This window comes from Falco peregrinus, chromosome Z (genome assembly GCF_023634155.1).
Source record: "Falco peregrinus isolate bFalPer1 chromosome Z, bFalPer1.pri, whole genome shotgun sequence".
Taxonomy (NCBI): Eukaryota; Metazoa; Chordata; class Aves; order Falconiformes; family Falconidae; genus Falco; species Falco peregrinus.
Window position 1 is genome coordinate 29337460 of NC_073739.1, and position 129674 is coordinate 29467133.

At 42.1% G+C, this 129674-nt stretch overlaps 1 protein-coding gene and 1 long non-coding RNA gene across 3 annotated transcripts; one reads left to right on the plus strand and one right to left on the minus strand.

The window, feature by feature from the left end:
* The first annotated feature begins 26539 nt into the window (after window positions 1-26539).
* SHB (SH2 domain containing adaptor protein B) lies at window positions 26540-108708 on the plus strand. 2 transcript variants are annotated; one of them, XM_027780293.2, is made up of 7 exons: window positions 26540-27439; window positions 42310-42427; window positions 67103-67318; window positions 76414-76582; window positions 84495-84614; window positions 96906-96953; window positions 105994-108708. In XM_027780293.2, exons 1-7 carry the CDS (start codon window positions 26864-26866, stop codon window positions 106175-106177), a joined length of 1431 nt encoding a protein of 476 aa, XP_027636094.2. In that variant the 5' UTR covers window positions 26540-26863; the 3' UTR covers window positions 106178-108708. The 2 variants fall into 2 exon arrangements, with proteins under 2 accessions (XP_027636094.2, XP_055647228.1); XM_055791253.1 differs by lacking the exon at window positions 96906-96953 and having other exon boundaries at window positions 26542-27439.
* On the minus strand, window positions 67333-76810 carry LOC129782761 (uncharacterized). The gene is made up of 3 exons (XR_008744828.1): window positions 76698-76810; window positions 69592-69677; window positions 67333-68806 (listed from the first exon to the last, which is right to left on the minus strand). It is a non-coding gene; the product is annotated as an uncharacterized LOC129782761 (long non-coding RNA).
* Window positions 108709-129674: the final 20966 nt, after the last annotated feature.

The following is a 129674-nucleotide window of genomic DNA, read 5'->3' on the forward strand; positions in this document are numbered from 1 at the left end:
TTAACTTCAACTTTGACATTAAGTTGCAGAATTATTTAGGAATTGTTTGAACACTTTATTTTTGCCTAGAAACTGTTATAATAAACTTTAAAATCCTAGTTCTTGTTCTAGTGGATTTTCATTTCACATAACTCTTTCAACAAATGACAAAAGTTAATTGCTGCGAAACCTCGCACATTATCTTTGTTCTTTTCAGTGGTTGCCTGTTGTCTGACTTCAAGTGTGTGAAAGCTCAGACTTCAATACCACACAGAAAAGGAAAGAAAGAGGGAGCAAACTCTACTCAATTACTTTTCCCTTCAGCAATTTTTTGACATTTTGTTCAAAGAAATTATTGTTCCCACCTACAGCCTGTTCTATCTAGTATCATCCTGGAGCACACCAGGGAGTGGTAGAATTTGGGATGATTATGGTGAACTTTTTCTACCCATCATACACATTAACAATGACATTTCTCATCATCATTCTGGCCTTCAAACAATGTTATTTCTTATCTCCTAATGATAGGCACTGTTGTGGTTTTCTATTGGGATTATATCTCTGCAGAACTATGATTATCTTTTAGAGAGTGTGATTAGCCAACAGATTTCAGTAATTGCTCATGCTTAAAGTTATGATAGTTAAGGGAACTAAAACAAGTTATACTGTATGTTTTAAAGATGAAAACAATGACAGTTGCATGTATGTAGTAAGATCTGCTGGTATATTACTGCTCCCCAGAAAGTTCTGCAAATCATCTGTCAATGAGTTAGATTTTCCAAAATAGATATTCATTCATATGCATGCGTATAATCAGCATATTTCTCCCAGTTTTCTTGAAAATGTGGCATAGACAAAAAGATAGGCTTTATTCTGACATTAATCTACACCGAATGCTATATGTAATACCTCTTATTTACCCATATAAAACAGATTCGACAGTCTGATCCTTAGCAATTAGCAACAGCTAGGGTGATTGCTTAATTTAATAAAAAGTATGATTTCTCTCTCTAAATCCTGAATCTCAGTATTAAAAATAATTTCTCCTTCCTTTTCCTTGTACACTTATGGATCAGAATAACACCTTAATAGTGAAATATAAAGCTAGAAGGACATAAGGGTACCTGTAAAAGACTTTTTGCCCCCTCAGTCTTTAGACTCAGCCTGTGCTAGTTCTATTTCGTGTTATGACTTGTGATAACCTGGTCTTGTTTGTAATTCCTGAAGCGCTGCTACAGAAAGTGGGCTTTTGAAGGGCACAGGGAATCTGTTGATGTCTTCTAGGGAAGTAGCAGGACCTGCCAGGGCTGGCCTTCCTGTCTGTCCCCACTTTCCCCAGTCTGTGCTTGCCTGCCCACTCTGGTACACACAGCACTTCTTTCATATGCCTACTCTCTCCATCCTGGCTTTCTCTGCAGCTCTTGAGTGCAGTTCTGAAAAAGGTCAACCCAATCCTCCACCCCAGCCCTGAACGTCTCTCTAATCAAGGAATTGACTCTTACTTGTCTAAACAGTTGAATATGAAGGCACGTGGAGGAAGCAGTAGGGACAGCTTTGGCATAAAGTCTTTCTCTTCCCCAGCATCAGGCCACATCATTGCTCAAGCATTCCAGTCTACAAGTCCCTGGCATCATCTTTAGTTTGTTGGGATGCAGCTTTGCTCCTGTCGTACATCACTGAAATAAATATAGGAATGTGTGTGAGGAGACATACTCAGTGGCACTGGGCTGGGAAAAGTCAGTTGATGGTCTCACTTTCTATTCCTTGACCCAGTCCTCACTGCTGAAACTATGCCTATCCTGAAACTGACAGCAGGGTGATGTCAGTGGCTGCCTGAAGTTCACAGAGATTGCTTTCCTACAGGGGACTGTATCTCCTAGCTTTGTGTTGTCTTTGGAGTCCTGCCAAAGAAAGTAAGATGAGAGACCACTTTTGCAAGAACTATCAGAAGAAGAAAGGAAAGAGGTACCCCTGCTGGCCTGCAGGGATACTAGGACTTGCTCTGGATATGTGAGTTTAGCGCAGTTCTTTAGACCAAGAGGTCTGGGGGAAGGTTTAGGGCAGGGTCAGCTAATTTAGTGGCAGTTCACTAGAGCAGTACACATGAAAGCAAACGTTAGTGCAATCCAGCACACACTTCAGGACATGAAATATCTGACTACAAGGTCATGGAAGGAATTCCTGCTAGCCCTATAAGGCATGCAGAATTTCCTGAACACATTCTGGGTCGCTTCACATACTCTTGAGACATGAAGCAGAAACCATGCCCACAGGCAGAATGACAGATGGGAAGGATTCCAGACAGTTGGTGTAGTAAATAGTACACTTCTAGGTTTTGTGGTTTAAGAATAATCCCTTTGTAGTGCCAGTCCATGTTGGAGGGAACTGACTTTGAACAATGCAGATCTTCACCTTTCCAGGAATCAAATGTCCTTCAAAACACAGGTTTGTGTAATTACTAAAGCAGTACGGAGAGAGTCTGATAGTCTGTTAATGCTAGGTGAGGTCTTAATCAAGCAAGGAGTCTGAATAAAGAGAATTATTTCATTGGAGCATCGGAGCGGCTGATCATGTTGAATGAAAATATCATCTCTTTGGGGCAAAATTCATGTTTTCACAGGAAGCAAGAACGAGGAAAGGAGGAAGCAAGGGGAAAAAAAGGAGAAAGAAAGGAAGGATGGCAGAAAGGAAGGAAGAAAGTAAGAAAGAAAGGAAGGAAGGAAGGGAGGGAGGGAGGGAGGAAGGAAGGAAGGAAGAATCCCTAACATATTCCCTCACTGGAAGGATTTGAGGGACGTGGGGATGTCCATAAACAAGTTAGCTCTGTTGTGGGCTAAAAAACCAGCTAGGAGTCAGAGCCAGAACATTTTAATCAATATCATTTTTTGCCAACTAATAAACTTTTTATTACTGATTCTGATATTGAAAAAATAAAACCAAACAATCACACTCATAGAGAAACACACCTTAGCTCCCCTCCAGACACTTCTCCCCACTTTCCTGGTATCCCTGATCCCCTTGCCACACACTGCACTCAGTCCCCTCAGTGTGGTAACAAGTGGCATAGAGTGCTGGGGTCAGCACTGCAACTCCTACTCAATTGGACCAGAGTGGACTTCTTCACTGGCCACAGTTATACCTCCTCCTTCACCTCCCTCTGTCCTGCTCAGGTGTCTCCTGCCTAGCTCGGGTCAGCCAGTTTGGCTCCAGTTCTGCTCAGGGCAGTTAGTTCTGGTGCTGCCCTGCTCAGGCAGCTGGTTGCCCTTCAGGGTTTCTCCTGCTCTGCTGTCCTTCCTGCCCTGGCATCCATCTGGTTCCTGCCTCCCTTCAGTTGACCCTCCTGCCCTGGCATTGCCTCTTGTGTCTTGCCCCATTCCTCAGCATCCTTTCTGCTCTAGTGTGTCCCTTCTGTCACCTCCCATGTGTCCCTCTTGCTAGATCTAGCATTGTTTTCTCAGTGTTTACCACCCTTTCTTAAGTAAGTGCTGCAGATGTGCCGTAAACTCCTCTGGCTCAGTTTTGGTGCACTGTGCATCTGTTTTGTAGATTGTGGAGCCTGCTGGAACAGGCTCTGACCAGCACAGAGCAGCGCTGGCCTCCTCCCACAGGGGCCATTGCTGCAGCCCCTGCTGCTCAAACTCTGCTGGTTATACCCACTGCAAGCATTCCTAAGTGCCAGAGAAGGGTTCAGTCCCTGCCTTTACTGTGGATGCCCACATCTACCCAAGACCAGGGATCACATTGGTGAGCGCACCTGTGTTGGAACTCCACTTCACTTTGAAGTGCAGTTTTGCCTCACGCATTTTATGCCTTGCACTGAATCCTCTGTCAGACAGAGTTAGTCCTGTTTCTTGGCCCCTTCTAAATGCAGCTCTCCCAAAGAGCACAAAACTGAGCACCAGAGATTGAAGAGGATACATTTTAAATGTCACAGGTATTATCCACAGACCTCCTAATCAGAGTACTGCATGTACTTCAAGGTTAGGAAACCTATCTGGTGCCACATCCAACCTCTTTTCAGAGGCTCAGGACAGAGAAAAATTGCAAGCTCTATGGCAAACCCCTTGGCTACATGATCAGTACCCCAGACCACCGCAGGTTCTCAGGTCTAGCAGTATGACCTGCAGAAATACTACAGGCTGTCAGGATCCCCAGTCCTCCTCACCCACAGCAGCAAGAGAAACAGGTTAGGATGCTGAATTGTACAAGACAGAGCTCCTCAACACCCATTGCCTATTACACAGTACAGTACATGGAGTCCTACGCTATCCCTGATTCAGTCCTGTAGGACCCCACATGATAGGACATCTTCCTCCTGACCTGCCATTTGGTTCTGAAGTATGGGGAAATGATGTATTCTTTTTTTGGAGAAAATAAGTACTGGTAATACTTATTTACAATAAGTACTGCGAAAGAGACAAGCAAAAGGTGAGAATTTTAGAGTATCTAAAATACCCTCATAGCCACCAGTAAACAGATTACAAGATTAAAGGGCCAGAAGGCCCCAGACTGTGAGCTTCTAGCCTGAGAACCCCCATAAAACACAATGAGCTTCTCTCTGAAGTAATGCTCATTTGAAACAGTCTCTAAAAAGAAAGCAAAGAAAAAGAAACCAGTCTTAGCAAAAGCATCAAGGAGGAAGGTGTTAGCAGAGGTATGGGAAGGTAGTTCCAACAGGTTACATGCTCCTGCAATTAAAATAGCCTACTCAACTCCACTCATCTTTCTACCTCTTCAACTTTCATGTACATATTCACTTTCTGCTCTAGTCTTTAGGACAGTTACAGAGATCAGCTTTCTTTGTGATATGGAAAGTAATTTCTGGGTCTCCAAAACAGGCCCATTGTGCACATAAATAAAAGTTGATAAATTGAGTGTTGCTCTGTCTCACAGATATTTTGAAGCTTTGCTTAGATCATAGCAAGAGAACCAGAGACAAGCTCAGCCCTATACCTGAGCTAAATTATCTAGACTTATTAATTAATTTGCTTTTATTTGAGAGAGTTTCACATCTTTGGCTAAAAAAAGCCCCTTTCCAGGACAGGTTCATTTGGGAAAAGTCCTTTTAGGTTTGAAATTTTGATCATAGCATAATAAAGCCTAGAATAAGTCTTCCATTTGAAAATATTATTTTAATCAAAACCACTTCGATCATTAAGAAAATGTTACATATTTTACTGAAATGCAAGTACTACAGCTATTGCTGTCTTTCCCTTGTCTGATTTTTTTTTAATATATCTAAGCAAGTTTCTCAAGTATCAAGATGAGCTATTTTCTGCTAGTATTCTATGTCAGTGCTTTTCTTTTCCAGTGGAAAGACTACTGACACCTGAAGGTAGAACCAAAACTTCCCAACTTCAAAAGACTCCCTTCTCTGGTGCAACTGGCAGGAAAGCCACTACTAAGAAAAAATTCCTAGGAAGCTTCCTTTTCTGTCAGTCCCGTATCTGGTATAATGAGGGCAGTTTGTTGCTTTTTACCAACCCGGGATGAGTGAAATTTTGAGTGAAATCACAAGTGCCATCACAATTTTGGCAGTCCAGTTTTTGTTAGCCATGGAGTCTGTGTTGCTCATTGGCTTTGTAGTCTGGACGAGATGGGTTGCTGAACTGCTTGTATTGAAATCTTCCATGGAGTAATTTGTAATTGGGGTGAAGGGAATGTAAATCTGTGACTTTTGCTTTTGGTTGTACCTACAAAGATAGGCTTTATGAAGTGTAATTAAGTCCTTGAATATTGTTGTCCTTTTGGTACTGGTGATCTGGACAAGCTGTATGAATCAATGTACAAAAAACCCCTAAATATGAATTAAAAAAAAAAAAACAACCAACTATGTGAATAAATCCATGCATGCCTCTCTGTAGTTGATGAAAACACATTTCAAAGTAACTTTAAAAAATGAAACCTATCTGCAGCTTCTATTCAGATTCTTTTGTAATTTTGCTCCTAATCCTTAAACTCAGTCCCCTCCACAAGCTTTGCACCAGGACGTGGATTCGGTTATTCGGGCGCAATCTTGTGATTACAAAATAACAAGTATTGAAACCTTTCACATGCCTCTTTTACTGTGAAAAGCAGAAGGGATGTGCCAGAACTGCCACAGTTTCTTATAATAACATGACACATAGATACAGTTGCAGTGGCATTTGTTAATTCTACTCCATTAGTAACCAAAATCACTTCTCAGAAACATTGCCAGTACACATTTCATAATGTTTACTTTCACTGAGCTAATGACGTAAATACATATTCTTGAACACACAATGAAACACTAATGGCAGCAGCACTTGATTATGTACATTTCCTGTCACTGCAGCAAGCAAATACCTTCCACACTTTAACAAATGTGTACTTGCAGCATTCTAGGGATACAAATAATAATCCCATTTTACAGAGGGAAAACAGTGAAGAGAGAAGCAAAGTGCTCAGAGCTGCACAGGGAGTGTTATGCAGAGGTGGGAACAGATGGCATTTATGCTACAGGCATTTACTCCACCCTTATTATCTTAGCTCAGGTTCTTACTCATAACTGAGACGCACACAGTCCTTCCCACTGTTACTAGTTTGGCTTTGGCTCTGCCTGGGATCTGAAGAAATGCAAAATAGCCCTGGGGACAGGGACAGGGCTTAGACATGGACCTGATCTTGGCTTTGCTCTGTAGGCACTGCAGGTAAACTGAGTTACAGCAAAACTGATTTCTAGAGAAGATGCTCTGTGCTCCCCAGAAATCTTACAAAGGGACTGTAAGACAGCCTGTGTAGTTAACCTTATGGTTTCACAATGCCTGGGACACTCAGTATCACTCTGAAATAAGATGTGCCCTAGTTTACACCTACTGACAACTCTGGTAGTAAACTTTTGCTTGTGTTTTATAAGGATTACAATGGTATCAGAACTTATTTGAGTGTTTGGGGTTTAGAAACTATGCTGAGGCACCTGTGCCAGGACATATATGCATCCATCTGCATTGGTCCGGCCACTTATACCTATGAGTGATACTTTGGGTATTTCTGCACTTTGATACAAAGAGTAAAGAGTTTTCTCTTTGTGAAAGATGTAATGTTTGACTTTCAGTACAGCAGAACTAAGGCCACATTTCTAGCTGGAAATAGCACCGGGGTAGCTATTTTTTGCAGCACAGTGAAGTCTTTAAACATAGCTAGTTGCAAATTTCTCAGCCAATTTAGGTTTTGCCCTAGCAAAGTCTGTATTTAGACCTTCTGATCTCAGGTAATTATGGTCTTATGTAAGCTTTTTCTTATGGGTCCAGACTGGCTTAATGGATCAAATCATCTCTAAACAAACATGGGGTGAGCCCTTTCCCTTTCAAAATCACAACCTGTTTTCACTTTACACTCTGAAACCTTCTCCCTGGAAGATGTTTGACATACGAGGCACTGGGCACGTGTTTTATCAGGATGGTATGCCACATCCATTAAACTTATTAATCATGGAGTTAAGTTTCCTGAGTAAGATGCTTGAGAAGATTGTCAGGCAAGTTATTTATTCCCTGGAGCTGGCTGGGAAAATATGCTTTCTTTGCTGTTGCATTGTCTTATGTCAGGTAGAGTGCTCAAGGAACCTGAAATGCTGTGCAGACCTCAGACTATTTTGTCAATGCTGTACTGTCCGAGCAGTTCCCTCTGTGAAAATTACTCATCTTTAAACAGGGTAATAATGAAAATGCTTGAGGAATGAAGTGGCCAATCCAGAACACCCCTGGATGAGAGATGGAGAGAAACCCAACAACAGACTTTCTTGAATGACAGGAGGGTTCTCTCAGGTTGGGCCTTGACATGCAGATCATGCACAGTTAATACTGTTTCTCATGCTGAGCAGCCACTTTGCTGTGTGGTGAGAGGCTTATTCCAGGACAGATGCTGTCTTCCCCATCTCGAAATTCCAAACCAGCTCAAACAGACAGGGAGTTTCAGGACTCAAAAATGGCCTCGGCAATTCAGCAGTGGCTCATTCTCTAAGCTCCAGAGACTTCTGGTTCAATCCAGCAGCAGTCTTCTTACTGTCTTTTGTATTTTTCTAATACTGAGACACAACATAATTCTTTGTCACAATGGAGTTAAAAACAGAAATTCCTATTCCTGTTGCATTGTGTAGGAGAACTCTGTTGGAGGAGAGGAGAGGAAACTTGGACTGATGACAGCCTTCACTGGAAAACACCAAAGTGGGGACAGTGAAAAGCATGGGAGAAGGAAGAGGAATGGTATCCTCTGAAGTCATTGGAGAATACACCCATTAAATTCCTGATTACTTTCCACTCCCATATGGAGGCAATGGCAGCAGCAGAGTATTTGTCCTCTGTTTACCTGGATCTAGTTCCATTTCTTTGAATGTTTGGTGCAACATGACTCATAGGACTAGCAAAGTTTGAGAAATTAGAATGCTCAGACCTGGCAGCTTTATTCACCCAACCCCATGCAATCAAAAAAATGTGACAGCTTAATCCATTAAGAGATTTCCTGTGGGGGAGAAACTGTTCTGCATGTTCCTGTGATTCCACACGATGCACTAAAGAACGATTTCACAATTCCTGCAGTCCCCAGTGTGGGTGACAGATGGGCTTTCTCCAGCGTATTTGTTTTCTATTCCACATTGTTGGTACAGATCCTCACAGGAGCTGTCACTATCTAGTGCAAATCTTTGTAGTGCATGAGGATGATGGTGAAAGCTAATGACTGCCTCTGATGGTACAGGAGAAAAACCACATGGCTAAAAAGGAAAAATGCAGTGTGAATCCAAAATCAATGCAAATAAATTGGCCCATGGTCCCTTGGGCTGGAGTAGCCTAGATTTTTTTGATTAGCACCTGTCATTCATGATCGATAGCCAAGAGAGGACTTAGTGATCATGGTAAAAATGCCTTGGTAATGTCTTTCCTCATTCTGTTGCTTTGATCTAGAGTTTTCCTTGGGAGGTTTCTGTGAATAAGAGAGAGGCCAGGACCATATCTGTGGTCCTAAATAGCTGAGGCCCGAAGGATTATCCTTGATTAGTGAAAATCAGTGTCACAGCTACATTTGCACATAATCAACACTCAACAATAGTATGTTACCTGCCCAGTTTTGAGCAAAAGTAATTGGTGTAGCTTTAATGAAGGTGATGTATAGAATAGTGTGTATGTATTTTTATATATGTATGTGTGTGTACACATATACATATACATATATATTTACACATACATACATATATATATGTGTATGTATATGTACACACACACACATAGTATCAGCTGAGAGTCTAATGCCTGTAGCCACAGGAAATACCTGCTCTTGGAAAGAAACTAAATACTTAAGGATATGAACAAAATCTTTGATTTGCCATGCAGGAACTTGTCCAGATTAAGGAAAAAGGAGGGTCAAAAGGGTTCTGCTGGACTCTTCTGAATCCTGAGACACTCCCAAGCTTGCCTGCCTGACTCACCACAGTGGATTTCAAAGAAAAGCACAAAGCCCATTAAAAAACAAATGGCTTACTCCCAGATGTGTGACAAGGTGACTCATAACAGCTGAGCTTTTCATCTGGAAGCAATGAGAACTCCCTGTTCTACCAAGCAATCACTGGAGCCAAAGGCCATCCATACCAAGGTAAAAAAGAACCTTTGCTCCAGACATTTGGATGTTGATCACCTCTTTGCCAAACTAACATCCTAGCTGAGAAATTCATAAAAATAAACAACCTGATGATTTAAAGAAAAGAACAAGTATCTAGTTGCCTGGTCATGTCTTTTGGCAAAACAGGAAAAAAAAAAAATCTCAGATTTTGTGAGCTGCAGAAATCTTTGCTCACAACACAGCTAGACAAGTACTGGCAGAAAAAAAAGGAAAGATGAAGAATTCTTGATAGAAATCTGCCTTTTTCATGCTATGAATTCACAGAATTCATTCACAGAATTCCCTTCCTCTTCATAGCCTGGAAAGCATAATTCATTTCAAAAGTTGCAACAAAAACTTTGCTTGAACCACATTATCTTCTGTCTTTACTGTTTGTAGCCAAATGCCTGGCGTATTACAAAGGTGAGTTCCCTTAAAAATCCAAATTGCAAGAAACTAACATCAATCAAGATATTCAATTTATTTTTTTATTAAGGTTGAAACTCATTGATCTCTAGCAGGGGCTGAAAGGAGATGAAAAGAAACCTACCAAAAGCAGGAAGGCCTTAGGTATGTGTACCCGTTCATCCTAAGTCCATCTCACACCTTTATCTGGGTACACAAAGAAAGAGGCTGCCCTTGTGGTGCTGAAGTTCAAGTGTATGCAACCAGCTTGCAGAGCCTGCTTGTTGACTGACAGAACAAAAGACAAAGAATAAATAGGGGAGATTGCATTTTGGATTAGAGAGTGTGGCAGTAGCGTGTACAGAGTGTCTGCAATATGAAGTAGTCAATAGCTAAGGGGAAAAGTACTCATGAGCTCATTTGAAGCAATTTTCCACTGAGATAACTTCTAGTTTAAAAGTGAAATTTGCTCTTCATGAATGACAGTATGCAAGGGAAAACCTCAATGGAAGTGAGGTGAATTTGTTCCTTTCTCTGACCTGTGGATACTCTACAGGATGTGAAAGTGCTCTACCTAAATGGTAGTGACTATTTTTACAGCAAACATCAAAGGCTTTTAATGCTTTTATCCTCAGATTGAGTCTTGTTTCTTCTACCCTGGTCTTTTCCAGCACACACAGCTCCACCAGAACTGAGGTCTTTAGCAGTTTTGTAAACGCCAAATGCCTAATTTAGGCACTGCTACAATCCACTCTGTGGGTAGCTGGAGAAAAAAAAATAAAAGAAAAAAGAAAAAAGTTAATTATTTCAGTTAGTCTGAATTCTCCTGCTAGCCTGTGCACCTCTAAGGTGGAGCAGTTATTTGTGTCTCTAAAATAATCTAGATGCTAGATTCTGGTACTAGTTTAAATGCAGTAAATAACCTAGATGCTAGACCATGGGGATCACCTGTCATAGTCCCTAAGGAAAGATTAAAATCACGCTATGAGCTCTGGACCAAAGTGGGACTAAGGTGTGGCATTTAGCTTTGATGTCTATCCAAAGTGTAAGTGCCAAGACATTCTGCAAAGTACTCAGATAGAGGGAGTAGACTGCAGACCTACAAAAACTCTGCCCTCCATGCAGGTGCATTCCATCTAGCAAGTTGTCTATTCCTTAGATGTCCAAGTTTCTGTTAAGGGTAGCCTGTCATGCAAAAATTGCAATGACAAGATGGTGAATGTGTGCCAGCACACTGAACACTTTCAATTTCCTTTGAGGAAAATGAGTTATCCCTTACATTTATGATAATGGCAATGACCTGGATATTACACTAGCTCTGCTTAAGGAAGTACCTTTATGCTTGAGCCATCAGAAACTTACTTGTATTGATGCTCCAACCAGCCTGAAAATCCTCCAACAGATTGGCGGTACAGTTCTCACAGCTCTGCCCGTATCACTAAGGGTGGAATTCAAGTCTACGGTATTTATAAATGTCAACATTACCTTTTGTCTTTACATTGTCCAGTAATGGACCCAGTGGACACATGTTCCTGAGAAATGTGCTACTACCAGACATTTTCACTTTTGGAGAAACAATGGACAGGCTTGATGTAACTACTAGGTAGACTGTCAAACATGGAGATTTCCATTCCCCTTCCCAAGACTAGTGACAGAAATGGTCTCTACCTTCCCTGGGACACAGCTGCCAGGAGACAGACAAGAAAGGCTGAGTTAAGGTTCAAAGTATTCCACTGAATTCCTCACTAAATCTCCAACTCTGTTGACCCCACTGTGATTACAAACCAAAAGCAACAGCTGTGGAAAAATGAAGGCTGAGGAGATGTCTACGCTCAAGCTGGGGAACTATGGTCCTTTTCATGCCTCCTCACAGTTGCTGTAGGACTCTGCCTGGGTATCTAGGTGACCTGTGAGCTGACACGGTACAGTAGCTCCCTGTCACAAATGCTTGTTCGGGGTAGGAGCATAGACCTCATTCCTCTTTTTCCAAAATCCAGTAATCTCCAGCTCTGTGCTGTGCCTCTGAGAGATGGAATGAAACCTGGAGGACCTTGTCAAAATAAAACTTGCAGGACCTTGTCTCTCAGGTCAAAAGTCTTGCCTACTGCAGATGAAAGTGAAATTTCCCTGCATGGCCAGCACAAGTTATCGCCAAGTGTTCAGCAATTCCAAGCCTTGGTCAAGATCAAGTCCAAAAGTATTTCAGTAGAAATTTCATGCCTAGAAGAATGCATTTCCACATTTGTCTGAGATGTGGCAGATTTGTTAGTCAATCTCACCCTGAAATACAACTGCGCTAGCAGAACCTACTGATAGTTCTCTTCCTGTCAGCAAAATTAATGTATTAATATGAACAATGTCTTTGGACAAACATGGAGCAGTCTGGGTCAAATGTCTTCATTTAAATGAAAATAGGATCACCAACGGCTTAGCAAAAGCTGTATTTCTAATAGGATCAAGAACTGTAGAATGATACTAATTTCACTGGTTTATGACAGTTTTATTCTGTCCAAACCCACAGAAGAGTATGTACCAATGTGAAGGAAATGGGCAAAGCAAATTAGGCACCAAATACTCACAACTGAGATTTAAATAAGCTAAAGAATAAGAAGCTGGTGATTACTTTGTATGAAAATTATATTCATAGACACTTTACAGATAGCCTAAACTTTTAGACGTACTATTCAGGGCTTGCCATAGCTCTAGAAATTTTCTTGAAGTCTTGAATATTTCCTATTCTATGCTTGGGGAAAGGGTGGCATAGGGCTTCCAAATATGCAGTAGGGTCAGATGTGAGTGTAAACCAGGTTACACCATGGTCTCTGAGGGCATTTAAACGGAAGTTACTGACTATCCATATGGCTTTAGAGTAGATTTTGCAGTATCTGTATTTTTCTTCCAATTACTATTATCATGTTTAAAACCCAGTAATTTTTATACCAACAACCTGAGGTGGAATCTACTTACTTAATCTACTATTTATTTGTGTGTACTGCAAAATAAATAACCTGCTCTTCAGCTCTGATATTTCTGGTCTGTTTTGGCTTTTCACTGTGATTCACACAATAATGCAACTAGGAAATTGCAGTGCCTCCTGTGAAAGGAAAATTCTGGTTTTCCACCATTCTTTTATTACTAGAAAGAAAGCAATTAAAGTATTTTGATTGCAGCAACATGTATGCTGTTGTAGGTTTTTAACTATGTAAGGATCATTCCTCCCTTGATACCACACATCAATTTGGAAGAGCAGCAAACAAATACATGAGCTTACAATAAGACAAAATTTTCTTTGGTTTTTGCATCCAATGAAAACATAAATATTCAGGCTCCATTACCATCAGTGGAAAATTAATGCCAATTAAAGACATAATCACTATTGAATGCTTTAAGTCAAACAAGTTTATGAAACAGACCCCTGTAACTCTCAGATAATAACTATCTGGATTCAGGATCAGAAATCCAAAGGATATTAAGTTCTAGTACCCCCAATAATGAAACGTTATTGTGGTCTTAAAACATAAATATATCTGTTCTTCCCTGTTCATTTTGGTGGCATGAGTTGTCCCTCAAAGCTGTATTCAGCCATTGCAGACTCACACATAAGATGCTTTTTCCAGGAGTCACTGTAGTGAAGTCTGTGCCAGTAACTTCCAGGGGGTCCAGAATCGAGCCCCACCCTATAATTCTGTCAAAATCTCCTTTGTGGCAGACAGCATAGCAGATTCACAAGCCCAGTCACTACTGCTGTGCTACTGGTCATGTAGTCAGTCAGCTTTCCAGTGGCCTGTAAGTAGAAGTCTTGTTAAGGATCAGAAAGATGCAGTGTGGATGCAAACCATGCCTTGCCTTTAGCCATGCTGTTCGACCCTGATGCTAGAGTACAGCAGATCTACCACCTTGTCCACTTGTTCTTGTTTTCTCCCACCTGCTACATCTTGGCCTGCTGCAGCTTCTCTGACCAGTGATGCACTCTGGTTTGAGTGAATGGCATGCAGCCAGGACACCCTTTTTGGTTAGAGAAATGGAGGAACCTGAAATAGAATTCATTTTAGGGTTAGGAATGATATTTTATGGATATATTTACAATTTTATTTTCTTTAAAGACAGTACCAAATGGCAAACCTGGATTAAGCACTTCAATATACGCACTTGAATATCTGCAATTGAAATCTGCTGGTCAGGTATGCCAGGCTGTGTAAAGGTATATTCTGTAAAAGACCTACCTAGAAACTAATTGAGTTCAAAATTCCTCAGGTAGCCAAAGCATAAGTTAAAGCCAGGCCCTTAGCTGATGTGACTTACCACAATCCCCTGTTCCCATTCACATTAGATCCTTATCTGCTTCACTAGTAGCAAACTTGAGTCACTTCGTCAGGATCTGTCTGTCACTGACAGAAAAGGAAAATAGTTCTTGCTTAACATGAAACCAAATTCTGACAACCAGCAATGAAAAGTGACAGCCAAGACAACCTGCTTTCTGGGATTTCTGCAGCATTTGAATCCTGGAGAAGATCAGAATGGACAAGAGACATTCTCTTTTCCCAGTGACTGCCTCAGGTGGTGCTTTTCTTCACTGTGACTAAGAAATCTTTCACTTCCTTCATGGGCTAGGACAGGCCTTTTTTTGACTTAATACTGGTGGATGTATGTGATACTAATGCAAAGTGGGTAGGTCTCCAAGCTATTACTTATCCAGAACTGCCACATTTCCTCTGTGTCAGAAACTGCTGTGTTCTTACTGGTGGTGGATAATTGCCACACACATGGAAAACTGATTCCTCAATAACTGAAAAGCACCTTGCCCCTGTTCACAGCACTAAATCAGTCTTAATCACAGGTTGCAAAGTAGGGAGAAGAGTCAGCAGAGGTCAAAGTATAAGAAGAGAACATGCATGTGCATGTGGAAGCACTTTCACTATCAAGAGTCACTATGTTCCCAGATCTTGAACAACCTACTTCTGGAGCTCTTAAATGGGCAACCATTTTCAGAGCAGCATCAGCCTTGGCTCTGAACATTATCTTCTGTCTTTCCCAGTCTCAAAGAGAACCTACACCTTTTAAGATCTTTGGTAACATGGTGACACAAAGGCCAGGGGTGGACTGTACATAGGTTTCAAAAGCTCAGCTGAGCATTACTATACAGGAAAGAGTGCCAGCTGATAAAATACATTAGGTCTGCCAACTTCCATAGGAAATGCATATCCAGATTTGCCCCCTTTAAAAGCAACGGGTAGGAGAGCTGAGCGTATTGGGTTTGCATGATGGTTATTTGAGAAAGCAAGAACAGGTTAAGTATTTGCTGCTTAAGAGCTGCAGTGTGCATGTAGATTCCCATCTCCTACTGATTTCTCTCCATAGAGCCTTATGTCTCATAGGTAGCACAAATGCCTGTTAGCACTGACAGCTGGAATTTTGCCAAAACTGTAACATAATAAATCACATAATACTTATTACTTACTGTTTCATTACATAGTATTTTCTAAATGATTGGCCTATTTAATGAAATATCAACCTCAGGAAATTTTTGCAAATACTGTGGTTTTGCTTTTGTCCATTTCAGAAATGGTCAGGTTGGATGGAGCTCTGAGCAACTTGATCTAGTTGAAGATGTTCCTTCTCATTGCATGAGGGGTTGAACTAGATCACCTTTCAAGGTCCGTTGCAACCCGAACTATTCTATAATTCTCTAATTCTATCCTTCATGTTGACTCGTTGAAGAAGAAAATCATCTGAATTCTTTCAAAGTATCATTTGCCTTTGTTCAGGGAAAAAGTATAAAACATTTTCAAAAAGATCTTTTATATTTAAAAAGCCACTGCACTTCAGCATTGCCTATTAAAAGTGACCACAGTCACCAGCTGACATACCTAGACATCCTCCATTTGAATTTTCAGTGAATATTTTAAAGGGAGATAATAGAGAATCACCAACATTTTTTCTCAAAAAAAAAAAAAAAAGGTTTCTTTGCCCAAGATGAGTGCATGTGCAGTGAGCACTACAGGTTGTTATGAAGTCTGCAGTGATTAATTAGTGGCCACTAGTCTCTCCATGGTCAGACTACAAATATTCTTTAAAAACTTGCTGAACTCTGAGGGCTTCAAGAGGACAGTGCAAAGACTGTAATAACTGTGCATAAAATGACCTTTGGCATTTTAATTATATTATTTGGATGAGTTACATTACCTTAACTGAGAATTCTGCCATTTGACTACATTTGAACAATCTGATTCTGTTTAAAGCTCCTTTTATGGTTTCCAAGCATGTTAAAATGCAAATCTCTGTCTGGATGCAAGGCCATTGCAGAATCTCCTGTTATGTAACATGGCCAAGTTTGGACATGTGAAAGCCAGCAGACACTAGGTATAAGGCAGCAATTAACCTTGCATTGAGTCCAATGGAATGAAATGTCTGATAGGAGGACAAGTGACTCAAGGCATAGGAGTCATTTATTAAAGAATCAGAGCCGCCTTGGTTGCCCTGCAGCATATGCCAATGTGCAAGTCACTGAACCATTTCCTTCTTTAGAGGCAGAATTTCAGGCCTTTGCAATGGCTGCATGCATGTTTACCTTGTAGGAGCTTAATTATTGTGAAACACTTTGGTACTGTTTGGTTACAGATCATTCTCCTCTTCTGTACAAGCTGAAGTAAAAAAATACCCTACTAAATCTCAGTGTGGGAAAATGTTGGTGTTGAACAGCAAGGTCCTTTTTTTCAACACAGTACAATCAGGACCTACAAATATGGTTTGTGTTCCTGCTGAACATTCAGCACATGATGGAAGAGCTGTGAATTGGGGAAGTCAGGAATTGTAGAAGTGCTAGAAGAGCTGCTTACTGCACAGAAGTGCACTGGGCCAGATATATGCATTGCAAATGGCTGCTGCTGACTCTCACAGGCATGAAGCAACACTTGATCTGGATTAGCTGGAACAGTATCTTCTTCCTTAGATCCACAACAAGCAGGAAATCCACAGCAGAATCTGCAGGCCCATCTTCCAACAGAGACATAAAGGTAGATACATGGCTAATCTAAAAACTCAAACTGAAGAAACTGTAGTTCCTCTTTCTGTGGTAACCAAAACTTCAGGAAAATGAGGTAGGACAGGACCTCTGAAAGTCATTCATTCTTCTGCTTGAAGAAGGTCAATGTTAAAACATAGCCAATAACATAATAGAGTACTCAGTTTGCATTGTAGATTTGGGAAATGTTAAAATAAAAGTTGCATACAGAAACTTAATTCAACAGTTTACATGCAGGTGTTATAATTCAGCTTTTAATTACAGAATCATGCTTTGTGTATCCATAGAAATCAGGCTCTATTACTGCACCAGCTGGATGGATTGTAGGTTGTGAGCCGATATTCAATATCAGCTTCATTTCTTCTTTCACAGAGGGAGCAAAGCCCCATCCTCTACAGACCAGCTCTGAAAACAAGATTATGAAATTTCTTATATCTCTTGTCCCAGTAGCTGCCACTCTACGTATTTCAGAAGCATCTGTATATGATCACTTGCCCAGCTGCTGAGGCTGAACTTACTGTGCTACCATATCTTCTTCAGCCATTTAGAGGAACATACATGCTTATGGGTAGATGTGTTAATTTCCTGGAATCTCTGGATTTGAGCTCCATCTCAATTCCTTGCAAATGATCAAGGCAGATTAAATGTTTCTTACTGTGCAGAACTTCATATGTTTCTGTTCTAATTCATTGCTGAGAAGCTCATTTTGAATAAATGTTCACTTCCAATCTCTGACCAGTGATAAATCATCCATTAACAAGTTATGAAGAGGAATTATTCTGATATTTTTCTTGGAGAGTACAGAGACTGATTCCTGTAAACTACTATTTCTTCTTCATTATCATATCAGAAAAGTAGTTAGTAGTAGTAGTCATAAGACTGATGTGAACAAGGGTTAAAAGGAGTGGGGGTTTTTATTTTAAATCTTTTCAGTAAATCTGGAAGCTGTTTGTGAGTTTCCGAACTGCCACTTCCACAAGTCTAACAATGTAATGTGGAACCCTTTAAACAAGAGGTGTTTCCTCATTAACAAATTTATTTAGCCCACAAAAATTAGGAATAAGATCAGAACATGGGGAAAAAAAATTTCTTAATTCCTTTTTTTGTTTTCAGAAGGCTCTGGAATTTCACTTTAATGATTTTTAAATGATGCTTCCTGAACAATGGACCTAAAGCAATGCAACAGTACCACTGCCCTCAGGATGCACAAGACAGCCATGTAGTCTTGCAGATGGTACGAAAGCTGCTTTACTGAGAACTTTCTGTTTTCTTCACAGCCCAATGGACTTTTTAGAAGACATAATTCCAAGTCAAATTAGAAAACACCCATTTTCTAAATGGGAATTTTCCATCCAGACATTTCATGAACAGAATAGCCAATTTCTTCCTAATTTGTTATTTCCATTCTAATCCTCCCTGTGATGTAATGGTATCTCCACTGATTGACCATGATTCCTGATGTCCTAAGGCTCGATACAGTCAATGTTCAGGTAGAGGTAGCATGGCCAGCACATGAAGGATTGAGAGTTTTGGTAAAAAACACAGACCAACCTATTACAGTCTGAATATGCCTATTCTGCCTTTATTGTATTTCACATCACTAATAATCAGCAAACAGTACCGAGCAACTGACTAATCTTCAGTGAATCAATTAAAACCAAGTTTTAAAATTCATCTGATCCCAAAGTTACTCTGTGTTGTTGCACAGCTTTCTATCATCCTATCTGGGGAGGTCAGCAGTTGCTGATGATCAAAGATCTGCTTGAGTGAAATTAATTTCCTAACGCTGTGAACTGTTTTTGCATCTTTCCCTGTGCTTTATCAAAAATTTCACTCTCTGTTGAATCTATGGTTTTGTTTTTTACACAAGATAAAAGGCACCATGCTATGTGAGGGGGAAGGAACTTCTCCACGGACAAGATGTGCACAGGGTGCCATGGAAAAACCCATCTGGAGTCTGTCCAATGCTGCATGAAAGAGGAGCTCCAAGCATCTGAAGGGACATAAGACTGACTCACTATCTATATTCCTGTTTTCATGCTATCTTATTAAAATGGCTATTTTATCACACCATTTTTTTGTTTGGCCTTTGTTACTGAGATCTGAAAAGAGCCTTGCACTGCTTCTGCTGCCCCACTCCTGTGCAGAACAGTACCAAACTTTGATTTGATTTCTGTTGCTGTGCTGGTCCCTGCTCTGCTGAAGGAAGCCTTTGATAATGATACAGCACAACAGACACTGGTTGCACTTTTTTGTACTTGCATGGCAAACACAAAACCTATTGTGACCCATGTTGTTTGTCTCAGTTTGTGCAGTTTCATACAATGAGCTACTGTTCTTAACTCCAAGTTCCATATATCTTGTTTTATATTATTCTACTGAAGGCTCCAGTTCTGCTTTATCGTCTTTAATATAAGTGGAGAGACTATATTTTTAGCAAGTATTTTTTCCTCTTTAATGCTAACCATCCCCTACTCTTATCACTTCTCCAAAATCCAGATATGTAGTTCACATGAGAACTTTCATATTGTTCACTTCTCTTTCCTAATCCATACTTAGAAAAAACACCTTTCAGATGTTAATTTTTTATGCTGGGTGACATATTCCTCAATGTTTTGAATTTCAATTTTGAAGTTAATCTTCTTTTGCCATGCAATCGTGAAATCTGTTTTATGCAAGTTCTATCAAGAAATAATAAGTAAAAAAAAAAAAAAAAGACAAATCACGAATATGTTCAGAAATATATGTGTAAACTTTGGAATGTGCTCCCAACCTAGCTCATTTTAGAAAACGCTGGAAGATCTTAAGGTTCCTAGACCACTTAAAAATTTTCCCCTGGGCTTATAAGCCTATAAGGAGAAAGGGACACCAGGAGCTGGTGAACTTTACTGTTCGGTGTAGTTGGTGCTTTTTCTGAGATGCTGAATATGTTGTAGAAAGAAGTCTTCAGAGCCTTACCCCGAGACTGGAAATAAAATAATTTTGTTAAGTCTCTTTTTAAAACAGTATGATCGGGAACAACTAAGTATCTTTAAATCCTGACATGCATCACTCAGTGCACACATGTACAGATCAATGGATCAATGTAAAAAACAAGTTTGGAAAGTGAAGCTCTGCCTAGACACTGTTAAAATTCTCAAGAAAAATTAAAGTGACAGATAATTAATAAATTGAAGATAGGATTTAGTTAGGCTTTCAAAAGGCTGCTGGTACTATTTCTCACAGAAGACTATTAAGGGAGTGAAGTAACAAAAGAACAGCAGTTAAAGTCCTGTGACGTAGTAAAAACTGGTTAAGAGATGGAAAACTAGGAGAAAGCATAAATGACCAGCTCTCACCTCTGAAAGATGCTAACAGCAGCAAGCCTGTGGGATCCACGCTAGAACTGCTGTGGTTTGTTAACTTATAATTACTTGGAAGAGAGTCTGAACGCTGAGCTGGCTAAACATGCTGACAACTTAAATGTAGGTTACCTACAGATAGGGAAGAGTTTGAGGGTATCTTAAGAGGATCTCCTTTCCCAGAGGATCCAGGAAAGCTAGGTAGAGTGAGAAGTACTGACACAGTCAACTGCAAAGCAACACACAGTGGGAAGACTATCAAGTAGTGCCACTGGTACCCTCTGCTCCTGACACCTGGTAATATGGTTAGCATAACTAACACCATTATATAAGAAAAACAGCTATTCTCTGTCTCTGTCACATGTCCTGGGCACCAGGCAACATTCTTCCCTTGTTATGGCCCTGAAGGTGCAGGCACCCAGCCAAACAGGTTGTGATGACCACATCACAAAAATATGAAGCACAGCAGCACACAAAGTATGGTCTATAAAATCAAGCAGTTATAAGACCTAAGTGGGACTTGGACTGGAACTCCTGCTGGATGGAAAAAACCATGATCCCCCAGTGGGTAGGGACACCTCCACTGTTGTCTGCTTCCTCTAATGATTGAGTCTAATATTACAACTGTTAAATTGATAATGCAAGCCAAGTATTAAGATTTGACCCGATCTGCAGAAAGTCCAGGTGACCAGAAAACGTAAGTTAAGGCATGCTTATTACAAAATTCATGCTATGCTACCTATGAAATTGTGCTACACTGAGTCCAATCACAAAAATAATGTGCTATTGTGATCATAAAATTCTATACTGTACTGATCATAAAAGTACGTTAAAATAAAAGCTTTAATTATAACTACAATTTAGTGTCATCATCATTCTGCTGAGGATCCCCGAAAGAATATGTTTGTCCCTGTAGTGGCAGGCTACAAGTAGTACAACAGCTTTCAGTTTAGGATGAATAGTGACATTTCGGTAGGGTAGCCATCAGGCATATCCACCTGGAAAATCATCCTGTTGTGCCAGTGCAGACTTTGGGACAGGCCATGTCCTGCCTTATGCAGCACAGGAGCACAAGAACTAAGAAGAAGATGGATAAGAGAGCAGCTTCATAGAAGCACAGAACAATTTAAGTTGAACAGAACCTCTAGAAATCTCTGAACCGCTGTCCTGCTCAAAGCTGAGCCAGTATAAACCTGCATGTTCAGGGCCCTCTCCATTTGAGGTCTGAATTTCTAACAATGGAGATTCCATTTCTTCTCCTGGCCCCTGTACCAGTGCCCAACTTTTCATCACTGTGCAGAAGGTCCCATTACTTCCAGGAGTCTGTGTGTTGCAATGGAACTCAGAGCAGAGAAGTAGTCAGAAATTCTGAAATCATTGCAGATTACAGCACAAAGCAAGGAAAAGTGCTTGCATTAAAGTGACAAAGCTCCCACTTACCCAGCTGAGTTCAGGATGAATTGAGGTTCCAGCAAGATTTTGAAACCCATGAAGAACCCTGTGCTGCTGCAGTCACATCATTATCAGAATGGGTAGCTGGGATTGAAGAACACAATTCTGATTTCAGACTGCCCTATGGTGCAGCCCATATTGGTTACCTGAGTCAGAGATTTCCAGAAAGAGAGGCATCTAAAGGTGCAAGCAAATGACGAGTGGGATGCTTACAAAAAGCCTATATTCTAATTTCATCTGGCTCTGTGAAGCTGCAAATGCTACAGTGCATCAACTAATGACAAAACCCTTCCAAATCTGATTTTGAATAGGACATGTAATACAGGAAAACTAAAAATGACTGAATGTGAACCATACTGGTTTTTGGCGGGAAAGAGATCATCACAAAGGTAAAATCAAAGAGGAGTATTATCTGTTTCTCTTTTCCTGCAGCATGAAAATATGGGACAAATTGGTTGGACTTAAATAACTAAAAAATTATTAGAGTATGAGCACTTCTCCTTACTCAGGAATGAACTTGTTGCTGGAAGGTGTCATTTGGGAAAGTAGAAAAATCAGATCTTCCTAGCAATCCTGCATTTAGTCATACACATACACAACAAGGAAAAAACACTCAGAAATTTGATAACCTGTGGGCAATAAACTGATCTGTAATCATTACCTGAATATGATGCAATATGCACGAATATGATGAATCCAAATGCATTACTGATGCTACACACCCTTTCTGAATTATTCAGCATAAGTCACCAAGAAAGAAGCATATCAAGAAAGAGAACATTTCTCTGTTTCATGAAGGCAGTTTTTAATGTGCTGAATGCTTGTTATTTTTTGCCTAGCCCAAAGCCATAATAACCAGGATTTTCTTCCTTTCCAGCTTTTTTTGTGGATATTTCAATGTGAACAGCTGATCAATACTAAAAATGTTGGATTTGTTTTCTTGTAGGATAACTGTAAATTTAGATATGGCAGCACTGCTTGAGTGTTATATTAATCCAGAAAGTTCTTTGCTTTGTATGTTACTTGCTACTTTTTCTTCTATATCTTGATTTGAAATATACTGCATGTACTGCGACACTTACTACACATGGAAACTAGAAGCATGAGAGGAAACAAATGTCTTGTAAATTCTAGAGTGGTTGCTACTTAACTTCATTATTTAATTGATGTGATTAGGAGTGTGCATACTGAGTCAGCACAATGAACGACTTGTGTACATAATACACATGTATCAAATGCCAGCTCTTCATGCGGTCTCAGTGGAGATAAGAATCTCTTTGTTACTCATTCTCTAAGTTGGAACAAATTGCAAAGCCTCTCCTGGCACTTCTACTTCAAGAGATGCAGAGCCAAGCAGAAGCAGATGTTCAGATCATAAAATTTCCGGGTTCATTATTTCACAAAGAAGTTTTAAGAAAGTTCTCTTTCACCGCTACCCCTCCATTCCTATGTTTGGCAAAAAATTATGCCAGAAACCAACCAACCAGAACTCATAACTCCACTCAAAGCTCTGAAAAGATGAAGCCATGTTCCTCAAAAAAGCCATGTGAAAACAACTCAGAGCAGGGACTAGGAGCACTGCAGGTGCAGATATACCCTCCAAGAGCAGAATGTGTTTGGAAAGAGGCCTGTGCACATCCAAGAGTGCTGTGGTCCCTGCAGACAAAAACAGACTCTGAGATTGGCATGCCTCACAGGCAACAGAAACAGTAATCTTACTTCTCTGCTATTCCTGTCCTGCTGATTCTTCTATTTCATTCACAGGTATTATTCAGGTTTGGCTTTTCCTGGGGCTATCTACTATCCCCATCTTTCCTATCCTCCCACTTTGCTGAGATATTATGGTAGGTAAATTAAAAGAATCTCTGAATTGTTAGAGAAGCTGCCCTACATTGGCTTCATTTTGATCACCTGTCACTCCAAGCTGCCTGTCAACACAGTGGAGAAAATGTAGCTCCACTTTAAGCCACAAGGGAGAGTGGGACAGTATTGTCTGAATTTGGCATACTCCTGGGGCCTTCCAGCACCTCCCACACCTCCATGCTGGAGCCAAGTTCTCGGTGGAAACACTGGCAGAACAGGAATTAAGCCACTGCTAGATTTCTGGGTAATGAGATCCTTTCAGTTTTAAAGAAATTGAAAGTCATCTTGCTTCAGGGCAAAAACTCACCCTTGTATAAAGGGCCTAGAACATGCCAGTCCTAGAAACAGCAACTCCTGGGAGTCTTGCAACCCATCTGAAAGACCCTGGTACGGGCAGTCAAGAAACAGGACACTTCCCAAGCTCAGGCTGAGAAGTTGCTCTGAAAAATCTGAAGTTGGACAGGATGAATATGCCAAGCAGAGATAGGAGAACAGCACCAAGGATGTAAAAACAGAAACACTTCCAGTTGCCTCAGCCAGTGAAGAGAACGTGCAATGCTCCTTTCCACAGAAGTTGATGGCAATGCTGCAGGAAGTCCTGCCAGGAAGGAATTGCAATTGAGCCCTGTGTTCATAGTGGAGGAGCTCAGTTCTCAGGAGGTCACTAAAGCATACAGGCCAGACACGCTTACCTTGAGCAAGCCGCATGATAATGACCAAACCCAAGCAGTTTGCATTCCTTGCAAAGTTTTGCAAGGCATTCCTTGCAAAATTGAGGAATATTCATTTGCATTCAAATGAAGGAATGAAGCTTCTTATAGAGAATGTGCAGCCAAGAGCAAGGTTAAAATGGTCCATAAACCAGATAAAAACTTTACGTGAAAATCCAGCCTGTCTTTAACTCATGAAGTAAACTGATTTGTGAAGATAACTCTATTCTACCCTCAGATTTCATGACTGTGGGTGGGTGTGTAAAATATACTACAGGCATGACTGATGTTGGGCACTATGTAGGTGTTTGCCAAAGTGCAACAGAGCACTACACAGGTGATTTGTAATGAGAAGTAAATAAAAGGTTTCCTCTTCTCAGCCCTCCCCTCTTCTGAATATAAAAAGAGAAGATAAGAAGAGGTCCAACTCTCAAATTATTAAAAGCAGCAGACCAAAATGTGACTAGCTCCTGACATCTTCACACCACTCTCTAAACACTGCACAACACTGCCTTTCCCATTTTCAGAAGGGGCTTACATCTGAATTCTAATTTCAAGCTACCCTTCTGTGCAGAAAGCATGTTAGGACCTCTGCTGTTCATGTTAAGAACAAGTCCACGACTCCTAATGAAACTGGGGTGTTTTTTTACAGAGCTTTGACCTGTATGAAAAGAACAGAACTCCTGAGCTGCAGGTCCCCACCTTGCTCATCTCTCTGCATTTATGGGCTTGATAAAGCAAGAGGAAGCTGGTGCTTTACGTGAAAGTATAGATCTGGAAAACTGTGTCACAAGTTGGAATGGTTTGAATCCATTCAAATATCCCTTCAATTCAACCATTCCAACTTATGACACAGTTTACCAGATCTATAAAGTTGGAATGGTTTGAATTGAAGGGATAAAGAAAAATATCCTGAAAGGAAAAGAAAAAACAACTTTTAATTGCTTGTATCGATGTGTCTGAATTCTAATTGGTGGAAGACACCCGAAGATGTAATTGTGAGACCTTCTCCATTCTTCAGTTGAGGCTGAATTCCACATGTGCAGCGTACACAGAACAAAACCGCAACACAGCCCTCCTATCCCAGATCAGGATGCACAAATGAAGCACCATAGGCCAAGCTACCACCTTGGCTGCTTAATGTCTTTCCTGTGGCAGGGGCCACAGGTGGGCCTAAAGATGTTCCTATGCCTACTTCAGCATCCATTCAATGCCTCCTCATCCATTCAGGGCCTCTGCATCCGTTCAGGGCCTCCAGCCTTATCTAAGGCCAGACCAAATCAGCACTGGGATGAGGACTCAAGAGTCAGGTGAGACTATCACAGATGGACAGAAAAAACTTGGGAAAACCTACTATAGTTGTTGTTTACCTTTGGGCAGATGAAGAGAGATAAAATGAGAAATACTAACTTGTCACAACCATGGCAGCCCAGAAGATGACAAATCCTTCTGCCAGTATGCAGGTTGAGCAGCGTGACTCACACAGGCATCATCTCTGTATTTGATTCACTGTAGCCCTTACCCAGGAACACACCTGGGAAAGGACCTGACAACAAAATACACAATATCCTGCTTGCTTAGCATCAGCCCTAGTGAGCCCCTGGGCTTGGTGCCCTTTGACAGGGGCCACCGGGCGCAGTCTCAGACCCCCTACCCTGCTGGGGGGAAGGGGGACACACAGGTACCGGCCCCCCGGGGCTGCAGGCGGCCCGGCCGGAGGGCAGAGAGAGTCTCCCGAGCCTCGGGCCGGCCAGGCAAGGCACCGCGCCCGGGCCCCCTCACGGCGGCAGCCCCGCGCTCCCGCTCCTTCACGGGCGCAGAGGCCGCGGCGGGTCCCCCCCCCGCTGCAGCAGCGGCCCAGCAGGGCCTGGCACGCCCCGTCGCGTCCCTTCTACCGCCGGGCGAGGAAGAAGAGGCCGTACCGACACTCTCCCGCTCCCCGGAGGTGGTTGCGCCTCCGGCCCTTCCCGGGGATTACCGACAGACAGCAGCGAGCCCCGGCCCGGGCTCCCCGCCCCCCGTTCCGGCCAGGGCGGGGCGCGCCGCCCAGCCACCGCCCACCGGCACCTGGCCCGGCCCCGCCGCCGCTGCCTGTGCCGGGCGCGGGCGGTGGGCGGGCCCCGGCGGCCAGGCCTGGTGCAGCGCATCCCCCGCCTCCCCGGTACGTGCTGAGGTCAGGCCGCGCCGCGCCGCCAGCGCGGGGGAGCTGCCGCTGCGCTCGCGAGAGCGCCGGAGCCGCGGGGGAGGGCGCGGAGCTACGGCGAGCGCCGGTCTCGGGCCGGGATCCGTCCCGTCCCGCTGGCAGGTCGGGAGCCCGAGCGAGGCCCCTCCAGTCGCGGGCTGCGGAGGGGCAGCGTGTGCGCGGGGGTGCCAGCCCGCCCCGCCGCCCTGCTTCTCCATGTGGGCGGCGGCGGCCGGCGCGGCTGAGCTGCGGGGCGCCGTGGGCAGCGCTCGGCGCTGAGGGGCCGCGGCCGGGAGAGACGATGGCCAAATGGCTGAACAAGTACTTCAGCCTCGGCAACAACAAGACCAAGAGTCCCCCGCAGCCGCCGCGGCCCGACTACCGAGAGAAACGCAACGGTGCTGGCGGCGCGCCCCGCCCTGACGGGCCGCCTCACCTCCACCTTCGCCACCACACCTCGCCCAGCTTCCCGCGGCGACGCCTGCGCGACGAGGCCAGCGACCTGCTCCGCGCCTACCGCGCCCAGAAAGACCGGGACTTCGAGGACCCCTACAGCGGGCCCGGCTCGTCCCTGTGCAGGCTGCGTGCCATGTGCCGCCCGGACTACGCCGTGCCCGAGGAGCTGGGCGAGGCGGCCCCCAAGGCTTTCTCCTCGGCGTCGTGCCGCGCCGCGCCCCCCGCCCCCTGCGCGGCCGGCTCCCCGCACCTCTTCCGCAGCCACAGCGAGCGCCGCCCGGCCACGCCGCCCGACGTGAAGTACGTCTCGCCCAAGCACCGGCTCATCAAGGTTGAGGGCGTCGGTGGCAGTGATGGCAAGAAGCTCAACAAGGGCTCTGAGCAGCTGGCAACCTCTGTCCCCGCTGCTGTGAAAGATAAAGTAAGTGTTGTTCTCCCGCCCCCATAGACTAGGTAGTAGGGCAGGGGCGATGTCAGCCCCTGGAAGGGGTTTTGGTGAGGGGACTAGCTCCCCTTGGAATGCAGCTGGAGCCACCGCTGCTCTCCACTCTTCTTCACTGGGTGGCCTGACCCTTTTTTATATCTCAGGGCAGGCAGGGCATATGCAAGGCTGGCACATGAAGTGGTGGTGCCCTGTCCTCTGGGCTTTCAAACTCACCTCCTGTTGGGTGACGGGGCAGGTTTGCAGGCGTGCCTAGCTCTGCTCTGGGGCATGGTGCACTGACAACATCATGACTGGTGTCAAGGCTTTTGGGCTGGCATCCTGCTGCAGAACAGAATGAGGGTCTTTGAGGGGGTCCTTGGGGAACCCTAGAGTTGCTTGAGAAGCCCGGTGCTTGCAACCCAAAGTTGCAGCCTCAGCCCCATTGCATGTGGTCTGGAGCACTCATGTATATAAAATTAAAAACAAAAACCAACCAACCAAACAAAAAAACCCACACACACAAAAAACCCCACAACAAACCTAATGCCATCCCAAAGGAGACAATTTGTCATGCATTCAGTAATAACTTCTTTTTGCCACCTAGTTCAGTGTCAAAGGTGAAGTAGTTCGAAGTCCTGTGTTAGAACGGCATCACAACTTCCATAACTGTGTTTTCAGCTGGCAGGTACTTGAAGCAAACTCTGTAGCTACTGGCTCAGTTGCAAATGTTTGCCTCTCTCTAACTGGTCATTCTACGCAGATATTAACAAAATAGTGTAGACACAGCACTGGAAAGTGCTGGGGTCAGCAACTTGGGTTACAGCTGGGAAGCTTTGCAGAGAGAAGCAGCATTAATTATTTTGTAAGCACAGCACATATCCACCTGCCTCTGTTGGTCCTGTGAGTATAGTTTAGGTTTTTCATATATTGGAAATTAGTATTTTTCCACTTTGTATATTGGCATTTATAACTTCAGTGTAAAGTCACATCACAGGAATTCTTAGTATGTACTGAATGTTATCAGTTTAAATGATGTGTATGTACATGTTTAAATATGTAACATGATTGCATTGAGCAGTGACACATTTCCATGACAACTTGATAAATTATATCCTGTCTAGGTGGAATTCCAAATAAATCAGCTTGTGATGGTGATGATACAAGATTAAAAGTCTAGAATTTATTACAGTGTCTGTCATTTTAGGTGTCGTTCCTGACTGGAAACAACTTCTTTTGTGGAAGTGATTGATTAGAATCTCACTATGTTACAGTATATTCAGTGTTCTTTCAATTGCTTGTGTTGATACCATGTATCTGCTCTTAGGCAAATACTTTCCGCACCTTCACACTTCAGAGAAAGTAATTGCTTGGGGCAAAATGCTTCCAAATGCAGCTGCTATTCTTTTCCTTTTTTTTGTTGTGTTTTTTGTTGTTTTTTTTTTTAACATTGTCTTTCAATTTTCAACCGACTGAAGCCATTTTTTAAGTAGAAACTAAATCTGTTGCTAGGTAACCTGCTACCTTGTGTTGTCATAAATCTGTGTGCTGCTCCCAAGGCCTTGTTGCAGGTTCTAAAATTGTTTTGAATGAGCAGCCTACAACTTTTTTTTAGAAGGTACAGAACACTCATGTCATAGTCACATTCTTTCTGGTTTTGAGCAAGCACTATATGTGACAATCAGGAAATCTTAACATGTCTGCAACATAAAGTTATCTCTGCACCTCAAAAGGTAAGTGTGCCTGCCCTCACCTACAACAGAGTTTGATTTTGAGGAGCTACATAGCTTGTCTTTTGTTCAATTGTGTTATTTCTTCTCAGAAATGCAATTTATCTCTTATTTCACAGCCCTGAAAGGTAAAGCCTGACAGGTGAACATGGTAAGCAGTGGTCGTAGTGGGCAGGCAGGGAACTTCTCCTCTCCTGTCATTATTCACTGAGGAGAAAAAATGAGGAATTTGGTTAACTCTGTGTGTCTAGTTTAGTGGCAAATAAACAAGTGGAAATAACCTTCTGTAAGAAGGATATAGTAGAGGGGATGGTATCAAAAAACAGAGATCTGACATTCAGAATTGTTGATCGGAATGCTAAAAACATTGGAGTCGGGGGGCAGACAGAATCTGTGAGTAGCATAGCTTAAGCTAGCAAGTACCTCAGGAATGAAAAAAGATTTAGTTTGCCGTATAGGTCTGTCATTGTACAAGAACGTTAGTGTTTAATGATCCAATAGTGTTGGCTAAATGCTTGTGTTCCATTCCAGCACCTGTGGGTTTTTTCTTTTTCATATACCAAGATAGACTGCTGTTTTCCTTTGTGTTAACTGAGAAGTATGGTTTTCCACAAATTCAATGAGCAATTTTATAAACTTTGTGATCAGTCATCAGTAAAGAGTTGGCTGAAGAGGTCAGTTGTGTGTTAAGCTTGAAAGACTTACTAGAATGGAAAAAAGGTGTTTGGTGTGGTTACTTTTAAAGGACAAGTGGCAAAATATGAATAACAACAGACTGATTAGTCAAAATTCTCAGGGAAAAAAAAAATGGCAGACTAGCTGATGCAGAGAGTAAAGGAGATGGAGATTAAAAGCAATGGCAGGCATGATTGTATTCTGCAAGATTCCAGGCATAGACTGTAAAAGTAACCACAAGATGTAATGTACCTGGGTTTCAGGAAGCTTTGATGTCTGAAGGTAGAAGTACCACCTAAAGCTGAAGCAGACAAACCCAAATTGCCATGTACCCTCAATAGTGAGGTGACTAACCTCTACAATGGAGAGAGTCATCATTGTCAGATGTCTTTGAATTCAAATTGGTGGGTGGATTTTTTTATTTAAGTAGTACAATCAGGCAGGTTTTAGGGCTTTAACAGTGATACTTATCTTCAAAAAGGGAGAGTTGGCTGTGTTTTAATTCATGGCAGAAGCACCTCAGTACCTCTAGTATGGAGGATAAGAGGTTACTGGCTTCCACCTTTAGTGCTTGCCTGTGGGATGTTAACTGCTTAGCTCTCCTGTGGCAGACGAATGAGTGTAGGCAAGCCAGAACAACATAAGAAATTACTGGCTTCCATTTTTAATGCTGGCCTGGGAGATGTTAACTTCTTAGCTCTCCTGTGGTGAATGAGTGTAGGCAAACTGGAACAACATGTGGCTGTATGCCAGAGCAACCTGGCAGCTACTGTACTTGTGTGAGAATAAATGTGAGATTTGGCTTAACATCAACACAACTGACAAACCACTTGGTGAACTGGGGATCTGAAAGAATGAGTTGAAGTCTTTCTGAGTGACTTCTATCTCGCATTGTGTAATATGTGTAAATCCATGAAAGCAATAATAGCTGAGGGGAAAATGGCTGTGTGAAAAGATACGTTGCACATTTTCTCACCTATTACAGTTTTTTGAACCTAAACAGTTCTCTGCCTGGCCCTGAAGCTGAAGAACCTGGAATGCTATTCCAAGATCAGCTGCAGCATATACTCCATTGCAGAAAGTTTTTAGGATTTAGAAGCTGGGATTGTAGCATACTTGTCCTTTAAAATATGATAATTTCATAATAAGCAGCATTTTGAACTCCCTTTGTGCAGTGGAGACAGAACTGTGCAGCAGTTCTGGATGTTGAATGCCAAAGACACTGCAAGTTGCTAGATCCATTTCCACAGGACAGGACATAATCTGATGCTGTAGAAGGTAGCTCAGTTCTGTATATGCAGAGCCGATCCAGTGCAAAAGCATGTAAACTTTGTGTGGCAGTGGCAATCAGGCAGGAAATTGTTCAGGGCAGTGTAGTTGCTGACTTGATTTACAAAGGACTGAAAACAATATCTATGTGTGAATTCTGCACTTATATAAGGAAAAAAAATCCTTGTTTCCATGGGATCCACCACAGAAGCGTGTGGTACAGAAATCTGGCTGCTAGCTAAGCATGAAGATTAAAGCTGTTTGCCTTGCAAGCTTTCCCCCCCATTATGTAAGAAACAAGTACCTTTCTGACATTGCAATAGACTGGAAATGCTGTTTGAACTTCTAAGGTCTTGCATAAAAGTGCTTAGGCTCTATGCAACATTGTAAGTATCTGTATACAGTTAAAATCTTTTAGCAAGGGCTACACAGCTGGGCATCTCTGAACTGGTGGAAGGGTGCACCTGTTTCTCTCCTCTCTTCAGCTTTCTGGTGCAGAAAGAGGAGCCATGTGGCCCTACTGCCATTCAGCAGGTTGGTGCTTAATCTTTGATAATCAGATGGGCTGCAGGGATGCCTGTGGAAGGATGTCACTGCATGCAGTAGTCTTCCAGGTCCTAGCATTAGCATGCCCATTAAAAGCTTGCTTTGTGCATTTCTTAGTTGAATTACCTGTTACTTCTTTTGCTTAAGTTCACCACTTAATTTTTCTGTTGATTGCTATAAGGATATATCCTCATATATGCATAGAAGGATATCTATACTCAAAAAAGCCAGATGTGGGAGAAATTGGAAGTATTCCATTGCTTTTACATGTCTTTACTTATTCAGTAGTGATGAGTTTGACCTGATTCCAGTCGCTGACAACTTCATGGAGACAGAAGAAAAAGCTGCATAAGCTGCATGCTGTAGATGCAATTCATGCTCTTGCAATATCGGTAGATTGCTATTTCGCATATGAAGACCATGGAGCTTTCCTTGTAAAAGTGAAATTTGCATCTGTAAACAGATTAGCTTACCAGAAGTATTAGAGGAACAAATAAAGCAGTAGTGAGATATGTCCCTATGATTACACTTTTTTTTTGTCACTGTGTTTTTATGTTCAGCCAGCAATACTAATTACAGCCTTCAGTCTGATAAAGCTAATGAATGGAGGAGACAAGGCCGAGGTTTATTGTTTTAACTGAAAAGGTAGTAACAACCTGCATATGGCTAAATGTTAGATAAAGCTCAATTGGATAGTGAAAGAAAAAAAATCAACCTAAAAATGAATGCAGTGTTGGAGTTTGCATGGGTGGCAAAAGAAGGCAGGTGAAAAGAGTCAAAATACCAACAGCAGATGTATTGCCTTGCAGGTGCTGACTTCAAATACAAGTGAAAACTGCATGGTGGATACAACGTATTGCCTGTAGGAGGATTTTTGTAAATTATTGAGCTGAGTCCAGACCAGTCTATTAGTGCAGCACTTGGATGTGTTCCATCTTTATGGGAACTGTAATATCTGTGAATGGAATCCAAATGCCCACTTAATCACATCCTCTGGTCTACACATCTGTCTGATCTCAAACTGATGCTTTAGTCTACCAGTTTTATTTAAGTAAATTTAGGTTTTCTTGTTACATATATTGAAATTATTTATGAAATTCTGAAATTTACATTATATGTATGTATATATACATACGTAATATATACATTTATATAATAATATATACAAACATATTAAAAATATGATAAAAATATAAAATATACTTTAAAAGTTATGTTGCTGAGAAAGAGGTTGTGGGCCTTCGTTCTTTGGAGACTTTCAAAACTTGTGTGGGCCAGACATTGAACCACCTGGTCTAGCTTTCGTATCACACGTGCTTTGAGTAAAAGAGTAGTTTAATTGCCCTCAGTGATCTCACAGAATCTAAGTCTTAATGTTATTCTGTTGCTCAAAAACTGCCTTGGAGCCTGAGCGTTGCCAACAGACTTGGGTTAGTGTCGAGAATTTCGGCAAGGACAGTAGTGCAGGATCTAAGACACAGCTCAGACAATCTGGAGTGCTTTTCCTAGTTCTGCAGATGAACCTGTGCAGTTAAGTGCATGTGGTGTTAGTCTGACAATAGTCTCTCAAGCATACAAGCATACCATCTGAAAAAGCATGAAGAAATGAATAGGGCTTTGTTCAGATCAAGTGCATGTGTGTACAGTTGGGTGTGGCTGGGTGAGTCCATGGGAGAGAGTGATATTCTGAGGATACTAAAGCAGGGCTGAATATCGATGTGGATCAGCAAGAAGGAAGGAATTGTGCTTTCTTCTGTAGATTGTCTGCTGAATTTTCACATGGGTGTGCGCAAGAGCTGGATTACTTAAGTTGATATGTGAATACAGAAGTACTGAGACACCAAACATAACTAAAACAACATGAAACAATTATTTTTCAACACCATTATGGGCCACCATAAATCCAACTTCCTTACTACTGCGTTATAGTACAGATTATGTCTGCATCCTTTCCTTCAAAACTGTTCAGATAAGGAAAGAAGTCTGTATTACAGAGTTTTTTACACACCCAACTTAAAGTAAACTTGCAAGCAAACTATTAGCATTAGGACTGTGCTAATGTAATGTATATACGGAAGTGATACACTCTATAGACAGAATAAAGTTATGCAGTTTATTGTGATTTAAAGGGTATTTTAACTCTAAGTGAGATATTAGGCACAGTAAGAACGTAAATTGGAACTTCTGTAAATGGCTTTTAACCTGATTAATGAAGAGAATGGACCTAGAAAGGGAGAAGGTGAATCTGTGTTTTTATTTTTAACCATCAAGTTCACTAGTAAACTTATGGTTTGCAATCTTATCTTGCGGTAGCCAGTTTGCCATTATATTTGCTTGGATTACTGAAGAAATGCCTATTCTGTATTTTTTTATAAGCTTCTTTGCTCCCCAAGCTCACGGACACTGTTTGGTATGGAAGAGATACTTGTGTCTCTGAGCACTTTTGTGTATATCCTTGCCTACCAGTGGCTGGTTATAGCATCTGATTTTCAGACATTCCTGCAGAGTGCTGCTCTGTGGCAAGGAGTATGGTTTGACTTTTCATTCCTTTGCTGCCTGATGTTAATGTGATTGTATCTTTGACTAACAGTATGCTAGGCACTGTGGTGGAGAAAGTAATATGAAAGACACCTGGCAGTTGGAACAGCATATGGTGAAATCTGATGATAGATAGGAAAGGGACTGTGGTGGAGATCTTCCTGGATATGTCATTGTTTCTGTAAATGGTAATGTAAAACAGTCCATTGACAAGGAAACAGACATAAGGTGTGGTTTTGAAGTAGTTTTGCATTGTGTGTGAAGTGAAAAAATGGTTTTACAAAACATAATCTGCTAATGGCAGTGCATAGGATAGAAAAATTTTTTTGTTGGATTTTTTTTTTTTTAACCTGGTTTTCTGAAGGAAAAAATACCTATTAACTGCTCTGTCCTTCCTTCCATAAATCTTGGATATATTGGCAGGTGCTGGAAGGTGTACTTTCAAATTTAATATAGTTGAGTGGATGGGTCAGGGAAGGGCCCTTTCCTTACTGAGAGGAAAGCAGGTTGAGCTCTGTTTTTAAACTTTCAGCAGCACTGTCTGGGTGACCTGCATTGCCCTATGTGAAGTAGGGACACACCTGGAATAGCTGGGAACTGCAATTACTGCATGGGGTATCAAGGACATAGAGGAGAGAAATGGAGAGCCAAGAAGAATTGTTTATATATGGGCTTGTTAGCAGTGGGGTCTGTCACTGTGGGTGTGTGGACTGGTAGAAACTGCAAAGAGCAATTTACCTTCTCTGAAAACCAAGCCTTGTGTATGGGGGAGTAGCTCTTGAAACCCTGTTATAAAACACTGGCTTTTTTATTATTTTGCCCCAACACTGCTACCAGTCCACATCTGTGTCAGAAATTTAGGAGCTCCCTTTCCCAATTTGTGCTTCAGTTACATTTTTAGACAAAGAATGTGTTCCTCTCTGGAAATCAAAGCTATGAATGAGGACTATGATTTCTCCCAGGGGCAGAGCTGATGCAGGTCTTTCCAACACTCAGATTTAGGAGTAGAAGGCTTTATACACAGCTCCACCTATAGAGTTAGTCCTCTAGAATCATGACCTAAATTATGGCTCATTAGCAGGATATTAAAAATCCTTCTTTTACTCTTCCTGATCCCTCTGCTGATCCTCTTGGGAATTAAGACATGTACAGATCACTGTATTTGCAGGTTTTCCAAGGCTGTGAACTCAGTTTTGAAAAAAAAGTAGTACTGAGGTTGTGGGGATGATTACCCAAGAAGTTTTTTGATTCAGTGCTTCATAGAAGAAAGCATAAGTGCAAATCTTTATTCATTTAGAACACAAATTCAGACCAACTCCGCAGTCCTTCTGAACGCAGGCTGAGCTTTGTCTAGGCTTCATAATCGTAGACCTGTCTGATGCTTAGTGTTTGAGCATTAAATGAAAATACTATTTTTAATGAAATATCTGCCTAGGGCATGTTTGTGTTGTGACACCTGGAAATCACTCATGGACAAGGAGAGGAATTTGGTATTTGTCAAAAGTTGTAAAAAATCAAAACAAAACAAAAACACTTGTTATAGAGTGACTTCTACTGTAGCTAGTGACTGGTATTTTGTGACTATAAATTCTCAGAAAGCATAAGGAATTTTCACTATATTGTGTTAATCTGTTCACCTTGGTGTTCTCTGACACAAATTCAGTTTCTAAGTGCTAGTCTTCTGTGTCTCTGCTGACAGTCACATGTTCTTATCATGGACTTAATTGCTGGGCCCAAAAGCCAACAGAGGAATATACAGTCTGCTTGGTTTTTTCTAACTTAAGTATGTATTATTAATATATTTATAATATATAATAGTTAATAACAAATCTCCCCCTAAAGAAGTCTTGCATAATAAGTCTCCCAAAGGTTTGGCTAGCAGGAGAGGCCTTTTGTTTTTTTTGCTTCATATTAGTTATAGTTCCTCTTATGTTCTTCCAGAATAGTGTGTCCTTACTCACAATAGCCACTAAATCAGTCAGATAACAAATGGTTCTGTGCTGAAGTTGCTGTTTCAAGGATGGATCTTTTGTATTTCCTTTCGTTTCAAAGAAGGGTTATCCCTAAAGACTCAGTTTATTTCAGTGTTGTAAGTTCTCATTATTTCTTTCTTGTTTGCTCTCTTTAAAATGTGTGTTTTAGTCAGTGATATCTGCAAAATTATGCATTTAGGTATATTCTTTGTTTTCTTCATATGGCTGCATATGCAAAACATGTTTTTTGCATATGCAAATACATTTAAACTTGTATTTAATATCATTTAAGACCTACATATATTACTACATTTCTAAGACTGCAGAAGGACAAAGACTATGCATCAATAGTGAAGCTTGCACACTAGTTAATGTGTATTAGAAGAGTAAACCAGAATCTCAGCTTGTATTTAATTTTTGGAGGGGAGTGATCGTTGTTTTTTGATATTGTATCTGCTAACTGACATTTTAGCTAGAGCTATGGTTTTGAATTTGTCAACCTGGCTGGTAACTGAGCCATACTCCTTTTCTTTTGCTTTTAAACTTTAGCAGACAACCTGCTAGGGAGAACTGTGAGTGTTCCCTAAATCCTTCTTGATCTCTCTGATTGTGGAACCTCAAATAGAAGTTTTGCTTACATTTGATCAGTACACTTCTATTTATGTTTTGGAGTTTCTTTTACTTGAAGTTACTTATGCCTCAAGATACTATTATTTGATCTACATGACAGAAAATAGTATCACGTGCCTATTGGGTGCCATAGGATGGGCTTGTGTAGAACGGGATTCAGTATTTGTAGGAGCTCACAGTCCACTCTGATAATCTTGCATTCTGTTAAGAGATAAGCCACAGGTCTTTAACAATAGCTCTGACAAATGCAGGCAATTGAGACTTGACTTTGGAATCTGAATGGCTGTCTGAGGCCTTCTGGGGATTCCCTGATAGCTATGATTCATTTTGACAGGAAGAACAAAGTGAAAGGTGGCTGGATTTGGCAGAAAGGAGAGGCAAAGTAACTCTGTCCTGCTCCGAAGGTCAGACCCTGTGTGTAAATGCCCTTTCTAGCCTGCAGCTGCACAACCTCAGCACGTTGCCACTCCTCTGATTGTGTCTAAGGCAGACATGGCTGGTAGAGCATTAGATACAGTGTTGCCTGGTGAATTGAGACTTCAGGGGGGGATGCACTGGTAGACAATGGATGGCATCCATTCCCTTCTCCTTCCTGTCCTCTGTTTGTCAGTCACTAACATGAAAGACCAATTTGGAGGCCAGTTGAACAAGTTTAGCCATTTGTCTTGGGAAGTGTACTTAACCCAAGATGTGGGAGGGGCACTGCATGCAGGCCCTAACCTAGCATCTTCTGTGCTGGCCTTGGCCTCTGGGCCACAGAAGACAAAGGGTTGATAGAGACCAGTTTGCTGGACAGTGTCTGAAAGGTGGTTGCTGGGAGAAAAAAACACAACACAGACATGCCTGTCTGGCACCAAAGAGCCCTGCTAAACATGGAGGCGCTTTGATTACCACACAGAAGGCCTATTCCTGCATGCCCATGGGGGAGAGGTGACAGCATGGTACTCTTACATCAGAACTTTCCCACGTGTCATGGAGGTGACTAAGATCATGATCTAAAGAGCCCCACTGCGCATGCAAGGGATGTATCTGTGATACTCATAGGCTTGTGAGTAGAACTTGCGTGTAACATTGGCAAGCTTATGCTTTGGGACGATGGCATGAGGGGGTACGAGGACAATATATTCATACCTTCTGGCATGAAGCAAATCTTTTGTTTATTATGTGTGTACCATGACTAGAAAACTCCTGTACTCAGAACCTTGTAATTCATCAAAAGACTTTCTGTATTTTGTCTCACCTACTGCATATAGGCTTGGAAGATGACCTTGCTAATGTAAAAGTAATTTCTGGGGAGATAACACAAAGAGTTGCAGAGTAGAAATGCTTTTTCTGGCTGAGATCTCCAAGAACAGGAAAAATAATCTTCTATACTGGGATTGTGAAAAGAAGTTTAGACATTTACAGTAGGTATGCTGTAATAGAACTAACAGGCATACTCATTTGAGGTTTTTCAAGCCTTTTTGAATGAAGGCTTCTTTTTGAAGGCTTATTTTTGAAAGAAGTAGAAAACCTTGAGACTTCCTAGAAGTGAGGAACTTACAGCTGTTAGCAAGTATAGAAGAAATAAAATGTTGGCACTGGCCAGCCCCTATAGCTAGGCTGACAATCAATAAATTTTAATATATATGGAAACAGTAACAGTCACATGGGGAGCTGTAAAGCTTCTTTTAATAAGGAAATACAGGAAGTTGAATTAGACTTCTCTTTCTGCCTCCTTAGTGCTGAAAAGTAGGGTTGGGATTTGTTGGGGGGCCTTTGTTTGGGTTTTGTTGGTTTGTTTTGGCTGGGGTTTTTTGGGGGTGGCCATTTGGGGGAGCGGGTTTGGCCAATTTGACAAATTTGATAGGTGACCTGATTAAAAACATAGTTATGGCAAGCTGTATAGAGTCTCATAGTACTTGTGACACTATTACTTGTCTGAAGGGGAGGAATTTACACCCACTGTCCAAGCTAGGGGAGATTTTCACTTCAGGGAGTACTGTAGTGGATGTGTTTCCAGCCTCAGTATGACCTGTTACAGATTTACAGATAGCAAAATGTAATAATAGTAATAATACAGTAATGAATTAATGTGGGGTTTGGCCATTTTAGATTATTTTTTTAAATTTCCATGTTAGCAAGCAGCTTTTGCTTTGTTAGACCTCTGAATAACAAGTTAGTTGCTTTAGTCTTTCTGTTCATGTTCAGTACAGTAAGGTCTTGAATATGTTACTATCATGATTAAAGCTAACCAGTATTAATTTTTGTCATTTAACAGCTTTTTGTATGTATCAATTTCCTCATAGTGTATTTTTTGCAAATAAAGAAGAAATATCTAATAACTGTTACTGCTGTTTTATGGTTTAGTATGGTTACACTAAGAATTGGCACATGTTATTTGTCAACGTTTGTAATAGGAGAGCAGCACAGAGCCCATACTACCATCCAGCAGCTTTTGATAGGATTTCATCAGAAGGCTAAATGGATGGCATGTCAACTATAGCACTTCTGGAGATAAACTTGTCCTTTTGACTAGGAGAAATTACTGCTGAATAAGTGGTTGCAGTTTAAGTGGGTGCAGCTGCTGTCACTTGCCTTGCTGCTTGTGCATATGTCATGAGTGAGGGGACTTCTTTTCCATTGGATTAACTGGTTTTTGCAATAATATGGCAGTAATTTCAGATACTAAGTGAGAGAAAAAATTGTTTTTTCCTCCCTCTTATTGTTCATGTCATTCTGGTGGTTTCCGGTCAAACAGAAAATTTTGATTGCTACAAACTTTGAGTGGAGGAAAACATGATAAATGTATATGATAAATTTATAATTGAAACATCAATCTCAGATACTTTGGTATCCCACCTGTTAACCTGTGACTATAAGACGGCTAAATCTTGCTCTGACACGTCTGTGTTTTCGGTGATAACAAATATATGTTCTAAGATGTCCTTTCTTAGGGATGTGCTTATGACTGTTGCAAGCTTATGCCAAGGAATGTGGTGGTGGCTTTCTGGTTAACTAGTTTGTTTTGTTTTGGGTTTTTTTTGGTAAGCAAAATACAAATCTGTATAAAATTCAGTGTGGTAGTGTTGCAGGGCCTGAGCAGTGACTCTGAAGTGTGTTAGATGTTTTATACTCTAATCTTAAAGATCTCTGCCTTTTTCTAATACAGTGTTACTCCATGGCATTTGTGCAGGTGTTTAATCTGGAAATGAAAGAATCATAGAATGGTTTGAATTTAAAGGACCTTAAAGATCATCTGTTTCCAACCCCCTGCCATGGGCAGGAACAGCTTCCACTAGACCAGGTTGCTCAAAGCCACACGCAGCCTGGCCTCCAACACTCCCAGAGATGGGGCATCCACAGCTTCTCTGGGCAACCTGTGTCTCAACACCCTCACAGTAAAGAATTTCTCCCTAATATCTAATCTAAATCTACCCTCTTTCAGTGCAAAGCCATTACCCTTTGTCCTATTGTTATATGCCCTTGTAAAAGTCCCTCTCCAGCTTTCTTGTGGACCCCCTTTAGGCACTGGGGGTACTGCTACAAGGTCTCCCTGGAGCCTTCCCTTCTCCAGGCTGAACAACTCCTGTCTTCATAGGAGAGGTGCTGCAGCCCTCTGATCACCTCTGTGGCCCTCCTCTGGACTTGCTCCAATGGGTCCGTGTCCTTCTCATGTTGGGGCCTCCAGAGCTGAACGCAGTACTCCAGGTGGGGCTTAGGAGAGCCGAGTAGAGGGGACAGAATCACCTCCTTCAACCTGCTGGTCATACTTGGTTTTATATAGCCCAGGATATGGCTGGCTTCTGGGCTGCAAGCATTTGTTGTCGCACCATGCTGAGCTTTTCTCCACCAGCGCCCCTGAGCCTTTCTTCCCAGGGCTGCTTTCAATCCATTCTCCACACCGCCTGTACTGATACCGGGGGTTACCCCGATACAGGTGCAGGACCTTGCACTTGGCCTTGTTGAAGAACTTTGCGGGGTTTGCATGGGCTCGCCTCTCAAGCCTATCAACATCCCTCTGGATGATGTCCCTTCCCTCCAGTGTGTCAACTGCACCACTCAGCTTGGTGTTGTCAGCAGACTTGCTGAGGGTGCACTCAATCCCACTGTCCATGTCATTGACAAAGACATTGAACAGCACAAGTCCCAGTATGGACCCCTGAGGAATGCCGCTCATCCTTGTGTGTCCTGTTTTTTGCTCTGTCTGGTGGGGTATTCTGACAGCAGGCGACAGAAGCAGGTGCAGATGCAGTCTAACAGCTGACAACATATTCCTGGCTCTTTGTTGAAAAGATTGAAGCTGTTGGAATAGCAGTCTGCTGTCAGTGGTACTGGTGCTGGTCTTAAAAATGTAAATAACTGGTGGGACAGAGTCTTGATTGAAAAATCTCCCTTAAAGGGAATAGGCCTTCAGGGCAGAACCCTTTAGGCTTGCCCTGCTTTGAGTGAGGGGTTGGACAGGGTGATCTCCTGTGGTCCTTTCCCCCCTGATTTATTTTATTTTCCTGTGGGGATTCTGCTGCTGGTGCCTGCCTCTTCTTTCTCTACTTCAGGTTTTTTTGCCTGTCCTACATCACATCTGTGCTCTGCAGTAATTATCCTGTGAGGACTTTTTCCTTTGCCCTGGTCCCCTTGTCAGCTTCTAGAAACCAGGATTAACTCTACCCCTTCAATAACAGGGAGAAATTATTCCTGTTATTTTAATGAGCTGATTAAAAAGCCTATATAAGCAGCAGGGTTTACACAGCATAGAATGATTTTGCCAGGATCCAGGAAATGTGGTAACGTAGGGTAAGAAGAGACGTTTTATAACTTTCAGGTATTTCTGATCTCATGATGGATGGAGGAAACTTGTTCTTCTGACATAATTTCTTTTTGCTGCCTTTTGTCTTGGTTCACAAAATACAGGGCAAATATAATCTCTCTTCAAGAGAAAGAATGGCACAAATGGGTCAAGGAACTAAGTTTAAACAAGAAACTTGTTTTGTTTCTTGTTTCTTTTCAGCTCGGAACTAAAATTGCAAAGCTGCTTATTGGTGCAGTGAAAAGAGTAGCCTTTGAGTATTTCTTTGAAAAAAATATAATACTTTCAGTTGTGGCTGATACACCTAAAAAGCAGAGGCATTGAAGTAAGTGTAAGTGAAAGTGTGCTTTTTTTTTGCTGAATATTAGCAAACTTCTCTGATAAGAATTGCAATGGATTGCATGTGCTGACTGATTGGATCTTTCTAATTTGTCCATCCCAATTATTGCATATCTTGTGCTAGTCAGAAATCTTTTCACTTAGAGTCTGCCTTTTTGAGGTTTCTGGTATGATCAGGAGCACACTTCTGTTTCAGCAACATTTACTAACTGGTTTGTGGCAATTGTGTATTTGTCCTCTGAACTCAAACTGCACTGTGAAGATGGCATAGGATGCAGCTGTGTGAAACTGTTTTGGGTATTTTTTAGCTGATAAGTTGTTACTACCTTCTGGTTTGCACAACAGACTAGAAATTCTAGTAACAGTTACTTTCCTGTCTTTCAGGTATTAATAGCTGATGACTACTCAGATCCATTTGATGCCAAAAGTGAATTGAACAGAATGGGAAAAGGGGAGAACACTGGCTATATGGAACCATATGAAGCTCAGAGAATAATGACTGGTAAGAAAAGACAGGTACACATGTGAGCTTTCATTGCATAGCAGTTCACATGGATATTACAGCAGCTATGAAAGAAAAATGTCCTTTGGCATGCAAAACCATGTTTCTGAAGATACTTAGGTAGTCAACAGTAAATGCTGTGGAGAATTTTCATGTGCCTGCACATGCCTTGATATCTAAAAATGCTGCTCTGGACCTCACTATTGAATATAGATTGTATGGTCATGTGGGTGAAAATGTGAGCAGTGGGTGTTGGAGTGTGTATTGCTCAGCTTGGCAATGTCAAGGCTGTCGTCTACGTAAGTAGAATGGATGGCCAAAGCATGACATCGTGTTAGTTCACTGAACAACAGTTGATCAATTTACTTATGGCTTTTTTACCTCAATCAGATTCAGACTTCTTGGTCTTCCCTCTGTTGGAGAAGGGCTGCAAAGCTACATCTTTGTGTAGCTTCCTTCCTTCCTTTCTTCCTTCCTCATTTCTTACGGTTTTTGTACCAATGGTCAAAATGAGATACTTCAGGATGTCCATGAGCCTTTAACTGCTATTCTTGGTAGTGTCTGTCATTTTCTGTCATGCAGGGAGGTGGTTAACAGTGGCATTGTTGTAGGAGTTTGGACTGTTTGAAACCCTTGTCCTGACACTATGCGACTGTATTGTCCATGTCGTTTCATCATATTATCTGCTTTCATTTACTACTTGTTGGCTGTGCAGTCTGTAAACTTTCCTGGGGCATGGGGCCATATGTTTTTAATTCATGATGGTTTGACTCAGTCAACACACATCTTTGTGCAGATCAGCTGTGTATTTCTTGGATTTGTACAGCAGGTCCTCTTTTTCTCATTATGAGGTAAAAGTCACTCTTGTGCCCAGTTAAGCTGATTGTATGCTTTCCTTTTCTATTGGCAGCTCCTGTTTTGGGCCCTCAGGAAAGATTAATCAGTGGGGGAAGATGAGGCTGTTGGATGCAAAGATCCTTTTTTCATGCAAGTGTTCCTATTTTTCTTTTCTTAAATAGCATTTCTGAAGAGAGACACAGGAAATGACATGTAGACTACATTGTTTGGAAGTTTTCAGTATCTTGTAGGGGGGGCTGGAAGCTTTTATTTCTCATTGGTGTAAATCTATTCCTTCTAGTTGAGTAATTTCTCAGAAAAACAAATTAGTCCCATTATGTTCTTACTCTTTATACATCAGTGATGAGAGTTTCTAATTTTAACTATTAAGTTAACAGTGCTTTGATTTCTTTCTGTGTTTAGAACAGTAGCTTATTCTATGTCCTTTTCCAGATTAGCCATAATAAATGAGATCATTTAGTGTTCAATATGGGATGGCTTAGCTAAAGTAAGAGACAGTGAATTTGTGTACCCTTGCAACTGCAAGACACCCTTTTGACAAACTGGTGTTTGGTGCAGCTGATAAGCTGTTATAACAACATACAGAGCAGACATAAAGCAAATATGAGGAGCTTTCAAAGATGCTAAAGGCACTTTTGGAAATGAGGTTTAATTGGGTGTAACGATATAGCAATTTTTCTGACTATGCATTTGATTGAGCCAATAGAATATGTTTGATAACTCCCTGAAGATATTTATTGTTTTGAGATGGGGATATTTGGTTTCCAGTCATCTTATCCTGATGCCGGTAGAAACTGAGAAGGTCTTCCCATAACCTTCAGTGAGGTCAGATTATATTCCACTATGTTCAAGCATGTGGTTTTATGTTTGAGTTTTTTATTGCACAAATGTTGCTTTTGCATTTTAATTGGCAGATGAAAATCCAAAGGCATCTTTTTGGAGAGTTTTTAAAGATTCAGTTTATGTCACCCAAGTGACATATTTCTATTATGTACCTAATACTATTTAGAAGACTTTTAGACTGCAGATTTGTTGGCCTCAAAATGTTTACTGCTTTGTTTGTTTGTTTTAGCTGTGCTGTTTGATGAACAGAATCACAGAATGGTCAGGGTTAGAAGAGACCTCTAGAGATCATCTAGTCCAACACCCACCTAAAGCAGGTTCACCAAGAACAGGTTGCACAGAGTCAAGTCCACGCAGGTTTTGAATGTCTCCAGAGAAGGAGACTTTACAACCCCTCTGGGCAGCTTGTTCCAATGCTCTGTCACCCTTGAGGTAAAGAAGTCCATGCTCGTATTTAGAAGGAACTTTCTGTGTTGCATTTTGTGCCCGTTGCCCCTTGTCCTGTCGCTGGGCACCACTGAAAAGATCCTGGCCCCATCCTCTTGACAATCACCCTTAAGATATATGTAGATATTGATAAGATCCCCTCTTGATCTTCTCCAGGCTAAACAGGCCCAGCTCTCTCACCCTTTTCTCATTAGGGAGATGCATCAGTCCCCTCGTCATCTTCACAGCCCTCTGCTGGACCCTCCCCAGTAGTTCCCTGTCTCTCTTGAACTGGGGAGCCCAGAGCTGGACACAGCACTCCAGATGTGGCCTCACCAGGGCAGAGTAGAGGGGGAGAATAACCTCTGTTGACCTGCTGCCCACACTGTAATGCACTCCAGGATCCCATTGGCCTTCCTGACCACAAGGGCACACTGCTGGCCCATGGGCAGCTTGCTGTCCACCAGGACTCGCAGGTCCTTCTCTGCAGAGCTGCCTTCCAGGTCAGCCCCCAGCCTGTACTGGTGCATGGGGTTTTTCCTCTTTAGGTGCAGGACCTTACACTTGCCTTTATTGAACTTCATTAGGTTCCACCCTGGCCTGTCCAGGTCTCACTGAATGGCAGTGCAGACTTCTGGCACATCAGCCACTCCTTCTAGTTTTGTATCATCAGCAAACTTGTTGAGGGTACACTCTGTCCCTTCATCCAGTTCATTGATGAGTAAGTTGAACAAGACTGGACTGAGTACTGACCCCTGAGGAATACCACCAGCTACAGGCCTCCAACTAGATTCTACATTGTCAATCACAACCCTCTGAGCTCTGCTATTCAGTCAGTTCTCAACCCACCTCACTCTCTGCTCATCTAGTCCACAGTTCCTGAGTTTATGTATGAGGATGTTACGGGAGACTGTGTCAAAAAGAATGTTATATGGCTATCTGTTTAGTCTAACTAATCTGGTGAAGTTCTCCTGACTGTATTTAGCACAGGTTAATCAGAGAGAGGGGGAATCTGCATAGTCCAGCAGAATGCACTTCAGGAGAGACAGAAAACAAACAGCTTTTTATTATTTACTCCTTGTTTACCCTAACTCTTGATCAACTGTGGAAACCAGGTGGAAAGTGGAAGGGTTAGTTTGAAATAGGAGTCTAAACTTTCTGTGCTTGCTGCATGCTCCTTGACATAGTAGAAGATGAGGCAAAAGCAAATGTCCATGTAATATAATTTGAGAAGGTAAGCATACACCTGAATAGAAATTTATGATACCTGAAATAACTAATACATTCATCCAAAACTTACTATTCCTCCCTGAAAGCTCTGTGGGCTCACAGTTGTGATGCAGTTGGTTCTCAGCTGATGTTTAATTAAAAAAACAACCAAACAAAAAACCTTGAAGCTGATGATTTCAATAAATTATTGACTAGTCTGTCTGATTCCATGCTGTCTGTAGTTAGAATTGGGTTTAATCAGGCTTGGAAGTTTCTCCTGCTGATAGTGTCTCCAAAAAATACTGTCTTCCCAGATTTGTGGTTATGTTGAGTGAAGGAAAACAACATTTATGCCAATGTTTGGAAAGGCTTTTTGAGGAAAGGCTTCAGCTGAGGCTAGGGTAGAGCATGTTGAGAAGAAATGCATGTTTATAAATTGTCATCCCCGGACAGCCAAACATATCTGCTGACCTGTGCTCCTATTCATAAGTGTCTCTCCTGGATTCAGGAAATCCATGGCAGAGGTTCAGAGAAAATCCCTGGGAATACAGTTTCTGGTGTGCTGTAACTCACAGCTTGGCTGGCTGTAACTCACAGCCACAGGAACGGTGTTGCATATTTGCCTCATCCCCAACTTGTTTGGGGGTTGGATGTCCTAGTGCATGTTTGGTGTAAGAAGGAATTTCTCTGTGACCTTAGTATCTGATACACTGTATCCTGGACTGCACATGGAGTGAGATCCTGGCCTGGCTGCTGTTGTGCTTGCAGGCATGCATGAAAACAAGTAGAGATGGCTAAGAAGGTGCTGATTTCTAAGGGTCCTGAGAAGCAGGTGGACCAGAGAGAAAGAAGTAATCGGCTAAGAAGATATTGTCATGGCTGATACTGCCTGGATAACTATATACTAGCAAGAAATAAATGAGGAAGGACTGGAGGCAAAGAGAGGAGTAAAGAAGAAACAATGCAAGATAACATTATTGTGGCTGGGGTTCTTGTAAAGCTGCAACCCCATGTGCTTAGTTACATCTGGGCTGTCTAGGAGCTGAAAGGACTCTGTTCTTTCTTGGAACAGCAGTATAAATCGCATCGCTCCCTTGCAAGGGCTAGATTGTATATCCAAATGTGTTGTAAATACGGTGTTTCCACTACTTTCTTATTCAAGCTTCCAATTCTTATTTTTCCCCATGTGTCAGTCCCTAGCTGCTGAGTAACATGCGGCCTGTCACAGGAACAGACCTGTGCTGCCTTACCAAGCCTGTAACCAAGCATCATTGCTTGGATCAGGTGTAGGAGGTACTTCGTGCTTGAGGGAGTTTCCCAAAGGACCAGTGGCTGGAGATGCTGCATTTAAACAGAAGTGAATGGTTGAGATACTATCAGGCCACAGTGGTGGTGCCTCTAACATCCACGCTGTTCTGTCATCCATTCTTCTCAGGGAATGCTAGAGAAAAGGAAGTTAGGTACTCCCTGAGTACTTACTCCTAGCAGCCTGCACTGGATGCCAAATACTGGAGAGGGTTTTGTTTGTTTTCTGTGGTAATCCCTTACCTGAGAGGAGGAAATGTGCCCTCAGTACATGGATATGGCTATGCCAGGGAAAAATGTGATTTTATTTTTTTTTCCTTTTAAAATCCTCTCAATGTTGTAAGGCCCCATCCCAGCCATACCCTGTGACCTGGAAGGGATAGAGCCTTTCTATTTTCTCCTGACAACTGTGTGTGTTGACACAGCTCTTCCAGGTATCTCTGCCTTTCAGAAGGAATTAAGTCAAGTCCTCGCACTGCATGAAAAATTTACAATCAAACGCCAAATCAAGGCAGTCTATACCACAGCCATATGCATGCTGGATGTGTATCTAAAACTCAGCTTTGGAGGAGGATCCAATTTTTGGATCATCACTCAGAGGCCGCCAGCCAAGTTGTTGCACAAAGAACTGTATCCTTTTAAGGTATGATAAAGAATACTGGCTACAAGAATGAAATAACAGACTGCATCTGTTGCCTTTCTTAACTTGCTGCTTGGCTTTGAAAAGAGCCCCTTACTTCCAACTCATAATTTTTGGAGTACATGATACCTAGCATGATATATGCTATAATATAAAAATCAGCTTACTTGAACACAGTAAAATTAAGGTCAGGTCAAATTTCAAACTGGTTTGGAACCACATTATCAAAAATGGGGGTGGTGAGAGGGGAAGTAAAAAGCATTATCTGAAGGGCATGCTACTTTGTGGGATATGTGTTGGCAAAAACAATTCAGCCTTTTCCAGATCAGGAGTTGTATTTTCTGTGCTCTAGAATGAGTAGTGAAGGACAGTTGGGGCAGGCTAGGCCCTTGAGTTAGGACTATGGTTTGAAAGTAGAGGTAAGCATACAGTACATCAAAGTCTTAGAGTTCTCAAAGTTCCTTGAGGCCTAGAAGTGCCTCAGGTCTGTGTCCTGCCTGGAAGTTTGAATGTACACCATGCTTTTCCTTTGCTTTTTTAGGTATCACTTAACACTGTGCCAGGGACATCAGCCCCTGCATGGGGTTCTGGCCTCTGTGTCATGCATCTGTCTCAAGGATACGGTAGACAGGGGGAAGCCCTTCTTCTTGTATTTCAGAATTCTGTAGACCTCGAATGGGTAACATTTCTGAAAACAGTTACTTTCCCTGAGATGTAACATGCTGTGGTATTCCTCATGGAGCAAATGCTGTGTTGTGAACAGATTTCAGAAAGCTGTTATAGCACTATTGATAAAATACACACCGTATCTCTCTTCCATTCGGCATAACTTTAGAAGCTGCCCAGGGTATTAAAAATGTCTCCTTCCAGACAGTCAAAGGCAGGTGTTTGAGGAAGCAGGATTTCAGTTGTGTTATTGATCCATTTCTCACAGGAGACTAGTCACACAGTTGTCCTGGAAACTGGCCATGTTAGCTTTTATAGGTGGGATGTGCTGACCCACAGTATCAAGGGAAATGCTCAGTGTACATGCAGTCAGTCCCAAATCAACATGGCAGCGTGCTGCCAGTACTACTTGAGGGCTGCAATATCCAAGTAAATTACTAGAGGGTTTCTGGCCATAAATGGAAAGCTGAATTCAAGTCTCCTGGATGTAGTTAAATCTGAAAAGAACATGTCCTTCCCCATACAAGCCTAGTCTGTGTGGGGCAGGCCGAACAGATGAGCTCATGTGCATGCTCCAGGCGTGGGTGACTGGTACAGAAGTTTCTGGGTGCTGGACCTAAGGAGCTGGAAATTATATCTGGGGATGCTATAGAGAATTTGGATCATGGCATAGAGATACCTGTTGTCTTGCCTGTGGTGTTAAATGCGTTCATCAACCTGGGTGATGGCACAACTGCATTATCAGTAAAGGTGAACATAAACTAAGGGAAGTGCTTGTTGTGGCAGAGCTGAACCTTCATTCAGAGGGGCCTTAACAAATGCAAGTATTCTGCCAACAGGAGCTTTTTTGAGGTTAAATAAGGGCGATAATAGAGAGAATTCCAAAGAAAAATTCATAGCTTTGTTCACAGGCTTACAACATTAACATTCTCCTTCCTTTCTTCTTTTTTCATGTATTTATCATCCTGTCTCTATATACATCATCCTGGCAGTGAAGTAGAACAGCAGTGAGCAAGTTTAATTGCCTTACACCTAGGGGTTTGGTGCTTTACCTCCCCGTGGATGCGGAAAACTGAGCCTTCTCTCTAAATTCAGGCAGTGTGAGAAGAGCAAATACTTTCAAATGCCTTCAGTGTATGAAGGCATTTCTGCTTCTTCCTAGGGACTGCAGTAAGAGTCTGTGCTTGAATCACAATGGGATCACCAATGTATGATAGGCAGCCTAGCAAAAGCAGTGCACCTGCCTTAGCTGGAGCTCCCCACGGACATGCTGGGAGCAGTAGCTCTGTCTTGCCGCAAGCTATCACAGAAATGCTGGGAGTGCGGGGAAAACAGCATTCCCATGAACCTGCACCTACTTGAAAAGGTCTTGACTGTCAGTTTCCCTTGTAACTGGAGAGGCCTTTTTTTGTTCAGACATGTAACTTAATCTGAATAGTCACTACAGCACATTGGTAGTGAGTCAGTTCTTGTAAAATCCTTTACCAGGGCCTCTGGCATGTTGCTTGTTGGTGCCGAGTTTACCACTGCAAATAGTGTAAAATGAGTAACGATAAAATTCCTTTGATAAATATTAGGCCACATAGATTATCACATATAACATGGGATCTTTAGGAAGAATGTTTCTGGCCTAGTGAAGTTCACTGAGCCTAGAAAGACAGTCTATGATCTTTAAACACTGTAGTGGCTTTGTTTAAAACTTGTTATCTGGTTGTATTTGAACATGGCAAACAGCTGTAGCCAACAGGGAAGAAACCGTGTGCCCACTAAGCTGGCATAGTTTTCAAAAGTCTTAAGCTTGTTCTCTTGTTCCTACATTTTTGTGTGCTCCAATTCTAGATTCCATTTGAGGATCTAACACTAGCTACCCATTTTCTAATCAGCTGAAAATGAAAATATCCATCATCAATCCAGCTTCTGTGGTACTGAGAACAAAAACTCTTATGTTCATTTTTCTGTTGCCATATAGCAAGAATAAGACTACATGCTGGTCATTCTAGCAGAACAAATTTTAAGGGTGGGGTTTCTTTTTCTTAAAAAAAAGTAGGGAAAAGTGCAAGGCACCTCTTCACTCTTGAAATTTGATGTGTCTGTGCTCATCATTTGCAATGTGGAAAAGCCACTAGGTGAGATCTGAAGAAGTTCAATAGCACACAGAAGTAAGCTTGTGACTGGTAACAAGATGGTTTTATTTATGTGTTGGGAGTTTTCTAAAGGGGGCTGCACTGGAAATCTTGGGGAGCTTTTCCTAGAGTTCAATAAGAAGGTGGTGTCTGATGTGTCCTTGGCATACCCATCATGTGGAGCACAGTGCTACTGTTACTGCATACGTTTATAGAGCTTGGCCCTCACCTGCTGCAAGCCTGATTGTAATGCAGAGTTCTGTGCAGCCCAGTAGAAGTATGAAGATACGTTCTGAACAGCTGTGCTCCTTTAAAATATGCTAGATGTAATGTTAGTTAGAAACCTCCTGGGCTGCAGTATCTGTTTCAAGTTGTTTCTTCATTAGAAATTTGGATTTCAATTAGCAATGATTTAAAGGAAAGAAGTGGTCTAAGGACAGTTATAGAAGAGGACAACTTCTTTTGCGTTAGGTCTGATGTGCATGGATTGAGGCGTGTTTGAAATAGTGCTGGATCTGCTTTAACACAAGTCCTTACCTTCTTTCTGAGCAAAGCAATGGATCTTACATGTGCTGCAAAACTATCACTTTAGATCCTTGTCCAGTTGCCTTGATGATCAGTACTCCTCTTTCTGTCTTCATGGAGCACTCCATCAGTGAGTGTGAGGAGATAAAGCCAGAATGTATAGAGTCTTATTTCTCATGTTGGGAGGGACTGGGTGTGCTGTGGTTGCTATATATGGATGTGTAACTGGGGATGGAAAACCAACTGTGTATAAAATAAGTAGCATTTGTCTACATTTAAATCTGTCTCCTCCTCTAAAGTAATTTAAGGCATTCTTTTTAATATTTATTACTATGGTGGTGCTTGCTGCTCTGGATGGTGCATGCCAGCTTACAAATACATGAAAATAAAAGACCTAACTCTTCTTCTCTACTCTGTACAGTACAGCTGGATAATTGTAAAATTAGCCTTTTCCTGAAAAAGTAACTATCCCCCGATCTTGTTCTGGAATAGGAGTTAGAAAGAAAAAGACCCCGTGTCTTGCCACTCAATGCATCAGTTGCATGCACAGATTTTTTCCCTTAGTTTCAGTATACAAACATACTGTCCAGAATGATTTTAAACCAAGAGGGAACTATCTTCTCCCCTCCACCCCCATTTCAACACCCTCATCTTTCTTGTATAGTTTGACGTAGTGTGGAAATTAACTGAATGGTGAATCTTCAATCACAAGCTTGAATATAAATTGAGGGGGTTTTCAGTTTCTTGAAATTTTTTCTCATTAAGACACAACTTATGCCCAAAATAAGGGGAACAAGATGTTCAGAACTTTGGAAAGGTAGGTCAGCATCATAATAGACTGACTAAGTGTGCATGTAGAAGGAACTTAACTTCATTCATGTGATTTACTTGCTCAGCATCAGATGAATCTGGCTATTTTCTTCCACAAAAAGCGAAGTGAAGGAGTGTGTGCTTGGATGATTGGGAAAGAAACCATTGAGCTCAAAGCACTATTAAAATTTTCTTTACAGTTTGGAAGACTCCCTGTGTCATATTTATAAAGAAGCAATAGTTTCAAACCACTTTGATCAAGAGGGTTACTTAGGCAAAGCCTATATGCTTTCCTAATACAAGCAACATCTGTCATGTCCGATGGTGCTTATTCCTTGGTCCTGTATGCAGTTTGAATGCAGTATCACCTTTGGCTTAGAAGATTGTATTTAAGTTTCTCAACATGTTGCTTCAGTTCTGTGTCTGTTTATCCTGCCACTTACTACAGTTCTTCCTTCTACCCCATCCCCCTCAGCCCCAGGCAAGTCTCAAGTTTTGGGGCTTCTTTTCTTAAGAACAGTAATCCTTTTAATATTGAATGTGAACTACCAGTCCTGCAAGACAGGGATACTACTGGTAGCAGTTTGAGGAGCACTGAGGTCTGTGTGGTCCAAGAGGATCTATCATTTTAGAACTGTAGCAGTTGTCTCTTGAGAAATACAAAAAATGTGGCTCTAGAACAAGAAGAATTCAGTGAAGCCTGAATTCACTGGAAATCTTCAGACTACAAAGATGAAAGAGGTTCTTGTTTTCTTATTTCATATCTTGCTGGATTAAGCAACTTGCTGCTGCTCTATTCAAGGTCATTTTAGTCTCCCTCCCCCCAACCCTATTCCCTAGTACCAGGTATTTGAAGATGTCTCATTGTGTTGGCCATCCAGTGGGATAGAAAAGATGAATGTCAGCTTGTTGCAAAGGATTCTTTATGCAGAAGATGCCTGTGCGTGCATGGGGGCCTATAGCAGCAAAGGAAGCTTCTCCCTGTCCTGTACAGTTTTGTGTGAGTTGTGTAAACCCTTAAACTGGATGAAGTAAACTAAAAATGGAATTGTTTTGCATTTCCTCGTGAAAGCAGAGTTCTCTAGACTGTGATTCCTTCTGATTTCATGACTGTTACATCTGTCCTTTCCTTGCCTGGAAAAGGTGAGAGGCAGTAAACATGAACTGAAATGGGGGGCTCCAACTGAATGTAATGAAAACAAATTCCTGTGAGGACAGTCAAATGGTGGAGGTTGCCCAGTCAGATTGTGTAGTCTCCGTCTTTGAAATTTTTTTTGACTGAGGAATCAGAACCTGACTAACCTCGTCTGACCTCATAGCTGACCCTGCTTTGAGGAAGAGAGTGAACAAGATGACTTCCTGAGATCTTGTTTAACTGAACTTATCCTGTGATCCTGCAGCTAATCTGTCGCTGTTCTGTGAAAGTGAGGAATGGCTGTGAGAATCAGGATACCCCAGGCTAGCTTGCAGGAAACCATGTTTGTTTGATCTCAGGCCATTTCCAGCTTTGCCACCATGTCAGTGTGTTCCCAGTATGGATCTTTTTAAATATTATCGCTGGAAAGACCAAATGTGGTTGTGGGGCATAAAGAAGCAACTTGTTGAAACATAGCTTGAGCAGTGCCTCACCCATAACTATCCCAGCTTTCTGAAGGTAACACTGAATGGGGGATATGCATGCTGAAAGCATGTTTTTGCAGCAGAGAGTGTGATTCCTGAGAGCTGTTCACTATCCTTTCTTAGGATGAAGGAGCAGAGGCTGTACAGATGGGCATGCAGGATAGACTGGGTCTGTATGTGCATACCTGGACACTGTTAGCAGGAATTCTGGGTGCTTTCCAGCTGGAAGTGGGATGGAAGTGGAGGTGACTGATGCCACTGCGGTCTGCATGGAAAAGGAAGGGAGAGCTCTAAGCTTACTGTTGGCTGTGACTGTGAGGAGTGTTACTTTATTGGGTGGGGGGACATCAGTGGTACATCTTGCTGACTTTTCAGTTCAGCTCTCTATCTTCGCAAACTGTTCACAGTTCTATTGTTCTTCTGCAACATTGCTCAAAAGCAGAATTGAGAGAATTTCTTACATGAAGAGTCAGCAGCTCAGGAGAGGTGTGGACTGTTGCTGAGGAGATTTACAGGGGTTTGTTAATTGGAGCTGGAACAGTGATGCTAAAAGGAAAAATGAGACTGGCAGCACTTGGGACAAAAAGTGAGACAAAAGCCCCACATTGCATTCATATGCCTTTTCTTCAAAGTTATGCTTTGTTTTCCTCTTCTTTTTCCTGTTGTTCTTTTGCAAAGAGGATTTTAGCCAAAGGAAGTTTTTGAAGCCTGTGTGAAAACATATAACATCAACATTTTAATAATGAAGTTAGTATTAGGATTACAACCCTAGGAATACATATTTCTACCCTTATCTGGATTTATTAAAAAAAAAATAATAATGGACATTATATCATGTGCTATGGAGTCAGAAGGAATTTGTACCCTTTCTGCAGCTAGCTCTGCTCAGGTCAAAGGTTCTGCTAGGCATCCTTTTTTTTCTTTTTTTCTTTTTTTTTAACTAGTGAAGATTTTTTTTCTCAGAATTACTTTCTCAATCATTTCTTTATATTATATTCTCTCTTGTTGCAATCACTTTGGTTTTTTTCTCTATACTGTACAGAAAAGTAAGCTCGAAGACAATGGTACAGGAAGTATTAGTTAAGCATGTGATGATGTAAACATGATACTTCTCGGAAGGAACAAGATACCCTTTCAGTTGTGATATTTTGTCATCTTTGTTGTGCTTAGCTTGCTGCTTTTGCACCCTTTTGCCTGCTGGTTTTGCATCCGAAATCTGAAAGTCTCTAGTGATAAAACATGAGTGAATCCTTAAATAAATAGTCTGTTTCTGACATCAGCTGTAATGTGGTAGCTATAGTTTCTCCTGCATGCTTTTGGTTTTGTAACCCAAACCAGAGGAGGCTTTTCTTACCTGTAGAAGTAAATGAGAGTTGAAGATTCAGCCAGTTCTGTGTCTGCTTGCCACAGAGACTGATCACCGGCCACATCAGTTTACCAACATTTAAATGTGGCTTTACAGCAGTGTCATAAAATTAGCTTAAAATTTCAGTGGGAAGTGGTCAGAAACACTTCTTTCGTGCTATGTGCATTTTGTGTAGGCTGGCAACAATATACAGCTTCTCTGGTTTCTGGCTATGAAGAACTCTGCTTGAAAGTGTTCTTTTGGAGGAGCTCAAATACCTATGCAAACTCAGCTGTTCATTACCATTCTGTTTTTTGAAATAATGAGAGGCTATTGCCTGCGGGAACAGCCTGGGCTTTCTGGATGGGGTCAGGTAAGCCTCATCTGGTTTTGGTGTGTCTTCATGTGATGATGTATGCATTTCTTTCTGGCATCCCTACCCAAGATGTAGGAAACCTGTAGTGTGTTTCTGCTTGCTGCTGGACCATGTCATGCTACTGTGACTGAATTTCTTGAGCAACATCAATATGTGCAAAAAGGATGGAAATACTAAATCTTCATCTGAGCTTGCTCTTGGTTCTGCCTTGTTCAGTTTCATGTGTTGGTGGCTTGAGTGAGAAAGTTTGCATACAGGTTGGTTTTATGAAGCAGGATGTAGGCATGCAAAATTGATGCTGTTGTAGGTCAGACTAGCAATTAGCAACAAACCAGGCAAACTGGAGGGAAGTGAGGCTTGCCTGGAGGAACTCTGGGCTTGCTTTGAGTTCTGTATTCTGTGGAGTGGGTAATTCAAAAAGCTATGTAAAGAAGCAGTGGGTTTTATAGCTTTTGTGCTGTTGTAGGTCTTATGGTCTGTGAAACAGTTGCACTTCTCTGGGGTGGGCCGCAAAGCGGAAAAGAGTGATGGCATAGCTGAGCTCTCTTGAGCTTTTCCTAAGCAAGTCTTGCAGCAGCTGTTATGGCTGTAATGCAGCCTGAGGTGGGCTAGAAGGTGTCTGTGCTACTGTCTCGATTGAAATAGAAAGGAAAGAGAGAGACAAAGGAAAAAAAGTGTTATCTTTCAGATATACTATTCCTTTTGTATGTTAAGCTGAGCAACGGTTATTATTGCCCTTTCCTTTGGCTGAGATGTACTGTCACTGAGAAAAATTGGCATCGTGGTAGAATATGGAGCTTATCAATAGCCTCTCCTGATCACTTTTTGTAAAAATCTTTTCTGTATCTTTCTTTAAAAACAAAGAACAAAATAACCAGAAAAAAATGCTGCTTTCAACAATTGTTCTTTGGGTGTGGTTTTGTGCATTGAAAATGTTTCTATGCACATTGGTTAGTTTAGAGATGCATATTGGAAAATAAAAGTGTAACTGGAAAAATTACCAGAAAGTGTTGACTCAGTTGTACACATCAGTCATGGCTAAATGGATTTTTATAATACAAAGTTTTCTGACTTGACCTAATTGGAAAATACCAGATGTTATTCTTCATGATTTTTGATGCTTCTGTTGCAAGAAGGGAAAAAGAGAACTGATTTATGGTGTTTGCATGACTGTGGTTTGCTGTCGTTAACAGTAAGGTCTGTTCTTAATGATGCTCTGCTGAATGCTAACCAGATTTACTTGCTGGTGGTGACATGATAGACTGTAGCATAGCTAAAGACTGTAGACTGTAGAGCATTTTATCAATAGCTGCATGTATTCAAATACAGTTTCACATTCTGTACTATTATACAGAAGTGTTGTCCAAGGGGAAAAGAACAATACTGCATCACTAACATATCATTCTGTAAGTGAGCTTTCAGCTAAGAATTGACATCTAGTCAGGGTTTGCCTGAGTAGTATAACTAAAGATAAATCTGCAGATAAGTGCAAGGTACTGAATATTAGCAGATGGTCAGCTCAGTATAGAGCATTTGAAGTCTTACAAATGATGGGTTGTTCCTTCTGTTGATCAAGTGCTGAGCTAACTCGAGTAAAGGGATTATAGGGCAAAGGGGATGATTTTCATTTTCCTGGTAATTTGAATGTCCATAACCCTGTCACTTTTTCTGTGCTAGCAAGTTAGCTGTCTTTTTCTGCAAGCGAGGCCTTGGATTGTGAAAAACAAAAATCTGTGGCTGGATGTGATGACAACTGAGCAGCTTTCTTGGTCTACTCATGTGGAGGCGGAATTCTAAATTAAACCATTTTGTCTCCAGAGCTGAACAGCAAAAGTAGACCATCTTTAATGTCTACATTAATAATCCTTGCATATAGCAAGTGCATGTGCAGGACTGTGCTCAATTTGAGCTTACTGTATCTCCCATTCTAATATTTGGAGTTGTATCTGAAGGCTTTCATGTCCAACAGATGGTGGTTCTTCTTCATTAGGTGCTTTAGGTACTGATCAGAGTTCCTAGATTGTACCACTAGCTCAACTTGAGTAACAGAACAGAAAGATTGCAACCAGGACACTTTTCTTGGGAAAGTAAGTCAAAGTGAGAAAAATTGCAAATAATCACTATGGCTGCAACTTGCTATTTGCAAAATTGCAAATGATCTTTGTGGTAAATAATCCCTGTGGCTGCTCCTTGCAGTGAACAGGAAAAAAACAGGTGGTTTGATATGCAGATGTTGTGTGGCTTTTAAGTCCTGCCAAAAGAGGAAACAGATTGCTGATAGTGTCTGCTCTTGCTGGAATCCTGGTCGGAAGGAAAGTTCTCTTGTAGATAATGCAGATACTACTTCCAAAACCTTGACTTTCTTTGTTTTTATGGTGTTTTCCTGAAAAATTACTAACAAAGATAAAATAATGGATATTAGTCATCAAGGAAGCTTCAGGCTATGTTTTGAGCTCTCAGTTTTATTCTGTTTTTTAATCATAGTGACACAATCATTCACAGGCTAGATGTTTCTCTAGAAACACGTATACAGTCCACATTTCAGTGTTGCTTTTCACCATGTAGCCATCATGACTATTGAAGAAATCTATCCTAGGAGCTTTTAAGCAACAGTCCTTCTCCCTGCCTTGTACTCTATGGGGAATGCTATCAGGTGGCTAAAAGGGATACAAGCCTATCTCATCAGGCTAAGAGGACATCTCATGTGGCTTTGTTAAATCAGATATGGCAGCTCTTCTGGCTATGTGAGTCTACTGCCTCAGTCTACCGTGTATGTTATTCCTGTAGGCAACTTCTTCCCTGCTATGTATCACAGGACAATTAAGTCTGGAGGGAGGCCTCTATCCACTTCCTCTTCTTCTCTGCCCCCTCCCCCATCCCAAATAAGACAATGTTCAAAGTTAATTATATGCAGAGGACATAACTCCTTTCTAGTTTTCATTGAACTTAAACCTCCAGCTATCAGCGAAATAGTTACATATTTTGTCTTGGTTTTAATAAACACACTTTTCCTCACATCTAGATATCCATTCCAATATAATCTTAAACGAAATATAGATAAATACCTCTACTCACTAAAAATCTTTTTGATAGGTACTTATCTCATTCAGTGCTTTTGACTAAACTTTCAGGAAGCAGAGACACAAACAGACGAGATTCAAGAAAAGGTCTTATTTCTGTGTACGTGTTGGATGGCATTTACATTATGAATGGATTCTTCTTCTACTCCTTTCCCTTCTCCAGGTGATTCCCATGAAAGGGTGAGATTGTGTGCCTGAAGAGAGCTGGCAAGGGCATTGTGAACATCAGTAGCAACCATGAGTAGCAAAACAGATCTAACTCCAGGAAATAGCACTCATGTTTGCTGCAAGCTTCTTTTTTCCTGACACTAGAGAGTGTTAGCTTGTTTAAAACAGCCACCACTTTAGTGGTAAAATGCCTTTCAAAGAGAATAGATTCTGTTCATGCTAATCATAGAACAAATTTTTTGGGACACTGTGTCATGGGGTTGTGAGAACCATTGTGATAACAGGTGTACATGAAATTACTTGCGTTGCACTCTGTTTTCAAGAGGGCTTCTATTCCCACTTACCACAAGGAATGAATCCTCTTCTACACAGCTCAGAAGCTTCAGAGTATGGAATGAGAATCACAGATTTTGAATGAGCCAAAATCTCTGATTTGCATTGTTGCTACTTGTATTGTTCCATTTAGTCCATGGAACAATGATCCTTGAATCCCAAAGGTCAGTGTTTCTGATCAGAAAAGTCAAGAAAATCTACAAGCAAACCATAGGTATAGTATTATGATGCAGCTGGCTATAGCAACATCTGGAGTCAGCTATTGGCCAAGCAGCAGTAAATGCACAGAATCTTGTGGAGGTGTTTTTCATACTTTTCCCCCTCCCCTAAAAAGAACATTCCTAATCCTCTATCTTTCTGAGAAGTGTGTAAGGAGTAAGTAGCTAAGCAGCATCAAAGCACCATTCAAGGAGTAAAGTCTGTAGACATTATGAATTTTAAGATGGCATTTATAATGTTCAGTCACTGCTTATTTAACAGAAAGTTAGGTGTGGAGGGGGAAGGCTTTGTAAAATAAACTTCTGCCTTCAGGAAACTGAAGAATATTTTTATTATTATTATTATTTATTTGTTATATATATTTATCTGCCATAAAAGAAATACATCTCCAAGGACAGTTTTCATGTCCTTTGGAAGCAATACTACTATTCTTCCAATCCACCAGCATTTAGGGTTTTTTCCCATGAGTTCTATTTTAGTTTTTCTTTATCAGCCCCCCTTGACTCCACCAACACTCACCGCTCCTCTTCCCTGCCCCTCCCCACCCCTGAAGGAAAACATGTATTTCCTGTTGTCTTGGGCAGGGTATGTTTGCTTGTTTGTTTCATTTCAGTACATACCTTCTGTGTTAAGGTTTTTTTGTTGCTGACCTACTGATACTTATTGTAAAGGGCCTTCTCCCCCCATGCCCTTGTTCTGTCTGGCTTAATAGGCTTTCTGTATCAGGATTGTTGGAATGTAAAATCACTTTGAATGCTTCTTTCTGGGGTAGTGAGTCATACTTGGATTTCAGTAGGATTTCTGTCATGATGCAGTCTGTTTCAAGACATTGCTTTTCACGTCAATAGGTTATGCCAAGCTCTCACAACAAGGCAACGGAGCAAATGTCTGTTGTTCGTTCCTGGAAACTGTCTCACTTCTGAGCCACTTGGCTTCTGTTCAGAAAGAAAAATGAGGAGAGGTCTTCCCATGTCCAACTTTTCCTGCAGCAAAATCTGGAATCATGAGCATTGGGAAGCAGTTGCTGCAGTCTCAAAGTAAAACAGCCTCCCCTGCTATTCGAATGTTACTGGTGTTCTCTTGTGTCCCAGCAGTTAGAGGTATTCAGCTAGACCTGGAAGCAGAGCAGGAAGCAGTTTGACTTCTGATGGCCTGAGGCAAAATTTGAGCAGAGGTAAAACTTAGCTTCTGTGATGAATAGACTTCGCACTAGTGCAATGAGAATTCTACAGCATGAGTTCTTAAATGTTTTCAGATTATCTAGCCAAGATGAGTGTGAAAAGAAACATGGGTTGGACGCTTGGAATAAGTAAGCAGCTGGCTAAGTATTTCTGACCTGTTTATGGAGAGGGGGAGGAAATGGATTCAGTGGGAGCAAATGTTCCTGTGATCTCTGCTTTAGCACCTGTCTTGTACCATTGGCAAACTGGCAAGTTATTGGTTGATGCGCAGCTTACCTGTACACCTGGTGCAAACAGCTCACTGCCCTTTAATGCAGTTACATGCTTGGTTCAGTGGCTTTCCATCGGAAACCTCAAGAGCAGAGCATGTGGAGAGTAGAGGTTTGGGCCCATTCAGCAAGACCTGTTCTTTGATAAAGTGAAAGAACTCCAGGTGAGACTTGGCTTTCTGTGTTCAGACCTGGCTCTGATGTGTCCTTCATCTGCTATAGATGACCAGGCTGGCAGGATAATGTCTGGGGAGATGCACCAGGTATTCACCAGTACCTCTCAACGTGAGCTGGAGGCTTTCCAAGTTTCTTTCTACTCCCACTGATAACTTCAGGTTTTCAGTGACAGGTCAAAATACAAGGAATACAAGTGACTGTTGTCCACAAACAAGCTTGTTCTTTGATTATGTTCTCAGGTATCTTTTTTATTTTTTTTCTTCTCTTTCTCTCTCTCTCTGTATGGTGCTCTTCTAGTTATGTGGGCTTATCTATAGAAAGCCAATGTGCTGCAGCAGGTCCTCCAAACACTTTGTGGACTGCCATTCTGAGGCTTTTTAATATAAAATGTTTAAATCCACATTTCAAAAATTGTGCTTCTCATAACTCTGCTCTGACTATCCTAGTTGAAGACAGGTTAGCCTATTCCCTAACTGATGAAACACCCACTCTCCCTGTGGGGCATTTTGGTTATACAGAACAAGATGCAACCAGTGGACTCTAGCACAGGATCGTTGTTTTCTTGCTTGCTTTAGTTATCATTCGAAAGATCTGGAAGTTTGAAAGTTTAATTTGTGTGCCTTAAACTCAACATCACAAAGACCTGTGATTTCCAGATAAAGGTGCTTCGATTTAAGACTGCTAAGATCTAGGCAGCTGGAATTATCTAGTAGGCATCAGTGATGTGAACATACTAGGTAAGAATAATATCATAGTGGTATTCACTCCAGGTTGGTTATAGTCTTGTATGTCATGTAGTTGACAGGAAGTTGCATTTTTTATGTGGTTAGCAGGAAACTAAATCCAGGTCACTAGGACTGAAGCTGTTTAAATGCTGACTCCTGAGAAGAGGGCATAAGTGAAGCAACCATCTGGAGGAGGCCTGTGCTCTGAATCCAGAGATGGGGAGGCAGAAATTCTTAAAGCTGACAGGTGTGCTCTGTACAACTCCTTTCCAACACAGTGTATACATGTTGGTGTGTTAAATAAACGAAGGAACAATCTGCTGGACTTCCTTCGAGTAGCTATGTATCTGAACAAAGTTAAGTGCATGCACAAATGACCTTGAAAAACCATCATACTTTCATTCAAGGGCTTCTATTAGCAGCCATTTGTTGAGGTTAAGGGTATTGCCAAGTGTTTTGTCCCATGCTTTAGGAAACAGGGTGAAGCTTTATCTGCCAGTATGACCAGTTTAAAATCTGCGTTGAGCTCTGTACTGTTGAATGCAGATGGGTGCAACTAAATGTTCTGCATAAAGTCCCAGCAGTAGAATTCTGTCATCTGTCCCAAGTTCTGCTTTTAGGCTTGTCAGGTACAAAGGGTTTTGATAGCCCTTGTACTTTGCTTGAAAGTCAGTTTCAATGCTAGCTTTTCAAAAGCTGGCTTTACATGGCAATACAATACTGTTTTCAGCATGTTACCTTCATAGTTAGATTTAGCTCACCAGGATAGGTCTTTGGTGGTGGAGAAGGCACCTGAGATGGCAGGAAATCCTCCACCAGGCGTGAAATCTGTAGCTGGAGTGGAGATGGGTCTGTTTTATCAGAGTAACACCTGGAATGTGTGGGTCAGTACACCTTGGAATGTGACTTACTCGTAAGTCAAAACCAGCTTTATTGTACTGCAGTTGATTAGTCTGTAAGTTAATGTGTCTGTACCTAATTACTTTATAAATATCTCTATTTTTCAGTGGGGCATGCATAAATTACTGTTTACTGTCAGTATGACAGTAAGGAAGCTTATATGCCTGTGTTGCCACTGATGCTGTGAAGTCTTTGCATGTAAAATATTTAGAAGCTTTGCCAGTAGAACAGTAGAGGCTGGAAAAAAAGTTGGGGGATTTATATAACTTCATGCTTTGTCTCTTGCAGGCTAAGAATCTTTCTGCGTATTAGATGTAGGCAAGCAAGATATGTTGCTACTATGATACAGGAAGCTGGCTTTACTTCCCAGCCAGCCCAACAGAGTCTTTAGTTCAAGCTCATTGTTTTTCACCACACAGGAAAACAAAAGCTTTCTTACAAATGCTTTACTTCATGGAGTCTTTCTGCATCTCACATTCTTTACACAACTGTTGCAGGACTCCTACATTTTGTTTTTATCACATTTCATTCAAAGAAATGTTGCAAAGGGGCTGTAAAATCATGTTGAGTTTATTACTGCCTGGTGATACTTACAATTGTGCTTGATTTGGGAGAACAGAGTGTTTTTTATGTTATCATAACTTCTATTTAAAGAGTGCAACTACGTTGTTTGACCTCTTGTTACTGTATGGTTTAGTATGAAGTGAAGGAAATATCTATTGGCATCTGTACACTGTAGAAGAAACTGGTTGTTTTGTTGTCTGTTGCATCCTCTAGGAAAGAAAAATGTACAAGCCTACCTATTGCATTCTGTAAACAAGTAGTACTGTCCTCAAAGTTTCCTTTTGTTGGCTTTGTAGCTGTTCTGTTTGTTTGATATTTCCCCTAATTCTTTCCAAACTCACCTCAGGAAAATGGTGCATCTATGAGTAATACTCTTGAATTTAAGACTATGAAGAGGTCTAGTGTGGCTGCTGGAAAGATTACCATGAGCTTATCTACTTGTGCAGTGGAGCTTTGTTCCATATGTGACTGTTTGTCGGAATTGTTCACTGAACAATCAAGTTCAGTCTTATAATCTCATCATCTTGTGTTCCCAGATGTTTCAGTTTCTGTACTTTGCTGATCAGATTAATTTACACAGGAGTCCAGACTCCTGGAGTCTAATTCTGTGATAACTGCTAACTTGCAAGGATAAGAATAATTTGTGGGGGTCTTCCAGCCTGCTAGTGAAATAAGTTCTTTCAAAACTTCAGTTGTTTCTTCTTCTAGTAGCCAATTATCTCAAAGAGCGTAATTCTATAAAAATGTAATTTTCTTTATCAGCACTAAAAGTTCAAAGGACAAAATTAGCGTTCCTGAAAAAAAACAGACAAAAAAAGTGAAATTAGCACAGTTTTGGACTTCCTGGTCATTCCAGTAACTATTTTGGCACTTAAAGCTGTCATTATTAGAGATTGCGTGACAGCCATGACAAATGCTTAATCACAAATGTTCTATTGTCTTCAACTACTTAATTCTTAAATATCAAGTCTGCACTGAGCTATCGGTGTGTATAATGCTAATACTTCTTGTGTTACAGATTCAACTTTGCTGTCTGTTACTGAAAGGAACTGCTTCTCATTTAACTTTTAGTAAAATTACTTTTCTTTATGAATACTCTTTCAATATATTAATTAAAAGATGGACTCCCAAGCAAATTTGTAGGAATCTTTATAAAAGAGGCTGCACATAAGCATGTGTGTATGTGTATACAGGCATATATTTTTATGTATGCATGTATATATATTCTTCTTCTTTCATTTCTGCACTCTCCCTTGGTTTTAGTTTTTCCTAGAGAAACTGTTCTGCTTTAGGATCAAATATTTGTAATTTTTCTAGTTGTCATCTGTGAGCATGAACCATATATCTGTAGCATGCCACCTTCTATTTACAGGTAATCTTTCCAGTGTGGTCTGATGCTCTGGTACAGTAAGTAAAAAAAAAAAAAAAAAAAAATTATCATGGATACCTGTATAGAAATATAATGGCACACCAGAAGCCAGCGGTGTAGCCGTGTTTGGCACTTAAAAGGAATTGTTTGATTTGGTATGTGTATTTTGGGCTTGTGGTTTTGTGCTTTTTTTCTGGGTGGTGGGTTGTTTTGGTTGGGCTTTTTTTTTTTAGTTTTTTGGTTGGGTTTTTGTAGGGTTTTTTTAAGTCTTTGATTTGGTAAAATCATGGCTTCTGTTCATCAGAAATGCACGCTTCCTGGTATAGTAATGGCTGGCTTTACAGTACTGAAAGACAGACCATATTTCTGACTTTAGGAGGAATAAGCTGTTTATCTTTTTGATCCAGGAGAAAGACTACCAGCTGTGTAGTCTTTCTAATACAAGTTTTTCTCAATACAGCATCTTTCCTTAAGCAAAATCCTTTTCAAAAGGTAGCTGACGGAGTCTGTGTTTTAATTGGAAAGGTTTAAACACTTTTTTCAAATAAGCTGCCCTTTAAGATATCCTTTTCTAGGTTTTGCTTTGCTTGTATAGAAAAGTAGTAAAGTGATTATCATTCATAACTAAGAATTGTTGTGACCTACCTTGTTTGTATTTACATCGTTGGTTTTGGTGTATGTTTCTTCAAGTTTACTGTATTTGTAGTATATAAACACAATTTTTTTTCCAAACAATAAGGACACAGTCACACTGTAGACATTTCATAGTACTTTTGAAATAGTTTTGAGCAATTACTTCAGTATAATGTTCTTGCTGATAGATGAATTGATTAATCACTTTTCTTATAATGATGGAGGGAACTGCTTTAAATCTTTACTTCATTTGTAGGTTAAGAAGTTCTCTCCCTTATCCCCAAGATTTTTTGGTTGGGGTTTTTTGTTTATTTTAAGTAACTTCTCAATTTGCTACAGTTAATGAAATTTTGTCCTTGTGGTGGTCAAGATAATCACTGAATGGCTGAGGTTAGGAAGGACCTCTTGATATCATGTAATAAAAAACCCTGTTCAAGCAAGCAGGGTGAACTAGAACAGTTTGCCCATGACTGTGTCCAGTCAGGTCTTGAGTATCTCTGCAGATGGAGACTTCACAGCCTTTCTGGGCAAGCTGTTTCAATGTTTGACCATTATCACAGTAAAAATGTGTTTTCTTGTGTTCAGATAGAATTTCATGTGTTTTGATTTGTGCCTATTGCCTCTTGTCCTGTCACTGGGCACTACCAAGAAAAGTCTGGCTCCATCTTCAGTCTCTTCCATCAGGTATTTATATGCTGGAATAAGGTTCCCCCTGATACTTATCTTCTCCAGGTTGACCAGTCCCAGCTCTCTCAGCTTCTTCTCATCTGAAAAATGCTCCAGTCCCATTATCAGCTTCATGCCCCTTTGCTGGACTTTCTCCAGTACATCTATGTGTGTCTTGTGCTGGGGAGGTAAGACATGGACCTAGCAGTCCAGATGTGGCCTCACCAGTGCTGAGTACAGGGGAAGAACCACCTCCCTTGACCTGCTTTCAATACTCCTCCTAATGCAGTCCAGGTTAGTATTGGCCCTCTTTACCGTGAGGGTGCAATGCTGACTCATGTTCAACTTGCTGTTGATCAGGACCCCAGAGTCCTTCTCTGCTGAGTTGCTTTCCAGCCAGTTAGTCTGCAATTTTCCAGCATCTCCAGGTTCTCCTGAATGGCAACACAGCTATCTGATCTATCACCCACTCCATCCACTTTGGTATCAGTAAATGGAGCGACCCTGGCTTTATCAGCCAAGGCTCTTCAAACTCTGAAGAATGGAGCCCTATCCCACAACCTATCTGGTGACCTATTGTAGGGCTGCACTACACATCATGGAAAAATTTTCCCCCAGCGTCGCACTTGGATGTCTCAAGCTACCTCTTATGTCTTTCTTTTTATTGCACCTTCTGACACTGCCCAAGAAGCGTTTCACTCTGACCCCTCTTCAGGCAGCTGGGAGCTGCTATTACACCCCCCTTGGTCTTTCCCTCATCAGACTAACTAAAACCATAGGCCCAAGGAGCCTGCTATCTTGGTAGCTCTGCACTGTCTCCTTTCTCATTTTACGAACTAGCTCACTCCTTGCACATTCCTTGGCAGAGAGCATGCAGACTGGACACAGTAGGACCCACCTACTGGGAGGGTGCCTCACTGGTGCCAAGGGTGAAGGCAGCTTGCTCCTGATTTGCTAGCTGTCTTTCTTCTAACAAAGCCTAGGTTTTGGTTTGCTGTATTCAGGAGAGCAGTACACTGTTTCTTTCTGTGAAGCTTCAACATAGTTATTGTTTGGTAAGTTCAGTGTTAAGTTAAAGAAAATTTTCCTTAGTAGAATGTGAGCTAAGCTTTAGTTGCCAATGCTTTTATTTGGTGTTCTTTCTGTAGTTGTAGCTCATTTTCTACTGATATTCTGTAGAGGTAACTCCAGATAATTTTTTTATCAGCATATGTAATTATACTGTAGGATATATATTTTTTGTGATCTTTGTATCTTCAGATTGCACTTCTGAATGAGCTCCTCTTTAAGAGTTAACTGCATGCACAAGTTTCAGCATTCTTGGGGATTTATGTGCAGTTACTTGTAAGTGTGCTTTATACAGGCTGACAGGGATTGTGTGTTTCCTGTAGTCTGGCTCAGCACAAGATGGGGAATGTTGGTGGAGGCATGAGGTTGCACTGTGGTTGTCAGCTGGAGCAAACTTTTGCTTCTAGTCAATTACCAAATGTAGAGGTAGAATTTAGAAGTCTTGTACAAGCTTGCCATCTGCATAATTATGTGTCTATTAAGGAATGGTTGGAAGCTGACTGCTCTAAAACTATTGACTATAATGATAAGGCATGGTTAGTAGTGATACTGAAGCAATTTTCTTTCTTGCCAACAGAGTTTGCGAAGCAGGAAGGCGTGAAGTCCCATCAGAAAAACATGCAGCTTTATGACATACCCTACGAACCAGAAGGCAGTGCTGTGGAATCTGATTCTGAAAGCGTGGTGAGTCACCATTTACGAGAAAGCAAATTGCCACAGGATGATGACAGGCCTGCAGATGAGTATGATCAGCCATGGGAGTGGAACAAAGTCACCATCCCAGCTCTAGCAGGTACGATTCCTAGATCCCAATCAGGAAATTCTCTCTCACAGCATAGTATATGTACTTGCCTTTAGGAGAACTCAAGTGTTTCAGCTCTTTGGGGTATGTGTGGGGTTGATAAATCTCTGAAAAGCAAATGTGGGTAGTCTCAAAACTTTGCCTCCTGCAGAAATGGGGAATTTTTTTGGTGCTTCAGCTGACCTGTTGTCACCCATCTGAGCACTGAGTTCATGTTAGCAAAACTTATCTTCTTCCCACTCCTTGCCTCTACCCCCCATTTTAATGTATGAGATGTAGGCTGTGTTGAGTGGCTTTATGATAAGGGTGTTGCATTGCAAGGTCCTTAAATTGTGGGGCAATTCTTACAGGTGAAGGACAAAAAGTGTCTATGTAACATGCATGAAGTAACATGCTTCTACTCGGTAATGAGTGGAGTATTTGCATTATAATTGAACACATTTCTATGGATATGTAGAACTTGTTCTTGGATTAATCCTTTTGAACTGCTGAAGTTCGCCCACATCAGAACCTGTCAGTCAGGGAGATTCGACACAAACTCTTTTCTGTCCCTGAATGTCTGTGCTTGGTGTTGGTTACACCACTCTTTTTATTCCTTTCTGTTGCTTTGTGGAAATGGCTGAGCAGGGCTTCATTCAGTCAGGCTGTGATTCTGAAGGGGGAACTGTGTGTGATTTCTCAGGGGATTTGTTCTTGAACCCTTGCTGTTCAGCATCCTTATCAGTAAGGCAGAGAAGGAGGAGAGGAAATGCACCTTGTGAAGTCTGGAATGATATCAAGTGGCAGGGGGCAGATGGGTGAGGGAGCTGGTGGGCAGTGCAGAGCTGCCATTCAGAGACACCTGAACAGGCTGGAGAAATGGGCTCACAAGAAGCTGACAAAATCCAACCAGGACAAGATCAAACCCCATGCAATGATATGGACCAAGGACTGGTTGGCTTACTGGGTTACAGCTTTGATGGAAGGGGCTTAAGGGGAAAATGGACTAAATGTGGCTAGCAGCATTGCCCAGCACTGATGAAGGCTAGCGACATCCTTGCCTGTGTGAATAGGAGCATAGCCAGTAGATCAAGCAGAGTGACTGTTCCTCCTTACTTTACATATGTTGGACAACATGTGTAATGCTGTGTCCAGTATTCTGATGCAAGTTGATAAACACTGAAGTCAGCAGAGTGTCATCAAAATGACAGGAAACTGCAGGAATGACTGCTGAGGAGACAACTGAGAGAACTGGGCTTGCTTAGCCTGGAGAAGAGAAAGCTAGAAAGCTTTAGAGTGATGTAATAGCAAGTTTCCATTGCCTATGAGATCTTCAAGATGGTGGAGCCAGGTTCTTCACAAATGAGCAGGTATGTGATGGGAAGATGAGATATAAGTTAAATCAGGAGTGGTTCTGTCTTGGTCTGGGGAAAACTTTTTTCCTCTGCAAGGATAGTTATGCATTGGAACCAACTGTCCGGGGGCTCTTGCAGTGTCCATCTGTAGAAGAATTGTAGAGGAATGAAGGTGGGTTAATTAACATTGATAATATACAGCTGTAGGCTTGCTTTAGGGGCGGTGTGTTGGCTGACATGGATAGTGTACAGCTGTATCTGGTTCCTGCTGAGTAGTTAAATAGCTTTAAGGACCGTATGAAGAGGAGCTTGAAATGAAGAGAGACCTGGAAGAAGCAGAGGGAGGAAAGAGAGTGCCCGAGATGTAGGAGAGACATGGAAGGGACGCAGCAGAGGCAAGAAGCAGGGTGGACTGGCCTGAAGAGGCTGAAGAAACAGCATGGATAGTAGATAAACTTTTGAAAACTTGTGGGGGATTGGTGGCTGTGCCGGGGCAAGGTGTGGGAACTATGTATTGAAGTTAACCTGGCATGGGATGGTAAAAGCCTTGTTGCAGCCAGCTACCTTTGATGGTGCTATGACATCCATCTTTAGATTATTTTTTTTCATCCTGTGTAAAGGGATGACTGGATAAAGTTCTGAGCAATCTGATCTGATCACATAGACACCTCCCACCGCCCATTTCCACCTGAATTATTCTGATTTTGCAATTCTGTGTGCCATGATATTGCCACATTACAGAAATAAGAAGTGACTTCTCTCCACAGCTATGCAGGGCTACTGTTCTGTAAACAGAGTTTGTTGTGACAATACCCTTCTTGGGTGTTTCTGACCTGATCACCTAATAGGTAGGTGGACATGGGCAAACTAAATGTGTTTATTTTCTAGCACAGTGAGAGCAGTGGCAATGTGTTGTGAGAGTGATATTACCTCTGTGTTTCACTCGTTCTTATATCTTCAGGTTGTAGTTGATTTGAGTTTGTTTCCAAGTCAAGCTGATGTCTGCAGTATCCATCCTGTGAAATGTGAGTGGGAGCAAAAGACACATGGATAAACCTGAAATAGCTGCTTAAAAAAACCCTTCTTGCTCAGCATCCCCTTTCCTCTTGTTGGGCTCTTATGGAACAGAAGAGGAGGTTAGAGAAAACTGATTTCTACTTCCTATGATTATGATTTGCTCTGGCATGTGAGCTGTTAACAATCTTGCAGACTTCCAGGCTTAGTCACTTTTCCATTAAGCGTATGCTGATAGTTCTTTTGAGGCTGGATCTAAACCAGGATCCAGTTCTGCTGGATGTTGTGCAGGTAAAATAGTTTATTTCCCTAAAGAGCATGAACTCCAACACAAAAGTCTAACCTGCTTGTGTGGTTTCTAGCAGGATAAACAGTTCTGTTGCTGAGCTCTGCCTCATGGAAACAGGCTTTGATTCAGGCTTGCCTAAGCTGACTCATCCCTTTTGCTGGACCAATTAAAAAGTTTGGAAGACTTGTGCTGGGAGATTGCCTGGCTGTGAGATCCTGGCTATGGTTTGGGATATCTATTGCATGTCAAGATAGGCTAATTAATGGAGACATCTATCACTAGTTTTCCAGTGCCACAATGGCTGTTTTGCAGGTGCTGAATATCAGTCTGGCACGTGTGTAAAGCCTTCTGCTTTGGCTTTGTGCTATGGCATTGATGTCTGCCCCAGTTCAGTACGTATTTCATGTCTTTTAATGTGTCCCTGTGGTGGCAGTAGTGTTACCTTTCCCTACAGCCTATGTGCAGCCTCCATCTTGTGACCGGTGAGGCTTACTACACAGCAGTGTGGTCCACAGCAAATCTGTTGTAGTAGGGTATTGGCTACCCGCAAGGATCCACAAGCTACCCGCAGCACATGCAGGGGCTCCGCAGAGCAGAACGCAGTGGGTCTTAGGCTGCCTTCTGCGTTTTTTCCAGGGAGTTTCTCTATTCTCCATTCTGGAGGGGTTTCCACTGTTTCCCCCCTGCCACCATGTCTGTTTCTTGCCCATCTGTCCTTCTTATGTAGTCTACTTTTTCCCCTTCTTTTGTCCTACAGAACTGCTTCTATGTCTAGATTTTCTCATTCATCCTTCTACCTGACGCCAGCTGCCACTCTGTTACCTTCTTATATCTCTTTGGGACTTCTCCCACCTTCAAACACGTGCTCTCTATCACCCAAGACTCTCTCCTATTAGCTGTGGGTGCATTTTTGCCCTCAAGGGAGGTTGATGTGCTTCCTCACTCATCCCCATCCTTATAGCCCTCTGGGCTAGGCCACATGCCATGGGAATGTCTGGGCTACAATGATTACAGGTTGCTGTTGAAGAGCTCCTGCAAGGAAGCTAAACAGTTAATTCTTGCTGACTGTGTTAGCTGAAAGACTTCCAGTTATTTTTTTGCTAACCTGCCCAGTGTTTGCTTGGCCAGAGGTGTGTTTAGCCATTCTTGCTTGTGTTCTTGGGCAGCTTCGGATTAGAGCTACTTTTGAGCAAAGAATATTTTGTTTGAAGGTGAGAGGGTAAGTAAAGCCCTTGGACTGCGTAAAAGAGCAGGCAGAAACAAATACTTGAGCAGGTGACACTTAGATCTTCAAAGGTGGAATACTTTAGGGCTTTTAATCTCTCTGCAGCTTATTTCTGTGGCTTAGTGTAACATAGGGAATCTGAGTTGAGTATTTCCTTACATAGTAGTTTTGATAATTTTCCAAAAGCTAAGAGTAATATCAGAGTTATTGTGAGCTTCCCACACAAGGTTAGTGATTATGTGCTACCCGGAAGTAGTTTTTCTTTCAAAGTATGCAAAATACCTAAACCAGAAACTTCATTGTTCAGCAACACTGAGATACAAGCTGTGGGACCAGTACCAGTCCGTGGTCAGTGAGGTAACACTTTACAGATTTCTGAACTAATAATACAGCAGCCACAGAAATGGGATTATTAGTCCTAGAAGTTATTGTCTTAGGAGTCATATGAGTGCATATGGAAAACTTAGATCTTATTCTTCATGTATCGTGCATATGATATGAAATGGCTGATTTGTAATTCATTGAATCCAGAGAAGAAAGCTGCATATGCAAGCTACCTTGCTGCATTTCTACTGCATACCTTTTTTTGCACAACTCATTATGGAGCTCAAGACTTGGAGCTCTGTAATCATCTTCATTCCCACTTTTTTGCTCTTTGTCAGGTAAACTCTGAAATAGCTACAGGGTTTTTTGAGTGATTATTTAAAAAACTGTAATCTTAGTTTTATCTAATTTTTTTCTTCATCTGTAGTTTTGTTTGTCTGTATGTAACTGTAAATTAATAAAGCACAATCCATCCAATATGACGTTTTATGATTTGCCTATGTGTAAATATTATTCTAGGCATTATACAGTTAGTACTTATGACAGCACACTAAATTAAAATATTGCTTTACAAAAGTAATAGACTAAAAACAAGTTTAAAAAAGAAGTATTATGATATGTTTGAATTCCTTATGGGTTCAGCATGCAGAGTTCTCTTTTAAATGCTAAGAGAGCAAATATTTTCTTGAGGTAAATTAGATTTTGTGATTGCATCTGTCATTCATTGTAACTTAGTATGTCTTAGGTACCTGGTTATTTGTTACAAACTAGTATGTAAGGTTTGGCTGCAAGCATAGATTCAAGCTGCTGTCTCATCTGATGTGTCTATACTTAACCTAACTCCCAGGAATTTTAAGTGTTTAAAATAAGGAAGGAGGTCCAACTTCTAAGTTTGAAACAGTAGGAAGTTTGCAGTGGAGAAGTATTAACCTTCTGCTGAGGTGTGCGTTTTTCTGACTTAGTGTATACTGTGGTTCCATAATGTATCTAGCTAATGTAGCTAGACCAGGTGAGCTTTATTTTTAGTTCTTAGCTGAAGTGGATTTCTCTTAAGAGCACAATGTTGGTCTAAGTGGTATTAGAAATTCTAGCAATGGGCAAGTCCCACTTTACAGACCCACAACTACCATCCCCCAACTACTTGGAGTTGTGGTGAACCTGAAAAGACCCTCTGCTAAAATGTTCCTATTTTGAGAAGTTCATCTGAAGGGAACAACAAACATTTGTGATCTGCAGACACAAAGAGACTTATGCAGCAAATATTTTTTATTTGTCAGGTGCTAGACCTAGTAAACAAACCAAAATGGCAAGCAACACTAGAATTATAATGAAGTTAATTACTTGTGCAAATCTTTTGAGAAAACGTTTTTTTCCTCTGCCATGATTTTAAGATTCATTGCTGAAGCATGGATAAACCCTGTTTATCTCCAGCCTGGAAACTGAGATGTGCCAGACTGAAATTGTGCACAAGCTATGAAGTCTGCTCAGGTTGAGGGGAACGTGTCTGCACTGTGGCTCCTAAGCATAGGGCTGGGATTGCTGTCATGCTGACATTGTGGAGCAAGCTGTGCCTAGCCTTCCTCAGGGACTTGTCTAGCAGAGCTGAAGTGCACCATTTTGACTGTCTGCATCTTGAGTTCTTTCACAAACAAAATTGGTTTTGTTTCATTGGAGGCTGAAATGTATTTTTGATGGCTTTTATGGGAAGCAAGCAGGTCTTGTTAGGCCTGCTGCTGGAGCTGGGCAAACTGGCTTGCCCAGAAGGGCTGAGATTGGCAAAGTAACAGGAACAAAGTAGGTTTCTGATACCTAAGTCTGGCTGGAAAAGGAGATGGCAACACTGGAGAGCCCATTCGGGAATGTCAGGCTGACACTAGCTCCCATGTGAGTGTGTGAGAAATCAAGCCTTTCCAGGCTGTCATGTGCAGATAGCAAACCTTTGGGTAAAGCAAATGCATGTAGAGATCTTAGTATTGCTTTAAAAAAATAAGTGGGCCTCTGTTCTGAAGAGGAAGTGGTTCTCAGCACAGGTCATAGACTTCTTGAAGGAGGATGCCAAACCTGGTCACGTCTGTGACTGCAGCTGGTGTTGCACAGAAAGCTGGTGCATAGGACCCTGGGGGAATTAAAGCTGGGTATAGCACCAGCTACAGGGCAGAGGAAGAGAGGTTACACAGAGTGAGGAAGGGTCAGGTATGCATCATCACATCCATAACTGTAATGGCTATGTAAACACAGGTAACATAGTAATAAAAAACTTTATGCTCCCAGCTGCATGGAATAGAGCTTCTGAACCTTCACTATATATACACTACAGCTTTAGTTAAGATATGACTTACAGCAATCAAAACTCAGTCCTGGGAACAACATTGCATGTGTGGGTTGGTGCCTGACTGGATATCACACTTACCAGTTCAATCTATCTGGATATCCCTTTCAGACTGTTTCTGCCTGCCAATTTAACAAAAAACAAAAAAAACAACCAAACAAACAAACAGAAAGGCAGGAGTCCAAAGACAATTCAGAGCTTTTCAGGCAAAGGCAACATTCAAAAGCATCTGAAATTAAATTTTGTGCTATTTTTGGACAACAGATCCTACTTCTAACCATCGTATTGTGAAGCTACTGCTGTTTACAATCACAACAGAGTTTCATATGTTTTGTGAACTGAATTTTTGGTGTCTGACAGATGTTACTTGGTCAGAAACAGATGTTAAGGTTGCCAGTTTTCAGAGTTCCCAAATTGTTATCTCAAATTTGCATTCTTGACCCAGTGTGCAAAAGCTGATCCACACACAGAGTCAAAATATTTATTTATTGCACATCTGCGCAGATATGGATGCTGGGTGGCAAATCCACAAACCAAGCACCCCTCTTAACACATGGTAGAACATTTTATACAGTGTGTACAATTGTTTACACTTATGTTCAGTCACACTCAATTGTCATTGGTTCTATCAAGCCCTGTCTCCATTTAAAGGTAAAGCATTCTTTTTTTTTTTTTCACCTCACATGTTCTGTGGGGAGGAGGCTTTGTTAGTAGGGGGCTTTCTTTGCTTGAGGGTGGAACTTTTAGTATGCTAGTTATGAGAGTTCACATATAGTTCAAGTAATTTGCTGTTTGGTCTCATTAACCGTTTGGTTCTCCTTGAGCTTATCTTGTTACTTCCTAGCTTGATTTATTTATGGTGTCTATTCCTTCTCCCAAGGCCATGTCCTGTTAAATATTTGTAATGTTTAACTGACATTCTCTGTTTTTCAAATTCTTTCTTGTTTTTCATTATAGATACTTACATTTTTTTCTCTTTTAAAGTAAAAAATTGTTTATCAAAATTACATCCAGGTGTTTTTCTTACAGTTGAAATAAGTGCTGTTCATATGAGTCACTGGCAAGTACACACATGCAATGTTTCTCCTTGTTATGCTAATCAGCTTTTATTATCCTGAAATACAATATAATTATATATAATATCCTGAATATTAATGAGGTTAAATCTAAGTTTCCATTTTAAGAAATAACCAGCATATTTCTGCCATACATATTTCAGAATATGATTGAATACATTTGCCCAGTTTTACAATAATTTGTGCCTCCTTTCCTTGAGTAGAGGGGGAATTTGGAAGTGTCCTAAGCCCCATGAAGAAAGCATATAAAAATAACCCTCCCCTCCAAAAAAAAAACCCAACAACACTGCAAAACATTTTCCACACCCAACACATCTCTGTTCTGTATGCATTACCTTTTTAAACATTACAGGTCTCTCTGTTGTTTAGCATTGCCTCAAAACAATATTAACAGCAACGTGCCTAAGTGTCTGTGTGTTAGAAGTGGGGGGTTAAATGCATGAGATCTACAACATGCTGTTGTAGGGAGTCCCTTTGACTGTCCTTGTGGCATTTTTCTCTGATACTGCTGTTGAAACTCACAGAGGAGCTGATTGTGCTCTGTGTTTGTGCGCATTGTGATGTTTGCCTCCTGACATAGTGAAGTTTTTTCTGCCTGGTATCCCCCTAGATGATTTTAAAACAGTAATCCGTCTGCAGCTGTGAGTGTTAGTTTTTGATGAAGAAGCAAACCATCAAAGAAGGCAGTGAGAGTCAGGAATATTGTGTGGGTAGCTCCTTTCACTGTTTCTGGCAATATTGTGTCCTTTAATTTTTTCAGATTATAGATATGTAGAATCTGTAAGTGTAGTAGGTGTAGAATGAGGATGCTTTGCTACAGATGTTGCAGTGCTTTAAGAAATTACAGCTTTGCAAAATAAGTTGTATTGCTTTTCTTAGAATAACGTAGTTAATGTGAGAAAGTAACAAATGCCATTTTCCCTTTTCCTCGTTTTCTACCCCTAATGTTTCAAGACAAAAGTGCTATGCCAGCATTGTGTAAGTGGATACACTTTGAATTCACTGCTGCTTGCCTCTGTTTCTGATGTGGATAGATGTGTGTTAGCTGTCTGGATTTGCACCCGGATTACTGTTAGGATGATTACACATAAACTGAGGCAAGCTGGATTCTTGATGTTCCTCACTTGTTTGTTACTGAAATTACGGCATGTGACTGAAAGCCCATCTCTGTTACTGTTACTTGTTTCAGTATCATCTTTTGGGGAGGAAAGTATCAAATGTTACAATAACTAGTTCTTATTTTGCTAAGGTTTAGAAGACTATGCAATCTATTACTGCAAAAGCAAAAGTTTTAGGGACCATATTTTGCCTAGTTAGAAACACCTTTACGTGATACATATAACTTTGCAGATAAATCGCTACATCTTAATAAATAAATTACTACTACTTGATGCTAGCGGGTGCCCCTGGGAAGCATGAAACCTCTCTTAAGTGCTAAAGCTAATTCGTTTCTTTTTAAGCTTGCTTGGAGAGGTAATTATTGTGTATCTTGCAGCCCAGTTTAATGGAAGTGAGAAACGCCAAGCATCGCCTCCCTCAAATGACCAGCGCAGGCAGTTAAGAGCACCTGGAGGAGGCTTTAAACCCATCAAACATGGCAGCCCAGAGTTTTGCGGGATCCTGGGAGAGAGAATAGATCCAACTGTTCAACTGGAAAAGCAGATGTAAGTAAGCACGGTAATGGCTCTCTAGTTCTTTCCCTTCCCACTTACAGGAGCAAGTGCCCCAGACCCTGCAGTCCAGCTCTCCCTCCTCAGCTTTCCCCGTCTCGGTGCTTACCCGTCGCCCCGGCCTTCAGCTGCAGCGCAGGCGCGTTCCGCAGCGGAGCGGGGAGCGCAGCGCACGGCGGTTCCTTGAGCCGGGGAGCGCGGCCGGCAGCTCGCACGGCGGCGGGCGGGGCCGGCGACGGCCCTCGGGGGCAACCGGGCCCGGCGGGGGGCGCTGGCCGGGAGCGGAGGCGGCGGCTGGGGGTCTGCGCCGCGCATCCCGGCGGCGGCCGCTGCCTCTGCCCAAAGGGAGCGGCGCGGGGGTGGCGGCGGCGCAGCCTCGGGCAGCGGGACGTGCCCGGGCCTTTCCCCGGCGCAGGGCAGGGCCGGGCCGGCCTGCGAGCGGCGTGCCCGGGCGGGGATCGCCTGTGGGAAGGGGAGAGGACTCGTAACTCCGGGAGCCGAGGAGGAGTGCGATGGCCGGTGCCAAGCACAGCCTGCAGCGGGCCCCCCGCCCGCGGCCAGACCGCCGAAAACTCGCCCACCGGCAGGCGCGGGAGGGAGGGGGCCAGCAATGCCGCGGGAGGAAGGGGCTTCCCCGCAACCCGAGGTGCACTGGCAGAACCGCTTCACCGCTCCGCAGGCTGAAGAGGAAAGACCTGCTGCATCAGCAGTCGCTGGAGCAGAGCCGGGTGGCCCAGGCTGCTCCACGTGTGACAGCTAGCACAGCCACGGGCAGGTGATGGGTGACAGTAGTGGGCAACTCTCCTCTGAGGTGCGGAGGCACCCACCTGCTGACCCAACGCACTCTCCAGAGCTGTGCTGCTGAGCAGGGGCGCGTCAGGGGTGTCGCAGAAGCTGCCAAGCCTCATCCAGTCCACTATTACCCACTGCTGCTGTTTCACATGGGCATCAGTGATCCCACCAGGAGCAGTTGAGGGGTACCAGACTTGTATGAGGCTGACAGAGCCCTGGGAGCAGTGATGAGGGACTCGGGAGCGCAGGGAGTTATTTCATCAGTCTTCCTGGTCAAAGGGAAGGGGTTTAAAAGAGCCAGTCAGGTCTGGTGAATGAACAAATGGTTACAGGACTGGTGCTACAGCCAAGGGTTTGGCTACTTAGACAGTGGGACTCGCTTTGAGAAAGCTGATCTGCTGGAGGGTGATGAGGCCTGTCTGTTGGAGAAGGGGAAGAGCATCTTCAGTCATAGGCTTGTCAAGCTGGTGAAGAGGCCTTTAAACTGAAGTTGCCAGTAGAGGGGAGTCTCAGTCCATCCCTCTCCTGCCAGCTTGAGGCTGGTGCCAGCAGGAAATTCTGAGAGCTTTGAGAAGGATTGAAGGTACCTGAGGAGCAACACAAAGGAATTCCAGCTGCCCCAGCCAGTAAGTCAGCTTCAGAGGAGGTGGGTGTGGGTGTGCGTGCATAAACTTAAATGGCTGTATGCAAATGCATGTAGTGGGGGTTAAACAAGAAGAGTTGAGAGATGTGCATGCCTGTAGGGCTACAATCTTATTGGCAGCATGGAGGCATGGTGGGATGACTCTTATGACTGGAATGGGAGGATACAAGCCGTTTAGGAAGCAGAGGTAGGGGAGACAAGGACAGGTGTCACCCTCTGTGTCCATGCCCATCTGGAGTGCATGGAGCTCCACCTGGGGTTGGATGAGGAGCTGACTGAGAGCTTATGGGTCAAGATTAAAAGCAGGGCAGGGACAAGTGACATTATAGTGGGGGTTTGCTACAGGCCACCTGACCAGGAAGACCAAGCAGATGAGGCTTTTTACAGAGAGATAAGTGCAGCCTCACGTTCACAAGCCCTGGCCCTTCTGGGGGACTTCAACCACCTGGCTATCTATTGGAGGGACAACACAGCAGGACATAAGCAATCCAGGAAGATCTTGGAATGTGTTGTTTATAACTTCGTTCTCCAAGTGATTAGAGGAGCCAATGAGGAGAGGTGCCATGCTGGACCTTGTTCTCACCAAGAAGGAGGTGATGCTGGGAAACGTGAAGCTCAAGGGCAGTCTTGGCTGCAGTGACCATGAAGTAATGGAGTTCAGGATCCTTAAGGCAGCGAGGAGGGTGCATACCAAGCTCATATCCTGGATTTCAGGAGAGTAGACTTTGTCTTCTTCAGGGATATGCTTGGTAGAGTACTATGGGATGAAGTCCTGGAGGGAAGAGGGGCCCAAGAAAACTGATTAATATTCAAGGGTCACCTCCTCCAAGCTCAGGAGTGATGCATCCCAGCATAGAGGAAGTCAAGCAAAAACACCAGCAGGCCTGCATGGAAGAACAAGGAGCTCCGTGACAAAATGAAACACAAAAAGGAAGCCTATGGGGGCAGAAGAAAGCACAGGCAGCCTGGGAGGAATACAAAGAAATTATCTGAGTAGCCAGGGATAAGGTCAGGAAGGATAAAATCCTGATAGAATAAAATATGGCCAGGGATGTCAATGGCAACAAGAAAAGCTTCTGTAGGTACATTGGTGATAAAAGGAAGACTAGGGAGAATGCTGGGCCCTCTCTGGAAGGAAACGGGAGACCTGGCTACCTGGGACATGAAGAAGGCTGAGGTACTCAACAGCATTTTTGTCTCAGTGAAAACTGATTTGAGACCATCTAAGGAACCTGAAGGGTGCACAAGTCCATGGGACCTGATGGAATGCATCTGTGGTTCTGAGGGAATTAGCTGATGAAGTGGCTAAGCCACTATGCATCATATTTGAGAAGTCATGACAGTCCAGTGAAAAAGTGGAAACATAACTCTCATTTTTAAAAAGAGAAGACAGGAAGACCTGGGAAATTACAGGCCAGTCCATCTCACCTCTGTGCTCAGCAAGGTCATGGAGCAGATTCTCCTGGAAACTATGCTAAGGCACATGGAAAATAAGGAGGTGATTGGTGACAGCCAACATGGCTTCACAGTGGGTAAATAGTGCCTAACAGATGTGCTAGCCTTCTACAGCAGGGTTAGTGTTGGTGGATAAGGGAAGAGGAACAGTTGTCACCTACCTGGACTTGTGGAAAGTGTTTGACGCTGTCCTGAACAACACTGGCTGGCACAACATCCTTTTCTCTAAACTGGGGAGACATGGATTTGATAGATGGACTACTTGATGGATGAGGAATGGGCTGAATAGTTGCACTCAAAGAGTTGCAGTCAATAGCTTGATGTTCAAGTGAACATGAGTGATGAGTGCTGTACTGCAGGGGTCAGTATTGGGACTTGTGCTTGTGTGTAAAATCTTTGTTGGTGACATGGTCACTGGGACTGAATGCACCTTCAGCAAGTTTGCTGACAACACCAAGCTGAGTGGTGTTATCAGCATGCTGTTGGCACACTGGAGGGAAGGGACATCATCCAGAGGGATGTTGATAGGCTTGAGAGGCGAGCCCATGCAAACCCCACAAAGTTCTTCAACAAGGCCAAGTGCAAGGTCCTGCACCTGTATCGGGGTAACCCCCGGTATCAGTACAGGCGGGGTGGAGAATGGATTGAAAGCAGCCCTGGGAAGAAAGGCTCGGGGGCGCTGGTGGAGAAAAGCTCAGCATGGTGCGACAACAAATGCTTGCAGCCCAGAAGCCAGCCATATCCTGGGCTATATAAAACCAAGTATGACCAGCAGGTTGAAGGAGGTGATTCTGTCCCCTCTACTCGGCTCTCCTAAGACCCCACCTGGAGTACTGCGTTCAGCTCTGGAGGCCCCAACATGAGAAGGACACGGACCCATTGGAGCAAGTCCAGAGGAGGGCCACAGAGGTGATCAGAGGGCTGCAGCACCTCTCCTATGAAGACAGGAGTTGTTCAGCCTGGAGAAGGGAAGGCTCCAGGGAGACCTTGTAGCAGTACCCCCAGTGCCTAAAGGGGGTCCACAAGAAAGCTGGAGAGGGACTTTTACAAGGGCATATAACAATAGGACAAAGGGTAATGGCTTTGCACTGAAAGAGGGTAGATTTAGATTAGATATTAGGGAGAAATTCTTTACTGTGAGGGTGTTGAGACACAGGTTGCCCGGTGAAGTTGTGGATGCCCCATCTCTGGGAGTGTTGGAGGCCAGGCTGCGTGTGGCTTTGAGCAACCTGGTCTAGTGGAAGCTGTTCCTGCCCATGGCAGGGGGTTGGAAATAGATGATCTTTAAGGTCCCTTCCAATCTACCCTCAGAGAAGGGGCCAGAATCACTTGTTACACAACGAAAAAATCTTGTTGTGGAGCAATTTACACAGGTTACACTGATACTTGAGAGTACTGAGAAGCCAATGGATTTGATTCACACAGTAAAATGAGAGGCTTTGTCTTGAATCCCTGAAGGCAGTCCCATTCCAGACACTGTCATTCAAAGTTAGATGCAGAATTTATTTTCACAGGGGAGGGACAGCATAATTTAGCACAGATGTGAGTGCGCTCTTTGTAAGAATACTTTCTTCCTGAATGGTAGCAGTACTGAGAGGATTAGTAATTCTTTTGCACTTCAGATACTCAATAGGAGAGAATCCCCTCTTTCAACTGTGTCTGAGAGAAGGTGTTTCCGGAAATTCCTTCTCCTTTGACATTCTATTTTTATGTGCAGTATTTGGAAACTTAATCTTGAAACAGAGAAAAATATCATATGTGGTGTCACATTTCATCTAATAAGCCTTAACTTTTAAAGCTCTGCTCATTGATGGGTTGTATACTTATATTCAACAGATGAAGTAGCAACTACTATTGTGAAATCACTCATTGATACTGTTAGCTACATGACTAAAAGGCTATAAATTTGACTATAAAATTTGGTCCTTAGATTTGGGTAGTTCCTGCCCACCATTCCATCCAAAAATACATTTAAAGTACTACAGAAAGTTAAGCATCTGTTAATTAACTTCTGATTAAATATATTAAATACTTATTAACATTTCTAATATAAACATTTCTAATATAAATATTGATTAAAATATGTTGTGTAGCTTTCTCTCTTAGTATAACTGCAGTTATGTATAACTGAACTTGATAATAACTGAAAACTGCAGAGCTAGTTTTGCTTCTTTTAATTATTCAGGTGTTAATCACATTAATTTTTTTTTAGTTCTTTATTATGCAGGATCAAACCTGAAATGAATGCACAGTTAACAATAATGTGTCAGAAAACAGAAGAGTTTAGATTTCTTGTATCTTAGATTATTTGTAATCGTGCAAACTCTTCAAGTTTTAGTAGCATAGAACCCCTCCACAGCACACGGCAAACCATTCCAACTTTCTCTACTAAAATGGAATCTATTTTTGTAAAAAGGAGTACAAGATCTAGAGGAAAGGAAGTATGCAAGTTGACAAATGGATAGGTAAGTTAGGAAGTTTCCCAAACAGACAGAAATACCAAGGTGTGGTAATACATCAAGAAAATACTTTAAGTTGTTTGTGATTAAAGAGTCTGAACTCAATAACTTGTGGACCATGGGGAATTGAATTAATTTGTTCCATTTCCTCAGTAACAGCAAAAAGAAGAAAGCGTGTTCTTTTTCTGTTGTCTTAATGAATGTGAATTCCTGCGAGCTTTGTATAAAAGATCTGGTGACTTCTTGTTTCCCTCTGACCAATTCAAGAACAGAGTAGTGTTATGCATTATATATGAGCTGTAATAACTGGTTATACGTGCTGTATAATTGATGCAACTGTCGTGTCTTCAGCAGAGCTGTGGTCACTTAGTGGCTGAAACCTGACCTTTGAGAAAGTAAGGGAAATCAGGAAGAATGTTCTATAAACCACAATCAGGGTGCTTTCAGTCCTGATAAAGGTCAACATGTATGGCTATATTTAAATTTTGCTTTGAGATTTTCATGGTGTGCCTGTGTTTTCCAGGGTATCTTAGAAGGTATGCATGTCTTCAGGATTTCAAGTCCCATATTTTTTCATTGGTGTCTTTCACAAGTTGTCATTTTGCTATTTTGTGATCATATCATTGACATTTGAATATTCAACCTTTCTGCACAAATACCTACAAGCTGACATTTAAAAAATAGACACAGCCAGGGCACACAGACCCAATGTAGTTGAAACAACAAATTAGTTGGGAACTTTACGCTGATTATAGCACTAAGCTTATCTCTCTAATTAGCTGGAACAGGAGCAATCTGAGTGTCCCATTTACATGAGTATATGATTCTCTAGCAATTACACTTCTGGATACTTCTGTTAACTCGCAACTGTAGCCAAAACAGCTCTCAGGCATCACTTCTGAATCAGATGTTCTCCCATCAGCGGTTGTCTTCATGCTTTGCTGGTTTTCTTCCAACTCTTAAAAGCAGGTTTTTCTTCCTGAAACCAGCCCAACGTTCTTTTCCCGTGAACCTCTCTGCCAACTGGGGAACACCAGATCTGAGTAAAATATGAAAAAATTACCCTAGATTCTGATATTTAGAGGGATCTCCTTGGATTTACATAGGTTGCTCTTTTTTTGTTTGTTTTATTTGACTCTTTGGGGAGAAAAGAAAAAAAATCAAGCTGAGTAATTTCTAGACTCTTCCAAATCAGTTTTCTGATTTATACCTAGTGTTAATATTCTTCCTTTACACTTAGAAGACAAGCTAGTCTTTAATTCCATGTTGAGAAATATCCTTTAGCTGTAAATTTCTAATGGGAGATAGGGAGAACACTGCCTGAAAACATTCACATCTGTGCCTCAATTTTATTTGTGAAATGATGGAGCTGTCAGTACCTCCCTTTCTATCTGTCTATAATCTATAATAGTATAACCCTCTTTTTAGCTTTCTCTAATGCAGACTTTGATTATAACCAGGCATATAATGAACTTTTAAATTGAGCACCAGCTTTTGTTTAGCACATTCATCTGATTTGACGGTGGAGTTGACATCAGCACGAGGTAGTTAAGAGCATGACATCTGTCAAAGAGATCTGTCTGGTCTTTATTCACTTACCTTTTAGTTGGAACATCTCCCTTAGAGTAAGTTCAGTAGAGAAATAAAATCACAACAAATAGAACAAAACGTTTTTGCACAAGGCCAGTGACCATTCCTGGTCAGACAGTTGTGGTCCATACAGAGAGCACTTCTGATGTATGTGTGATCCTGCTTAGGCAGGAGTGGTTTTTGTCTCATCATGCTTCAGAGTGCATCTGGCAATTTCAGGAAGGGAGAAATCTTCCTCAGAGATGGAGTTGATCCAGTGCAGGGCCAAGCATATTACATTGCTCAGGAAACTTGGGGAAAGTGCAGATATAGAGCGGCATGTGCTGAGAAGGTTCTTTGTTTGCAGTCCTCAGTTTAGTGAAGGACCTACCTCTCCTCTCTCCATTTCCTTTCTTCCCTGGTCACACCCACTTCAGAGATCACCAGAGATTTACTTAAAAGTGTTCTGAGTTGTCACAGCTGTGTTTAGAACAAGTGTCTTTGTTAGAGATCTTCACACTTTATCGCTTTTATTTTTCCAAATATTTATTTTAGCAAATAATTTCCACTATTAACTGTTCATATTCTTCATATGTTATTTTCTTTTTGTTCTTTTGTGTATCAGTTGAAATACTGATATATCACAGGAATGAAACAGTAAATGTGTATATTGTATATCTACTGCTTGAAAGGTAGAGATTATAAAGTGTTGCTCTGAGTGGGAATTTCTTTCATAAATGTGTACACTAATCATGTTGCATGCTCTCCTGATCTAAGTTTTTTCCTTCAGCTGACAGAAACTACAGGCCTCCACAAACTGTAAAGTTAACTTCAGATAATGCAAGCACTGTGCTTTTTATCTGTAATATGTTCAATCTTCAAGATATCTATGTGATATTAATCATTATTCATACCTTAAAGAAGTGAAGTAGTGAAAGGAGTATGAGTTGCCATATATGTGTGTATTAATCTTTCTGCTTTTTCCTAGATGGTATCATGGAGCAATCAGTCGGACAGATGCAGAAAACCTGTTACGTTTATGTAAAGAGTGTAGCTACCTTGTAAGAAATAGTCAAACAAGCAAGCATGACTATTCTCTTTCACTGAAGTAAGTATTTGTCAGTAAAATACAATAATGTAACTTATAAGCCATAACTTCTCTGGTGCAAGAAGAGAAAATGATCCAGTCTATTGCTGCACTGGTTCAGCTCAGGAGGGCACCCAGAGAGTTTGAGACTGTCGGTCTGCATGGTGTATAGTGACAGTCACTGAATTAGGACCTTGCAGTTGGGGGATGTTGAGAGATTTTTTTGTCTTCATTTGGTGCCTATTTAACTAAACAAACTTGGTTTTATTTTTTTTCTGGTTCTGATTTGAAATGCTTCTGCCTCAGGTTGAGTAAGTAACTGTATTGTGGATCTTATTCCTTTTGCTTCATAACATGTGTTTACTGTAGTAGAGCCACACAGCTGTTTGGTCCAGGCAGTGGCACCACCAGGCTGGCCTCTGCCAGTGACGCCAGTCCAGACTCATGCAGGGTGAGATACACAAATAAAATATGCATGAAGATGGTCAGAAGTGTTTATTACCTCATCATCCCAGTGGGGATTCCCCAGTAGTTTCCTGAGTGAGGTAAGCAGCAAGCAGGGAGGTCCTTGGCACCACAGACAAACAGTTAGAACAGAATAATGGGCGGGAGTTTTTGAAGCATTTACATGAGTTTGCACATGAACATTAAACGTTATAATTACCTAATCATCCTTGCAAGTGATTACATGAAAAGAGCATGGCTAGCTGTGGGAGACTGCTTGATACATAACACGTTTGGGAAGACTTAACGAAGGACAACATAAGTAACAATCTATTGTGATGTAGAATAATGACCCCTATTGCCTTAACAAAGCACAGAAGGCTTTGTTACACGGAATCTGGGTTATAGCTGTACTGATGTCCATTGCCTATCTCCTCGCCATTCTTCCACGTTTAACCTACAACAGTATTGCCCCAATTCTTGAAAGTAAAAAGCCTAGAGTCAAGAATAAAATATCTACAGAATTAAGAAATGGGCATTGTTCCAGTCTTAGTGCTGCTTTGCACTTGCCTCACCTACCTTAGGCTGATCAGGTTATGTTACAGATGTTGACTTCAACATACCATAGAACAGCATCATAGAATGGTTTGGGTTGGAAGGGACCTTTAAAGATCACTTAGTCTAACCCCCAGTCCCCACAGCCAGGGACATAAGCTCACTTGTATTTCCAGGAGGAGTTTCCAGGTTTTCCGTGCAGAAAAACAAGAAGCCTCTTGACCTCGGTATAGGCTGTGCAAGTGCAGAAAGAATTGTTTCTTTTTCTCCTCCCTACAAGATAGGGTCTGATGTGGAACCTACCCTTCCAAGTAGGTCTGGGACCCAGGCCCACCTGCCTTTTTTACTAGTGGTACCCCTGCCAGTTTGGCTTTTACATGGTTTCTTCATAAGCCTGTTCTGGAGACACTTTTACTTCTGGGATGATGGTGATATTTGATTATGACAAGGTAACGCTTTCACAGACAGCACCAAACCTGACCCTTTTTACATCTGTTAGTTCATTAGAAATGAAGGACCACATCTACTCTACCCTGGTTTAGCCTGATGGTCTAAAGAGTAAATTTCAGACTGGTTTTATATCCCCACCTTGGGCTGACAAGAAGTGCATCTGTTAACCTAGTTTTAAGATTCTCTTCTTGGGCTTAAGAAAAATATTTTGCAGGCCTGTTTTTTAGATCTTGATTCCTTTGCTGCCATTGTTGGGATCTCTGTGTAATACAGAGGTCTGTCCGCCATGAGCTGGAACACACCCACTTTAGAAATGCTGTTTAGCTCCTGTTGTCCCTTCTGCCATTTGATCTGTGTATTCTCTGATACAGTAATCCTCTAACTATTTTCAAACACTGAAGCATTAATAGCACATACTTCAGAGATGTGTAGGCTTAAATTTTCTGTAAAATTCTTGCAAGTTTTGGAATAAGACTTTTTTTTAAAAAAAAATATTTCACTTAGTTCTTGCATCAGCACAGTGATTTTTGTTATTCAACCAGAGCACAATTTCAAGAGGAGAAGGTAACAATTAAATTTTTATTTTGCAATTTTGGACGTCTGGATGCAGGCCCTTAATGTCCTTTTGAATGTTGTAGTGTCTTTGTATGTTGTATTCCAAAGTTTTCTAAACCAGATTTCTTGGTGGTACTTATTTTAAGTCTCCCCATGACATCTTCTATGTTAAGATAACTAAATGACTGACCTCCATCAATCTCTGGGGTTTGGAGCCTAACATTCTTCCACTACTCTTCAGTTCTTCTGCCATACATTTATCAAAATTAGTGCTGGCTCTAGCCTCTTGACGCAGTCTAATTCTGTATACCACCTCCCTGTGGTGATGACAGTTCTCCTATGGCCCCTTCAAAGCTCACATAATCCTCTTAAGCCCATGGTATTGTAGTTAGAATTCACGTCCTGTCTATTAGCTGGTGATCAGTTTCCTCTTTTTCCAGCAGGTCTCCTGACATCCTGCAAATGCAATCACTGTTTTCTCTCAAAAATATTTAGCTGAGTAAAGAATCATGTCATTTAACCACACTTCCTTTGCTATAAACCTGCTTCTGTTTATGTGCCATCTCACTGACCATTACCATCTGCAAACTACTGACAAAGTTATGTTTGATGTTGCTGTTCACATCTGATTTTTGCTCACTGCCATAAGGCTCTCTTTCCCCTTCTCCCCCTATTTAGGACATTGAATATATAATTCACTGTTGTTTTCTAATCCTTTCCTTAATTAAGATGGTTTTCCAATCAAAGATTTTGAAGAGTTTTGGTAATTGTGGAGATCTTGTTCCTTAAGCTCAAAAAGTTAAGTTCTTGGACAGTTCTCAGGTTTCACTCATAATCTTTGGCCAGATTTCCTCACAACCTGGTTTATGACTACTTTTAGCTGTGAGAAGCTAGCCCTTCAAAGTACCAAACATGGGATACTATTTTGTGTGCTGATTCCCTTGCCTAGAGGCATCACATCAGCCTGTGATGAGGTTATTTTGTACCAGTTTACCTTAAGGTCAGCCAGAAATCCATTCATTTCATTACCATGCAATCTTACATCCCTGTTACTATTTGACTTGCAGGATTCTCCTGCTTCCTTCATCTTTTGTTGAAATGTGAGTGCAAGGCATGCCAGAGCCTTTCACTAGTGATGGATGGTAGCAGTGAGAACAGCAGTGTGAGATATCACCAAGTAGACAATCTGTTCAGCCTGGTGGCAGAAAGATGTGAGGAAGTAGAAAGGTTAAAGAGCATCGGGAGTTTAAGAAAGAGATAGGCTGGTGGAACCACGGTCTGCCCTTCCTGATGCAGAAACAACCACCAGAAAAAAAAAAACAAGATCAAGGGAGGGGATCTTGTATCTCCCCTTGCCAGGCGAAAGGCAGTAGCCAAAAGGAAAGGACTGGATGGAGGCAAGCCCACACCCAGGGTGGCAGGCCAGCCCCCTCCTTGCCTACCTTGCCTTCCCAAGTGCCTCTGTGCAACAGGTATGAAGCTCTGTATGTGGAAGGTCAGTCAATGGGTGATATAAATGATGGTCCATCTACACAAGAAATGTTGCCAAGGTCAGAAAGGCCTACCTCCACCCATGTCACGACCACCTCAATGAGGAAGAAAAGATGGGTTATAGTTGTAGGTGACTCGCTTCTGAGGGGAATAGAGAGTCCAATGTGCCAGGCAGACCTGCCTCTTAGTGAAGTCTTCTGCTTCTGTGGGGCCAGCTTAAGGATATCACTAGGAAACTTCCTAGCCTGGTATCACCCTTGGACTATTACCCATGATTGCTTTTCCGTGTGGGTGACAATGAACCTGCAATGTGTAGTCCAAGGGCAATCAAAAGAGACTTCAAGGCCTTGGAATGGATGGTTAAGTGAATCTGTAGCACAGGTATTTTTCCTCTATCCTTCCAGTTGCGGGCAGTGACATTGGAAGAAACAGACAGAGCCAGAGAATTAATACATCACCACCACGATATCGGTGTTTTTGACGATGGGATGGTCTACCAGCACTCGACCTACTGGCATTGTGTGGGATTCACATTTCTCAAAGGGGGAAGAGGGTTTTTGCTCATGAGCTAGTGGCGCTTATTGGTAGAGCTTTAAACTAGACTTGAAGGGGGAGGGGGATAATATAAAGCTTGCCTGTGACAATCTGTAAGATGACATGCAAAGGTTAGAGGGACGGGGTGCTAGTGAGGGCCCTCACCCTGTTGCTCCGAGACATGCTGGGTACCCTGGAGCACACTTGAAGTCTTATGGAGATGAACCAGGGTTTCCTGAGGTAACAGGAGCCGGCAGGGGAACACTGGTGAAATACCTCAAAGGAATTAAAGTGTATTCCCTTTAGGAAGGTGACATGGCTGCCAGCTCAGCTGGAGTGCCTCTACACCAATGCATGCAACATGGGCAACTAACAGGAGGAATTGGAAGCCACTGTGCTACTGAAAAGCTATGACCTAGTTGCCATTACTGAAACTTGGTGGGATGAATCCCATGACTGGCTTGTGTCTATCAATAGCTACAGGCTGTTCAGAAGGGACAGGAAGGAAGGAGGGATAAAAGGGTTGCCCTCTGGATCAAGAAATAGATAGATTGTGAAGACCTGTTTGAAGAACAGCCATGAGCAGGCTGAAAGCTTATGGGTAGGAATTAGAAACGGAGGCAACAAAAGGAACCTTGTGGTTGGTATTTACAATAGGCCACCCAATCAAAGGGAGCCTATTGACAAAGCCTTCATACTCCAGCTACAGGAGACATCATGCGTGCAGGCTCTCATCCTTCTGGGGGACTTTAACCACCCCAACATCATGTGGAAAAGTAGCACGGTGAGCTGTAGGCAGTCCAGGAGACTCCTGGAGTGCATTGAGGATAACTTCTTAAGCCAGGTAATAGACAGCTCTACTAGAGGGGATGTGACACTGGACCTGATGGTCACCAATGCAAGTAAGCTAATCAGACATCAAGTCTGGAGGCAGTCTGGGCTACAAAGGTTGGAGCTTGCAGTCCTGGGGGATATGGGTCAGGCAAAGAGTAAAGTCAGGACCCTGAACCAGGAAAGCAAAATTCCAGCTGTTCAATGACTTAGTCAGTATAACCCCCTGTGAAACTGCCCTTAGGGACAAGGGAGCGCAACGGTGCTGACAGATATTTACGGATACTTTCAACATAGCACAAGAGCTCTCAATCCCCAGGTGTAAGAAATTAGGAAAAGAAGGCAAGAGGCTGGCATGGCTGAGTCAAGACCTACTGGTCAAATGAAAGGGCAAGAAGGAAATACAAAGGCAGTGGAAGCAGGGGCAAGTATCCTGGGAACAGTATAGAGAAACTGCCTGGTTGTGTAGGGATGGAGTCAGGAAGGCCAAGGTGCCACTGGAGCTGAACTTGGCAAAGGATGCAAATAATAATAATAAGAGCTTGTATAGGTATGCCAACCAGAAAAGGAAGGTCAAAAAAAAGCATACTCTTCAATGAATACAATTGGCAAACTGTTAACAATGGATAAAAAGAAAGCTGAGATACTCTCAGTAATATTTTTTGGCTCCGTCTTCACTGGCAACTTTCTTCCTATACCTCTGGAGTGAATGGACCTCAAGGCAGTGGCTAGGGGAGCAAAATTGCTCCCACTGTAAGAGAAGGTCAGGTTCATGACCACCTGAGGAACCTGAACTTACATACATCTATGGGACTGATGAGGTGCATCTTAGAGTCCTGAGGGAATTGGCTGATGTAGTTGCAGAGCCACTGCCCATAGTATTTGAAGAGTCATGGCAGTCAGGCGAAGTCTCTGTAACTGGAAAAAGGAAAACATTGCACCCATTTTTAAAAAGAATAGATAAGAGGACCCTGAGAACTACCAACCTATCAGCCTTACCTCTGTGCTTGGGAAGGCCATGGAACAGATCTTCCTAGAAACTATGCTCAGCACACTTAGGACAGGGAGGTAATTCAAGACAGCCAGCATGGCTTCACCAAGAGCAAGTCTTACCTGACCAATCTGGTGGCCTTCTTCAACGGAATGACCTAAGTGGATAAGAGGAGATACTGATGTAATCTATCTGGACTTCTGTAAGGTCTTTGATGTGGTCCCCCATAACAGCCTTCCTTCTAAACTGGAGAGACATGAATTTGATAGATGGACTGTTTGGTGGATAAGGAATTGGCTGGCTGGTTGCCTTCAGAGAGCAGTGGTCAACAGCTCATTGTCCAGATCAAGATCTGTGATGAGTGGTGTCTCTTAGGGGTTTATTTTGGGACCAGTACTATTTAACATCTTCATCAGTGCTGTAGACCATGGGATCGAGTGCACGCTCAGCAAGGTTTGCAGATGACACCAAGCTGAGTAGTGCAGTTGACATGCCTGAGGGTTGGAATGCCTTTGAGGGATGTGGGCAAGTTCAGGAAGTGGACCCATATGAACCTCCTGAGGTTCAACAAGGCCAAGTGCAAGGTCCTGCACCTGCGTCAAGGCAACTCCCAGTATCAATACAGGCTGGGGGATAAAAGGATAGGGAGCAGCTCTGTGGAGAAGAAATGGCGGATGAAAAGCTGGACAGGAGCCAGCAATGTACACTTGTAGCCCAGAAAGCCAACCATATCCTGGGCTGCATAAGAAGCGTGGCCAGCAGGTCAAGGGAGGTGATTCTGCCCCTCTGCTCAATTTTGTGGCCCTTCGTCTGGATCCACACCAAAAAGTCCACGTCTTTCCTGTACTGAGAATTTCAGAGCTGGATGCAATACTCCAGGTGAATTCTCATGAGAGCAGAGAGAGAGAGAATTCTCATGTGAGGAGGGGCTGAGAGAGTTGGAGTTGTTCAGCCTGGAGAAGAGAGGGCTCCAGGGGGACCTTATTATGGCCTTTCAGTACTTTAAATAAGGGCGCTTATAAGTACGGTGGGGGCAGACTTTTTAATGGGGCTTGTTGCCAATAGGACAAGGGGTGATGGTTTTAAACTAGAAGGGGGGAGATTCAGATTAGATATAAGGAAGACATTTTTTTATGAGGGTGGTGAAGCATGGGAACAGGTTACCCAGAGTTATGGTAGATGCTCCATCCCTAGAAATGTTCAATAACAAGGTGGATGGGACTCTGAGAAACCTGATCTAGTCGATATCTGCTTATTGCAGAGGGGTTTCACTAGATGATCTTTAAAGATCCCTTCCAACCCAAACTATTCTATATTTTTTATTCTGTTCCCGAAGTGTGTCTCAATGAGTTTCTAATTTAAGCAGTCCTATGTTTTCCCCTGAGAGATTTCAAGCCTCTGTGTTCTTTCATAGTTTGACTTCAGTGAATAAGCTAAGTCTACAGGCAGCTTTGTACTCTACCCAGTGCTTCGTCTTTGAGTGACATTTATATAGACACACTGTTTCACCTCCCATTTTCACCAGAAAAGATGTATAGTTTGTATAGAAGTGCTCAAACAAGGTGTGCTTGGGGTAGTTGGCAGCATTAACCATAGACACAACAGCAACCACCCATCCCCTCCTCATATCTTAGTGAGGATGTATACAGCATAGATCATGGTGGTGATCCCACTGCGAAAGTAAAATTACTTCTGTTTACAGAAAAATGTCCCTGAAACATTCAGTTGTAGACTTACTGATGTCACTGGCAGGCAGTTAATTTTCATTATGATACCTAGGATGTGAGAAGGTTATGCAACTAGACTTCACTTCTAAAAAAATCATCAAAGAGCTGCAGGCATTGGGGCTGCTAGTAAGAGCATGGTTGGAGTTGTATATAGGTGCCTCATTGCAGTGTTTTTGATGACACTGAGGAAGAGACTCTTTGTAATAGTGCGCTTGTCCTACATCTGCTGCACAAAGCCTGACATGTTACTGCACCAATCCATCAGGACTGACATTGTAGGATGGTATAAAAACAGGCTTTGCCCACTTTTCCTTTAACAGGCAGGCTTGGGGGTACTTGAGGCCTTCTGTAAGGTGTCAGATACCTACAAAAGATGAAGGTTTTTGAAGGTTGTTGAATGTGCATAGTCAAATAATGTTCAGAACAGAACCTTTCACCATCAAATTTCTGTTTTATTTTACTGGTGCATTTATGATGTGCAAAATAAAATGCACTGGCTGTGGAGTATCTGGTCGCACACTACTAAGACACATGGTACTTATCGGGGATGCTTGTTAGTAAAGTTGTAGCACAAAATTAAGTCTGACCAGCCACATGTAATTGTTACAAACTTGCAACCTAGTCAGTTGTTTCATTAACCTACAATAACTGCATTAGGATACAGTTCTTGAATCTTAGCTCTGGAGTTGATAGATGCTACAGTGGAAAAAATGAGCAGCCCTTCTCTGCAACTAATTCCTGAATATCCATGCTGGTTGGACTCTGCTTCTTGCTTCTTCTGAAACTTGCCCTAGGTCCTTGTCATATGTCCTGCTCTGATATTATCTGTACAGTGTCTCTGCTTAGCACACACTCTGTGGCCTGTGTTTCCATGTAATGACATCTCAGGAAGCACTCTGTGACCCTCTTGTTAGGGAGGGCAGACACATGCTAATAGGCAACTACTGGCTTTGAAGCTGACTATAGTTTTAACTGTTTCTTGTCATGATTTCACCAAATTCATTGCTATGCAGATTGAAGCTGGTGATAATAGACAACAGTCTCAAGCCCCACACGTCATGGTTCTGTTCTAGTCCTTGTGTCCTGTTTGAGTGGCTGCCAGGTGTTTGATATCTGCTTCTTAGAAGCCTTTTGACTAGAGGTATACTGCTCGTTTCCCAAAAACTGTGTGACTGTCCATGCTTCCAGTACAATTATAGTAACTTGATTTTTTTTTTCCCCTGCATAAGCTGCTTGCTGGTTAACATGTTACTTTCCACACCTTACTGTTTATTCTCTCTTCTTGTCAGTGCATTTTCCTTATGTTGGAAATTAAGGGGTGTCCTGATTGCCGGCCCCATGTTGGTATGTTTTGCAGGAAGGACTGGGACCTATATTGCTAGCTATAGCTCTGTCACTCCAAATGGGTCAGTGAATCTGAGTTTGCCTTGCTGCTAAGTCCACGGGCATAACAGGTACTTAGCCAGTAAAGGTAACCATGGCTACCCTCTAAGTCACCCCAGCAGGCTTTGTATATTCGGACACTTCCTTTATGCCTTCATCTCATAATTTAATCCCACCTCTTCAGTGCATTGATTCAACAACCATATAGCATGACTTAACACAGGCAGGCTGTGACTGAGCTCTGACCTTGTGAATTGACATGCTAGAATGATCTCATTAATGCCTCAAGGCTGCCTGTTATCCCATGGAATACTAAAGGTCTCTAGATAGTGCTGTGCAGCCTAATCCATTTTAAATGATATCAGCCTAATCCATTTTAAATGATATCAGACCCACGCATGCCTATCCTTGGCTCTTCACACTACCCAGCTAGAAACAACTGTGTGCCACACCGCAGATCTTAAGTAGTCTGGAGAGGCACCAGAGCAGCAGGGGCTTTTATTGTCTCACAGAACTGAAGGGCTAGTATCCTTAGGTATTTCCAGGTCCCTCTCTACTTGAAGCCTGTCTTTCCCTTGCATCTGCATGCTTGGTGTTTTCAGTCAGTACCAGGAGATCTGCTAGTGCAATGGAAAACAGAGGCAATCGGTTCCCCATGGGCTGTTGCACAGACTGTGAAAGACTTATGTAGCAAGGTTGTTCTAAAACCCTTTGCGTGGGTCAAACTTGTGTTCTGTTTGATTTCCATTAAAGCACATAGCTTTCTTTGGTCTTGTTGGAACAACATGGAGGGGGCTGGGGTTTGGTGCCACTGCTACTGTTGTGTGTTCTGGAGTTGATGTGTCTGTTCAAATGCTAAGTCATCTGTGATTCACAAGAGCACATCCTTGGCTGCATTCCTTGCCAGAAGCAAGAGAGAGAACAGAGGCTTCCTAAGAACAACTGAAACAAAAGTATTTACTGGATTTCAACCATAACATCTCTCAGCTTCCCCACCTCTGAAATCTCCTTATGATTTTCTGCTTTTCTTCCTATGTTGTTCCTAAGAACGTTACCCCTGCTCATTAGACAGGGGAATTGCCCGGGTAGAGAATGAAGTCCTTTATCAGCTATGTGGTCTCATGGCAGACTGAACGAAACCTTAAGGCCTTATTTAAATTGGTTATGGTAAACCAGCTCCACCAAAAAAGAATGTTGTCAAACTTGTAAAAGCAGGTGGATTGTCTTAAGCTAGGACCCTCCACATGAGAGGCTGGAAGCACTCTGATGTATGAGAGAAGAGAGCTGAGCACAGTAAACCAAGTGAAATCTGTTGGTGTAAGGCAAATGTTCACCAGCCAAACTGGTTACAACAGGACAACTAGGATATACATTAGATTTGCATCTCCCAGAGTCCAGCTTCATTAGCTATTTTCTTCAGGAACTTTAGAGCTGCTTCTGGGTGCCCCCCTAAGGCCTGTTTCTCAATTCAGCTATGTTGAAATGGTAATTCAGGCAGCAACCTGAAGCAATGGGTGTCAATCTCTGCTGTGATTGTACTTCTAACGTGGGAGAGTGCTGATGAAGATGAAGCTATGAGGTTACTGTGACAAGCCATCCAGTCTGGTGCTCTGACAGTCTACTGAACTACAGTCCTAAAGTGATTATAGAATTTGTTCTTGGTTATCTAATCAAGCATGATGTCTTGCTGTTAAGTGTAATAAATTTGAGCAGAGATTGTTTCACTATTTAGATGCATCGATTGAAAATCATGACAGGCTGCAGAAGCCTTATTGAAATGCTGCAGTCACCTTTCATTTGTTAATGTGTTCTGCATTAAACAGATTTTTTTTTTTGAAAAGCACTCAGGTGGCTGTAGCCTGTATCCTCCCACTAGACTAAGCATCCTGGCTGTAGGTTTTTTCCTTTTTTACATGGGTTTAGCTGATACAGATGTGGCAGGCCTGAGAAGCTGTGTTTAATAACAGCAGCTGTGTTGCTTTTGCAGTGTTTTTGCAGTATATGGGCTTTTCACAGCAATCTGTGAGCAGGGGACATGCTAAACTCACTGGTGGGAAAATTTGTGAGTGCAAACCCCTAGTCTGGTGGGTTTTTTCAGGGGTTGGATCTGCTCTTTCACCCTCCCCCAATAACTCATGAAGCATGCTGTTTCTGTTGTATCCTTGGACTGATACTTTTGCATGTTTACTATCTAGTATGTAGGCAGGCACAAGAAAGCTCCAGAAGCCAGACGTGGCACAGATATGTTGTATGAGCAGGAGGATGAGGGCAGAGATGTGATGAACTCCCTGGGATCAGGCAGTGGATGAGCAACAGGGATAGAACCAATATAAGCTTTTAAATCTGTGATCTACAAAATTTGAAAAGATGGTCTTCAGCTGGCTTTTATAGCAAATGGGATAGTCAGCAGATATATCTCAGCCTGTGATAGGGATAGGTAAGAGGCGAACAGAATGTCTATATACTCGCATCAGTGACTACACGAAATAAAGGGGCACACATGTTGACATATCTGTGAGGGAGAAAGAACATCTAGGGGAAATACTGTGGAACAGTTAAATTTGCACAAATCCACACACATACACAGGAATGAATTCGCTATGCCCTCTTGTTTTGTGGAGCACATGACAGTAATTTGTCATCTGCTGGCAAATTCTTTAATATGTATTGAGAGCAAACTGCCATGAGAGTGAATTATTTGTATGTTTATATATATGAGGGTTGACTGGAAAAAGGCAGTGAACTCCAGTACTGAGTTTCTGGCATTGTACAACTAGCTCTCCTGCTGTAAAATGTGCAAAAATCGTTGGCACGTTGGGATAAATAATAAAACGGTGTTTGCTGTGTAACTGCATAAATCAATCACATAAAGGAGTAAAAAGAGAGATATTTAATTTAGTTTTAAAAAGAAGTTGCCTTGTAGAAATAGGTTATCAAGGGACTGACAGAATGCTGGCTACAACTGGACAAAATTAGACAGCTGAAACGGACTTTTCTAAAACGCAGTTCCAAGCCTACCCAAGTGCTACAAGAGCAAAAGACACTTCTTTTAATGTGTAGAAGCACCACCTTTTTCCATTTTTGTTCATTAAAGCTAGGGTTCTGATATCTAACTGGTCAATACTGAAATCTAAGGAGTTACTTGTCATCTGTGTTTGCATTGTTTGATAGATGACCCTGTGTTTTCTTTATTATTGTTGTTGTTTAGCCAAAAAGATTCTACTTAGTCATAGAAAAGAGAAAGAGCTGATTTGCAGGTCAGTGGGATATGGAATTCCTTTGTGGGGTGAGGTAAGCTCTGGTCATTGTGTAGCTCTGTGTCTCTAAGATCATTCTTGTGTCATCCCATAGGCGGGTTCGTTACCTGGTGTGCAGCGCCAATTCACACATCGAGCTGAGGTATTTCTATTCCTTTATTCTAGTTTGCACAAAGTAGGGAGCTAGGTGATCACCCACAAATGCCTAGCTCTCCAATTGTCGAAACTTTACACTATTTATACAGTTCAGCAAGCAAAGACATCAGTCTTCATTGCTTACATGTTATATAATTCCTTCATTACTTAGTGCTCAGTTTCCTGTTTGTCAAATAATTCTCTCACTTCTCATGTTAATTAGTTTGCATGCTCAGTCTCAACTTCTTTTTGGGTCTAGGGTATTTCTTGAGTCAGTGGTCAATGAGTCAACTGCCAGAACTACCTTTCCCCTAGTTAGTGCTTCTTGTGGTAAACTTCCAGTCAGCTCATTCATCTTGTGGTGGTACTTTCCTTTTTTAAGCAAAGAACTTGCTGGTGTTTAATGAAGCATCTAGCAGGGCATTAAAAATTGCTTGTAACTTGAGTTAACCTTTAACTCCTCATTTGTTCTAATTGTTTTAAAGTCAAACTACTAACAATACATTCAATTTTATTAATCATTTGATATCATTTGGACAAAAATTGCAGCATCTATTCCTGTCAAAATGTTGTGTGCATCCTCCAGGCATTCATATGCACCATTGTCTTTCAGGTGTGTTTGTGCTTTTCAGGAACCTTCACCAGCATTTTCTTCAGTTAAATATCACAAGTTTCTGAGTCCAAGGAAAAGGAAGAATGACATCCTGATTCTGTATTGAGGTTGACAGTGATTGAAAGTCTGTTCTTTAGCTTCCTGTAGCAAACTTGGGGTTTTTTTGGTTTTTTTGTTTTGTTTTTTTTTAAAAAAAAAGCTCTTACTCTGGTTTTTGGGTTTATGGTTTTCTTTCCTCTAGTAACAAAAAGCTAACTTTAGATTTCCAAAACACAGAAATGTCTGGCAATGAGAATCTACACCAATATTACCTGTATTTGAAAAGTTAAAGGAGAGTAGCACTTACTCAATTTAATATAACTGAATATTGCACAGTGGAGACATCTCTGAAGATCATCTTTTCCAGTAGCAGAAAGCTTTCTGTGTTCTGTGGACTTTATAAAGGGCCAGACAGGCTTAACTCACGTGGGAAATTTCCACGAGTTGTCTGATTTAAATTCCAAAGATGACTGTTCCAAATGTATGAAATAAGCATCAAAATTGCTTCATTACCAAATAAAAATGCATCTGTAGATAAAATATTCATCAGGGTAGTTTAAGTTGCTCACGTCAGTGTCTGTTATTTTGAGATACCATAGCTTACCCATGGAAAATTAATTGCATGTGAATTGACTACCTCTGGGGGCATCAAAGGTCTTTATGGTGTACAGATTCGTGTGTTGCTCATCTCAGTTAGAAAAAAGGAATTGTTATTGTTGATGACAAATGTTTGAGGCAAAAAGCATTTTTCTATGGATTTTGATCCAGAGAGCTGGGCTTCTTTGTTGGCATTGGTTAAATTCTCCATAGCAGAAGAGGGAAGGAATGTGGTCTACCTTCCCAGAACAAAATGATCCCAAAGGCCTGAGCGACAGCACTGCATTCTTTCATACTTCCTTCAGCAGACCTACATTGTATTCCTTCAGGGCTGCAGGTATTTGACTTACTCATACCCTCCCACTCTTTCCTTAAATCTAGTTTTAATTGCATAAGACTGGGTAAAAAACAGACAACCATGCTCCTGGCAACTGTGTTGTGGCCAGGGCACCTAGTCTCTGGCTGCCATTGTTGCAACTAGGTTTTGCATACTTGCAACTACCTAGTTGCAAGCTCCTTATATTAGGTCTGTTACTTACTAGCAAGCAGGCCAGTGAAAGCGGTGGAAGTAGATGTGCAAAGTGAAGAAGAGAGCCATCTCTCATTTATAAGTGTGGTTTAGGTATTACGCAATGACTGGAGTCAGGTAGACTCCAACACTGTGTATCAATGAAGCTCATAGAGGTGCCTTCCTAATGAACGACAGAACAACATCTCAGTATAGGGTATTACATTTCGGTCATGCTCAGTGAAGACCAGCCACTGGTTGGGCTCTAATAGCTAATTATTTCAGTCAGGATTTCCCCTTCCCAAAGCTTCTTGCAGCAGTGTGCACCATGCCTGCACCATTTCATTTCCTGACTCACATTCTAGTTTTGAGAAATGTGGCTATTCTTAATTTTAGATCAGGACTATTTCACAAGTCAGCTAAATGGGCAAACTGTGAGTAAGCACAGTAATGGGCTTTGCTTTCTGCTCTGTCAGATAATTTCTGCACAATCATTGTCATGAAGGGAGAACAGAACCACATTCAGAGAGGCTGATGTCCACTGACAACCTGATCCTGTGGACTCATAAACCGGCATGAGGTTTTCCCGGAATAGCAAAGGGGCCTGCAAGCAAAGTTTTTTTCTCATGGTGAAAACGCAGGATTGATCTGTAGAAGTGGTCCTGTTTTCCAGAGTTGAGAACATAGACTTTGGGTAGTTTGGGGCTTTGGGTCATGCTGAACTTTGTACTTTTTAGCTGATTTAAAACATGCAGTATGTTTTTCAAAAGTAACTTGTTATATATATAAAAAAACCCCTTGCTTCCAATGTAGTTATAAAGAGGTAGCAGGATTTTTGATAGGTCTCTAAATCAGCAGTAGGAAAGGAAGGAGTGAATGTTGTCTGTAGTGGCACCGGTTTTTGACTGTTCTCCCTCAGTTGAACAAAAATTTGGGAAATAATTATAGCTGTATTTGAGAAACCACAGTGACATTCAGATTCACATAGTAACTATATCATATGACTTAGGTCAGGTCCTAGCATGTTCTTTTGCAAAATGTGTATGTCTCATCTCTTCAATGGCTTTCATTAGTGCTCACATATATGCATTTGGGATTGCCATTTAGGTTCTGCTCTTTGAAAACCTTGGGCCTGGCAGGTTCTCACAGTTATTGCTGTTGGAATACCGATTTCTCAGCTCTTTCAATGAGGCATGTGTTCTGCTTGTACTTGTTCAGGTAGACTCCAACAGTGCTTAACTAAGCAGAAACTGATTTACAGCCGGTTCAACCACGAGGCTTTTTCCTCATTGCTACCTGAAACTGCAGTAATCTCTGCATATTAGATCAAAAGGGTTTGGAGGAGAGGAAGGGAGGAAGAGGGAGGAGTACGACTTCCAGGTTCCTTTCTGAACAGTGTCCCTGTAATCCTAGACATTGGTCTAGCAGCAATACTGCTGTTAAATAAGTGTAGATGCATTCTGCCTTTGCCCACAACTGGTAGGCACTGATTCTCTATGAGTTCAGGCATACCAGAAGAGGGGAAACTAAGACAGACTTCAAGAACAAATGGGGAAGGAAAGGCAGCACAGAAGGATCCTTAGTGTAGATGTGAACAGTTTCAAATCCTATATACCTGGAAGTATGGTTTCAAGGTGCTAAGGTGATTTCTTGCAACTTAATTTGTTCTTCATTCTAGCAGTTGAGAAATGTCTGGTGTGATATTTCTAGCTGCAACTAGTGTCAGCTCTGTTGGTTTACTTGGAACAAGGAAGGCAGATAACAGATTCACAATATATTTTTTTGAAACTAAAAGGAGGCAGGAAGGGAGGGAAGGAGGAAAGTATTTGAAAACGTAACCTTTGCTTTCATCCACAATTCGTAGAGTTCTGGACATCCAGAAAAGTAGTTGGGATAGAAATTAGAACTCAGACCATCATTAACAACATGGTGACAACTATGGGCTGCAAAAACTGGCAATCAGTAAAATCAGTTCATTAACTGAACATTCTCTCCTCTCAGTTCTTTATGAACAGAAAATTTGCATGCTTGACATTGCAAAGCTTCAAGGGTGATTTCACACAGCTTCCAGTTGCCACCTCCACTCTTTCCCAGAATTTACACAAAATGACCTCTGAAATCCATTTCTGGGGACTTTCCTTTCAGACTGGGTTTTACTTAATGAAAGTAATTCAGGGGTTTTTTTAGGACAACCAAAAAACTCCATAGAAATGCACAGGAAGAAATAGACTGGAATGTGAATTTTGTGGAATTATTTCACAAGAAACCACAATAAAATCTACCTCCATTTCAAACCAGCCACAAAACACTACTGAAGGGAAGACCTGCAAAAAGGAGCTCTAGGTTGTGACCTGCTGTATCTCCAAAAGCTGAAGAAACGCCACATTTGCTGAAGGGGAGAAGGTACAGAGGAGGCGGGACATGAAAGAGTAGGATGTGGGAAATAACTGCTTTTCAATAGTCAAAATGCTAGGTTAGATGGCCATTTATTTCCTTCCAGTTTTCCAATATACTGCCTTGAAGAGAAAATGGGAGCTAGTGCTTAACTGGGGGCTGTTAGAGAAGTCACTGAATAATCAGAGGAAATAACTGAGAATGAGGGTGACTGAAGATTATTGGTAACTCAATTAAGATAACCCTCACAGGTTTTCATCTGAACATGGACAGTTGACAGTTGAATCACTTGGGATGTTCCACAAAGATCCTGGTTAGTAGTTGGTTTTAATAGAAAAGCTATGTGCAAATAAAATCTCCAAGTTTGTTAAGCATAGACAGTCAGCTTTCAATGGCTAAATAAGCCAAATGGCACAGAGGGCTATGATGATAAAATGATGATGCAGTGAATGCAAGGAGAAGTCCTTCATACATTGAGCTTAATCCTTCTACCCCACAAGTCAGTTTGCTTTGTTAATAATATAACATTGCAGGACTATGGCCCTTTAAAATTGTAATGCAAATTGCCAAAAGAGAAGGGATGTGGGGTGACACCCCATTGCTGTGAAATAAGAAAGAAATGTCAGGAAACAGAAATGGAAGTTTGGTCCTCAAAATGCAAACTATTTGGATTGCATGCTACTGTTTATGAAAGATGAGAGTGACCCTTCCGCCTCCAATCATATCAGTTTTGTGTGCAAGTGTCTTTGAGTCAGCTATCATGAAAGGAATTGATTTAGTATAAGTGTTACCCTATATTCTTAATGAAAAATTCACTGAGCGATTGCCAGAAAAAGTGAGAGGTGTTAAGAGGTGCATGCTAGCTGCCAGCAGTATGCACCAGCAGCTGCAAAATTATGTGATATATTGTTAAATATCTTACTTTTTAGGAGTGGGTGATTTTGTTATAGGGTCAATTTTCTTAGTAGTATTTCATAGTCTTCTTGATCAAAAAATTATTTTTGTTATGGTAAAGAGTGATATCCAGCATTGGTGTGAACTGCGTTAAAGTTTGCATACATTAATGAGTTGTACTACCTGCTGGGCAGCTCTCTGTGGTTGCAACTTGCTTTTCAAACACCTGCCATCAAAGGAAGAGAAATTGACAAGATTCTTCTGATAAGAAGGGCTGCTGGAGCTGCCTTGCGCAGCATTGCTATGAGCCAGAGACAGTGCTTTCATGAAACAACATGACCACAGAACTATTAGTTCATGCCATACTTCAGCTGTTTTGCAATGCAGGAAAAAGCCAGCAGCAGAAACAATCCGTTGTTTGTAAGTAAATGGTCTGAAGCTCTGACTGCCAAGCCAGAACACTGGTCCAAAAGGAGCTAAAGCGGTGAATAGTATAGAATAGAACAGGATACTTACCCCAAAGGAGCTGCCTCTCAGTTGGCCATGGCCTTAGCTTATTGATGGGGATGGTCTCCACCATATTTATCTGGCAAGCCCATTATGCTAGTGTTTTCGTCCTTTCTCCATGCAATCAGATTTTGCTTTCCTAGGTCTGAGCTGGCAACTTGAAGATGGCAGCAATAAAATAAATAAAAACAAAATTAAAAAGGAAGACTTTATGATTCTAAAATTCATAAATGCACAGAAAAGTACCATGTTCCCTGTTTCCAGGAGTCAATACTTGCTCTCCTGCCCCGTTAGGACAGCTGGCTTCTCAGTGTTTGTGCCAGACTAGGACGGATCTCCCTGCAGGATAATAGCTTCTCTACAATCCTGTCCCCATTAACTGCAAGATTTTTCTATAGATGGTTGCAAGGTGATGTCATCCCTGCTAGCTGGTTGGCAAAGGCTAAATCCAAACAGTGGGAGGTGAGAAATCTGCCATGCAGCCTCCATCTTGTATTGTCTGCCATCACATTGGATTGTCTTCTCACTTTCTTGAACCTCTCAAGTGTCAAAACTTGTACCCTTTGCAGATCTTCCCCTTAATAGTGTTTCGTACCTAGCTAGAAATGGATGTGGATTTTATTGTGCTTTCTTGTGAAATAATTGCATAGAACTCACATTTTCAGTGTCAGGAAAGTTTTACTTAGGAGTCTTGAAATTTAATTTCACAGATTTCTTTGATTCTTTTTGGTCTTTTTTCCTTAATAGTAGATTTTTACAAAATTTTCAAATCAAAATTGTTGTTGAACTAGAAGCTCTACTTAGTGGTTTCTGAAAATATACAAAGGGTAAAGGTTATACATAGCCTTCTAGTGAGATTTAGCTGGGAATAGACCTCTGGAGGTATCTAGTCCAACCCCCTGCTCCAAGCAGGACACACTCATCAGGTTGCTGAGAGATTTGTACAGGCAAATTTGGAAAACTTGTGAGGATGGAGATCTCCTGGTCCCAGGGCTGCACTACTCTCATGAAGAAGGTTTTACCTATGTCCAGTGGGAACTCGCTTTGTTGTAGCTTGTGCTTTTTGGCTCTGAGAAACTTCTGACTTCTCTGTTACTCTCCCATGTAGGCAATGAATGACTGCAACCTGACGCCCTCCATTTCACCTTTTCATCTCCAAACACAGTTCCCTCAGCTTGTCCTTGAACATCATGTGCTCCCACACACCCAGACCATGCTTAGTGCCCCTGCTCTGGACTTGCTCCAGTGTTGGCTTCTCTTTTTTATGGGGTGCCAGTTACAGTTTCAACCTCACTGGTGCTCTGTAGGGGAAGTAGTCACTTTCTTCCAGCAGCTGGTACACTTCTGCTACGCAAACCAGACTGCAGTAAGCCTTTATGGGCAGACTGTTGAGTCATGTTCTGTATCCTGTCCACCATAGTTCCTTTTCTGGACAGTCATGCCCCAGCTTGCGCTGCTGCTTTGGTTTATTCCGACCCAAAGGGCAGAAGCTTTTTGTTTGGCTTGGTTAAATTCTATCAGGCTGCTATCCACAACTTCTAGGTCACGTTCTTTTTTACTCACCTTCACAAACAGTGTGGCCTCCCAAAACACTGACCTGTCATGATATAGAGTAGATGTTGTTTGTTTGTTTGTGGAATTCTGGTAGCAGTAGACTTAATATACTGTAAGATTAATGACTATGTACTACCCAAACCTAAGTGTCTACATAGGTCCTTCTTAGGGAAGCAACAGCTGTCTGTCATGAATACATGGATTGTAGCATTTGTTTACATTAAAAGCATTTTCCTTCTGTTTTAAAAAGGGCATGTGTCCTTGCCCATTCTGCATTAAAGTGCATTTGGCAGGTTGTTCTACAGTTCTTACTGTACCCCTGAAATTAGCATGCATCTGTGATTGCATTAATTTATTTGCACACTTTCAAGGCATGTTGTAGCAAAGTAGATACATAGTAAACTGAAGAAAGGGAGCAGTACATCTGTCCTCTTAATGAAGTATTTAAAGATGCCACTTTTGTTTAAAGGAAATAATTTAGAGAGCAATTATGATTCAAGAGATATTTTTTTCTGCTAAGAAATTGATATTTAAAGCAAGCTTTTAAGCGTGTACAGCTATAATTGCAGCGTCTGGAGTGGTTTCTGCTCACCAGAAAGGATCACTTCATCAGGCAGTTGTTGAATACATCTGAAAGATATGAGCTTGACTGTGCCACAAGCACTTCTGGAGGGAATGCTGCACCTGATGACTAGAAAATTGCAGATTTTAGAGAAGCTGCTTTTAACATGGCATGGTGTGTTTTCCTGCTATAGCTTTCTGTGTCATCTTAAACTGGGTTTCCTTGCTGGCATAGGCCAACCCATTTTAACACTATTGTCTTTGTCCCCTGGACACACTTGGAAGAAACAATGGTTTGAAGCTAGAATAGTTGGGAGTGGGACATCAAGCAAGCGATAAAAATCCTCTAGGCCTTATTTAACATCTTGGAGTGTCGGAGCTGTCCTGTGCTCTTGTTTTGTCCTGCCTAAACTTTACACTCTTAAAATGACCTGTATGGCATGCTAAAGACAGCAGACACTGAAGGGTCACTGCTGGGAAGAGGTAGGGTCACCTCTGCCACCTACTGCACTGCATGGCAGCATGGGTGCTACCTGTTGGAGTGCCACTATGTTGGATGGGTTGCTTTTGGTCAGGGGCAGAGAGGGCAGTTACCGTGCCACTCTTCCCTGTGTAATCATGAGCCTTCCCTCAAAAAGGCAGCATACATGCAGGCTGGAAGGTCATCTAGGCATTGAATGCTTCTGGTGTGGGCGTCATGTACTGGTTTCTGCCTGCAGAAAGGCTGTAGGGTAGCAGCCTTTTCTCCATGTGGGGCAGGTGGAAGTCTTTATGCCATTAATTTTAGGAATTGGCTCATCTGAGGAAGTTTTCCCAGCTGAAGCCACTGGGTTCTCCATATAGCCGTGTTCTGGGAAGTTGCTGCTGGGGTGGGATGGTTGTGATCTGTTCTGAGGTCTCCATGAGACAGAACAGGGCAGGTCTTGCCTCACCTGAATGAGGCTTATGGCCTGCCTATGTGTCTGTGAAGAGAGCCTCAGGCCTCTGACAGGACAAACCCAATGATACCTTTTGGTCTAGAAGTAATGATTGCTTGCAGTGAAAATTAAAAGTTCACAGGAAAACATGGGGGAAAGGGCAGGAACAGGAAAGGGGTTGTCCTCTGACACACCTCTGGATCAATTCCAGGGTAAGATAGCCTTGCATCTGGGTCCAGACAGCACAGGTGATGAAAACAAAATACTAGCTTAGGCTGCCTTTGTGTTGGACTGTCCAGGGGGGTTTGCAGTTAGCAGTTGCTGTCTATCAGTCTGGCCACTATCTTGGCCACCCAGGATCTGCTTGCATTTTGTTCTATGTTTCTGTGTTATGAAGGAGAAGCTGTGCTGCTTCTGTCTTCCCTATGCACAAGCATTAACTAACGCTTTGATTTTCTTACAGGAGCAGTCAAGGTTTTATGCACATGAAACTGATGAAAACCAAAGATAAATACATCCTGGGTCAGAACAGCCCTCCCTTCGACAGTGTTCCTGAAGTCATCCACTACTACACCACAAAAAAGCTGCCTATCAAAGGAGCAGAACACCTGTCACTGCTCTACCCTGTGGCTGTGCGGACCCTCTAATAACCTAGTCTCACCCCTTCCTGTGGATGGGAGGTGAGAGGTAAGCTGGGTTGCACAGAATTCATTGCTGGAATTCAGTGCTTAAGTCTGTGATGGGAAGTGTCAGCCTTTAGTCTTAAGAATGTGTGCACTCTGCAGAGTTGGGGATGGGACTGTGTATGGTACTCTTATGCTGCAGCTTGCCTCTAGAACTTCTACATAAGAGAAAGAAATCTTACTTTAGTGCAAGGAGAACAGATTTAATTCCCAGAGCTTCTCTGTGAATTAAAAGTACTTCCCAACAAAAGTTCCTCCTCCAAGTTTTGAGAAGAATCAACAAGTTCTTCTCAGCAGTAAAACACCAGCAACTTTAATTCTCTTGCTACCCTGAGAAACCTTTCCATGTGAAATGGTAACCTGACTCTGAGGGACCCTAGGGTGTTCTTGGTGGACCTGAGAAGGAGCTGCTTAGTGGCAAGTCCCTGTGGCTCTGTCACTCAGCTTGGTGTTTTTTTGGTTTTTTTAATGCAGTTTCTTGGGGTAGTCAAATGTTGAACTCCTATTAGGCACACAGTCTTAAAATAATTTTATGAGAGCAAATCATGGTCAATTATTTATGAATAGGGGATATAATTAAAAAGTAGTTTGATGTATATTTTTATCCTTTTTTGGTACAATAATCTCTTAAGGGTTACTGTCTTCATTTGCAAGTTTCATTCATGGATGCAGGCAGCTAATTCTGTTTGGGGCAGTTACACCATAATGTTTTAAGTAGTTGGAATGAGTTATTTTGATATGTGGGTTAGTATTTATGCGTGAGGGTGGTCAAAGGCTTTTATAAAGCTTTAGGAGGCAAACTCTTCACTTGCTCATTCATCTGGATCAAACAATTGTCCTACTGAGGCAGCAAACCAACAAGTGTGTGTCACACCGCCTTTCCATAAGATGGCTTTTTCAGCTGTATAAATGAGACTGCCATATGTAGCAGAGTAGAATTTGTTTTTCTGGTGTATGAAGACATTCTTAAAACATGGTCATTTGACATATACCTTCTGCCCAGTGTTCATTTTCATCACAAACAGAAGCCTCCTGCTGTATTTCAGTCATTGTCAGCCAGAAGCACTGCAGAAGCTGCTCTGTACCTTAGTCCTGCTAACTCAGTGCCCATCCACTTGAGAGAGATTTTCTACATGCTCTTTGTGCTCATTGGAAGGGTTAAGTGAAAAAAATATAATTGTGCAGAAACTGGAACTGGGGAATCAATAGCCTGCTAGTCCTCACTTTTTGCCATCTCTCACCTATGTCTAGAATGCTGTGCATTAACCCATCAGCTGTTGTAGTAGCAAACTGGTTATATGCAGTTTATGTATTTTACAGACTGCAATAGGACTGTGAAATTGTGTGTTATTTAATTCAGCTTTCTTACCTACTACTATTCCATTTCATGTATGCTTAGAAAGAAGTGCAAATCTGAAAATTGTAACGGAATAACCACTTACTGCCTGTAAAACTAGTGCTGCATTGTATTGTCTAATCTGATAAGAACCTCAAGGATGTTCCATAGAATGTCATTGGTGATGAACATTTTGCTTCCTTTTAAGCCTGTCTTGTTCTTTGTATGCCATCTAACACAATTTAAACAGAAGTGGATCACACATACGTGAGGAGCTCAGTGTTATTCTGTGCAGCAACAATAGAAGGTCAAACTATCTCACCCAGAATTTGAAGCTGCATTGGAATAGGTTCATACTGGTTTTCTGAGAGAAGGGTGGCACAATGGAGTATGAAGAGACAACATTCCTCTCCAAGTGAAGCCAAACTTCCCTTTTGGGAACATCACCCACTTGGCAAGAGCATACAGGCATTTTTAAGTTAGCATATTTTTCTCTCACCAGAGTAGGAGTTCATGAAGGTGGCAGAGCTCAAGAGAAATTAGGAATCAGATTGCATCTGCTGTTGTCTGATTCTCTGCCTATGTGAGCTCCAGCAATTCCATCATGCCCTTGGGACAGAAATATAGTATATTTCTTCTTTTGCATGTTGAAGTGCATTTTTTAGAATCTGGCGTTGTTGTTGCTGTTCTATGGCCTGTTTTTCTTCTTCTGTAATGGAAAAGTAAGCCTCTACTTTCTCTAGCAGCAATTGCCAGTAGAAACCAACAGCATCGTTAACCAAGGCCTTGCCAGGCTTTCTTAAGCACATTGTCTTTAGTTTATGGGGATCACTGTTTTACTGAATCTTTCTTGTCATGAGCCTGACTGAAAGTCAACTGAAGCCAACAGGTGCCACTTTATTGCTGTGTGCAGATTGTGCGTTGGGAAAATACTTGCTTCCTACAAATCAGGCAATATGCATCATACAAATGTGTATATAGATTATTACAGCTTCAAGGGTCAGATCACGGTTCTTGGTTCAGCAAAAGGAAATAATCTCAGAAAATTTTGGTTGTCTGTGGGAAGGTTTTTTTCTGTGGGATTATTTTTTAAAAAGACTTCTAGAAAGTATTCAGTAATTACAGAATAAATAAAACCAGGATTTTGTTTGCACTGTAATGTTGTCCTTGTTTATTTAAGTGATTGTATGATATTTTTCCAGTGAAGGAATATTCTTCCCAGACTTACTAATGTATAGTGAAAATGCAGTGTGTTGCAGTGTGTAGTGTTGCATATAGGTGGAAGATCTCATAGTGATCATGCCTATATAGCATATTAAAAGTTTATTTTAAAAAAAAATTAAACCTCTCCCTTTTCTTCCTCTAATTGTCAATGTGTACTCAGATTGTCTTGAACAGCTAACTGCTGAGGCAGCCTTTCAGAACAACTTGTGTTTGTGTGTCTTAAATGTGCAGTGAAAGTTACCATTAGGCTATAATCTGGTTTGGAGTCTGGAAAATCATATGGCTTGGTTCTGCCCTGAGCAATTCTCGACAATGTGCACCTTTGCAAGGGTTGGGCTGAAACAACACAGTTGTGTGTGTGAATGACATTGCTGTCCAATTGCTTAAGGTGCTCAAGGAATTCTGTTATTGCTATTTACAGTGTAACAGTGGTGAAACACTTCTTGCAGAATTTATAAGAGGTGTTATTTAGTCTTCTATTTTCATGAGTTATTGACAAAGTGATGAACCCCCCCAGGCTGTGAACATCCATACGATGTGTAGGAGAGCTTTAGTGACCAGATTACATCTCTCAGCTCCTTCCATAATCAAAAAAATCATGAAGGTTTGTGGAAGTACAGTCATGACCATGAGTTCTGTACTTGATAACAGTTTATTCTCTGACCCTGAAATTAAGTCTTTAGAGCCAGGATGCAAAGTACAGGGGTCTCTTAAGTGCGAAGGTACAAACCACACATTTCCAGCTTCTTAGGGAACATGTCCTGAGTCTATGCTCTGAGGAAAACTGGTTGCTGCTTGGAGGATGAAATATGTATGTGCTGCTACTCGCCATCCCAATGAGGTTCAGGATTTGACCTTTCTTTTGCTGTCATGGCTCAAATTGGCAACACAAACACTGTGTGATAATGTTGGTGGAGGCTGCAGATGCCACCTTCCATCCAGACTCTGATCCGTATTTACTGTGCTGCACTGCTAACCTCCACTCTAGGGTACTCAGTTGGTCCTCTGCTACTGTTAGTTAATACATGTGGTCCTCAGGTCCAACGTACAGAATGAGCAAAGTCTTAACACTTGTTTAAATTAATTAATAAATAAACCCCTCCCAACAAACAGCTGCACTAGCTCCTTGGACTGGGGGAAAAAACAAAAGAGAAATGAAACAGACCTGTCTATACTGCTGGTGAGAGCAAGGGGAGAAGGGAATGAACAGTGGAGTCTCCTATTTTTCTTACATTCTTCCCTTTTTAATGATCTACAGTGACCCCACATATAACACTGCAAATTGTTTCCTTTTATTACTTCTTGTTGGAGTCCCCAGTAAGAAGGGAAGAGGAAAGGAAGGGAGGAAATGGCAGCAGCTGAACAAAGTTGTTGGTCTGAAATGAAGCAAAAAGAAGTCCCACTGAAAAAGAATGTACACAGGTTGCAAGGGATGACCATGTGCAATCCTATTTTATGCAGCATGTTATCGCCTGCCTCAGGCCTTGAGTTTACTCTGAGAACCATGTATCCACAATTCATGGTTGCTGCATTGACCTCAGTGCTCTGGACCTTACAGTTAGTTCAGTGACAAAATCAAACCAAACATTGGCTGCGCTTTCTCAAGTGTGTTTCAGGGACCCTGGATTGCATTTACTGCTGCTGACAGTTCCAAGACATAGAAAGCTAAATTGCAGCTTTGCAGGGCTCAATTTTCTTTCTAAGTTTGGTTTGGAGACAGGTGTTGCTGTGATGTTGCATCAGATACAGGTAATGGTTAATTGTTGATACTGGCAGTCTTAGAAAGGAAAAACAAATTGTTGCGTTCCATGCCAGACTATCAGAGCATTCCTTCATCCTGGTATTGACCTGAGTGGCACATAGGGCCCTCAGTGCCTACCTATAAGTAAAACTGATGTTGCATTTCTGTCATTGACTTCTGTTTCTGGGGTTTATGCAATTACTACAGCATAGCCTGCAGCACTATCAAGCCACAGAAAAATCTCAAGGTTCCTACCGCCAACCACACCACTCAGAGAATTAATTTTGTGGGATTGATATCAGCATCCCCCCTGTTTTGAGTCAAGCCATTTTTCCACCAGAAAAGAATTGTTTACTTGTCAGCTAAAGGTCAAAGTGTACAAGGTTTGTAGACCAAGAGTTTATTTAAGAGTAAGTTCAATTATTTTCCTATGTCTGTGTCTCAGACATCCAGGACTGGCTCCACCTGGCTGTCCATGTTTTGGAGATGACTGTTAGCAGTTGATAAACAAGGCAAATAGTTATGCAGAGTAAGCTCGACTGGCACAAGGAATGGGCCAGCATGAACCTCCTGGAGTTCCATAAGGGCAGTCCTGCATTGGGACATATTGACCTCTCGCAAAAGGCAGACTGGAAAGAAGGTGGGAGAAGTGTAACGGGGAGCTGAACAGAGTTTGCAGTCAGGAAGACCTACTGCAGTCAGGCCTGTGTAGCGGAAGTGTAGCCAGCAGGTGGGACGAGATGATTATTTCCCCTACAAAGCACTGGTGAGGAGGCTGCATCTGGATGCTGTGTCTGGTTAGAGTACCTCCAGGTACCAGGAGAGTTGCCAACAAACTGAAATAAGTCTACAGCAGGGCCTCTAGGATGGGCTGGGGGCTGGAACACACGATGTGTGAGGGCTGGCAGTAGGAATCAGGCTGGCTGTCATGGTTTAACCCCAGCCATCCAACTAAGAGCCATACAGCCACTCACTCCCCCACTGCCCTGCCCATGGGGTGGGGAGGAGAAGCAGAAACCCATGGGTTGAAATAAGAACAGTTTAACAATTGGAATAAAGTACTAGTAATAATAATAATAACAGTAGTTATAACAATAACAATTGTAATGAAGAGGAGAGGGAGAGAAAGGGAGATAAAACCCAAGGGAGAAAAAAACAAAACAAAAGACCCACAAGTGATGCACAATGCAGTTGCTCACCACCTCTGCCCAGCCAGTCCCTGAGCAGCGATTGGCAGCCCTGGCCAACTCCCTGCAGTTTATATACTGAGCATAACTTTCTACAGTATGGAATATGCCTTTGGCCAGTTCAGGTCAGCTGTCCTGGCTGTGCTTCCTCACAGGTTCTGGTGCACCTGCTCGCTGGCAGAGCATGGGAAACTGAAAGGGCTTTGACTTAGAGTAAGCACAACTTAGCAATAACTAAAACATCAGTGTCCCATCAACATTATTCTTATATTAAATCCAAAACACAGCACTGTACTGGCTACTAAGAAGAAAATTAACTCCCAGCCAGAACCGGGACACTGATTTAGCTGGGAGAAGACAAAAGAGGGGTACCCCAGGGACCAGGTGCCTGGCCTACAAGGAGAGGAACGGTGCTGCTACTTTTAATCTGGTGCTTTGCATCACCTCAGGCTGCTGGTGGCTGGAGCTCTCACTCCTGTACTGTTCTCTAATTTAACCACAGGAACTCTGAAAGGTATAACTGGAAACTAGTGACGGTGTTCTGGTGCTACAAGATCAGTGGGGGAGATTGAGTGGTAGGGGTTTTAGGAGAGCCTGTCTTCTGTTGCTCAGTCTGATGGAGAGCAGGTGTTTACTTATGCCTTTTGTACCACCAGCGCCTTGTCCACCTTCATCACTACCATTTGGTTTTAAGTGGCAGCAGGTAGCAGCTTGTCCAAGTGGGCTTGGAGCATTTAGCATTTGAGGGGCTTGTGGAACACTACACAGAGCCAGTCACAGCATGGGTTTGAAAACAAGCTTTGTTTTTTGGGGGCAGTGTGGCACTTGACCTGGGCTGGACTTGGTTGAATTTTTTACATGGAAGTAGATAAGAATAGGGGAGTAATTTCAGGGTTTAGTTTAAGAGACATGTTCTAGCTGCAGTAAGAGTTGGAGGCAGAAGTAGTAAAATGGTGTGCCAGCAGTGATATAGCCAACATTCTTCTCTATTCCCATAATGCAAGGGCACAGACTTCAGTTTGCTTTCACCTGGAAGCAATCCAGTGCACCTGGAATCAACTACCCCAGGGGTGAATGCACAGTGTCACCATGTGCTGTGGACTAGGTCAAGAAAACTTAGAGATGGGCAATGCACTTGAATACAAGCAGTACACTGGTGACATCATACTCTGGGGTCAAACAGAAGAAAAAATATTTGAAAAAATGTTAAGCTGTTATTAAAATCCTACTGAAAGCAAAGTGTGTCATCAAGAAGTCTGAAGTCCATTACAGAAATACAATTATTAGGGGTAAAATGAGTGGAATGAAGACGATATATCCAGTGAAGTGGTAGAAAAGAATATGTTTCCCAAAGCTGCCAACAAAAAGGGCTGTCAAGTATTCCCTTGCAATGGTAGGGTTCTGAAAAATGCACATTCCCAGATACAGTCAACTAGTGAAACCACTATAAACAGTGCTGTAAGCAAGACTCGTTTATGTGGGGACCCAAGCAACAGCAAAGCTTCCAACAAGTGAAGCTGGAAGCAGACAGGAAATAGCCCTGGGCCCTATCCAAATTGTCGATAAGTGCAAGATATCCTACATATCACCTCAGGAGATGATGTAATCTGGAATGTGTGGCAAAGGAGCACTGATGATATTAAAGCCTGCTCATATTCAGCCATTTTTCAATCAGCACCCCCAGATCCTTTTCTGATGGGCATCTTTCCAGCCTGTAGCATTGCTTGGGGTGGTTATGATGCAAGTGCAGGACGCAGCACTTAGCCTTGTTGAATCTCATACAGTTGGCCTCCGCCCATCAATGCAGCCTGTCCATATTGTGCTGTAGAGCTTTTCTACCCTCAGGCAGGTCAACACTCCCTCCCAACTTGGTGTCGTCTGCAAACTTACTGAGGGTGCACTCAATCCCCTCATCCAGACCATTAAGATATTATCTTAAGATAATATCCTAAGATCCAAGATATTAAAGAAAACTGGCCCCATCTGGATTTGACTCCATTCGCCAGAACTCTTTCAGCCCAGCCATCCAGCCAGTTTTTTATCTAGCAGAGAGCACACCTGTCTAAGCCATGAGCAGCCAGTTTCTCCAGGAGGATGCTGTAGGAAAGAGTGTCAAAGGCTTTACTAAAGTCCAGGTAAACAACATGCACAGCCTTTCCCGCATCCACTAAGCAGGTCATCTTGTCGTAGAACATCAGGTTAGTCAAGCAGGACCTGCCTTTTGTGAACCTACACTGACTGAACCTGATGACCTAGTTGTCCTGTGCATACCAAATGATGGCACTCAAGATGATCTGCTTCATAACCTCCAGCACTGAGGTCAGACTGACACGCCTATAGTTCCCTGGATCCTGGCCCTTATAGATAAGCATCACATCTGCTAACCTCCAGTCAACAGGTACCTTCCCCAGTTAGTCAGAACTGCTGATAAATTATTGGAAGTGGCTTGGTGAGCATTTTCACCAGCTCCCTCAGTACCCTTGTGTGGATCCCATCTGGCCCATAGACTTCTGTGTGTCTAAGTGGTGTAGCAGGTTGCTAACTGTTTCCTGTTGGATTATGACATCATTCTGCTCCCTGACCATTTTCCAGCTCAGCAGATGTAGTTACAGAAGCATTTTTTATTGTCTTTTACTGCAGTAACCAAATTAAGTCCTAGCTGGGCTTTGGCCCTTCTAATTTTCTCCCCTGCATAACTACACAGCATCTTTAGTCCTCCAGAATTGCCTGCCCCTTCTTCCCAAGGTCATAAACTTTTTTTCCCAAGTTCCAGCCAAAGCTCACTGTTCAGCCAGGCTGGTCTTCCCCACCAGGTCGTCTTTCAGTGCCTAGGGACAGCCTGCTCCTGCTCCTTTAAGAGTTCATTCTTGAAGAATGTCTAGCCTGCCTGCTCTCCTTTGCCCTTCAGGACTGCCTCCTAAGGAGCTGTCAACCAGGCCAGAGTCTGCCCTCCAGAAATCCAAGGTAGCAGTTCTACTAACCACATTCCTTAATTCTCTGAGAACTGAAAACAAAATAATGTCATGGTTGTTATGCCTTAGACATCCTCCAACCATCAGTTGCACCAGCTTTGCTGCTATTTAGGCTGCTCTTCACCTCTGTTAACCAAATTAAGCAGACCCTTCCCTTATTTGTATTCTATGCTGTCACCACATGACCAAATGAATTATTCTGATTTCAAGGTGCTGAGTACAGGCTCAGTTAAAAAGTTTGACTCTCAGAGTCCAGGGTATGTTCTGTAATTGATAGGAGCAAAGAAAGCTGAAAGTGAGAGCATGCCCCTCTTTCACTTGGAAGCTGCTTTTAAGCTGAGATTTTACTGGCCCCCACGTGTGCTACATACCACAGCTTTGTAATATCTACACCTTTGTACCTCCTTGATTGTCATGCTAATCCTGACCTTGGCTTCCTGGCTTAACTGCAGGCCTACCATGTCACTACAGACCTGCTGTTTTACCACTGGACTGAGACTGATTTGCTGACTTGCTCACTCAGAATCATGTCTGGAAAAACACACCTGCATCCTGTTTCAGCCTTAGGCCCTGCTTCTGTAGAGGCCACGTGAAAGTGATGGAGATAGAACCTGCCAGTTATGGTGTCCTTCCCTGAGAGAGGGCTCAAGTTTTACTGGCTATTCTCATGCCCTGGAAGAGGACAGCAGAGCTTCTTTCTACCAGACACCGCTGCTCACCACTGCTCTCGTTGTTTTCCATACTTCACATAAAAGGGTGGCTCTAAACGTGTTCAACACACTGCGCACCGTAATCTTCACTTCATGGCTGCATTGTAATGTGTGTTGATAGCAGCCACTAGTGTGCTCAACACAATTTGAGCACCCAAAAAAATCCCATGAGGAGCCACGGATGAAGCAAAGAACTATCAGCTACCCCTGGCAGGAGGAGGGTGTGTTCAAAACAGGGAAATGTGAGAGCAGGAACTAGGCCCCATCCCAGCAGTGCTGTCCTCTTGAATCCCATCAGATCAAAGAGCAGTAGATAGAACAGTTTCTGCTCTGCACCCTGTTGGAAAAAGTGACTGGCCCATAGGCAGGGGGACCTCTTCTACAGAAGCAGGGCAGAGCCCATTTACCCTTCTCTGGCAGCTGTCTGCATTAAGGGTCTTTGGGGTGTGGTGCTCAAGCAGTTTAGGAAAGAGCTATACAGCTAAGAAGCACCTGCTAAAATCCCCTGCTCTCCTGGGGTTGGGTGACAGGTGGGCACTAACATCTAAGCAGCCCTGTTTTTTTTTACCTCCTGTCCCAGGCAGAGGCTCTACCAAAACCTTGCTACCTAAACCCAATATGTATGATCATCTTTGTTTCTTTAATTCCCAAATATTTGGTTCTTAAAATGACTGCATACAAATGTCTCCTTTTCCTCATTTTTTATGATGATACATAGAATATCTGAAAAAGTATTCATAGTCTAAGGAACTGAAATAAAAATTTGCATGAATAATGGCAGGTGGAGAATGAAGCATCTTTTATCTTCTGCCTACCTCCTTCCACCCCCATCTGAATTTGAGACCACATCCCAAACAGTAAGAACAGGGCAGGACTGTGATACTGTCACAGTTCTAGAATATCCTTACATCTTATAGCGGAGTAACTAAGAATATTCTCTGCTGAAGGAAAATTGTTGGTGCCATATACATGATTTTTTTTTCAAAGGCAAATGTATTCCAGATGTGTCTAAGCTCAATACTGCAATAATTTATTATGCAATTAGTTGTTTGTCCTAGACTTCCCCTTACTGTTTTCTGTTTGTGCAACACCCATAGACTGGAATGATTGATTCTGAATATTTGAGCTGAATGCTGACATCAGATCAAAATAGCACTATACTGTTATGTGTGGGAGAGATGTTGATGTCCACTTGTTCGGCTGCAAAACTCTATGTAATTACCAAGCTCAGACCCATAAGGTGTGGAATTCCTCTTGACTTCAGCTTTAAGAGTACTTATGCAGCTCCTGCTAATCACTACAGAATGAAGAGGGCCGTGCAAATGCTTCTAGTTGCCTGAACACCACCACTGTTCTACTGAGTGTTCAGGCTTTGTGCTCTGAAGGATTCCTGCTACATTCACAAGTTTCCTGAGTTTAAAAAACACTCCTTAATAGATGCTGATTTATGAACAAGGCCAAGGCAATAAATAATATTTTTCTTTTAAAAGTGTACCAGCATACATATATATGAAGCTCTGGAGGAGCCACAACAACACACTGGAAGACAGAACATCTAAGTAGTACTTAGCCAGATCAACAGCACCTTTCTGTAAGAGCCTTACATCCTATCTACATGGGATTAAACATTTATTTACTTACACCTAAATTTACAGTTAATTTGCAGAATTAAATATTTTGCACTAAATCTGAGCCTGTTTGGAAAAGCAAACGGGGTGAATGTAGTTAAAGTTTTATTTAAGCTTTGCTTCCCCAAAGGAAAACCGTTATACAGATCTGAGGCTCGCATTCTTGTGTTTGTGCAAAGAGGGAAGGAAGAAATCTATCCCACATTGAGCCTCCCCCAAAAATGTGGTCCAAAGCAACTTCTGGATTCGGGCTGTATTGAAGGATGTGTTCCTTGAGAAGAGGGCAAGGAGTTTTTTTTACTCTAAACCCAAAAGACTTCAATTTTGCCTTAGTGCTTCCCCGACTTCTTTCCTGGTAGCACTTGAAGAGTTAATCAGGCCATAACAGAAAGGAAGAACTTCTGATGGGAAATCTCATTCTTAATTCAACACAATGCCCTATCTTCCACCCATGTTCAACAAAGGGTTCTTTGTGCACTGTCAGAGATTTCAGTACTGCAGCCCTCCCAATTGTGCTGGTTCCTAATCCTTATCCTTTTTGTGCGGTGAGAAAGGAATTATTTAGCAGAGTTGGCACAGTCTGTGCTTGCTCAAATTGGGGTGGTCAAAGAAATCAGAACCAGAGTCAGAAGGGCAGAGAAAAGCTGAAGGAAACAGTGTCTACACAGTGAGGTAAAAGGCACCTGGGTTTGCTGCTTGTCACAGCAGTGTGACATGTGGACACATCATGTGCTGCTGTAGCAGAGGTAGAAGAAACAGTGGTGTGAAAGAGCAAGAAGTACGACAGACCTGTGCACGCTGTCCGTCTTGACCACTGCAATCCTCTGCCATGGTGGGGTAGCAGGGCTGCCCTCCGCCATGAAAGCAGGGAATCCTGTCTGAAAAGGCACCTGTGGGAGCAGGAAAATGTCACAATTTTCATCGCACTGTTGGAACCCTGGATGAGTGGTGAGAGCACTCTGCTGAGCAGTAAAGCACTGTGCTGGCAGTTCTCATTAGTCCTCATTTACCTAGTTCAGCAGTTCTCTATTTTTTTTCCCTTCTCCTGCCAGCTATTTTTCTTCTCTGTTTTCAATGGTTTGAGCCCATCTAAACTCACAGAATCTACTAGGCTGTAACTTATAATTCTAGAGCTGGATTCCAGTTCAACTTCACCAACCCAGAAATCACTTCTCATTTATTTATGGGGTTGTAATCGCAGCCTGAAAAAGGTCTACTTGTAGAGGTGCCTTTCCTGGATATGTGATTGCATTTCAGTAAAGAATAATACATTTCTTTGAAATAGCCCTCGAACATGCAGCTGGGGGCAGAAGCATCCTTTCAACCTTGGCTTGTTCTTCCTTCCTGTTTGCAGGTAAGTCTTCTGAAAATTACTGTAATTTTTCTGGTGCCACCAGAAAAAATATTTTTGTGTGTCTTCAGTCTAGAACAATTCTAGTAAATTGGTGGTTTTGATTTGTTTGACTTTTTTTTTTTTTATATTGCTGATTCTGGGGAGGTGGAAACTAGGAAGGGAGAAATGCTACTCAGGAGGGACTATGTACAGTATTATTTTTACTGTTATAATATTTCCTAAGTTTAATTTTATGAGATTGAAAAACAGAATTACAATGATAAAAGTTGTTTTGGTTGGGTGGATTTTCTTTGGTTGCTTGTTTGTTTGCTTGTTTAAAGAGAGCTTCCCTGTGCAATTATATTAAATGGCTAATGATATTTTGTCAGTGTTTGTACACGAAGGTTGTTTCAGGTTAAATTCCAAATGCAGAAGAAATCATTCAGCAGATGAGGGGCTCGGCACAAAACTGCTGACCTTGAAACTTGAATTTTGGCTCCTTTTGTGTCTATTGAGTCCCTGTTGAGCTGTGCTTGTCCTTTTTCATTTCACTACATTAGCTTCAATTTCTCCATGTTCAGCTCTGTGCAAATGAGAGTGGAATCATACCTTTGGATATTTATAAAATGTAAGACTTGATACCGTAAAGTTGGTCACAAAGAAAAACTCTCCAAGATCTGATCTGAAGTTTTAGAAGGCAAATATTCTTTATTACAGTGCTGGGAGCATGGAGGAATGTTTCCTCTGAGCATGCTCACCAAGTTACTTGATGCCACACATTATACACAGCAGAGTACTTGCACATTCATAGTACCTGAAATATTCATTTTCATTCACACACAGGGTTGGGTACAAATGTCTCGCTTCTAATGCAGACTAGTGTGCAGCCTCAGGTGACACTGCTAAAGGTTTTACTACCTACACATGCCACCCAAGCTTGCCCTCTCTCAAGGGGACTATCTGAGTTGGAGCTGGAGATCTCCCACTGCCACAGTTACCTTTGTCCTACTTTCAATTAATTTCCTGTGGGCTGCAACACCTTATCAGCTTGTCTCCTCCTGCAGCCAGAACTTTCTCACGTCTTTCTGCATAACTAATGTAATGGTGTTCTTAGCATTATCTGTTCTTTATTTCTCAAGATTGACTTCCTTGATTACTTTCATCCATCAGTTTTTGATAACTTGAGAGCCAGCTTGACTTAAGTTTCGTGCACAGATTTGTATAAGGCCAGCAACCTTCCCTTAACAGGATACTTTAACATAAATGTCTATACAGTAGTGTCTCTACAGTGGCATCAGACTGAACTGAAATCATGCAAATTAAGGTCAACTGCTTTTTTCCTTGTTTATTCTGAATTGGTTTTTTGTTTGCTTGGTTGATTGTTGTCATTTCCAGGATGAACTTCCAGTGCTGAAGGTGTTACTAGAGAGCGGGAACACACAGAACAACCATCTCAGCTGCAGGACAGAACCTGCAGCAGACTGGTTTGTGGAGTTCTTAGGTGCAGTTTTAGTTCCCTTCATTTTCGCAAGATTCTGCAAAGTTCTCAAGATTCTGCAAAGCCCAAAGGCTTCCTGAAAACACACATTGTGATGTCATTCTGGATCACCAAAGCTGCGGAGCTGCTGTTGTTACCAAAATCTCGGAATGAAGAACTTATCGACACCAATGTGATGTAGATAAGCAGACACTTCTTTATTGATGGCTGGGTGCGTGAGCGAGTCCTCTCACGATCAATGCACACCGAGCTTCAAAATCATACACCATATATAGAAGTTGTTCATGCATATTCATTAAGTATCCATGCATAAACATAATATTTCCTGAAAATTATTAACATACTCTCCTCCCATATCCGATTCTGCACAGTAAAGATTAGAAAGATCTAGAAATGGGTCTGGGGTGCGATTTGGGTAGGTGGTACATGAGTCGGTGGTCGTGATCTCCCCCTGCCGGAATTACCTTTTACTTAAGGTAACTGTTTCTTGGCAGGTATCTACAGGTTGTTCCAGTCGACTCTCCCCAGTTCCCATTAATTCTACATTTTGACATCTCAATGCATTCTCCTAGTCTACATGTAAAAACTGTATCCAATCATCTTGAACCTTAAGTCTGTTATCTAAGTTCTAATCATTCCTACTAGGTGATTCTGACCTATTATTTTGGCCTTGGTACAGGGCTGTACAGAGGATTTCATAGTAGCTGTCGGTTGTTGTGCAAACACAAACTCCACTAAAATATTTCTTATAATTTTATATTCCTTATAATTTTATATTCCTATTAAAATAACTCTATAAGATCAAATGTGTTTCAATATAATCAAATATGGTTGCTAATTCTAATAGCAGATATGTAACTGTTTTTCAATGTGAGGCCGCTGCCTGCTCCTGTGTGCATCCCTCCTTCACCGTTTGCATTTCTTCAGTTTACAGCCTGTGCCACCCAGCGGCTGAAGATGCAGGCTGGTTCATGTGCAAAACGAGGTTTTTCTCCTTTTAAAGAAACGATGCTTTAACCAAGCCCAGAGAAATTATAGCGGGACTATTGCAATTTTATCTTACTTTATTTAAACTTAATGTTAACTTAACATTCATCATACTAGAGTTTTTTCTTCATATTGAGTTTTCTTGTTACTGAGTCCTAGCATTTTGGTTATTTCAACAGCAGCAAGGAAAGCAGAAGCTGTGTTTAGCCTGTTTGTGGTCATTTCAGGTTTTGTGGGGTTTTTTGAAAAGCACTCCAGCTGCATTTCTCCTTTCTTTCCTTTATCTTAATTTCCCATTCCTCCTCTTTTTGCCACAAATTGGAGAAGGTCAAAGCTAAATGCCAAATAATTTGCCTTCAGTTTTGGATTTTTTTTTAAAAGCATGTTTTGATGCAAGGATGAAAATGTTGTCTTTTAATTTATTTCATCTTCACCAGAGCAGCCTGGCCTGCTGTGGCCTCTCCCAGCCCATGTAGTGTTGATGGGGCCGGTCAGACAGTGCAGACCCTGGGACCCTGCCAGGGCTGAAGATGGCAGGGCTGCACCCTCTCCCAGATGGGATGGGCCAGGACACTTCTGGGCTGCAAGGAAAGTGACTGGAGAGAATGCAACCTTTCCCGACCTTGTGAGGACTGTGCTTCCCCCAGCTTGGTCCACGGTGGGACCCTGTTTGATACATGGTCAGAGCGTAAGGGAACTCCTCCAGGAGTGAAGCCCCTCCACAGGCAGTGGTCCTTTTTCCCTTGTTCTCATGGACCCCCTGTCCTGTCTCCCACAGCCCCAAATCATCCTGTTCCCTGCCCTTATGTCTCTATGTGGCACAACTCGGGGGCTGTGTAGTGACAACCCCTGGACAGGGAGTGCAGGAAGAGAGAAGGGAGATTTTCCACTGGCACCATTCTAGGTCTCTGGGGTCTCTGATACACTAGGGGATCACCCCACTCAGAGTCTCTGTCCTCGGGATACAGCTTCCTCATGGGGCAGAGTTCAGCAGTGCTGTTCACACCTCCAGGTTCAGCTGAGTTATAAGATGTAGATGCAAAACTACCTGCAACACCAGGGAAGCAGACATAACCCTTGACCATCAGCACTGGCATGACTGGGAGGAGATCCCCATCTTGTGAGAGGAGAGGCTGGGGATGGAATCACTAGATCCTGCTGCTTTCCGGGAAGCCCAGGTGCCCTGCTGCTCACTACCTCTGCTCTGCTCTAATTGCTAGCCCACACAGTTTTCTCAACACCAAAAGAACCTACGTGTCTTGGCTTCTTCACCAGCCCCTAGAGACCCCACCACTCAATTCCTTAGACATTAATTCCCAGGCTCCAACCCTTAGACACTGCTTCCCACTTTGCATTGCTCTGTTGCCCCACATGATGTTGTCATCAATGTATGATAAACGTTCAGGGGGATCACCCTTTTCCAGTGCAGCTTGGGTTAGTCCATCACAAATGGTAAGGACTGTGCTTTCACCACTGGGGCAGTTGATTCCTGGTGTATTGAACACTCTTTCACATGAAAGCACTGTTGCACTCTGGTGCCAAAGGAACTGAGAAAAATGCATTTGCAATATCACTTGTAGCATTTCACTTGTCTGCATTTTATTCCAGTTTGTACTGGAGCTTTAGCACATCAAGTACAGCAGCACTCAGCAGTGGTGTGACTTCATTCAGGCCACGATAGTCTACTGTTAACTTCCACCCTCCATCAGACTTTTGTACTGGCTATATGGGACATTTAAAAGATGACGGAGTCTTTCTGGACACTCTGTGGCTCTCCAGTGGGTGAATCAGTTCATGGATGGGAACCAGGGGATCTCAACTGGTGCAATATCACTGCTGGTGCACTGTCATGGCAGCGGTTGGCACCTGCTGTTCACGAACCCATAGTAAGTCCACAACAGAGGGATCTTCCAAGAGGCCAGGCAAGATAGACATCTGTTTAATCTTCTCTGTATTCATGGTAGCTATAGCAAAACCCCATTGGTACCCTTGTGGGTCCTGAAGTAGACTATACTCAGGTAGTCTGTGCCAAGGATACATGGGGCCTCCAGGACTAGCCAGAATTGGGTATTTTTGCCACAAAACCAACAATGTTAGTTAGTAATATTAAACAGCTCGCATAAGGGTGAACAAGGACCTTGGGAGCCTGTGCAATATAACCACCCACATCCACCTCAGATGAGAAGAGGGGGGTGTGTTCTCTCATCCTCTCCACAAGACAGCCCCCACAGCACAGTAAATGCATCAGTGCCAAAGCCAAGCACATGGCCATTGTTTGTATTAACATGTTCTAAAGCTCAGCAAAATAGGGATTCAGTGCAGCAAGCAAACTCCACAGACACAGGATCCTGTTAATTCATAACTGCTATAACTATAGCATGCTCAATTCACAAGTCCTGTTGTCTCAAGCCACATGCTGGCTGCTAGAAAGGACTGTGATGGGTCAATGCACCATGGGGCTCAATCACAAGAATGTGCTTTAGAAGATTGGTGTTGATAATTTGGAGTGTTGGAGAGTAAGTGTGCCAACTTACGTTGATACCAAGATGATTCAGAAACAGGTTCAGCTAACCACCCAAAAAAATGATTGAGGGTGACGTAGGCAATGCCAACAATCTTGTACTTCACCTATTTGAGAAATTGTATTCACATTATTGTTCCATTCTTGGCATAAGGAAAAACAGGACACAAATAAGCATGAGCACAGTACCACAGACGTCATGATCATCCCAAGGTTATGAATTCCTCTGTGCACTGTAGTCTTGTCCAGGCCAAAGAATACACCCAGATACAATTTGTTACCTGAAAGAGATAAGAGATTACCTGGTTTTGAAGATTAGCCAAGCCTCAGTAACAGTGAGAGTCCCCATTTGGAAATGGCTATCCATATGCCTTTTTCTTGGGGAGAGAGTAAAGTGACAGATATTTTACCTGCTGAAGAGTGGCCAATAAGAACAGTGTCACCCTGAGAAAAATGATGAGTTGGCAACGGGGTCTCTGAAGGTTTTGTGGGGTTGGATAGTTGGAAAATGAGCTCGTTTCACTGGGTATCCAGTGAGTGTGTGATGGTTTTTTAGGCATCAAATGATCTCAAGTAAGACTATCATGCTTTCTTGTATATAAATTTTGCCTTTGGTCTAATTTTAAAAGACCATTCCACTTCTCAACCTTACCATTTACTTTGAGGTCCACAGGGCAGCTGGGATACCCAGGTGACCCCAGGGCATTCATACCATCCTTTGATAATTTTATTTTTAAAGTCTACGCCATTGTCATATTGCATGTTGGAGGGCACAGGAGTATCCCCAAACTGTCAATTAAGCCCTGCCACTGTGTCAAGACCATCTGCTCTCAGCAGTGGAAAGCTTTCCCTAAGCCCAATACCATTTCAAATCCAATAAGGAGATACTACCACCCCTTGGGTGTTCAAGGGAGAGGTCCAACACAATCAGTTTGCCAAGCGGACCAGGGAATTTTACCATCTGTGAATTTTACCATCAGGCACATGCATGTCAAGTGATTAGCAGCCACACCTGAATATGTTCATAAGTAAATCATCTGTACCAGTACGTACTAAAGAAGCATGCACCTAGTGGGCTAACAGCTCCATTTAAGTGGAATCAGGGCCCATAGCAATATTAATTCAAGCTAGCCAATTATCTTTGGTTTGAGTTCAGTCCGCTTCCTTAAGGCTAGCTTTTTGGTGAGTGGATACTCGTCCTACTCAAAAGGAAGAGCATAAAGCCAATTTTTATAATTTTTCCTAATGTAAGCATCCTAAAACTCCTTTTGTTCCTACTTGCCAGTCATGTTGTTGCCAGTTTTCCAAGCCACTGCATGGCTCCAACCCATACAGCACAGGAGTCAGTATAAACTGTATTGGCTCTAGCTTCAATATTGTCACTGCAAACCATACTACCCTTATTCATCAATAACTCTTATCATCACTTAATCACACATGCCAGTAAAAATGAGTCTTTTATTGCTTTCAACTTGTTACTTTAAGAAAGAAATCATGTTACTACCTAGCTGTTAATGTTTCCAGAATTGTTTGTTGTTATTTTGCCTATTAGTTTCTTACACATAACTGTATTGGGTTTACATGGCAAGGTTTTGGCAGTGTGTGTGTGTGGGTGGTGGTGGTGGTGGTGGTGTATAAGGGTGGCTTCTGTGAAAAGATACCAAAAGTTTCCCCCATGTACAACAGAGCTAATGCAAGCCAGCTCCCAGACAGGCCTGCCACTGGCCAAAGCTAAGCCAAACAGCAATGGTGGTAGCACCTCTATGATAGCATATTTAAGAAGGGGCAGAAGTCACTGCACAACAGCAACTTGTAGCTGGAGAGAGGAGTGAGACTATGTGAGAGCAGCAGCTCTGCAGACACCCAGGTCAGTGAGCAAGGAGGGGAGGAGGTGCTCCAGGTGCCAGAGCAGAGATTCCCCTGCAGCCCGTGGTGAAGCCCACGGTGAGGCAGGCTGTGCCCCTCAGCCCATGGAGGTCCATGGTGGAGCAGATACCCACCTGTGGCCCATGAAGGACCCCATGCCAGAGCAGATGCCCAAAGAAAGCTGTGAGCCGGTGGGAAACCAACGCTGGAGCAGGCTCCTGGCAGGACCTGGGACCCCGTGGAAAGAGGAGCCCACACTGAGGCAGGTTTACTGGCAGAACATGTGACCCTGTAGGGGACCCACGCTGGAGCAGGCTGTTGCTGAAGGACTGCACCCTGTGGAAAGAACCAGCACTGGCACAGCTCATGAAGAACTGCAACCTGTGGGAAGGACCCACACTGGAGACTTTCATGGCGTGCTGTCTCCCAGGGAGGGATCCCACACTGGAGCAGGGGAAGAGCCTGTGGATTCCTCCCCCTGAGGAGGAACGAGCAACGTATGAACTGACTGCAATCCCCATTGCCTGGCTCCCTGAACCATTGTAAGGGGAGGAAGAACAGAATTCAGGAGTGAAGTTAAGCCTGGGAAGAAGGGAGGGGTGGCGGGAAGCTGTTTTAAGATTTTTTTTTTTTTTCATTTTCTTGATATCCTACTCTGATTTATTGGTAATAAATTAAATTAATTTCTCCAAGCCTGTCTTGCCCATGGTGGTAATTGGTGAGTGATGTCTCCCTGTTCTTAACTCACAAGCCTGTCATTGTATTTTCTCTCCCCTGTCCATCTGAGGAGCGGGAGTGACTGAGCAGCTTTGGTGGGCTCCTGCCATCCAGCCAGGGTCAAATCACCACAATAATTTGCACAGAAACTGCTGAAAATTACATGAAGAAAAGTTGAGAGTCATTGTGTTTAATAAATGAAGTTTTATAATGATAAATCAGTACTATGTTGCTGTTCCTGTGCATTGCTTATTTCTCTAAGCTGATCCAAAGCCATGCTGAAGGGATCTGAAGGAAGTCCTGCCAAGAATAGATGTTTAAATTGCTGCAGCTCAGTTCTGTGTCAATGTCACCTCTAACCACTAACTCTGGTACAGTCAGGTATGGGTAAGGTTTTTAATATGCATTGAGCTTTTTGTATATGGCAAACTGCTCCAAGAATATCTTCAAAGCATCTCTTTTCTGTGGCTATTCATGGAATAACAGTACCACCTTACCAAGCAGCCTGTTGTGTTTTAAGGGTGGGGTAAGATGCAGAGTTAGATTGTGAATGGGTCTGGAAAACAATATGAAGGTCTTGTGACACTCATGGGTGAAAGAAGAAATGTGGATTAATGTGTATATGTGGGGGGAGTAAAAGCATACTCCAGCAGTACATTTCTATCAGCAGTTCCCTTTAACCATAACAGAAGATCTCTCAAATTTATTTTCCCTCAAAGTGTGAACCTCTGTGTACATCACTCATGTGACACGATCAGTCACAGAAGAGAGAAAGGGTGAGACCTTTTGAAGAATCCCATCTAGCAGACTTTCTTTAGCCACAGGAACACTCAGATACTCTTGTTGCTTTCCTGTGCATCAAAGCAGGATGCAGTGCTGATCTATGTGCCAATATGCGGCTGATGGTATCAGCATGAACAGGACAGAGACAGTGCATTGTGTTGCAGCAACATAACCATAATGTCGGGGGAAGGGGGGGAGGAGCAAGAGGTGAGAGTGATTTTTTTGCATCTGAAATTCGCCTCATATCTTAATCTCTACAGTAGATGATTTTCCTTAGGTTGGTCTTCAAAACTCTTAAAAAAATTTGGCTGAAAACTTTTTTTTATACAAATATTTGTTTAAAAAATGCAGCCATAAAGCTTACGCTTTCTATGAAATTAACGATTCCTGTCAAAATCCTGTTTGGATGGAAGTTTCAGCCAGGACAATGCAAAAGTTTACTATATAAAATTATATTTAATAGGACTGAAGTAAGAGAGTCACCTTTATCTCATGCAAATAATTTCTCATTGATGGGGCTTGGATCAGCCTCTAATGGTACATTTGGGCATTGAGGACTCTCTTCCATGGAATTCCATGATAGGCTTATCCAGGCTTGACACATTGTCTGGAGGCATCAAGAGCTCTATATATTTTGTCATATCAAAACCAGAACCTCTCTAGAAAGACACCTGTGGTTCTCTTCAGAAAGTTAGTATGCACTGCACCTTACTCCACTCTGGCCCTAAAACCTGAGATTCTGTAATGATGTAGTGAGAAAACCTAAAACTCTGCTGCAGACAGAAGCTGCATCAATAACAGAAACATTAACACTCGAGGAAGGGAAGGGCAGGAGCTTAGCACTTAGCAATTCGAGAAGAGACAGTTAGTACCAGTGTAGATGAGCTCAACAAGAAGGTAAATAAGGAGCCTTCTGATGAGGAAGCGATAGCTGCTAAAAGAAAACAAATTAGGGTAAAATAATTGTGGTAGTAATAGATCAGCAAGTTTCTACTCCAATGGCCCCCACCCCGAAGAGGGTAGATCCCCTTCTCGGGGTTCATGCTGATACAGATTAAAACGAGCCCAGTGAGCATATATTACCTTGACATGTTTAGGGTGAACAATAAGGAAGGGCTCATCCTTAGCTGGCAGATGTTTTAAAATAACAGAAACTAAAAAAAAAAAAGACTGCTAGTGTATGCGAAGATAAATAAGAACTTCAGGTAACTGCCCAAGAAGGTGAAAAGTACATCTTGAAGAGGTGCCAGAGGGAGGAGATTCTGAATGTTTGGAAACCTTATGTATATGCATGACTTTGTATAATAATACCCAGCTGCTTGTTGAAACGGTGTGCAAGTTCGGAGAAGCGATCCCCCTTGCACCCAGCGCTGCAATAAACGTACCTGCTTTATAACTCCCCTCGAGTTGTAGAGTTCGAGTCCACACACCAGTATTGTTGTGAATGAACATGTCTGTTTTGGGGATTCAGGTCAGACAGAAATAGTTTATTTCTACAGCTGCTGGAGAAAACAGACTGGCAGAGGTTCAGCCTTCTATTGATACAAACTCTGAATAATGCTGAGATTTACATATGGTTACAACAGGTATGAGCTATTTTGTGAAGGTATATAAGATGGGAAACTAGTCACTGCATAAAATACTTTGTTACAGTGGATTAACTGCTCTTTTCCTAATTTTGCTTATTTATAGGCCCATAGAGGAAATAAGGGAATGGTCATTATCTTGCATGATTGTAGTCGACCAGCTTGCAGATATGTGATTAATAGAAGCCCAGTCTGATATTTAACTTGAAATTCAGACAAAATACATGAATGTCTATAGTGAAGAACAGGAGAGATTCTGAATTACAGAGGATGTTACAGACAGTTGTCAGATGGTGGCCTTGGGAAAAAGATGGATAAAGACTTCAAGCTGGGGCATAAAGAGATAAGCTCAAGGAGAACCAAATGGTTAATGAGACCATTAACAGAAAATTACTTGATCTATGTGTGAACCATCTTAATTAGCATACTAGAAGATCCAGCCCCAGCAAAGAAAGCCCCCTACTAAGAGAGCCCCCTCCCCCCCCCAACATACCCTGTGGAAAAAAAGAACTCTGTACCTCTAAATGGAGATGATCCTACCAGTGAGAGTTGAGTGTGACTGAACATAATTGTAAACAATTGTTCCAAGTATATAAAATGTTTTACCATGTGTTAAGAGGGTTGCTAGTTTTGTGGATGTACCACCTAGGACCCATCCCTGCAAAGACACACAATAAATGACATCTCAGCTCTGTGTGTGAGTGACAAACTGGGTGAGTGAACATGATCACTGGCCAGGGAAGGCTGCCAATGAGCCAGAATGTCTGTACTTGCATATTATACAGAGACTGAGAAATAACCTTGCTGTAGTCATGAACAGAGAGACAAAACCAGAGCGGACAAATAGCATACATAACCTGTACAACATAATTTCATTTAAAATACAAGGTACACATCCAGAGGGATGTAAAAGAAGAAGAACTGAGATGAGAAACAGCATGAATGAGGTAGTGCACGCTCTTCTGGAAATGTGAAATGTGTGAAGCAGTCTCCCAGTTTATTCTGTAGAAGTCAGTTCTTCACCAGCTGAGAGGGAGACAAGGATGCTTAGCGTAGAATTACCAAGGGAATATATTCTCTCATTTTAGTGATGTGCACAGTGGTGTCCCAGCCTAATGCATGGAGGGCCCTGATACAGAGGAAAGCAGGGTTTATCTATATTATGATATAGTTTGTGTAGACCAATCAAATTATCCATGTTAAGGTGTGAGGTAATCAGTTCATGGTCCCTAGTGCACTGATCTTCACTGCTCTACACCAATGTCCCATGCAGGTTTTGGGGGTGTTACACTGGATCCTGGTTGATTGCATTTCTGGCTGTGGTCATAATGCCTGGATTTTGAAAGGTAAATCTTCTATTGTTTTATCATTG

Bases quoted from the DNA above. Each gene is read 5' to 3' on its own strand.
- SHB (XM_027780293.2), top strand. From the start codon at position 26,864: ATGGCCAAATGGCTGAACAAGTACTTCAGCCTCGGCAACAACAAGACC. The intron at 27,440-42,309 runs GTAAGTGTTGTT...CCTGTCTTTCAG, and splicing joins CCGCTGCTGTGAAAGATAAA to GTATTAATAGCTGATGACTA. The intron at 42,428-67,102 runs GTAAGAAAAGAC...TCTTGCCAACAG, and splicing joins AGCTCAGAGAATAATGACTG to AGTTTGCGAAGCAGGAAGGC.